We start from the raw sequence: 136,250 nt of genomic DNA on the forward strand, positions 1-136,250 counted from the left end.
GTGGAGTGCAGAGGGCACGTCGGAGTACAAAAGAAGACCTGGCCATCCACCGCAGCCAAAGAAATTGCCAGCAGTAACGAGTTATCGTGCCACTGGACTCCGACTTCTGCGGCCGAGAGGGTGAGGTTGCTCCAGCGCAACAGCTTCTTCACCATAATCTCATTCACGCACAGATTTTTCTTGTGTAATGCTCTTCACTCAAATCCTTATTTCCTCTTTCTTTCTACTCTGCGCATCTTCAAAGTCCAACGGCGATGGGAGAGGGACGAAGCGACAGGTAGAGGTTACTACTGGCAGTCGTAGTACCAAACCTACACGGAGGCGGTATGTGGACAAGCGGTCGTTTTTCTTTGAACCAGGAGAGCAAAGAAGTCCGGCAGCATCCCAGATGACTGAGCAGCCCTGTTTAGGTCAGCAGTGCTCACCGTAGTAAGGAAAGGGACTAGAAAAGGTGTCCTGAGAATTGCCTCCTTTGAATTAATTGGCCGGCTAGCCGCAGTTGGCAGTTAACCCTTAATGTGAACGAACGCTTGATGCAACTCCGCTACCCCATCTCTACGTCACGGTACATCACCAGCATCAGTTCATATGCCCCCACGTTGACCAGCAGCGAAGAAGAATCGAAGGCCTTCTACTAAAGTATTGATGCCATCGTAAAATCTACCCCAGCTTGCGACAAACTCGTCGTACTTGGCAATTTTAGCGCCCGAGTGGGCCACGACTACGAAAGCTGGAATGGAGTATTTGGGTAGCATGGAATAGGAAAAATGAACACGAATGGACTGCTTATATTGTCGATGTGTGCAGAGAATAATCTGACTATCTCGAACACAGTCTTCCGTCAGAAGAGTAAGCATAAAGCGACTTGGATGCATCCCAGATCCAAACAATGACATTTGATCGACTATATCATCGTCCTCCTCCGTAACAGAGATGTCCAAGATGTATGGATAACAAGAGCCTTGAGGGGAGCCGAGTGCTGGACGGACCACCGATTGGTCAGGGCTATCCTTGATCTCAACATTGTCCCGCCACAGCGCAAAAAGACGAAGCTTACCCGAATCAAGTTCAACAGGGCAACTTGAGCCCTTCCACACGAGAGCCTTGCGCTGGATTATGGGCGTCATAATGCAAGACAGAGTGAAGAACATAGAAATGTTGGATAGAGCAGGCTTAACCAGTATCGAAGCGATGGTCATGAGATCCCAACTCTGGTTAATTGGTCATGTCATCCGTATAGAGGAGACTCGAATGCCTCGTCAGATTTTGAAAGGAAGCTCTGTCTAGTGAACACAGACAAATTGGTCGCCCGAAGAAAAGATTCAAAGACTCCATCAACGACAGCCTGAGGTGCTGTTCGATATCTATGATAAACATCGAGTTATGCACCAAGGATAGACCTGGCTGGTGTGCAGCTGTTAGTAATGGGCGAAAAACCTTCAAGGATGCCCGCAGTCGCCGACCCCAGGGAACGCAGGAAGGCCTGAATGTCAAGAACCGACCTATGCCTCCAGTGTATACACTGCTCCAGGAAACGCACATCTGGTATAGGACTCATCAGCCACATGAGGACTCATCAGCGAAGAGCAGCGCAGGATTGTATGTATGTATGTATGTATGTATGTATGAGTGTATGTATGTATGTATGTATGTATGTATGTATGTATGTGTGCGCGCGGGTGCATGTATGTATGTGTGTGTATGTATGTATGTGTGCGCCCGCTTGCATGGATGTATGTATGTATGATGTCTGTCTGTGTCTGTCTGTCTGTATGTATGCATGCATGCATGCATGTATGTATGTATGTATGTATGTATGTATGTATGTATATATATATGTATGTATGTATGTAAGACAACTTCTCTTACTCTTGGGTTGTTTATCTTATAATAATCGAACATATTTATTTTTTTGATCCATCACAAGATTGAAATTCCCCCCTCTCCCAATTAAAACAAAATCAGATTAAAATGAAACGCATTTTTCTTGTTATTTCAAGGTAAAAATCTGGATTATTTCTGTTTGGCCCACAAACATTACTACATGTACATCGGTAGTTTCCAATGTTTATGACAAGCTTATTTCCCATGTTTTCGGCCTTTACTCCATGGAAAGTGAACTGGCAGTTATTATTCAATAAGAAACCTCTTGAATTAGTAAAATCTGAACAAAAATGTTTCATGTATCTCCAGGAAACACGTATGGAATTTTCCCATTTTTACTCAAGTAATATTCTTGAAGAAAGTATATTGTATACATTTTTATTCCTAATAAGTTCAATCCATCTCTTTTCTTCTTGAGATCCCCAACCCCCGGTAATTCAATGTAGCAATATTCATAGACTCAGACATAAAGAAAGTGTATAATACTTGTATTATATGTGTATAAAGAGACCATAATAAACTTGAATGTGGCTGGATTTGCAGATAAATCGGGCACACTGATGACATTTAACAATAATGTTGTAGATTGTACAATATCAAGAACTGTTAAAAAGGTTGACGGTTATATGGTATGGCAACCAAGATCGAGGTGTATCATTCCAGAGTAAGATCCAAGACAGATAAAGAAAAGTAAACTGGCATGACGTTTGCAGAAATAAGTGTAACAGAAAGCAGATAGAAAGTATGAATATAAGAGAAACAAGAAAATACGATATATGAAAAAGATAATTACAAACAAAATGTACAAAATAACCAGTTATGACATAAAGAAACTGAAGATATGGCAAAAACTATAAACGAAACAACAAAAAGATATATGGATAAAATTTTTTTTTATTAAATTTAAAAAGGAGAGAACATTAAGAGATTAGGCAGAAGAACGAGTGAGAAAAATTTAAGAGGGAGAGAAGGTAATCGAATACTAAATTACCCTAGAACGCAAGATCTACATTAGTCAGCGATGCCTGAACGTGTCCTAAATAATAGAAAAGAGAAACCCTAGACGAAAAGTTATACTTTACTATATTAATTAAATGCGAAATCTGAACATGTTGATCTTGAGATGACATTTTTTAATTCTGATATTCCAAAAATTAGATAATATTCAGAAGAATTCAGAATAACGCAGGAGACGGAGCCTAATGAGAAAAAAAGCCACTCTCTGACGTATTAAAATTGCAAGTATGCGTACAGCTAAGATTCACCACCTTCGTCAGCAATTCTATACAGTGAATGTTTACTGTCATGTCTGCAGGGACAACATAAATAAGTCGGCAGACACTAAATACAGATGAAAGAGCATGTATGTGTGTGTGTGTGTGTGTGTGTGTGTGTGTGTGTGTGTGATTTGGATTTTTAACGTAGCTTTAACAATTTTCTAGTCTGAATGTGCGATGTTTAGTACTGAGGGCATCATGCCGCAGACATGTAGCATGACGTCCCACCCAGCCACATTATCCTGACACTAGGCCGACCAGTCCTAACACTAACCTCTTAATGCTGAGCGCCAAGCGAGGGAGCTGTTAGTACCATTTTTGTAAGTCTTTGGTATGACTCGGCCGGGGATCGAACCCACGACCTCTCGCATCCGAGGCGGACGCTCTAACCACCAGACCAACGGAGCGGTGAAAGAGCATATAACAGAGTCAAAATTAAATCTAACCCAGTAATTCAAGTAACTGAAGCAGAAGATAAACTAAAAACACACTTCATTAATAAATAACCCTAGCTCTTGCACTATCCATGTGACAATTTATCAAAAGAGAGAGAGAGAGAGAGAGATGGAGATGCATTCGGTGGTCAAATATATAATGCGAGAAAATATAACGGCTTAGGTATCTTTTCATACAATATCTTCAATGCTTAAAATTTTCGGCGTCAATTTGAAAATCACAATTTGTAAATTCGAAAAAGTTAATAAAGCGAAACATAATATGTGGTGCAGTTTTATAAGAGGTATACATGACATTGTATTTTGTCATTGAATCATCGGTTTAGAAACAAAATTATATTTTAGCTAAATTATTAAGAACTTATTTGCACTAGTAAGAAAATTTCGTGAAAATACATGCACATATAAAATATCCCTCAAAATTAATTTCCAATTATCACCATCACAATTAATAAAAAAAAACAACCATCACTGCATCCAAAACGTATCCACAGATTCGAGAGCTGCAGCTGCCTGTATGTGCCTGTTCAGTCGTTTCTTGTCGTGGCATTGTTCTGCCTTTCTGTTCAATAACTGAGTCGGTTCTTGTCGTGACATTATTCTGCCTTTCTGTTCAATAACTGAGTCGTTTCTTGTCGTGACATTATTCTGCCTTTCTGTTCAATAACTGAGTCGTTTCTTGTCGTGACATTATTCTGCCTTTCTGTTCAATAATTGAGTCGTTTCTTGTCGTGACATTATTCTGCCTTTCTGTTCAATAATTGAGTCGTTTCTTGTCGTGACATTATTCTGCCTTTCTGTTCAATAATTGAGTCGTTTCTTGTCGTGACATTATTCTGCCTTTCTGTTCAATAACTGAGTCGTTTCTTGTCGTGACATTATTCTGCCTTTCTGTTCAATAACTGAGTCGTTTCTTGTCGTGACATTATTCTGCCTTTCTGTTCAATAAGTGAGTCGTTTCTTGTCGTGACATTATTCTGCCTTTCTGTTCAACAACTGAGTCGTTTCTTGTCGTGACATTATTCTGCCTTTCTGTTCAATAATTGAGTCGTTTCTTGTCATGACATTATTCTGCCTTTCTGTTCAATAACTGAGTCGTTTCTTGTCGTGACATTATTCTGCCTTTCTGTTCAATAATTGAGTCGTTTCTTGTCGTGACATTATTCTGCCTTTCTGTTCAATAACTGAGTCGTTTCTTGTCGTGACATTATTCTGCCTTTCTGTTCAATAACTGAGTCGTTTCTTGTCGTGACATTATTCTGCCTTTCTGTTCAATAATTGAGTCGTTTCTTGTCGTGACATTATTCTGCCTTTCTGTTCAACAACTGAGTCGTTTCTTGTCGTGACATTATTCTGCCTTTCTGTTCAACAACTGAGTCGTTTCTTGTCGTGACATTATTCTGCCTTTCTGTTCAACAACTGAGTCGTTTCTTGTCGTGACATTATTCTGCCTTTCTGTTCAATAACTGAGTCGTTTCTTGTCATGACATTATTCTGCCTTTCTGTTCAATAATTGAGTCGTTTCTTGTCATGACATTATTCTGCCTTTCTGTTCAATAATTGAGTCGTTTCTTGTCATGACATTTTTCTGCCTTTCTGTTCAATAATTGAGTCGTTTCTTGTCATGACATTATTCTGCCTTTCTGTTCAACAACTGAGTAGGTACTTATAGCCAACATGTCTAATAAAAACAGTCTAAATTTCCTGGCGAAACCAAAATTCGAGTTACAAAATATACTTGATATGGTTACGTCTTCACGAGAAGTGCAGTGATAATGTGAGAGACTAACAAAGTATGAGAAGCCTGTAACATCAGCAGCCCACGTGTCCTGTCGAAAAATCAGCTGACGCGTGGATCGCATTGAAACAATGGTTGACATAAGCAAAGTGATACAGACGGAGTTTTAACATCATCATCATCATTATCCGATTTAACCCCACGAGTAGCCTGTTACAGTAAATCGACAATTAGCTCTTCATGCAGCACATTACATAGTCACGTGACATGCCATTTTTGTCATTACCTGGAAAACAGAATAAGAGACCTATTGTTAAAAAGCGAGGCTTTTTTTTTTTGCTTATTTCTATCGAACCCAACTGAGAGTGCCAAATAATGCTCGAATTTTCTAATCTGACATAATGTAAAACTATGAAATTATTCGAAACTCATAGCCTGTTTCGATTCGTTTTGATTTATGCACCAGTGACATCATTCTGCACCAGCATCGAAAACATGACATTATTCTGTGCAACTCTCAAGCCATTTTAAAATTTCACTTGCATTGAAGACCGGTACCCCTGATTTGTCAATACAGTAATACAAAGTATTTCTGAGTTTCCATACGTTTTGGCAAATTCGCCTATTTCATTGGATTACAAAGGTAAACTGTTATAGACACTTATTTACAACCCATTAATGAAAGCGACATACCGAAACATAAGGTGATTCAGATGATTGATATACAAATAAATAAATAAATAAATATATATATATATATATATATATATATATATATATATATATATATATATATATATGAACGGCGGTTTGGGGGTGGCAAGTGGGGCGACCGCTCTAGGCCCCGCTCTTGAGGAGGCCCCGCGCTTTAGGCCTAAGGTCGTTCTTATGAGTTTGTCAAGCTATATTCTCAGGTAAATTGGAAACGCTGATACAGGCCGCACGTAATGCACGCAAAGTTGCGAAGTCAACTTAGTCAACTTCGTAACGCAATTAACAGTTGATCTTGTCTAGACTTAATCAGTGTTTGCAGTAGCATACCTATCGAGATACCGATACTCTGGCCCCGCGTGGTCCTGGTCGGCCCTAGGCCTCGCGTACTCATAAGGCCGCCTCTCTCTCTCTCTCCCTCTCTCTCTATATATATATATATTGGGCCATGGAAACAAATTACGTTTCGAACATTATGTGAACGTGTGTCTGTTACTAGAACTTTTATCACGCTTTTAAATCGTATATATAGAGCATCAAAACGACATGTACATCTGGGGGGGGGGGTCTCTTTAGTATCTGTTAACTTTGTTAGGGTAAAAAGTTCGATTAAATTGTTTTTTGGTGGATGTTGCATGCCTTGTCTCTCTATATATTGTACAGATAATAAACATTAGTAAATGTTGTTGCAAGCCCCTGCTAGAAAGAAAATAAGTCGCACACATTTGATCGATGAAAGCAAGGGACAAATCATCAGTCTCTACAGAGAGAATGGATCGAGCAGTGTTTGCCTTCTTTATTATGCGATCGCAAGCAGCCGCGCTGTGAGATCAATTTATATGGCTAAATGGCATGACAATCTGAGGTCAGAAACGTTTGCATTACCTATGCCACATATATAGGCCTAATATGAGGCGCCGTAGCGGACAAAATCTGGTCTAATGAGAAAGTCGCAGTTGAAATTTCCATGTCGTATGTAGAGAAATCCAATATCACGTGTTGGATCAGATTGCATGTCCTTAAAGTACCATTTTCTAGATCGAGATTTTAGATTTTATATGTTGAATTATACAGTGGTGGTTTAAAGTTCTATTTCCTATGTCGACGTTTTACAGTGTATATTTTGAATTACACAGCGGTGGTTGAAATTTCAATATCATATGTCGAGAATCAAAATTCACACGTTGTATGTAACTATTTGTGAAGTTCCATTTCATATGACGAGTATTTAGATTTCATCTGTTGAATTTCACATCAACGAGAAACAGTCTACTTCTTAAAAAAAAAAAAAGGCGATCAATTCATGAGAGCGACCTCTAGCGAAGAAATTCATAGTAATTCTTGACCTGTGAATGTTAACTTTCAAACTGTAAATGCGTGAAATGTAATGGCGCGTCATAATTGAATACACGATAGATGTATCTTAATACTCAATATTATTTTGAATTGTTAAAGTGGACATCATATCACCATATAAAAATAAAAAAATTCTGACAAGCACAATAAAATGTCCAAACACCTATGACATTGAAATTTCAACCACCGCCGTGTAATTCAAACGACACAATCTAAAACCTCGACATAGAAAATATAACTATCAACCACTGCTGTTTAATTCAACAGATATGATCAAAATCTCGACCTAAAAAATGGAACTTTAAGGAAAAGCATTTTTGATACAACACGTGAAATTGGAATTCTGAACATACGACATTCAAATTTCAACGGCAACGTTCTGATTGGACATGATTTTGTCCGCTACGTCGCCTCATACATCTACGTTTTTTTCAGTCATTATTCAGGCACACGCCTGTCGATTAAATCGCAAAATAAAATTTTACATTCGCTTTAGACAGGGCATATCAGAGTCGATGACAGGATGCTTGTATGAATTTCAACAAGGTTTAGTCTCAGAAGAAAAACTCCGTCCATTCCTTCGTCTTACTACTTAGATATATAATAAATCAAAATTAGTCGCTGCACATTAAAATGGCATGCATTACTTTTTGTTGTGTAAAAAGAACCAAATAATCAACTAGCAAATGTTTGCATTGTTAAAAGTCTACGCCCGGAACTAAAATAAAATAAACTTCTGAAGAATGCTCTCCCAAGCTGATGTTTTTTTTTGTTGTTTTTTTTTTTAAAGTTTCTTTTTTTGTTCATTACATCTATAGTCGACCTGTTTATAATACCCAGAACTGATCAAGCAAGAAAACCAAATTAGACAAATAGCTATTTGGTGCCCTTAGCACGATACGTCGTTTTCACGAAACGCTGCAACGTTAGAGATTAAAGCTCGGTCGGAATACGAATTTGCCATTTCCGTTGGACTCTAAAATAACCTTGGACAGTGTCCGTCTGACATATTCAGAACTATTTTTTTTATGAAAGATAACTCCATTTTACCCGCTCCTATGGTAAAACTCGTTTTACTGTAGGTACTTTTCCTTCGGCAAATATTTTAAATCGGTTTGATTCAGAAAGCACTTACTCTTTTGGGGGTTTACGGAAATGGGCTAGCGATGACACAATTGGTACAAAAACAAACAAACATCTTCCATAGAATATGTTATTCAAGTTATCCGAGTCTGAACCAAAGTGAGTACTTTTGGTCTTTGTTTTACTATAAGAAATATTTCACAAACACGATGTAGTGCACGAATGACAGCGAAGAAGAAATTATATACTTCGGCTAGTTTTCTGACTTCTAAGACAATTTGAACCAACTGTTGCGCTTTTCTGTCATATAAAGTTTCCAGAAAAATGTCCGATGTACTCCGCATTCTTGTAAAATAGAACGTGAAAAGATTAATATCGATCTCTGTTTTATGAGAAGTTTTAATAAGATATTATGAATGAGTTACTAATTTAAAGGCAATATCTCATATATGTGGCACAAAGTACTATTATGTATAAAGTATAATGCCATTGTAGTAAACGTGTGGCCCTTTAAATCGACCAGCCTAAGGTACCTACTCACACGGTCGACTGCTACACAGATAGATTTCCCGACGGGTCAGATCTTGTTCCGCACACTAGTTCATCGTGATCTCATTACAGCAATTCTTCCACTTTTGGATATTAGCGTAAAGTGTGTGTGTGAGAGAGAGAGAGAGAGAGACAGAGACAGAGACAGAGACACAGAGAGAGACAGTGATAGACAGACAGACAGAGACAGATATAGACAGAGAAACAGAGTGTCTTAATATTATTGCAGCCCATTATCTCAGAAATGTGAACATTTAAATCGATTTCTCTGGCACAAACTCATGGTATCACTTCCTCAAACTGTAGTAATGTCAAAGTGAAAACGGAGTCTTAAAAAATAAATTAATATTACATGTAGGCAACAACTCTGAGTGAGGTAAGTGGAGACATTTTCGCGTACTGCTCAAGCACTCTTTCATGTACAGTGAAACCGGCAAAACAACACAACAATTCTGAGTTAGGCAGGTGGGGTAACTTTCATGTATAGTGCAACCATTCGTTTATATGCAGTGCAACCAGAAAAAGACACAGCTGCCTTGAATGAGGCAAGTGGGAGGGGCAACTTTCACGTACAATTCAAGGTAAAACTCCTTCCTGTGGAATGACCATACGATGCGTGTAGAGGCATCAGCATAGTTAATATAGTCAAGGATTACACTCAAAATGAAATAAACATTATATTCTGTGGCGTCTGTTTGATAACTGCAATTGAAAGAATTCATATTTTCCCCACATTATGATTTCAAATATTCGATAACAGAACAGAAACACACTTGTAGATGTCGAAACGCTGCTGAAATAAGAGTTACTTCATGTAGAATTGGCACAGATAAATCCACTCCATAATCACAAAATTTCATAGAATCGACAAAAATACAAAACTCTATTCATTCCAGATGAAATGTAAAAGTTGTTGCAATGAGCATTCATTCACAATATGACTCCACATTTCAGTTGTAAGTAGAGCAAAACGCCATGTTCTTTCGAAAGTTATGTCTAGCGCGCGACTAAGTTCAGATTAATCTGGGCAGAGCTATGTTTGCATTAATAATGTTGCTGTTGTGTAATGATGAATCGGCGCTTGTGTATTTAGTTTGGAATACGGCATACATTCAATTACTTTGTTTATTGTAGTGTATTTTTGTTTGTATAATTAACTCTTATGTAGAATAAGAAAATGAGCAAATAATAACAAGGTTACTCCATTTGTATGGGAAAATATGAACTCGTGGTGTCGGATGGATATACCGTACTCCCAATGTCATGTAGTATTTCCATCCGAAAATCTCGTTCATTATTTCTCATACAAATGCAGTAACCTATAATTCCTTCCTCTGGAATTTTACTAATATGCATATAAAGGCGTCTGAACAGTTGTTATAGTCAAAGACTAACACCAAGGTACTATTGATCTAGACATACTTCATGCAGATAAAAAAAGAAAAATGGATGCTCTAACACTTAGTCTAACCAAATGAACCAACAAATAAATTTCTATTACCTGATATCAGTATATATAATGGCATGTAATGGCACTGACATAGTCTTAAATATATATCATCGTTAATTGATACGTTTAGTCCTCTGGATCATACCCCATTGTTTCCTTGATATTATCGCCAATATTTCGGCTCATTGAAACTGTTCAGCAGCACACACAGGTATTTGAATTATGATATTAAAGCACGGTATATATGTGGCCGGCACCATCCATGGTGTTAATCTGGCACTTAGTGCCAAAAAGAAAAACACTGTTACAGTAATACATACCATCATATACTCTTGTGAAAAATTCAGTAAACAAGCTCATTTATGTACAATCCTGTACATTGATTCTCATCCTGCTTCCAACCGTTTCATATGAAAGTCGATAATTTTTTGTGCAAAAGAATTCCGGTGCAGAGAAATTACAGGTGACCTATAATAAGATTGTCTTATGCAGAATATAAACCCAACGTAGGAATCATTGTCTTAACAATATTACCTCCCCCTTCCTCCTCCCTACCTCATTTAGCAAATCTTTCTCGACAACATTATTTGAACTCACCTTTGTAAACCAAACTTCAACATGGGACGTGCGCTTAACTCCTCTGAATCCATCAGCCTAGAAATCACGTGCTATGCATATCCATTTATAATTTGTGCTCTCAGCTTTTGGAGATAACATCTGTCTTCTGCTAGGTTTGTCTTTTTTAGACCACAGCCGTATTATTCCATGGCGATCTCTTAAATTATCTGACCTTCACGACTATTTATTTTTAGGCTACGCTGCGTTATTTTCTTTCCAAACATGCCTTCTATCAATGAAATCATCCTTTGTCCGATAATGTATGCCATCCTGGAGAAGCAGTCATATGAGTTCTATAGCTCAGTTACAGCAATAAATGATTCTTTTTACGACAACAGGCTTAGATCCATTTATAGAAAATCAATACGGGCAGCAACCTACCATTCCAACACAGCGCCATGTCTAGTCCGCACTGGAAAGAATCTTTAAGTATTTTACTTTTAGAAAACTGATGCTGGGAGTAGTAATGTGGGAGGGTCTAGGGACAATGGGACTTTAATGTTAAAACAGGGTATATCCACTCTGGGGACAATGGAATTTTAACATGGTAGGCTTGATGGGACTTTAACGTTAGAAAAAGGGTATATCAATTCTGGAACAATGGGACTTGACCATGGCGGGCTTGTCTAGGGACAATGGGACTTGAACATAGGGAATTTAACATGGATGGGTCTGTATAGGGACAATGGGAAAAATAACATTACAGTAGAGACAACACAGACAATAGACAAACACTGATACAACACATTAAAAAATGGGAAAGCAAGAAAAGTCAATGATTCTCGAGGCCTATGAATAACCCTTACATTCACTTCACCTATGATCTACTATCCACACACGCTAGAAACAAAACAAACTCTTACTTTACTATCCACAAACCCCATGATATACACACCTGAATGAGCCCAAACTAACCACAATCTACTATCCACACGCGCGAAAAGTCAAATCTAACCCCAAACTCTACTATCCACAGACGCTGACAAGCCAAATCAAACCCAGAATCTACCAAGAGAGATAAAAAAAGAAAGAATGGTAAAGAAAAAACAAACGTAGGACACCATTTTTTGGTTCCGTTATTCTTGCGGTATTATAGGATAAATAATTATTAAGACAACTGTACATTCTATATGAAACATGTTCCTCGTTTTCATTCATTCATCAATTTCATAAAAAAATGTGATATTTATTGTCGACTGACTGCTTAACATTTGCTTATCATATCTCAGATTTAAAAGATGTCCTATGTTTCGCAGTACACGCTACCAACACTGTTACAAAGTTTTCACAAATCTAAGGGGGGGGGGGGAGAAAAAGAAAAAAACAAACCATAACGCTCCTTATTCTATCCACAGTCTAAACTGAGAGAAAATAGGTCTAATATTGTTACATATTTTTCTGAACCTGTGTTTTGGTTGTAAAATTCCATGTTAACCATAGGCAGGGTTATACAGTGCAATGCCACTGGCGTCATTCTTGAACATTGTTACAATTCTTTTCCGAACATGTGTTTGGTTTTAGATTTCAGAGTTAACCATAGGTAGGGTTATACAGTGCAATGTCACTCGCGTCATTCTTGAAAAAGCCTTCTGTTTGTTTCCTTTCTTGAAAAACGGTAGATCTAATGTTAGAATTTTTTCAGTGACACATTGCAGTACCAAAATAAAGAGAATTCTACGATACCTGAATTGTACAAGCTGGTCCACTCAAGATTTTATTTATCCACCGATTTACTGATTTAAAATTTGCAAGGATGAAAGTGTTTCAAAAAAAAAAAAGATGACATGACATGACAAACGGAACAGTTCACAAAAATAGGGTGACTACTGATCACAATTTTGGAGAGGTATCTTCACACGGGAATTGATACCCTTAAGATTTCAATCAATACTACTATGACGGAGAGAGAGAGAGTTATTCCTACTGTAGAACATATCAAGACACGTTTGTTTTTACAGTATATTTTCCTGAAGAAAGATTCAAAGAAACACTTATTCCACTCAGATAATCACAGCCATAGAAAAATTTCACCATTATTAAATATCATCAGAGTGAACTGCAAATTTAGGCAACTAAAATTCCCTCCTTTTTTGATAACGTGGATGTAAAGTTCTCACAGAATAGTTCATCCAAAATATGCTGTGATGTATTTGACTATAAAACTGATACAATTTCTGTGAGATCGCCCAGGGTACGATTGTTCTTGTGTTAGTTTTACTTTTTTAAAATTATGTTATAAATCGCCTAGCAGTGAGACACGACTTATCTCGACACTGTGTGAAGAGCTACTGAAGTCAATTCGTAGTGAACACGGTCAGAAAATAAGTCTATCCAATAAAATCGTTTATGATGAGTGATGCATTGTTTTGTTCGAAGTTAGTGAGGCAAAACAATGCCTACGCTCTTGCATTGTTACCGTTGCAGTGCAGACAGACTGAATATGAACTTGAATCGCTCTGTTGTGTATTGTACCATTTCTTCTAACCGTATCAACTACTGAAAGGTCACATTACTGGTTCACGTTCTGAAACTGTCAATTTCTTTTTACCTCACTTAAACATTTTGACATACAGACTCACATAGGTAGTGTCAAAAGTGTTACAGTACTGAGTGGCATGGTTTTTTGTTTGTTTGTTTTTTTTTTTTGTTTTTTAAATTGTGGCTCTGGGGTTTTTATGAAGTAAATAAACTAAAGTACAGTGAACCTCAAGGATGATGACCCAAGCTGTCTGTCTATTGATGCGTGTATTTACTTAAGAAGAAATAGGACCTCTAAAACACAAAGATATACGGCAAGCCTGATTAGAATGAACACATCGGCAGCGAACTGTAGGAACAAAGGGGGTGTTTTCCTTCACGTCCGTGTAACTTCGAGTTTTAATCCTCTTTCAAGACAAACTTGTATCCTTTTGTAGGGCTTGAAATAAAACACTGAACAAACGTAAGCACTTTGCTCTAGATATTTCCTTTTACAGCAACAGACTATACAGTTACAACAATAGAAAGCCTTAAATCTTCTAGCAAAAAAGTAATCTCCACTTTCACACATTGGCAAATTGAATACTGTTTCTTTTCTAGAGTTTTGGTTAGCCCATATGTTCTTATTCTACAACCAAGATACACTTACGTTTTATGCCAGGTCTATTCTGATCCAATGAGAGTGAAATGAATAGTGGAAGGCAAGACACACACACACACACACACACACACACTTTATATAGACGATGGTCTGTCATGGATATAAAGTAGCCCATGGTGTTTAAACTTTAGTCATTTGACCTTTTGCTATCAAGATGAAACGATCGAATCATTTCGAGAAGAAAGAAGAAGAAAGTAAGAGGCAGAAACGTGATCTATCGCCTCATACTATCGCTTAAGTCTTGGCACAACTTCATGCCAGTGATTTTGAAGATGACATGACTGAACCAGAATCCCGCCCAAAGAGTCTGCACCTAACCAAAGTTCACCAGTTAACCCTGAAAAGTACTATCACATTCGAGAGACGGAAAAGAGACCCTCTAGAAAATTTAGAACCACGGCTTACAAATACACGGTGAAGTTTAAAGATTTCAAGTCCGACGTACCTTTGGAGCAAGCAGAAGAGTTTATCACCGAGGTGTGGGATTCTTTGTTAACCACACTCAAGCGACAATGTGAGGCCAAAGAAGACGATTTCTTGACACTATCTATAGATCACGACAGCCTGAAATCCCCTGTTTGGATCGAGTTCAGCAGGTCCGCAGAACTAACCCCTTCCAAAGTCATGGACAAGATTCAACACGTACAACAATCTAATGATCAGTTTGACATCACCGATGGTAAAGCCACACTGTCCATGGCCCACGTCTCTCCTCCTCAAGGGACTGGCCGCAAAAAGGTCTTATTGGTGGACGACCTTCGCAGCACCAAAACAAGCCTCGTCCGAATTCACAACCCTCAAGACCAGATGTGTTTAGCCCGAGCCATCGTGGTGGGACGAAAGTATGCCAACAAGAACGACACGGCAGAATGGAGAAGGGTCTGGGAGAACATTCGAAAATGAAGCAGAATTCCTGTTACAACAAGCCGGCCTGTCCAAAGACACACCTTGCGGCATTCCTGAAATGCAAAAGTTTGCAAGATGTCCTAGCTCCACGCAACACCTTGAAAGTGCACCCTCAAGAAGTGCGCGGGTCTCTGTTGTTTCGAGGCCAAGATTTTAAAGATGGAAAATACATTCACCTCTATCATCACGATGAACATTTCGATGCCATTACCACCACCACTAGATTCTTGGGATACAAATATTATTGTGAGAAATGTGACTATGGCTACAACAATCGAGAACAACACAAATATTGTGGTTCGAAATGTTCAGGATGTTTGGCCTCTCAACCCTGTCTGGACAAAGGACAAGAACGAGTGCATTGCCCAGCTTGTCTGCGCACGTTTGTCAGCCCTGCCTGTTACCAACAACATCTAACAACGCAAGGTTCACAGAAGAAATGTGCTTGTCAACTGCTGAGATTGTGTCCTACGTGTGGACAAGACAAACGTACCAATAATGCCAAGGCACACGTATGTTCAGGAAAGAAAAAATGTCAGATTTGTCACCAAATCGTGGACTTGGAACACCAATGTTACATGCAAAAATACCAACCCCAACAAGAGGAAGATGACCACAGGAGGAAAGGGAATTTCATCTTTTTCGATTTCGAATGCACGCAAGAGACTGGCATTCACATTCCTAATTTCTGTGTGGCTCATCGAGCGTGCGAAAAGTGCATTCAAGAACCTATCTTGAGTTATTGCCCTCACTGCAGTAAGATTCCTGGAGGACGTGAAAAAATCTTTCAAGGACCCAACATGTTAGCTGAATTTGCCCGATGGGCCTTAGACCCCATCGACGAAACGTGGAGCCAAGAGGACATCGAACGTTACGGGGATTGTCATCGCCATGCCACAGTGATGGCCCACAATTTCTCCGGATACGATGGACAGTTTCTTTTGAGATACTATACAGAACATGGCACCGAGCGTCCTAAAGTGAATTTGAACGGAGCCAAAATCATTTCCATGCAAGTGGGACAAGTACAGTTTAAAGATTCCATGAATTACTTGGCCATGCCTTTGAGTTGAATGCCTCAAACGTTTGGAATGACAGAAATGGCCAAAGGCTTCTTTCCACACCTTTTTAATACGGAAGCCAATCAACATGCCGTTCTACCCCATTTGCCTGAGGCTCACTATTACGACCCCGACAACATGCGTACCGAACAACGAGAAGCTTTCTACGCTTGGTACCAGAAATTATGCCTCAGACCCTTTCGACTTTCAGGAAGAAATGTTAAAGTATTGTCGTTCCGACGTGGACATTTTACGGCGATGCTGTGGAAAATTTCGAGAACTGTTCATGGAACACGGAGGGGTCGATCCTTTGAAAGAAGCTTGCACCATTGCCAAAGCGTGTTCCTTAGTGTACAGACAACAATTCATGCCTGAAAACACACTGGCTGTCATCAGTCCTCAAACGACCAACTATGTCAAACGTCAATATTCTGTCAAAGCCTTACGCTGGTTACATTACTTGTGCGATAAAGAAGACAAATGGATTCGACATGCCCACAACGGAGGGGGTGAAAAGACCATCGGAGCGCATTCGGTAGATGGCTGAGACTTAGAAAACCACAAGATCGTGTACGAGTTTAAAGGTTGCTTATTTCACGGATGTCCCGTCTGTTACCCTGTTTGTGGCACTAAAAATCAGCTTTTACAACGGACCATGGAAGACTTGTACCAGGTCACTTGTCAGCGACGTCTGAAGTTAGAACAGCAAGGATACCAAGTGGTGGAAATCTAGGAACACGAATACGATCACCGTTTGAAAACCGATCCCGAGTTTAAAAGCACCGTGGAAAGTTACAAGCTGATGGAGCCCCTGAACCCGAGGGATAGTTTGTACGAAGGGAGGACTAATGCCACCTGTTTGCAGTACCAAGCCAACGAAGAGAAAGGAGAAGAAATCAAACACTTGGACGTGTGTTCGCTGTATCCCTACGTGTGCAGATATTGTCGCTTTCCTGCGGGGTACCCGCAATTGTTGACGGAACACATCGACCTGACCAACATTCGACAATACGACGGTTTGATCAAGTGCAAAGTTTTGCCTCCCACCGACTTGCACCAACCCGTCTTACCTCACCATTGCCAAGGCAAACTGATGTTTCCCTTGTGCCGAACATGTGCCGAAACGTGCAACCAAGATCAACCTTGTCAGCACACCCAGGAAGAACGCGCCTTGAAGGGAACGTGCGTCAGCGTAGAATTGTTTAAAGCTCTGGACATGGGATACCAACTGTTAGAAGTGTACGAAATTTACCACTTTCCCAAGACAGAACAATACCACAAGGGTGACCCCACTCAGAAAGGCATTTTCGCAGACTACGTAGATGCCTTTTGAAACTGAAACAAGAAGCCAGCGGCTATCCTTCCTGGTGTCGCACTCCCGAAGACCAAAAGACATTCAAAAAGAAATACTGGGAACAAGAAGGTCGTCCACCAATAAGACCTTTTCGCGGCCAGTCCCTTGAGGAGGAGAGACGTGGGCCATGGACAGTGTGGCTTTACCATCGGTGATGTCAAACTGATCATTAGATTGTTGTACGTGTTGAATCTTGTCCATGACTTTGGAAGGGGTTAGTTCTGCGGACCTGCTAAACTCGATCCAAACAGGGGATTTCAGGCTGTCGTGATCTATAGATAGTGTCAAGAAATCGTCTTCTTTGGCCTCACATTGTCGCTTGAGTGTGGTTAACAAAGAATCCCACACCTCGGTGATAAACTCTTCTGCTTGCTCCAAAGGTACGTCGGACTTGAAATCTTTAAACTTCACCGTGTATTTGTAAGCCGTGGTTCTAAATTTCACTTTAGACCACATCGAGAAAAACGAAGGGAGGCGATCGTTTGCCAAAGTGATGTTAAATTGTTTGTGGAGCAAAATGGCACAACGACCGTGTTTACCCAAGACGGAATATTTGACAGAACCTTCCCGCTACTTCCAGATGATTTACGACAAAACCAAATTCATGAAACACGTGGACGTCGTTCGTAAGGATTTGATCTTAGTCAATTACGAAGAACATCTGGACTTCGTACAAGCTGATGAATTTGGAAATGTCATCATTGCGGCTTACGTGACAGCTCATGCTCGCTTAAAATTGTACGAAGTTTTAGAACTGTTAGGCGATCGCGTCCTGTACCTTGACACGGACAGTTGCATCTACATCGATCGACCGGGTCAGCAACACCCTAACATCGAAGGAGACCGTTTAGGAGCCTGGACAGACGAACATCCTGACAACAAGATTCTAAGTTTCGCTAGTGGCGGTCCTAAAAATTATGGCTACGAATACCGAGACCCACAAGGAGAAGTGCACACGGAGTGTAAAGTGAAAGGACTGACTCTGAATTATCGTACCAGTCGAGTGGTGAACTTTGGGGTATTGAAAGAAGCCTTGCAGTCTGGAGAAGATTGAAACTTTAAAGTGACCACTCACCAACCGAACAAGATTGTACGTTTACCCACTCACCACATTGTTAGTCGACCCTTGGAAAAGCTGTATCAAATCGTGTACCAGAAGCGAGTGCGACTTCCCAACCACTTTACTTTGCCTTATGGTCACATTGATATTGGTCAGTATATAAAAAGGGACCATATGCAAGACCGATACTGTATTGGGACTACCAAGACCAAGCGAACAAGATGAATACTTTCAGAGAAACACAAAACAAGTTCAGACAGGTACAATTCAAGTTAGGGGATTCTCAAGTGGAGTGCGATGCTGAGCCTTGCGATGTGAGCGATGCTGTACGTTGTGACACCAGTGATGCAGTAAAGCATCATGGGAACTTTAGTATCACTACCCCTATCATGGAAAGTGATGCTGTGCATGTCAAACCTGATGGATGCGAAAGCGATGCCACTCGTTATCGTGGATACTTTACTGGATTTCCTTGTCAATGTGGATATCAACCTTCACGTCTACCACCCTACGGATGTCATCCAGCCGTGAGCAAACTCCTGTCCATGACACTCTATCCTCATCGAGATCCTGTGAAAGACGAATATTCGTTCCCTGTGCGTTTGCCTAAATACTGTAACTTTGAAAATCGTCTTCAATCGTTCAAAGGAAAATGGCCTAAGTATCTGGGAGGACCGACCCCCGAAGAATTAGCCAGAGCCGGATTTTTCTACTTGGGCGAAGGGGATAAAGTCAAGTGCTTCAGTTGCGGTGTATCACTTCACCACTGGGAACCACAAGATTCGGCAACCCTGGAACATGCTCGATGATCTCCCAATTGTCACTATTTACCTTTAGTGGGACGATATCAGTAATCCCTGAATGGATACTTTACAAGAGAACATTCGTGGTTTGCCTGTGGATCCAACAGTTCAACGTCCAAGGAAAAAAGTCACTTTTCAACCTGTGTTAGTGACAGTGCCAGAAGAACCCGTCACCGAGAACATGACTGTCGTGGACATTCCTGAAAGGCCCTTTCGGGAGGATACTTGTGTGACATTAACCCCTGTAAAACTTGTCAGAACTTTACCCAAAACATGTTGTACAGAAACTTGTTTCTATTCCACGTTTATCGTTTTCATGTGTCTTTTATTGTTGTACATAACTACTTGGTTTTGATGCATTTTTGTCTTTCGTGTTCACTTTTCAAACCTCAATAAACGTGTCCTGAAAAAGTATATAAATTCTTGTCTTGTCTGTTTTCGTGTCACAAGTGACATTCCTGACACTATGGCTACCTTTGCTGTCTCTGCTCCCTCTTCCTGCACTTTCAAAGTCATTGACGAACACTTAGATCGTGCCAGTTGGGAGGCTTTGTATCTTCGCCATCCCTTTAACATGCTCATTGCTGGACCTAGCGGTTCAGGCAAAACCGAATTCGTCACCCGTTTGGTCGAACATAAACATCATTTGATCGATCGACCACCTCAGCGGATCGTGTTACAAAGAGTGGCAATCGGCGTACAGCCTCTTGCGAGAAAGTCAAGGCGATTTCATCATGTTTGTGGAAGGCATTCCTAAAGAAGACGACGGAATCGTGTCTGACCCTCGTCAAACCCATTTGGTCATTTTCGACGACATGTTAGGAGAAGACGAAGAAGAAATTAATCTGTGGTTTACGCGCAAAGGGCATCATCGTAATGCCAGTGTCGTTTACTTCACTCAAAATTTGTTTCAACAAAGTAAAGCCCATCGCACCATCAGTCTCAATGCGAATTACGTGGTCTTGTTTAAAAGCCCTCGAGATAAATCGCAAGTGCAAGTCTTAGCCAAACAGTTAGGAACGGCTTGGCTCACTCAGGCGTACGACGATGCCACTCAAACTCCACATGCCTATTGACTCGTCGATTTGAAACCCACTACCCCCGATGATTTGCGCTTTCGTACCCATTTGTTTCACCACTGGTTTCAAGACGGAGGGCATGTTCTCTACACGTCGACTTAACCCAAAAAAAATCTATAAAATCCTCGGACACTTTTTGCCAGTCTCACACAGCATCAACATGACGTCCCTTTAGTCTCATCTTCCCGTCAAATTGATTCGTGCCTAGTATGGCATCAGTCGCGAGAAAAATCCACAAATACGTGCTCGTGTCTTAGAAGCCAGTCTCAAAGAAGTCCTACGATGGTTCACGGTGACAGCACGTCAATTACTACAAGGCATCATTCAGATTCCTCATTAAACCAAACGCTTTTTTGATAGAAACAAAGTCGCTTTGACCCAACTGGCCGATCCCCGCATCGACACTCAAACCAAAAAGCAAATCATTTTGAAACCTGGAGGGAGCGGTACTCTAGGAGGGGTCATCATTCGATCCCTCTTAAAATGGGATCCTAATGCTCCCAAAATTCTCCCCAAGAAAAAAGCCAAACGAAGCCCCAAGAAGAAAAAGAGCAACGGTGTCAAGACCAGGTCACTACCCCAGAAAAGAAAAGCCCACAGAAAACACGCAAGAGAGGCACTTCAGCTAGGACGCAACCATACATTCGCAAACCACGACCTGCAAGGACGGTGACCGCGTCTCCGGTAGCATCAGGTTCATCCCCTTCTCCGTTGATGACACCACGGAAGCCCGTGTCTCCAAGAACTTCTCCTCCAGGGGTGACACCCTCCTCCTCTTCCTTAGTGCCAGTGGCCGCTGCTCACAAAGTACCTGCTCCCAAAATCAAAGTCCAAGAGAGATCGGGCATGTTACAGAGTTTGCTGGATTTGTCCAAGCCAGAACTGACTCGATTTAGTCCGTTGCGAACCCCTCCATGACGTGTGATGCCTGTCCTCAAGTTGATATGAAGTAAAGACAATCAGTGGCGACGCGTTCCAGTATAAAAATGACCTGAGAAAAAGCCTGGTTATCAGTGTTTTTGTGCTCCTGAACTCCAAAAAGATGTCACTTCAAAGAAGTGCACACGGTCACCATCGTCATTCTCCTGTCCAAAAAAGAAAGAGACAAAGACAGTCTCCTCGTCCGACAAGAAAAGACACCGTACTCCAAAGAAAAAGAGGAGTCATCAAAGGGGAGGATTCTTTGGCAATTTTGGAAAACACATTGTCACTTTTTTGACGAAGCGATAGTCCAAAAAAAAGATAAAAGGGCGTGTGCTTAGTCATCGACGTCAGTGTATTTTTGGCGTGTGTTCCGGAACCCACAAGCAAAGATGTCACCCTCCAGAAAACATCCTTCTTCTAAACTCCAAGGAAAGAAAAGGAAAGGACTGCCTCCTCGTTTATTCAAACATGGGGACATGTTATCTGTCCTGTCCAAAGCTTCTCCACCTCTACGAAAAAAACTCATTCAAACAGCCTCCAAAGATGTCATCGATACCGTGTGCGAATGTTGCTTGGACGTTTTGAAAGGCACGATCCCTTTGTCCAAGCACCATAAACAATGCTTAGGCAAACATCGTCACCTACTTCGTCAAATGGTTCAAAAGAAAATCCCCATTCGTCAAAAGAAGAAGATGTTGGTCCAACGTGAAGGAATTTTACCCCTCTTGTTAGGCCCATTGCTGAAAGGAGTCTTGGGAACCATGTTGGGAGGACTGGTGGGAGCAAGATAAAATGACCCTCTGGAGTCACAAGATCTCAGAATTGATCCTTGACATCGAATGGAAGAACGAAAACTAGCTTTAGTGCCTTACAAACGATGGATGGAATACCATCGTTGGCAAGAACAACTGACCCCGCATTTGCCTCCCAATTCCAATTTGAGCGATATGTCCCAGTTACAGCACGAATTGCAGTTCTTGATGGATCGCCACGATTTGTCCGAAACAGAAAAATCGCAAAAAAGTACGGGCAACTGTTGCAACGAATGCAACTCTTTCACCAGAAAGCTTTAGACGAAACAGCTCTTCCCACTCTGAAAGATTTTAAGACCTTGATGAAAAGTCCATCCCCCACGCCACTACCCCCAGTACCACCAACATCCCCAGGGATCGTGAGAGACGCTACCCCACGAAAGCCTGAGGAAGAAGAGATACGAGAAGTTTTTCAAACACCGTCAGCAGCTCCCATTTCTAGCAAGATTGCAGCGTCTTGTTGACTCCTTCTCCCACACCCCAACGAGAAGAAATGAAAGCCTGGGTAAAAAGGATGATGTCCACTCATCCTTCGACAGAAGTGAAAAAGAAAGAAAGGAAACCAGAAGTAAAAAAAGAAAAGAAGGCCAAAGCCATTCCATTACCACCTCCACCACTACCTTCGACTTCTACTCCCGTAGCCCATCGGACACGTAAATCCGTTTCCAAACCGCCCTTTCGTCCCGTCCAAAGTAGCATCACCGAAGAGTGGGTGACTTATTAACACACAAACAAAAATATGGAAAAAGCGTTAGCCAGCATTTACTACGACCCATCCCATCCTGCAGGTTATGGAGGAGTTCAAAAATTGTATCGTGCTGCCAAAACGCGACTGAAAAGTCTCCGTTTACCTCAAGTGCAACGATGGTTACAAGAACAAGCTACCTACACTTTACACAAACCCATTCGACGCAAGTATTCCAGAAGTCGCACCCAAGTGGAAGGCATCGATCATCAATGGCAAGCCGATTTAGCCGATGTCTCTCATTTGGCCACCTACAATCGTGGCTACAAATATTTGTTTTGTGTCATCGACGTCTTTTCCAAATTTGCCTGGGTCGTGTCATTGACTTCCAAATCGAGCAGCGAGTTAGTGCGAGCCCTGCAACAGGTGTTGAAAGAAAGTGGTCGTCACCCTCTTCGATGGCAAACGGACAAAGGCACCGAATTTCTGAACCAAGCTTTCCAAAAAGAATTAAAGAAACGTGACATTCATTTTTTTACCACCGAGAATCCCGAAACCAAAGCCAGCATCGTGGAACGTTTTCAACGCACTTTGAAAGAACGCATGTGGAAATATTTTACGCATCACCACACTCTGAAGTACGTCGACATCTTACCGCACCTGGTGCAAGCGTACAACCAATCTTACCATCGAAGCATTGGACGTGCCCCACAAGAGGTGACTCCCGAGAACGAAGTGCTGGTGTCTGTTCGCCTGTTTGGTACGTCCCCGACGAGGACTGTCCCCAAGAAAAGTGGAGTGTTGACGTTAGGAGATTGGGTGCGCATTGGCAAAATCAAACGCACTTTCGACAAAGGTTACTTACCTAACTGGACTACTGAATTGTTTCGTGTCAATGGACGAGTGCATGGCCGTCATCCTGCCGTCTATAAATTGGAAGACATGAACGGAGAAGTGCTCAAAGGAAACTTTTTCTTGCCTGCGTTACAACGTGTCACCAAAAAAGAAGACGACGTGTACGACATCGAACGCATTCTCGAACGCAGAACCCGTAAAGTGGGCCAACGATGTGTCAAAGAAGACAAATTACGTTGGAAAGGATATCCACTCAGTTTTGATTCTTGGATCGACGCTTCGCAAGTCATCGACTATAAAAAGAAGTGACCATCATGCCCTTTCACACAGACTCAGCTACTGCGATGAGTCCTTCACCCAGTTCTTCTCTGTCAGATTTACAAAAGCAACCCTTGTGGGTGTGGTGTGGAGAACGTGTGCCTAAAATGCAAATCGTCTTTTGCTGCCAAATCTTTGTAGAGTATTGTGTCAGCAGTGCAACCATTGCCAATTTGAGTTTGCAACAAGGAGACAAACAATTGTGGACCATTTTATTGAGCAGTTGCATCGGTTACCTGCTGACCAATCCCTCCTGAAATTCACCTCGAACGGCAACAACGGGAATCTTGTGTCCAGTTCCAGTGCCAGTCATCACTCCAACAACAATAACAATCCCATTTTGGGCGGAGACACGCCTCTGACTTCCAGTAACCCCTCGGACAGCCACAGAACTCTGGAATTATGAACAATAACAACCAATTTTACTTAACCTTACCCAGTGACAGTTCCATGGAGGTGTTTCCCAATAACACTTTGTGCTGTTACACGGCCAAATTACCTCAGGCCATTCAGTTAGATCACGAAGCCCGTTGGGAAGTGGCTTTGGTAGAAATCATTCACCCGACCCAAGTCCTAAATATCCTTCCCAATCAAAATTATTTTACGGTCGAAGTTCATGACCAGCAAATGCAAAAGTACTTGAATACTTTAAAATATGACAATAAAACCTATCATGAACAAACTCAAAAGTGGACCTACCACATGTTTATTCCCCCAGGCTATTATTTTAGTTGTCAACATTTGGTCAGCACCATGGCATCCAGATTTAATGTCGTGTTTCTTAAAGCTTTGGAGAGTGTCAGAAAAAGTGTCACCCTGGAATACCACAAAGTAGCTCGTCGCTTCCTGGTGAAATTTGAGGGAGGTAAAACGATGTCTTTTATTTTGTCCTGAATTGTTTTGCATGTTGGGCGGGGACATGGAGATGAGAAAGAAAGTTGAGCAAACAGGTGAATTAGCAGTCATTTTCGACAACGATTCTTTTAGCAATTTATTTCGTTCCCCGGTAGAAATGAACAAAGGTTTGAATTTGATCTTTGTGTACTCCGATGTGGCGGAGTACAATGTGGTGGGACACACCTCCGTACTGTTACTGCGTGTCATTCCTTTCAAAGTGGATTCTGCCACGAACGCTGACGAGGAAAGTGGAAACACCTATCACGTTCACCGCGAATTTGTACTTCCTCATTATTTGCCGGTCAGTAAGTCGTATTTGGACACTGTCAACATTGGTATAAAAGGAAATCAGGGACAAAATATCCTATTCACCAAAAGAAAAGTCACAGTGAAACTTCATTTTCGAAAACGGTTCTCTAACGAGTTGTAAGTCATGTATCCAGTGTATCGAGGGGTTGCTCGACAACGAGGACACGGTTTAGGAGATATGTTAAAATCAGCCTTTCGTTCGGTGGCTCCCGTCTTGAAACCGATGGTGACACGAAGATTGCACGCTTTGAAAGATGCCGCACTAACGCAAGGCAAAGAATTTCTCCAAAATGTCATCATCGACAAACAAAACCCAAAAGAAGCATTCGTGAGGGCTGGCAAAAATGTCTTGCTGCAAACGGGCAAAGACATTTTGGGTCGACGAGAAACACCTATAAATGCCCTGAACGCTACCGAGTCAGGCATTCCCGCTTCCCTGACTCCACAGCAAGGACACGGCAGAAAAAGGCAACGAAGAAAACACCCCTTCACCAGTTTTTACACTCCTAAAGCTAGAAAGGCAAAGAAAAGAAGAACTGTTCGAGACTTAGACATTTTTGATTATTAAATTATTGAGAAACAGAAAAATGATGCACCGAGAGTCTTGTGCCTGTTCCAAGTCGGAACTAGATCTGTTTGCCATGCCACCCACCATGATGACGATGCAAGAATCCCAGTGGGTCGAATTTCATCCCGTCTCCTCTTTGTCGGAATCAGCTCCCATCGAGTTTGATTTCAAAGGTCAGCCCGAAGATTACATCGATCTGAATAGCAGTTACCTAAACTTGAAAGTCAAAGTGATCAAAACGGACAACACCAATCCAGGAGCCGATGCAAGAGTAGTTCCTGTCAACAATTTCATGCATTCCTTGTTCAGCGAAGTGGACTTGTACTTGAATAACAAACTGGTCAGCAGCAGCATGGATACTTACCCTTGTCCAGCCTACATGGAAAATCTCTTGACGTACGGAAAAGAAGTCAAGAATACTCATCTGGATGCTTGTGTGGTATGGAAACCTGACACAGCGGGTAAGAACACGTTTAACGACACAGTCCTGACAGCAGATGACGATCCTCACAATGTGGGGTTTAATGACCGCCGTAAGAAAATTCTGCAAGGTCGTAGTTTAGAACTGTCGGATCGTTTGCATTTGGACATGTGGTTACAAGAAAAGCATCTGCTGAACGCCGTGGATGTCCGCCTGAGACTGAATCGTAGCAGTACCTCTTTCCATTTCATGGCTCACGCCAACGAATACAAAACTATCATCCAAGAAGCCAGGCTGTACGTGCGTCGTGTGGAAGTGATACCTAAAGTGGGAAACGACATCAGTCACACTTTGAGCAGAACCACCGCCAAGTATCCAATACGAAGAGTAGAAGTGAAAAAGTTCACTATTCCTACTGGACAACGATCCATGATCGAAGATCATCTCTTCCAAGGACAGTTACCCAAGCGTTTAGTCGTTGGTATCGTAAGCAATGCAGCCTTCAACGGAGCCTACAACGAAAATCCTTTCCAGTTTCAACATTACAACGTAGCCAAAATCGAAGTCAGTCGCGATGGCAGGACCCTGTGTACCAGACCCTACGAACCTAAGTTTGGTGACAGAAATTATTTGAGATCGTACTTGTCCCTGTACGAAGCCACCGGACAGTTAGGGACCAACACCAGTCACTGTATTTCGTACGATGATTATGCAGGAAGCTATGCTTTGTGGGCTTTTGAATTTAGTCCTGACCAAGGCAGCGACGAGGGACATTTTCACCCTATAAAATCCGGCCAGATTCGAGTGGAACTTCAGTTTGCTAATCCTCTACCTGCGACAGTGAACGTCATCCTGTATGCAGAATTCTATAATACCCTAGAAATCAACAGTTTGAGAGAAGTCATTCTAGACTATTAGAAGCCATGGAAGACTGTTCTCCCTCTTTAACTAGTGGAGAAACTTTGGAGATGGAATGTGAGGAGACCATAAAAGAAGAATCCCAAGACAAAGACGAAAAGGACATCGTGTTCAAGTCGAGATGGCCAGAACAAGAATAGCAATTGGTCTCCTACTGTGCTACATACCTGGCAGACACAATTACGGTATGGATGAAGCATGATTACTATGGATGTCAAAACATCAGTCAAGAAGAAAAATTCAACGAATATCTAGACGAAGCTTGGAGTTTGTTTGAAAAAGACGTGTGACTTATTTTGATCGTCATTCTTCTGGAAACGATGACAAAGTAGATTGATGGTTTTGTGACCATTATACTTATCTTTTGTATTTTAGCTAGGAAACGTGGTGTCCATTCATGACTAAATGACTTGCAACAGTGGAAATCTCAATTTCATTCACCATGTTATTAACCTTGTCTAAAGAAGAGTGTGAGTTGAAAAAATGTTTGTTATTGAATTGAATTTTTATGGTTGAAAAATTTGTGAATTGTTAGCGTTAAATGATTTTGAATAAAAATGTTGTGTTTTGAAGAAAAAAATGCCTTCGTCGTTTGTTTTGTTATGGGTATCATGATTCATGCTCTTTGACTTCTCTCTATCCCTCCCATGTCACTAATTTAGCGTTCCGACTCGATCTGTTGTTGCAAAAGGAAATATCTAGAGCAAAGTGCTTACGTTTGTTCAGTTTTTTATTTCAAGCCCTACAAAAGGATACAGGTTTGTCTTGACAGAATATTAAAACTCGAAGTTACACGGACGTGAAGGAAAACACTCCCTTTGTTCCTACAGTTAGCTGCCGATGTGTTCATTCTAATCAGGCTTGCCGTATATCTTTGTGTTTTAAAGGTCCTATTTCTTCTTAAGTAAATACACGCATCAATAGACAGACAGCTTGGGTCATCATCCTTGTTGTTGTTGTTGTTGTTGTTATAGGGTTTAACGCCATTTTTCAGCACAAGATAGGCTATACATGGCGGTCAGTATTAATGGTGGAGGAAGAACCTGGGAAAACCCCGGAAAGAACCACCGACCCACGGTCATCATCCTTGAGGTTCACTGTACTTTAGTTTATTTATTTCATAAAAACCCCAGAGCCACAATTGAAAAAAAAACAACAAAAAACAAACAAACAAAAAACCATGCCACTCAGTACTGTAACACTTTTGACTCTACCTATGTGAGTCTGTATGTCAAAATGTTTTAGTGAGGTAAAAAGAAATTGACAGTTTCAGAACGTGAACCAGTACTGTGACCTTTCAGTAGCTGATACGGTTAGAAGAAATGGTACAATACACAACAGAGCGATTCAAGTTCATATTCAGTCTGTCTGCACTGCAACGGTAACAATGCAAGAGCGTAGGCATTGTTTTGCCTCACTAACTTCGAACAAAACAATGCATCACTCATCATAAACGATTTCATTGGATAAACTTATTTTCTGACCGCGTTCACTACGAATTATGGGGCCCCGAGTGGCCGAGTGGTCTAAAGCGTTCGCCGTTACGGATCACTGCCATCTCACCTCTGTCTGCGCCGGTTCGAGTCTCAGATTCAGCCAATGTAGATATGTGAGAAAGCATGCCAGTAGCTTCTCGTGGGTCGGTGGTTCTTTCCGGGGTTTTCCCGGGTTCTTCCTCCACCATTAATACTGGCCGCCATATATGGCCTATCGTGTGCTGAAAAAATGGCGTTAAACCCCACAACAACAACAACAATCACTACGAATTGACTTCAGTAGCTCTTCACACAGTGTCGAGATAAGTCGTGTCTCACTGCTAGGCGATTTATAACATAATTTTAAAAAAGTAAAACTAACACAAGAACAATCGTACCCTGGGCGATCTCACAATAACTGTATCAGTTTTATAGTCAAATACATCACAGCATATTTTGGATGAACTATTCTGTGAGAACTTTACATCCACGTTATCACAAAAGGAGGGAATTTTAGTTGCCTAAATTTGCAGTTCACTCTGGTGATATTTAATAATGGTGAAATTTTTCTATGGCTGTGATTATCTGAGTGGAATAAGTGTTCCTTTGAATCTTTCTTCAGGAAAATATACTGTAAAAACAAACGTAATTGTCTTGATATGTTCTACCGTAGGAATAACTCTCTCTCTCTCTCTCCGTCATAGTAGTGTTGATTGAAATCTTAAGGGTATTTGTTCCCGTGTGAAGATACCTCTCCAAAATTGTGATCAGTAGTCACCCTATTTCTGTGAACTGTTCCGTTTGTCATGTCATGTCATGTCCTTTTTTTTTTTGAAACACTTACGTCCTTGCAAATTTTAAATCAGTAAATCGCTGGATGAAATAAAATCTTGAGTGGACCAGCTTGTACAATTCAGGTATCGTAGCATTCTCTTTATTTTGGCACTGCAATGTGTCAGTGAAAAAATTCTAACATTAGATCTACCGTTTTTCAAGAAAGGAAACAAACAGAAGGCTTTTTCAAGAATGACGCGAGTGACATTGCACTGTATAACCCTACCTATGGTTGACTCTGAAATCTAAAACCAAACACATGTTCGGAAAAAATTGTAACAATGTTCAAGAATGACGCGAGTGGCATTGCACTGTATAACCCTGCCCATGGTTAACTCTGAATTTTACAACCAAAACACAGGTTCAGAAAAATATGTAACAATATTAGACCTATTTTCTCTCAGTTTAGACCAGGGGTCTCAAACACGCGGCCCGTGGGCCGCATGCGGCCTGCATGCGGCCCGCAAGGGCATTTTGTGCGGCCCGCGACGCATTTTGGGATTTAAAAAAAATTGACTATTCATTTATTTCTTTTTCTCTCGACGCCTTTTGAACTTTAACGTTAGCGCCATTTTAACCATAAGAAACTCTGACTTACTTATTTATTCGTAGTCTTTCTATTAATTGTCGTCCTTAATGCGGACTTCCGGTTCCGGTTTTTTAGCAAAGTGATCGAGTTTAGGTTGAATTATAAAGTTGATTTTGCTGCATTTTTATAAACATAAAAGCCCGTATAAATGTCTTCTGTTTCGAAAAAAAGAAAACTCGCGGACGAAAAGAGAGTTTTTCAAGTCAAATGGGAGGATTTATATTTTGTCACTGAGGTCAGCGATAAAATTCAATGTCTCGTTTGACAACAAACGATAGCTGTTCCGAAGGAGTATAACGTGCGTCGGCACTACGAAACAATGCACCGTGAGAAATATGACGCTTACGCGGGCAAAATTAGAGAGGATAAAGTTATGCAACTTAAATCAGCATTATGCAAACAAAGAAGTTTCTTTACCAATGTTAGTCATTGCAACGTAGATTCAGTAAGAGCAAGTTTCGCTATAAGACTGTATAGTAGGGATCTCAAACACGCGGCCCGCCAAGCCGTATCCTGTGGCCCGCAAAACGATTGGCGTCACAAGGTGTCATGAGAGATAACAAAGGTGCTGCGGCCCTTGGGCCATTGAAAATCCCCTCATGCGGCCCTCAGGGTGGTTTGAGTTTGAGACCCCTGATATAGAATGTACAGTTGTCTCAATAATTATTTGTCCTATAATACCGCAAGAATAACGGAACCAAAAACGGTGTCCTACATTTGTTTTTTCTTTACCATTCTTTCTTTCTTTCTCTCTCTTGGTAGATTCTGGGTTTGATTTGGCTTCTCAGAGTCTGTGGATAGTAGAGTTTGGGGTTAGATTTGACTTTTCGCGCGTGTGGATAGTAGATTGTGGTTAGTTTGGGCTCATTCAGGTGTGTGGATAGTATATCATGGGGTTTGTGGATAGTAAAGTAAGAGTTTGTTTTGTTTCTAGCGTGTGTGGATAGTAGATCATAGGTGAAGTGAATGTAAGGGTTATTCATAGGCCTCGAGAATCATTGACTTTTCTTGCTTTTCATTTTTTAATGTGTTGTATCAGTGTTTGTCTATTGTTTGTGTTGTCTCTACTGAAATGTATTTTTCCCATTGTCCCTATACAGACCCATCCATGTTAAATTCCCTATGTTCAAGTCCCATTGTCCCTAGACAAGCCCGCCATGTTCAAGTCTCATTGTCCCAGAACTGATATACCCTTTTTCTAACGTTAAAGTCCCATCAAGTCTACCATGTTAAAATCCCATTGTCCCCAGAGTGGATATACCATGTTTTAACATTAAAGTCCCATTGTCCCTAGACCCTCCCACATTACTACTGCTGGGTATCACTGATTTGTTTTATTTGGCCTTGGACAGAAACAATGCACATCGGCGCTGGTTATGTTTTACTAGTGTAGCCAACCAAAGCAACAACAACGAGATTTTTCCGGGATCTGTCCACGTGGGGGACGATTTCTTAAATAAACAAAAAGCATGTAAGGCAAAATATCGTATAGCGGGTTGTGCCCAAGCAAACCAGATATTGGTTATGTGTTGAAAACCACACACACACACACACCAATATATAAAGCAAGAAGCGAACTGGAGATCTCAGAAATGATAGGCGATGCTTTATCATTTAATGGTTTAATTGATTTAGTTGAGAGAAATATTTCTAACTTTTATTTGGACATACAAAAACTAACGATAGGTTATTGATGGCGCCGACAGTCAGATCCGATATGTTGTAAAGAAATTTGTCTGGATTTATTATTTTACAGTCTCTTCAATTCTTGGAAAATTCAGAAGTCTGTACACATATTTTGTGATTTAAAATTAAACTGTGCATTGGAGACTAAAAATTTAAATTGCGGGTGGGGCAGGCATAGTGTATTTATGGGGAAAAAAGATGCGTGGTCCACAAATAGCTTGAAATAAATACCCTTTATATGAATTCTTTGAAAAAAAAAAATTTTCTCCAAGACATAACTTAAAAAATATAAAGATTCTTATATAAGTGAAAGAAAGAAAAACCTCTCCGATGGGAAGATCCCAGATTCCTCGCCCCAAAACTCAGAAAGTTAAATGATCAGTCCCTTAAATGGAAATCAGAGTTTGCAATATATTGTAATGTAGTATGGTGTTTTTATTGATTGCCGCACTGCTTCAGATGAATAACAATGTCAGTAATATATATATATATATATATATATATATATATATATATATATATATATATATATATATATATATATATATATATATATACAAAAAGACAAAATTACTCTGACAAATTGTAATTATCATTCGCTTACACATAATACTTGCTGTGCCGGCTATGCGAGAACATTTGTTGGATTCTTGTTGTGTTTGCGTTTAACACCATTTTTCAGCACAAGATAGGCTATACATGGCGGCCTGTATGAATGGTGGAGGAAAAACCCGGAAAACCCCAGGAAAGAACCACTGACTTATGCGAAGCTACCTGCAAGCTTTCTCGCGTACCCACATTGGGTGAGCCCGAGACTCGAACCCACACAGAGGTGAGCTGGCAGTGATCCGTAACAATGAACGCTTTAGACCACTCGGCACTCGGGACCCCTGCGAGACTACAAATTCATATCTGTCTAAATTTAATGAACAACTCGAATATCTCAAACTTTAGCAAATCAATCTACAAAGATTCATCAAAGATAAAAAAAATATATGGGCAAACCATTTCGCTTTAAATGCAGTAAATATTAACTTAGTATACGAAGTTGCAATTTTGTTTTATGAATCAGATAAACAGCAATTTTTTACATAAATCTAGATTCATCCATACCTTTAAAATTGATGAATAAATATAGCAGGCGACTTTTCCTGGGTTTGATTTACTTTCCTATTTAAATATATGGTTTAGGTGGTGGTTCTGTTAATCATATTGATAAGTTTTATTTTAAAGGCTTCTATTTTTAAGCCTGCAATTAGAGCACTTTTTATATCCCATAAAAATTCTTTGTTCTTCTTGGGTGAGTAACATTCAGTCTATTTGTTCTAGAACTGCAGGTAAATTTCGCAAACAATTAATTTGTATAGCTTTATAGTTATCTTATTTCATTTCTATGCATGGGATCTGAACGAACAAAACCTAGCAGACCTGTTTTTTCGTGTACTTTTGCTCAACAATAAGTTTTAACGAACATTCTCTTTCAGAGGGGCTACGCAGTTTAGATCGAGTTGTGTCGGGCTCTTAACGTGTGCTTTTCACATTTTTCTCAGACTGGTGCTGTGACGTTCCTTCTATGTTTCTAAGACTTTTAATTTTTCCTGAAATTACTAGATCGCTGTAGAAATGGCTCTAAATGGGTTTTCGTTTTGCTAAATCCTTAGCTTTTAATTCCTTTGCAAACAAGGTCCTTCAAGATTTCTTACTCCTCGCATATTTTATTGCAATGTTCCAAGCGAAATTTATAACCAGATTTCACGAATAGTTATTCCAATATGATTTAATTTTGTGTTATATATTTTTGGCTAGTATAGACAATTACCATATTTGCTCTTCGTAACCACTAACAAAATGTGCTTTATCATCAACGTGTTTTTGGATATTACATCTACCATATCATCATTTTGATTTTCAAATCCTTACATTTCATTATCTCAACTACCTAGATCCATTTATTCGTTGTTTAAATAGTGATGAAATGGATAAGTCACAGCTGAGTAAAGCGTGCAAACACGTGCAGAGTGCAGATCAAGGTACATCTAAGGAAAGAATTGGGATTTGTAGAAACATTTGCAGTATTTGCATTTGAAGTGAATTCAAGAGTACAAACATGAATTGAGAAAACTATTGAAAATGTAGTATTCAAACACATATATGGTAAAATATTATGACTGAAAGAATTGGTAAATATGGACGACAAACAATGCGCATGGAATCTGTACATGCTAGAGCTGCTAAATTTTAATCATAGTCGGATGTTGTGATGCATGTTGTGAAATCTTTCATTACCTTCAGATCAACAACTTTAACTGCTTACAAAATGAACTGAAAGATGACGTTATAAAATACTTATTTCACTGGATGTTTGACATGCAGGCTATACTTATTTTTATCTGCATAGAGCATAGTTTGATAACTTTTAAACATACATATTTTCAAAGACAGCAGAAAGCAACGACGAAGTAAGAAATATTGAAAAATTACTTCATAAGTAAGCGTTTACCAGTTGCTTTGTTGCATGTTTGTTTTTAACAACACTTGTTACGATAGTTGTCATTACATGAATAGTTGCGACACAATGCAAGCAGTTGCACAGGGAAAATAGATTTCACCATACTGATTAACTCAATGATAATGTTAGCCTTCTCGAATATGTACAATTTTTATCGTGATCTATTTCTTTCCAGAATTATTTCTGTCATCTGTTTTTACTGATAATCATTTATTTAGTATTTTTACACCCAAACGTTTTATTTATCCTTCTGGGTCGGATAGATCAAAATAGTCCAGTGGTATTACGTGATTTTATGTTAGGCCATCTTGAATCACGCCTTCTGGCTTTGTTTGAGACACATCATTGATAAAGTCAATCAACTGTGCATGTAGTAACTTTGTATCATATTTCATGATTTTCCCAATTGCATTAAAAGTCTACATTTTACTATACTAATTCTCATTAAAGATTAATCATATGGCTTTGCCTCACGTAAGTTTTCATTGATCTCCTCCACATATAGGGCAACCTGTTTATTTACTACTTTTTTACCATTATATTTGAAACTAGTCTTCGTTATTCATAGTTATTTTTTAAGTTGCTTTGCAACTAACCTCTAAGGTATTAACGTCGTGTTTAGTGAACTTCTACAATTTTCTTGCCAAATAAATGAAAGGTGAATAAAACAAACGCAAAATGTCAACAAGGTTATCAAAGAACCAGATAACGTAACTTCTTAATGGTCAAAGATCCAGGTACAGCTGAACTTTAGATGACCACTTGTGAAACGTTCAAAGGAATTTGAAAATAGGTCAAACCTGAAAGTGTAATAAAAAGCATTAGAGTCTGCAATATATCTATATCATACAACTTTAAATCACACTGCATGACGGAAATAAAACAAGGTCAAACAGAGCAGTCTGTTATTTGATTGGGGGTTGGTATTGCCGTTTTCTGAATATAGTTAATTTGGTCAAAAATGTAAATTTGTTTCTGCACATATTCTTCACCACCCTGCATTAGGTACATGTGGAGAGGGTGAGAGGATACAGAGGAGAATGATCGTTTCATCTTGCACGATTCAGTGGAAAAGTCATTATGAAACATTTATGAACAACAAAGCCTTACAACACGACAAAAGACAACAATCAGCAATTGCTAAGTTAACAATATCCATGGCATAATAAGCTAAGTTGACAGTATCATTGACATGATAAGTTAAGTTGACTGTATCCATGACATGTTAAGATAAGTTGACAGTATCCATGACATGTTAAGTTAATTTGACAGTATATATGACATGATAAGCAAAGTTGACTTCATTCACGACATGATAAGCTAAGTTTACAGTATCCATGACATGATAAGCAAAGTTGATAGTATATACGATATGATAAACTACATTAAATGTATCCATGACGTGATAAGCTACGTTGACATTATCCATGACATGATAAGCTAAGTTGACAGTATCCATGACATGATAAACTAAGTTGACAGTATCCATGACATAGTAAGCTAAGTTAACAGTAACTATAACATGATGAGCAAAGCAACCATTGAAGAGGAAATTATTTTATCGTCACTGAGTGCAACAAATACAAAAGAGATAAACAGAGCAATCAGGACAAATCAACAATAAACAAAATACATGTAGAAATGGAAGAGACTGAACTTAAAAAGAAAGCAAAGTGAAAAGAAAACCTTACAATATATGATGTATTAGTTCTGAGTTTGCTAATGTTTCGTATACAAATGTTTTGCATTAGCGGACCTAAACAGAGTGTCCATTTCTTTAGGACAACCATTTTCGCCGGATAATTGGACGGCACATACTTTGCTAAGCAAGAGAGATACATTATAATTGGCTAACTCACTGAAACGAACTATATTGTACCAAACTAATTAAAAGAAGCAATAACAGACCATCCATTTCATTGCAAATACTAAATTTTCTTCTTCGGTATTACATTGTTTCCGATGAACTGAAAAGCAATAGCATTTACTATACCAATGACAAGGATTAAAGAAGGACCGTTATAATTTATGATGGTTACCACAACCTCAAAATGTAAATAAACAAAATGCAAGAGAGAAAAATTGCACTAAGTAATATCGAAGAAGTCCTGCACGTTTGAAACACAATTCAAAAGTTAACTCAACTCCATTTAAAAATTTCACAGTATACATAACCAACTATGATGATAAATTATCTTTCAACCATTTTAATAATTTGTATATTCTAGAATTCAGTCATTCTAATCGTATATTTATTCATAAAGTACCAAGGTTGAGTTGCACTATTGTTCAAGTAAACAACACATGATGTGATAGGCGATCATGTTTCTTTAAAGGATAGATTGACCTACTTCCTGATTAGCTATTGTTACTCATATGACCTTGATTACCAGTTCAAATCATTCTGGAATGAATGTCTTTTTCAATTGTAGTACGACTTAGTTACCAGTATAAGAGAAATATTACGTGCATCTGGCATTCTTAGTTGTTCCACTTGTCTTGGAAGTTATTCAGTTATATTGAGAAGATTGATTCATTTAATTGTTTTAATCATTCGTTGGAATTAGACCGCTCAAAATATTCAGATTAATTGTAATGATATCTGTACGGAATTACATTAATTCATTTAAAGACTATTTGGAATAGTAGCTGTCACGGGATTACTATGAATTCATTTAAGTACATTTTGAGATTATGTCAGTGATTCGTCTGTACTGTTGCTACATAAGGACATTTTGACCATCATTAGGAATACCAATGGAACTAATTTGGAGTACTCGATACTTTTGGACTTGATAGAACTATTTAGGAGTTTAGGATTTCATTCACCATACTGTAAGTTATTTTTGCTTTTTCACTTGTAATTTAAGGACATAAATTATATTTTCAATTATACATATTTTGTTGGTTTTCGCTCTTTTTGTAAGATCATAGAGTCGTAACATCATCTATAGAGTACGTCGTCCATTTTTTCAAACGAATACATTCATTTTATAAGCAGTACGTTGACTGGTTACAATCCAATGTAAAATTCTATATATGATTGATGACTTGTATCATTTTCAAGATACAAGTTTGCGAAAATGCTGTATAGGTTTACTTTTTATATGAATGGCATATTGTTGTAATACGTATATCCTTATATTCAGCAAAACGTGATGGAATTTAACTAAATCAATAGTTGTTAACCAATGTTTATAGTGCAATTTTAGCCTTGAAAAGATCTAATTTACCTTCTATATCTTCATTAACAACTGCGCCTCTCCGTTGGCCTAAATGTTTTGAGTATCCGCCTCGGATGCGGGTGATGGCGGATATGAACCCCGGCCGAGTCATACCAAGGACTTGTAACAATGGTACTAGCAACTGCCTTGCTTGGCGCTCAGCATTAAGAGGCTAGTGTTTGGACTGGTCGGCATGGTGTTAGGATAATGTGACTGGGTGGGACATGATGCTCCAGTGCTAAACGTCACTATAAACTGAAACACTGCAGACATCGTAGCAATATGACTAGAACATTTTTAACGTTACGTTAAAAAACCAAATCACACACACACGCACACACAAACAGGTAATGTATTACTTTAAATGGTTATATTTCCCCTTTTGATGTGCAATTAGTATGATACGACTGGATACTCCTGAATCGGTACGATGAGAAAATTCTTAAAGTAATATGCATTCAGTCGTTAGTTTACTTCCATCGTTTCATTTTGTTATACAATGCACTTTTCCTAATACCCATTTCCGTCGTTATTTCGATTCTACCTGTCAATGATGCCACTTAATGCAAGTATCAGTTTCGAATTTTTATGTCTGTTGTTACCATTTTTCTAAGAATTTAAATAATTTTCTTATTCGTTGGATCTATTTAGTTCATAGCACCCTGTAACACGCCAATAATATTGACCAATTCACGATCAATTCAATCATTTGTTTTTGCTTTAGATAGTTCAAGCTCTGGTGTAGCTGTTGCTAAATTCGGTATAAGAAACTTATTTTATTCTTTTGATTCTATCGCTCAAGTATTCATTTTATATCTTAAGTTTTACATATAGTTCTTATAATTAAATATTTAAGATTTAGTTTTTCTTTGAACATCATCCTTTGCTTTGTTTAACTCTGTTTAATCATTCATTTCTTTATCTCTGCAATTTATTAGTTTTAGTTTTTATGTTATTGGTAATGACAGTAAATTTCGTGTCACAATTACTCATTATTTCCTAAATTCTTGATCGTTCTTTTGTATGTCACTATCTTGACCTCTCTGTTCCAACTGCGTGCTTAAGGTGTGATCATATTCCACAGATTTTTATTAAAATTCTCTTTGTTACTCCCCAATTTTTCTTTTTCACTATTTATCATCTGCTTCATAGGTTAAAATATTGTTGAATGTTAAGCATTGCATTTGATCTTTCCCTTCCGATTGCGAAGGCTTGTATATCATTAAATAAGGCCATGAATATTTGTCTGAAACAGATTAGAACTTCTAAATTGATTTTCCCCTGTCGTCAGCAATCGGGTTTTTTAGTTCTGCAATTGTTAGTACTATCATTGCCACTGTTAATTAACTGACGGCTTATTGTCAACGTCTTCCATGTACGATTTGATATATTTAACTTCTAAAGTTTTTGTATTATCTCGTGAACTCGCTTTTGTACAAGATATTTTATTAGCTACATTACATGCCTCATACCAGATCTGGTAGATTCATTCCTCGGTTATTGTTGACGTTTCAATTACTGTAAATTGTTTGACCTTGTTCAGTATTGTTTCATCTGCTTGTGTCTCAATGTTTAGAGGAAAGAAGAAACTGATATCTAAAAGATACTTTTCAAATTAGTATATATGGAATCTATTTAGTTTACATGGAAAACATACAATAAAGGCATGATGTGAAAATCTGGTATTCTTGTATCTCCATCTTTGATGCTGAAACTAAGTCTATTGATTGTATCCTTTTCGTAATTGCTGGCGATTTCCGTTAGCATAATCAGCATGTAACTGGCAAAGTCTCAAACAAACACGAGCAATAGCCTTTGAAGTAAAATGTATTGTTATAGATATAATCGAGGAAAGTGTATACATTGTGGGGTTTCTTAAACTCGCAAACTGTATCGGATTGTAAAGAAGCTTGCATAGTTAGCTGGCTAATGAATCACAATCAGCACAAACTCATTCACTTAGAAAACCAGTATTAAATATATTATCAAGTAAATAACTATTACATTAGTGATAAAACACATAATATAGATATACATAACAGTGTAAAAGAAATTTTAGCAAAATAAAAATGTGTAACTCTTAAACAGGATGACTATAACAGCAGTTATAGCTGGAGGAAAAATAGCACATGGTATATGTGATAAAGATAAAACCTATGAAGACAGAATTATATAAAATATGCATTGAAAAGTACCAGGAAAAAAAACAAGTGGAATTTAGTGGGACAGATCTAAGACACTTTTTACAAGAATTAAAGATTATGAGAACAATGTTTGCAGACTCAGTACTTTTAAACCTGGACATTCCTTTTCTCTTTTCTGCTCATAAAGATAATGACAACCAGCATAGCTTATAAACTACCATATAAGTAAAGTATACCTAGAAAAATCAAGGCAACAAAACCTGAATGATTTCTACCAGTACTCTTATGATTAATTAAAGTACTATATTCACTGCACTTATAGTGGGAGGTAAACTTTATGTTGTTTACAGGTTTTTGTATATACAAAAGAAGGATTGTATTCAAGGTTGCCTTTGTATCAAACAATTAATAAAGATGGTTTGAAAATCGGTGTTACCTTGTCGAAGGCACATACTGTTATTATTTTTCGCCCAATAAATAATTAATAGTCGACGTACTGAAAATATATATACATATAGCATTCACTTCGGGAGGTTTAATTTTTGTAGTGGTTATTTCATAATATTGAATTCGGTTTACCCATTGCTACAGGCGTGAAGTGCTTATAGGAGAAACCTAATTATTACACCTTCGCGGATCAATAAGATATATTATTGCTTTATCCCAGTGACATCTATTGGAGTTCATGAATTGCCTCCTTCAGTATACAATGTCAACTAACCCATAGCGAGTAACAGCGATGCATTGTACATCGGCCGAAAATAATTCATACTTTGTAAGATTAACACAGAAAGTGTGACATTGTACCAAAGAGAAGACATTACAGATGTATTTGTACAGACACGGACCGGCATTGCAAAATTGTTTATTTATGAGTTAATTTCAGTATTGTGCTCGCTTGTCTCAATCATGTAGGAACAGTGTTCAAATTTGAACAACTTGGTTTTGATTGGATGCGGTGGCTTGCCGCAGCATTAAATGAAATCACAGACCCGAACCACAAAAATATTTGATCGATCCGCCAAGGTGTAGACAAGATAAATATATCCGAACCTTGACAAGCGAAGATGGTGCGAAGGTTGTTTTTATAATTATAATCACGTACAGTAGTGATCATGAAATGATTTAAGGCCTGACAAAGCCAATTCAGGTGCTAGTATGCGCAGCATACATCAATGCATTCGTACTTATAAGTGTTTCATGTACTACACAGCTGAGTCGTTGTTTTTAGCTGTTTTTGTGAAAGTGAGTCGAAATACTCGCTGTGGTTCTGTTGAACCCGCTCGCTGCTGTCGATGGTGACATTGTCTAGGAGGACGGTTTTGATTTACTCGCAGCGAAGGACCAGTGAAAATAAATTATTTACTTTGATCATATTTGTTTAGAAATTGATCACCGTTGGTGATAAGACATACATTATTCATATTTTTTAAATAATATAACTATTGGTTATTCGTATTTGTATATATATTCTATACATGTATCATCCATGGTGAAAAATGCATACATCAATTTTTTTTATAATTTCCAACACGATTTATTCTTGTTTTATTGCTCGTTGAAGTGTCATATTCGTTTTCGAGTTCATTTGTTCTTCTGTAAATTGTGTCTATTCCTTCAGCCACCACACACATGAATGCCTGCCATGATTGATCATCCATAGAATCAAAGATATCCACTCTCTTCCCCAAAAGGACATGAAGTAACGAGTCAATGTCCTGACATAAAAACCAGTGTGTGAGTCTAGTATGTCTATTGCATCTATTATTTTTTTCAAACATAGAATTACGTTCATCGTTTAGGGCTTGGCAGTATAGTAACATATGCTTGGCTCTGTCTGGAGTTGGTCTTTTGCAGAGTTTACAATTATATTCAATGCATAGTCATGAAGGTTGCAAAGTAAAACACACATACCATAAATTGATGAAGATAGCAAGGTCGTGTCACCCACAAGTAAAACACAAGGGATACTTAAAGTACGAAATTGTATTCCAGATTTTGTTGACTCCATTAAGGATATTAGGTCATTTATCATGACTAAGAATAGCCATGCTGAAAGCATTCTTCCTTGTCCTACCCCTTGATTGACGGAGTATTGTTTTGAATGATGGCCGTTGAGCAGAACAAGGGCCCTAACTTCTCGAAAAGAATTTCTAATCAATCTCCACAGTTTTCCTTTAACTCTGAGATAAAATAGCTTATAAAAGAGGACATCATGCCATACCGTATTAAAGGCCTTTGTATTGTCCAGGAATGCAGCAACATTTTTGAGTTATCTTCTAAATAATGGGCTATTCCCTCTTTTATAAAAGAGGTTGCAGTGATGCCACTGCATTTGCTTCGAAACCTCTGTCGTAATTGGTGAGGGAAATTTATCCTTTCACTAAAAAGAGTTAGCCTCTTCAACAATATTTTTTCAAATACTTTTATAAAAAATGGGAGCAATTAAGACATTATTATAGCTAATCATATCTAGTCTTTTTTCCACCTTTGAATATAGATATAACATTTACAGGTTTGAATTAGTCAGGATACGTTTCCAAGGAGGTGATGCGATTGTACACTTTGCACAAAATGAAACTAATCGATTGACAGGCAAGAATTAAATGCTCTGCAGAAAGTGCTTATAGGAAAAACCTAATTACCTTGCGTTCTCTGCCTATTTATTTTTACCACAAATTCTGGTCCATATTCCGAGTAAATTCTCATTCTTTTATTGTAATATGAGGTTAATTTTTATTTACTAGGGCAGTCTAAAGATGCAGAGTTATGTGAAATGGTATTATTCTCCTATACTTTTGATACAATTATTTTGTAGATTTAATGCTTGTGCACTGAATGTTAAGTTTAAAGAGAGTCGGATGTACTTCATATACAGCCATGCTATCAGACTGACACTAATCTGTTTGAAGTTAGCCATTTTTATAACTGTGGAGACAGACTGAATATAATAACATATTACATGCATTGAATGATGAATAATGTTCGAACCCAAATGATCCCGATTATTCTTGTTGGACACAGGATTCATATACGAAGACATCTTCGCTAGACAAGTCCAGATACGTTAAAGCTATCTACACCATGGCGGATCAATAACATATATTAATGCTTTATCCCAGTGACATCAAATGGAATGCATGTTTTGCCTCCTTTAGCATGTAATGCTAACTAACTCATAACAGGTAATGGGTGCACTGTAGATCAGCCGAAAATGGTGGAGCTAATTGATACTTTGTAAGATTAACATAGAAAGTGTGACAATGTACCAGAGAAGGCATTACAGATGTATGTGTACATACATGGACCGGCATTACAAAATTGTTTATTTATGAGTTAATTTCAGTTTCATGCTAGCCTTGTCTCAATCACGTAGGTACAGTGTTCAAATTAGAATAACTTTGATTGGATGCGGTGGCTTGCCGCTGCATCCAATAAAATTCACAGACCCAAAGCACTAAAATATCTGACTGATCCGCCAAGGTGTAGATAAGGTAAACATTTTTTAACCTTGGCAAGGAAAGATGGTAAGAAGGTTGCTTTTATAATTATAATCACGCACAGTAGTGATAATGAAATGATTTAATGCCTGACAAAGCCAATTCAAGTGCACATATTCGCAGCATACATCAATGCATTCGTACTTATAAGTGTTTCATGTACTACACAGCTCAGTTGTTATGTTTTTAGCTGTTTTTGTGACAGTGAGTTGAAGAACTCGCTGTGGTTCTGACAAAGACAACACAATATCTTAACACATGAGGGAGAGAACTCATTGTGAACAAAATATATAACAGATTCAGAGAGGGAAAAAAAAATTCAAATTATTTACATTCAACTAGAACGATCTAAATGGATTATCACATTGGCTCTCATTTGGAACACTTGCGAATTTACATGATACAAATGAAATGGGTCTAATTCCCTAATATAATGAAAATCATAATATCAGATATCGTTTTCGAGTTCATTTGTTCTTCTGTAAATTGTGTCTATTCCTTCAGCCACCACACATATGAATGCCTGCAATGACTGATCATCCAAAGAATCAAAGATGTCCACTCTCTTGTCCAAAAGGATATAAAGTAATGAGTCATTGTCCTGACATAAAAGCCAGTGTGAGTCTAGAATGTCTATTGCATCTATTATTTTTTCAAACAAAGTATTACATTCATCGTTTAGGGCCTGGCAGTATAGTAACATATGCTAGGCTCTGTCTGCAGTCAATCTTTTGCAGAGGATACAGTTATAATCATTTTCTGTTGAAACTGAACATTGTTAAATAGGGAATGTTAGCGAAAATCCAAGTTTTATTAGGAAAACATTTACCAAGCTTCCAGACAGCAAGTGGTTGAAGATTAGTATAGACACCTGAATAATGTAAAAGTTCAGGTCTATGAAGCACAGAATTTACAAAAGATGAGGAATTATGACAAAGATAACAGCATTTTTCTTTTTGTTGTTTTATTGGTTACAATGTTTTATTTGATTGCAATTTGTTTTGAATAAGTTACGGTGTTGAGGGAGGACATTATGAGATTGATGAATACATGTTAAACCTTTCACAATCACAACACCTAAACAAAACAATACCTAAACAAAATGAAATTTGTTTCTGTAATAGAAAATATTTAGTGGAGTGAGTGGAGAGTAATAAATAAATAAATGTTCATTAGAATTTTCTAATTAAAAATAGTCAAAAAATACATAAAAAGTGGAAATACTTATGAAAAGAGAATCTGTAAGAATATCTGATTATAAGGCTAATTATTAACATTCTCACTAGTAGCCTTAAAAACCTGAAACATATTTATTAAATTGTTCCACTGACCCAACCTTTCACTTTTGAATTTTAAGCCATCAACTTGAAAACATATTAGAAAGATGATTGATATTTTAAATACCAATCAACATCCTCCTTAACAATGAGTTCATTCTTTCCTGAACAAAGTTGCTTGTTTTTCCCTACTTAGTCTGGACATATGGTTATGGTCTAGACCTAATGAATAAACAATTCACAATATAAGGACTCAGTGGAACACCCTGTCTCACACACCATGATATAACCTCCCTGAAAAATTTAACAAAAATCTTAATAAGACTGTTTCTGCCACCATCACCACCACCATCAGAAACATTATACTGATGTCTTATCTGAGAACTAATAATGACTCTTATATGGATTCCTATCTACTATACTTTTCCATTAATTAATCCAGATGACAAATGTAAAGTGCTAAATGCAGGCTACACAAGTCTTAATAATTAGAAATGAGCTGCAAATATTAAATCTAAGTCATGTCTCAAGTTCACTGAAAATTTCCTCCTATTTTCACATGACTAAAGTGTTTATTCATTTAGCTTTGTTAATTTTTGTTTTTCCAGTTTGTAGGAAACAGAGAGATGAAAGCAGTTTTAGCTCTCTTTAGGACAAGTATATATATTAAACTTTCTCCAAACAATTAAGGAAACATTTTACAATGACCAACAAACCTGTGCTCCATATAGAACAAAGAATGCATTTACTTCCAATAATGAATAAATTTAATTTTATCAAGGAATCTTGTGAGAATGTAAATTTTATAGTAAATTATGTTTCTCCAAAAACACTTACCCAATCATATTAGGAAGTACTTATGCTACCTCCAGAATCCAGCCCTTCCACTGACTTTAAAAGTTTATATATATATTTTGTATCGACAAAAGGAAGCAGCTTACCAATTACCTCCCACTAGATGGTACAACATGTACCATATATCATCACTTTTGACTTGAGCACTGTCTGAAACAAAATGTTTGAATTGTGGAGAGGGATGGGATGGATTTAGAGTAATATGATTGCATAAGTATTTTTGGAGAAATATAATTGACTATAAAATTTCCTTTCTCCATCAAATACATTACCCAATCACATTCAATCTCTATCTGAAAGCACTGTGTATGTTCAAAAGAACTCTCTACTTTTAAGTGTAAATAACTCCTAACAATTGCTAGCACAACCAAATACAAGTGAGCAAAGGACAACCAAGTGGATTCCCACACTTGATTTATAATTACAAAGACAAGGTTTTCCTTGGGTGGATCCAGCACTAACTGACAGGTCCAACCTGAGGATCAGTTGTTTCAGGAGGTCTGGTGACTGTCTGGGCAGCAACCATGGGACCACAAAATTCAACTCCATATTGTACAAGGCCATATCACGCAAATAGAGAGGAAGAAGTGGACTGGGCAAGCCAAATGACTTATTCCATTATATCTTTTAATTGAGACAATGCACTGAAAGGAAAGGCTCGTAGAATAGCTCATATTTCATGAGAGCCAAATATTTCATCAGACATACCTTTTCCTGTGAGAGATCCGAGTACGATGACTGTATGACTCCATAATACTTGTGGGGTTATGACCTGTTTCCCTGGATTTAGTGGGAACAAGCCTTCCTCTGGTGTCCAGATTGGATGGACTTCATGAACTTCAGATAAATATGAACAACATATAATGGGTTCTGTAACCCTGCTTTTCTTTAAGGATAGATGAATAAGATGGGCCAAAAATTATTTTCTAGCTGCCAGTAGACAGAGATGAAACACTGTTGTCTCATGAAAACGACAGAACTATCTGAATGATACTGTAGGAATTCTGGATCCATGGACAGTTTAAGGAGCTCACTCTCTATGCCAATCAAAAGCAACCAGGAAGCATATCTTGAATGTTAGTTGCTTCAGTCGGACAGTGGACAAAGATTTAAACTGAGCCGATTTTTACTTCTGGTTGCAGGGCTTCCAACAGAATTCCTGACACTCTCCATTTTCTGTTCTGTAGATCATTATCTACTTTTCTAGTGGACAGAAAACTGAATAAATCTGAGACTCTCAGCATAATAATAAAAAACTGTCCCATATGCCCAACTTTGTTGCCCATATTAAGTCTGGGTGAGGAGCTGGCCCTGTACCTATTGGATTGCCTAGATTTGTATGATGAAACTTTATTGTATTTGCTCATTGACAGTCTTGTTGACAACGATTTATGAATCATATTTATCACCCTCCATCTAGAGCTCTGTTGGCATTCATCTGCAATATGTCCTGCACATAATGCAATTTATCAGGTGGAGGGGGAGGCATTCCTGCATCCTCAGCTACACTAAATAATGAGTCAGAGGGAGTGTATCAACCTAAAATATCTTGATTGCTAGATCTGAACTGAGTCCTTCATTCCTTGCCCTTCAACTATTTTTGAAGAGCATCTGTCCAAAAAGATCATACCTTACAGGTTTGGACAATGAACATTTAGCACAAGCAATGCTGGATTTGTGATTGTCTCCTGCCATATTAAATGCCTGCATTTTTAACATTAATAGCCATGTTATCGCAGACTATCTGAAAATATTAAGAAAACATAAAGTATAAATAGAATGGGAGATTATGGTTACTGAATTTCAAAATATGAATGTACATTTCCATTGATGTCCTCAATCAACAACATTCTGCATTAAGATAAAGAAAACAGCTACCGAATGAATTTAGTAAGGATAGAAAATATTGATAATTAAATAAATACTGATAATATTACAAAGATATCAGAATAAGAGATAATATGTACAAATAGGCAAAGCTGTGAACAAGAACAGTTGTATTGTAGTACTAGTTAGCTCTAAAATGCCATTACCATTGTAAACATGTCATATAAAGTGGTAAAAACTTTGCACAAAATATCTGAAATTTCAGCAAAGTACATAAAAATATAGTAGTATGATCAACTTAATGTACCACGACAAAATGCTGATTGATGACTAACAGAAAATAAAAAAAAACAGAAAACCACGGATGCTCTGATGCCTGTTGACAGGAAAAGTTAAAATTGATGATATCTGGCACATGGAGTGCCACCTAGTAAGAATTGATAATATCTGGCACATGGAGTGCCACCTAGTAAGAATTGATAATATCTGGTACATGGAGTGCCACCTAGTAAGAATTGATGATATCTGGTACATTGAGTGCCACCTAGTAAGAATTGATGATATCTGGTACATGGAGTGCCACCAAGTAAGAACTGATGATATCTGGTAAATGGAGTGCCACCTAGTAAGAATTACCTCTCTTTGAATAAAATATATATAGACTTTTTAAGCTTGGGAGGGCTGGTTGCTTTAGGTAGAAGTTATTCCATGCCATTGTTGTGACTGAGTAATGTATTTGATGGAGAACATTATTTCTGCTTGGTGAACATTCTATGACAAGTGTGTTATACATTTGCTTCCACATATGAATGCACATGAAACTCTGGGATAGTAGTACTACATGAACTACAGCAGTATTTGCAAACACATGAACTTTCACTGAACTTGTGTGGAGAGAGAACAGCAGCTTGGTCTGTGGAACACTAACATCTACAGATTCATTTGCAGAGTGTTTGGTATTGTGAATCAGATGGAAGAAAAGATCATTTTTCGGTTATTTATCTAGAAGACCAGCCTCTCTACATTTAGTTTGTACAAATCTTTCAATAGTGTTTGCACATCTGTAATAATCAGTTTCAGGCTTGTTGTAAGCTCTGCAGTTCGTGATTATCCTATTCATATCTGCAATGAACAGTCTCTTGTGAACATAATATCTGTTCTTCAGCCTTTCTGTCATTGTCTTCAGATCTGCAACAAAAGTAACAAATATGTTTGTGCATAAGTCAAAGAAACAGGATTTATGATTACTGTGTCATTATTCAAGCCCATGTCAAAAGCATGCATCTATTACAATAATTATCTATCCATCAGAATGACTTCAACGCATTTTATACATTGAGTCTTCCTCAGCTCTGACAAGGGAGTTAACCAAGTTTTTGACAAGAGAGTTAACTTTTTGTTAACTACTTCATAGTTGCACTAAAAGCTCAATTTTCCAGCTGTTTACTTCGTATCTGCAACAAGATCACCTTATTTTTGACAAAATTGAAGAGGAGGTAGAGAACCAATTATGATTCACTTAATAGTTTAAATAATTACTTGTATGAATGTTGTAATAAAATACTGCCAAAACACTCCTCTATATGAAAACAGTAAATTTATTACTCTTATTATAACCCATGGCAAGCTATACCAACTGAACAAGTGACACCCAGAATACCCCTCAATAGTACTCAAATTACCCTTATTATAACCCATGGCAAATGATATCAACTATACAAGTGACACCCAGAATACTCCTCAATAGTACTCAAATTACTCTTATTATAACCCATGGCTAACGATACCAACTGAACAAGTGACACCCAGAATACACCTCAACAGTACTCAAATTACTCTTATTATAACCCATGGCAAACTATACCAACTGAACAAGTGACACCCAGAATACTCCTCAATAGTACTCAAATTACTCTTATTATAACCCATGGCAAATGATATCAACTATACAAGTGACACCCAGAATACTCCTCAAAAGTACTCAAATTACTCTTACTATAACCCAAGGCAAACGATACCAACTGAACAAGTGACACCCAGAATACACCTCAACCTTACTCAAATTACTCTTATTATAACCCATGGCAAACTATACCAACTGAACAAGTGACACCCAGAATACTCCTCAATAGTACTCAAATTACTCTTATTATAACCCATGGCAAATGATATCAACTATACAAGTGACACCCAGAATACTCCTCAATAGTACTCAAATTACTCTTATTATAACCCATGGCAAACGATACCAACTATACAAGTGACACCAAGAATACTCCTCAACAGTACTCAAATTACTCTTATTATAACCCATGGCAAACTATACCAACTATACAAGTAACACCCAGAATATTCTTCAACAGTACTCAAATTACTCTTATTACAGCCCAAGGCAAACTATACCAACTGTACAAGTGACACCCAGAATACTCTTCAACAGTACTCAAATTACTCTTATTATAACCCAAGGCAAACTATACCAACTGTACAAGTGACACCCAGAATATTCCTCAACAGTACTTAAATTACTCTTATTATAACCCAAGGCAAACTATACCAACTGTACAAGTGACACCCAGAATACTCCTCAACAGTCTCAAATTACTCTTATTATAACCCATGCAATAGATACCAACAATACAAGTGACACTCAGAATACTCCTCAACAGTACTCAAATTACTCTTATTACAACCCATGGCAAACTATACCAACTATACAAGTGACACCCAGAATACTCCTCAATGTGAGAACTGTACACATATTGCTCAGATTACAGCTCACTGCTAAATATACCAACCATACAGGTGGCATACTTAGGTAAATGGTTAGAGAAGCTTAATCTCTGGCAAGAAATGTTGATGTTCCCTAAAAACGAGATTATGATACACCCATAAACAACCTTCTTGTACATACACCTTATTTATGAACAACACCAATAAGCCTTTCACTGTTATTTCAAGGGTCTGTTTATAAGGATGTGGAGGTGATGTTCACAACACAAGGGAACTGTACATGATGATCCAAACAGATGAATGGTGTAAGATACTATATACAAATATCCACAATCAATTCATAATACAGTTCTAACAAAGTAACGAGTCTTGTGAGTGAGACCACTATATCATGAGGAATAGCAAGCCAGAGAACTGAAGGTATTCAATAGAGTCAAATCACATTAGAAATGGTTCTTATCTACCAAGAACTAAAATCAAGTGAAATAAACAAGAAAGCAATAACATAGATAAAATTTTGTTACACCGAGGTACACAGTGGGAGGTATTATAGTGAGGGAAGCATAAAAGTGAGAGGGAGTATGGTATGGGATGACTTAAAAGTATTATGGTTTTATGAACAAATGCAGCAATAAGTTCAATTCAAGAATTTATCAAAGTCAATAAATCCTGAGATAAAAATTATTATACTTACAGGCAAATTTTTAGGGTTGAATGATTGTGAATACACTTAACCTTGCTACTGAATTCTACAGCATTTCAAATTAAGCTGAATGAATGTTCATTTGGATACACACTGCTGGCTATTGAATTCTACATTATTTAAAATTGGACTAAATGAATGTTCATTTGGATACACATAGCTGGCTATTGAATTCTACATTATTTTAAATTGGGCTGAATGAATTTGAATTTTTCTACATAAAGCTGGCTATTGAATTCTACATTATTCAAAATTGGGCTGAATGAATGTTCATTTGGATACACATTGCTGGCTATTGAATTCTACATTATTTAAAATGAATGAACGTGAATTTGGATACAAGTACTTTGCTACTGAATTCAACTTTGTTTCAAATTGGGGTGTGGGTAAATTATATTTTGTACAACACAAGAAAATGAAGGGAAATAAAGCTTTTTTGATGGAGAAGACACCTTTTTAGTAACATTAACTGCTTACCCATTGGAAACCGAATATGGTCATAATAATCAGGTGCTTCGGACTTATCCACAGGCTTTAGAAATGGCCAGGCACTTGAATGGGTCTGAAAGAATCATACATTTTTAATATTTTCTAAAACATCAGACTATGACTTAATAATAATGAATTAGAAAAAGAACAATGGGTAAGGATTGTCTATATGATATCAGAAATAATTTCAAGATACAGGTTAATTGATATTAGAACTGGTCATCAGAAGAATTTGATTTCATAAATACAGTATTTTACCACTTATGGAAGTTACATCATACACATTAATAAGATATGCACTGCAACTCCATTAAGGTACAACTGGAATATCCTTGACATCAAGTGATATGACTCTGACTCTCTTAAATAGATGTAGTTGTATCAATAGTGAGATACAACTGTAACATCCTTGGTTCAAGTGATATGACTCTGGCTCTTTTAAATAGACAGACATGGTTGTATCAACAGTGATACTTCAAAAACTGCTACATGTTTAGAGGATGACAATCCAGCCTAATAAACAATGAATGGATTCTCTTTAATTGAAATAGGTCCTGAATATAATACTTGATATTTTAACTATGATATACAGGCTCTTTTTTATTTTTAGTGTTATTCTTGGGACTTTTTATGGAAAAGATTGAAAAATAAAAATCACTTGTTTCAACAGCTTCCAGATGTTGCATTAGTGATGACATGCTGAGCTGTTGTGACATCAATCAAGTTTTTATGATGTAGAATAAAATAAAATCTGGGCTACAGGGTAGTTTTAAATGGCTACTATTTACATACAAAGTTTTTAAAGCATGTGAAAAGGCATAGGACATTCTGACTGCCATACAGTATTCTCAATATTGCTCTAGAACATAGATTACAGCAAAAAGAGGAAATTCACATTAATAATACAAATTGAGTGCTGTGTATGTCATTCTATTATATGAATTAATTTTATAAATTTCAGGTGTTTAGCATAAACCAAAACTTCTTCATGAAACATGACCATGAATTAAACCGAAGTAAATACATTGCAAACAACTTTTTACTTTTACATAATATGCAACAAATAAAAATATCAATGTCAACTAGACAATGTAAACATAATTTTTATGGTGCCATTCCTCTGTACATGGATCCAGATTAATGAAAAGGAAATATGTGAATTATTTCTCTGTCAACAATTAAAACTTGTGTAAATTCCCACATTAAGTGACCTTACAAACATTTCCACTTTACCTTGACTTGGTTAAGTATAACTTTGAGGGTGTTGTATAGCTGATCTGGGTCAATCACTGTCTCTTTCCTGATAAAATACAGAATTAGAACACATGTATACATCTAAAAAAAATTGACATGACACTATGTTTTGGCTACAGCAGACTTTACTCAAAACTGTACATGTCTGTAATATTATGTCATAATATCTTTCATGGAGGCAGAACAACAAAGAAGGGTTGTTTACTTACAAAAGGCTGTACTCCTTTATACACAAGAAATGTGTTCACGGAGTATGGGTGATTGAAACACAAAATTCAGGTAGGAGAATGTTCCATAATACAACCTTCCCCAAAACTGTATTCAGTCAGTGTACTTAAAGACAAAGAAGACCAAAACTTGGTCTGCATCTTACATTACATCAGTTGAAAACAGAAATGGCTCTTTAGAGGCTTTCATCTGGTTACTTAAATGTACAAAACAGACCCATGTTTTCAGCATCCATTCCTGTAAATTAACCAAGGTGTGATGGATGGAAAGAAAAAAACAGAGACATGAGTAACACTATGGTACGATCATCATGGATTACTGAAAATCTACATTCCCATGGTGGAAATTAATCCATCCATACTGTTGCTTATCACGGGCTGTTTTTTTTTGGTCATTGTAGACGTCCACGTTATGGCTCATAGTGAACAGGTTAAGTTTCATAGCCCATCATTAGAGAGTTGCAGTCGTGTAATAGTGGCCATCCACTACATCATGTGGAACTTAGTTGTCATCAGAGCTACAGCATAAAGCTCGTCTTAAGTGCTACATAATATTGTTTAGTGTTCAAAAAGTTGTTCACATACATGTATTGTATATGAGGAAAGATACAGTTCCAAGCAAAGAATCCTGTGAGAATATTTAGGTACTTCACTGAATATAACAAGTTTAGCAATACGGTGATTTTAATGAGGTAGAGCTTTTACTAAACAAAAAAAAGAAATCACATGTAAGTATTAGCATGAAAACACTGAAGTAATATGTAACATGCACTATTTTATTCAGCCACTTTCCAGCATATGATAGTCTATATATGTCCGCCAGTTTACCCAGAGGAGGAAGAACCAAGAAAAACCCTGGGAAAATCTGACCCATGGGGAAGCTTATGGTAAGCTTTTTCATATACCCACACTGACCGAGCCTCAGACTTGAACTTGTTGGACTGATGTGAGATGCCAGTCATCTGTAAAGGCAAGCGCCACTTGGCCACCTGAGGCCCACTGTGTGGTACCAAAAATACATATTAACTGAACACATGTTATCAAGAACAGATATGTGTCCACCTTTACTATAGCATTATTGTTTTTACTCTTGACTCTACTAAGCATAAACTATCCTGCACAGCCAACAGCTCAAACAAAGTTATAACTGCAGGTTTGGGTTATAGGTGACAGGATGAAAAAGCATAATCACTTCAATATTTTATTACTGGGTATTATTTTTAGTTGATTCCAATACAATTTCATTTGGTACAGTATATTCTCTTAGTAGAGTACATTTTCTCCATCGTAACAGTACATTCTCTTAGTCCACATAACAAATCCTGAAAAACTGTTCTGGAATGACAAGAGTATATTGTTTTAATACTGCTTGAGTTACTAACTTATTACATTTGGACCTGACTATCCTTTTTAAGAAGTGTGTAAATACCAGTAAAAAAATTTGTAACCAAAGAACATGTAAAAAAAAGCCACAAAAATGTCATTACTGTATTGTTTGTGCAGGTAAAGGTATGAAATTGAGACCGATGTGTGTGTGATTTAGATTTTTAACGTAGCTTTAACAATTTTTCAGTCATATCGCTATAGTTTATAGTGATGTCTAGCACTGGGGCATCATTCCGCAGACATTTAGCATGATATCCCACCCAGTCACATTATCCTGACACCAGGCCGACAAGTCCTAACACTAACCTCTTAATGCTGAGCGTCAAGCGAGTCATCTATTAGTACCATTTTTGTAAGTCTTTGGTATGACCCAGCTGGGGATCAAACCCATGACCTCCCACATCCGAGGCAGATGCTCTAACCACTAGGCCACCGGAGCAGTTGAAATTGAGACGTGCCATGGTTGGGATTACAAAGCAGTGGTTTCTCCCCTCTGTGTGTGAGTGTGTGTATCTGTGTGCCTGTATGCATCATATCATTATGATGTCTGCTGTGTGGCAGTTTATATAGTGATGTCTAGCACTGGGGCATCATGCTGCAGACATGTAACATCATGTCCCACCCAGTTGTATTATCCTGACACCAAACAGACCAGTCCTTACACTAATCTCTTAATGCTGAGCTCTAAGTGAGGCAGCTGCTAATACCATTTTCATAAGTCTTTGGTATGACTTGGCTGGGGTTTGAACCTACAACTTCCTGCATCCAAGGCAGAACACACTAACCACTTAGGCCGCCAGAGCAGTAGGTCAGCTCATGGAGCAAATGCAATAAATTCAGTGAGGAATGCCATAAAACCCATTACGTAATAAAATCAGACAGATCCACTAGATTGAGTGGATGTCCACTAGACTTGTGGGAAATCCACCAAAGGTACTGGACAATCACTATTCATAGTAGACACTTAATTGCTTGTCCATGTCCAATTAATGAAGTGGACAATCCATTATGCATGGTGTGCGTACTGTATATGCCACTACCAATATTTTGCTTTAATATAAAAACACAAAATACAATAGTAAATATTCTGTCAACAGGTCCGGATTAAAACTGGTCATTAAAAGTATAAACTGCAAGTTCAGTATTTTTATCTAACCAAATCTTCATTAAAACAAAGTATGGCTAGGATATCTTTTTTAATGTACCAAAATTCTGGTGTGTGTGTGTGTGTGTTAGTAGTAGTCGTAATTTATTACAGCACCACAGTAAAACTGTGGCTATATGGTGGCAACTAAAGGTAAAATTTAGAAAATGTATCAATGAAAAATGACAAGATAATATATCAACTGTAAAGATGTTAAATGCATGGTGTCTGCACCATCATGAATTAGGGAATCCAGGTACATGTGGCTTTAACCTTTAGATCTGTATCACTATGATGACAACAAAAATATATAAACACACACATACACTGAAATTCAGATGGCTCTTGTTTGACATTTTTTCCCAGTAAAATTAACATGGTAGCTAAATACTTTCCAAAATGATTGTAAAAACATTCAGAGGAATAAAAAGTTGTAACAAAAAATAAACTGATGTAAAATTTTAGGAAATGAATATCTGGTTCTCATTTGGCATGTGCTTCAGTTTAAGTATCACCCCTCCATAATACACCATTTCATAACACACCCCTCCATAATACACTAATTCCATATGAAACTTTAATTTTTGTAATGATTTTTTTCCCATTAAGAAAAACTTTACTATAGAATTTCACCCAACAATAGTATTTTAGGCCACTCTTCAGTTTTAAAATTTATTTCCTTTTGTAAAACAAGCAGACTTAATACACTGAAATAAGTAACAACTGATGGTCATTTTCTGGTCAAGTCCAATGATAATGTTTTATTGCTCAGATTATTAAATGTGTTGTATGATGATAATAATAAAGGTTAGTAGTTGTTCTTATTTTCTTCTTTTCTCTTTAATTAGACCAAGATTTCACATACAGTATATACTCATTCATGAGTCCAAACTGCCATCACCTCATGCACCATCACATCTGGGTCTGTGCATTTTGTTTGGAGTAATCACCAAAATAAACAATATAGACCAAAACCTGCAAGTGCATTATGTGATGGCAGCTCAGGATCTTTGTTGTTTGCAGTTTGACTCAGCTTATAAGCGAGTACATATGGTATTTTCTTTTGAATGCCTCATCTGTTCTAACATTGTTAAAAGCACTTGGTATAGGGGACTTGTACTGATTATTGTAACATCTATAATTGAGATCCTGAGGCAATTGTTCAATTATAGCTTTTGTTGCATTTTTTTTCCATTGAAATGATTGATGATGATTAGCAAACAAATGTATATTTCTTTCTTTATTTTATTAAACTACAATTTAATAGTTGATTTAAATAAGCAAACCCAAGATTGCATGAACATTGCTGAACTTGGTTTGTAAAATGTGTACTCTTATGTATGTTCTTTTCTCTTAATACTCACACTGCATCAACTGGGGGTTTCCAGCCAGCCTCCTGTAGACCTGGGATACTCTCGATGGGAATCTGGCGAACTCCGTCCTTAAAACAACTCAGACCAGGGTAAACCTTTTGATACTTCTCCTGCTTCCTCTCTATTATCTTCTTCACAATCTGACAGCAGAATTGCAGGATTTAAGCATAATTACTTTACAGACTGGAAATTTGTTTAGTCCAAAGACTGGACTGCTTTTTAAAATTATGTTTAGTGCAATCTTGTACCTTATGTATATGCAAAGGGTGACTATTCCCTATTAAACCCAACTAACCTAGACTACTAAACAAGAGACCCTCATAGAGACTAATGCCCCAACAGGGCAACCAAAAATTTCCAGTAATTAAACAACAGAACATTTACTAAGTCCATATATATATATATATATATATATATATATGGACTTGGTAAACAAATAATTAATTCCTGTTTTTAGAACAGTCTGTTGGATTCCTTTACAGTTGTGTTGTGATCCAAGAAGAATTATTTCTATTATTCAATGGAATTACTAAATACTCATTGACTTTTGATGAAAACATAACTTTGGAATTATCGTGAACTCATAGACATTCAGGATTGCATCACTGTGGTACATCAGGACATACAAGACTACTGGAATTCATGTTGAAAATTCTACACTTTTGGACTTCTGATAAGACATTGATGATCATTTGGGATTTAATTAATAATGCGGAGTTTCTTGAATGTTTCACTTTGCATTGAAGAGAAAGAAATTGCTTATGGATTTTACTTAAATTGTTGGTTTCACATCTTTCTATTACATATATTAAGACAATCATAGCTGTGTTGAATTCATCTGTGATATTCTTCAGTGATAACAAGATGTTCAAATTAGCTGCCATGGTAGAAATACTTATGTCAGATTGGTACCATTTTCATTTAGGACATATCAGATATTAGAAGATATTTGGTGAAAACCCATGCCATAATCATCATCCTATCAAGGGGAGTAATCACAAGATTTTCAAGAGAGTTGTTGTGACAGCCATATTGGATGTGTGACTAGCACCATTTTCATTTAGGTCCATCAGGCATCATATGAAGTCTTTTAATGAGCCATATATTTGTAAAGAGAAGAGATAAAAAAATTTCAAGATAGCCACCACAGTGGTTATATTATGAGTTAGTCATTCTCATTCAGGAGCAACTAGGCACCATAGGAACGGTTCTGATGAAACAAATGTCAAAAGTACTTTTACAAGGAGTAACTAAAACAAAATTTTCTAGCTGGCCACACACTGGACATTAGATCAGCTCCATTTTAATTAAGGATCAACAAAACATTATATTTAGTCTTTTAGTGAAAACCCCATGATGAAATGCGATTCAATCAGGACAAGTGATGAGATTTTCAAGCTGCCCACTGTGGCAGCTATATTAGACATGAGTTCAGAACCATTTTCATTTAGGACAAACTAAACATAATAATAAGTCATCTGGTGATAACTTCATGTTGATGCAACTATCCATTTAAGAGGAGTAACAGTAGGATTTTCAAGATGGCAATTGTGTGGACAACATCATGGATGTCAGATCAAAAAGTCCAACTGGATATACGAAGTCTTGGTGAAAACCCCGTATTAATATGACTTTCTGTTCAGAAGGAGTTGCGATAAGATTCTCAAGATGACTGCCATGATGGCCATATTGGATGTCAGATTGCCACCATGTTTATTTATTTATGAGAAATAGCAATAACAACATTTCAGGATGGCCAGTGTGGTTGCCATACTGGATGTCTGATTTGCAGACTATTTGTATTCAGGACCAAATGGACCAATGGATGAATGTGTGTGCATTGACCAATGGATGAATATATGTGTATGGACCAATGGATGAATGTGCGTGTATAGTTTCATGGCAATCTCCAGACCAAATGGACCAATGGATGAATGTTTGTGTATAGTTTCATGGCAATCCCCGGACCAAATAGATCAATGGATGAATGCATGTGTATAGTTTCATGGCAATCCCTTACTCAGTTTAGAAGAAGTAGTGATAGCAAGCTTGTGCTAAGGACTGACAGACAATGGATGATGGACAGATGATATATCAAAGACAAACTTTCAAGTCTATTATAGTAAAGCTAATAATCATTGTTGCACAAGTTAAATATCACATAACAGAACTAATTTTTAGATGGGGAACATAAAAATTTGAATTTCAGGAATATTCCCCACGCATCAGCTCTACTGGGCTAGATGGTCAAAACTGGAATTGTTGCCTCCCCTGTTATGTATTAAAATATTAAACTGCTGTAAAGTAATCTTTAGTATGTATAATTGTGTAACTTGTGTGCTTATACCAGATGACTCCCCAACACACCCACCTATTCCAAATTCAATTTAAATTTTGATAAAAGTGTTTTGATCTCTATCTGGAGTGATATCACACACCTCAGTTATTGTAAATCATATAAAACACTGAAGTGACAACATACTAGAATCCTGACTGAGGTATAAAAAACATCTCCGATTTTCCCTTAGTTTATATGACATGATTCAATGACAACAGTGTAGATTCCATTCATGAATTGCTATTGTAATAGTGCATTAAAGTATACAATAGGTGAAACCAAATACTGACTTCTTTTTGCCTCCTGATGATCTGGGAGAATTTGGTGTAGCAAATCTTGGGGTTGAGTTCACATCCCATTAATGTTGCCCCTTCATAGTCTTTGATGTAACCCAGGTAAGCTGACTTTGGCATCTTGATCTCTTTGGAGAAGCCCTTGTTTCCAAAAATGATAATATATGAAAAATGTGCATCTCAGTAGAAAGTGTGTGACAACCTAGATAGTGATAGATTATGAACACAAGAGTAATATGAATGGTACTTACAAATTACACCAACCCTGTGTTTAATAGTCCTCTATGTTAACATTAGTTGGGCATGGTTAATTCAGGATATTATGGACTAATGGGTCTCAGTGACCTTAATCTTTGGTCAAAAGCACACACTAGAATCCTGATGATCATGTGCATTTTCTAATTATACTTATCATGACCTTGATCTTTAGACTCCAAAGTCAATAGTTTTCTTTCTTACCCTAAGTGCCATTCACAAAGTTTGGACAAGAAACCAACTCTAGAACAAAATTACTGTACAAAACTGATTTTTCTTTGACCCACAGTGACCATAACTTTTGACATTTGACTCCAAAAATCAAAGGCTTTCTTTCTTATCTAATGTGTAAGCCATCCAAAAACTTTAGTGAATGTACATGAAAAACTGAAATATTCGTGCTGAAACCATTTTCAACTGTGTTTCAGAATAAACTGTTTTAATTTCATAATGATTCACATATATTAAGATGAAAAACTACCAAAGGGTTTAGAAACTATAAGCAAATGAAAAACTTTAATGAAAATTTTAATAAACTGTTGACAATGCTGCCACAGCTGAGTGCTGAAATGACTACTACTTGTCAATTAGTATAAATAATAATTTTACAAATGGACATTTAATTATCTCTGTATTCTTCTACAATCATCTTGTATTTAGCCTGTGACTGTGTCTACCTGTTTCTTAAAGTATCCAATGGCATATTCATCTGCAAATGTGAGGAAGTGCAGGATGCTGTGCCTGATGTGGTAGTCCTTCAGGTGATTCATCATGTGGGTCCCATAACCCTACAGGCAAACAAATAATATCATTATACAAAATAGTCACATGACCATGTGTGTATATCACATCACTGGATAGGTAGCTAAAGGTCATATCCAGCTCAATTTGTTACATGTGGCCCATTTACATTTGCCGACAGTGACTCCCATATGACATTTTTCTTTCCAAGTTTGCATTTATTATGGTCCTTGAATTCAGATCAGAATCTTGCATTATTCTAAATGCTTTGTATCTAGTGAACAAGTATGAAGGTATAATAATAATAGGAAAAATGCTGCAGGTGCTCTAAACAAAGATATGGGTCATCAAAATTATCATATGGAGTAAATATAGATTTCACCAGAAGTGCTCACAGAACATAAATTACACATGCAGTATCTCTAACTTGAAAGACAGCATATTTTTTAAAAAAATAACTGTTTTCATGGTATACAGTGTAACCTCCCTTAAGCAAATTTTTTTTGTCTAGCCAAACCAACATTTTCTTCTCTTCATTGTATCTATATATTAAAACTTCAACAGTCATCTCCTTTAACCAGTCCAAATTTTTTCCATCATTTCATCTACAAATTTCAACTCTCAACAGCCACCCCATTGACCAGTCCAAATTTTTCAATCCCTTTGATGGATATGTTAGAGAGGTTACTTTGCAATGGGACCTACCTTGACTTGTTCATTTGAGGTAACAGCACAAAACACTATTTCTGTAAATCCTTGAGTGGGGAACATTCTAAAGCAGATACCACCTATCACCCTGTTCTCCTTTATTAGAGCTAGACATTTGTGCTTCCTGAGGGAAAAAGAAAATGATAACATAAAGACTTATAACATAAAATGCTCTGAAAGAATATGCACTGTCCGAGTCCCAATACAAGTCAGCCATCTAACAACCAGAATAAAAAATTCTTGAGAAATCCTGTGAATAAATCAACTGTTACTTTATTGTTTATGATCAATGAAATCTTTGCTTATTTCAAAAAGTGCATACAGAAAATACAAGTGCTTAAACTTTAATTCAAAGTTTCTGAAATCTACGAAATAAAAATTTGCATTAACTGAATAAAAAGAAAAGTTAGTAATTCAAAATTTGTGCAGGTAAAAACTTTTATTCCTGATGTACCTTGCATGCCTAGATGATCTTGTTTCAATCACTTCTTATAGAAGAATTGATCATAAACCATACATTCCTAAATAGGGATTCAGTACAAAATCTTTCATATCAATGTATAAAACCCTAGTTGTGTATTAGTCAGACTGGTTGTGGAACTATTTTTATTAATCAAAATATTACCTGATATAATTAAGGAAATCCATAACCAGTCAAACCTGTAGTTAAGTAATGGATGACAGTCACTCAATGCTAAAGTCTGAACCATCTCTTTTAATAAGCAGGCAAATAAGGACTGTTTGGATCTACTTTTTAAATTATTAGCACCACTTGCTTTGATAGCACAAGATAATCTGGAGGGACTAATAACAGTCTCACCATGTACATGTGTCAACATCATCCATCTGTGAAAGCAGGAGGTTTACTTATTTTTAAGCTGTAAATTCTTGTCTCTTACCAGGCATAAATCCTAAATTTTTCCCAAAACAAGAAGAAACACTGCTGGTAGTGTTAAAGACTCGCACTGCAATGAAAGTGTCATTGCATGCATTTTCAAAATGGTCATCTCAATAGCTTGGTACATATAGAAATATACTGGAATTAAACCATAAACATCACAATATATCATTATGATCTCAGCTGACAATGCTCATTCCCTAACAGTGAGAATATGAATAATAAAAAAACAAAAAATATGGTATATCTGCACTGCTATTGTTAATCAAATAGCTCTTAATTCAGTTTCAACCCAATGATTTCTTTTTCTGAAGATTAAAGTCATCCAACTGTCAAGTATTGGATATACTCGCTTGTAAGTCAAAATGCAAACAATAAAGATCCAGATCTGCCATAGCATATGCGCTTGCAGATCAGGGTCATTGTTGTTTGTTGTACTCATTACTCCTGACAAACTGCACAGAACTGCAGTTAATTTTTTAAAATATTTTGCTTTATAGTTGATATATTGTTTCAGTGTGATGTCTTGATAAATCATTTAAGTCGATGCTGCAGATCTGAAAATTCCGTTGGGAGTACAAACAGGACAAAAACCATACAAAAGTGAAATTTTTATAGTGTAAATCAGAGTGTAAATCTGAGTGAATTGCCACCATATGGACAATATAGTGTATATCGGAGTGAATTGCCACCAATTGGACAATATAGTGTAAATCAGAGCGAACTGCCACCAATTGGACAATATAGTGTAAATCAGAGTGAATTGCCACCAATTGGACAATATAGTGTAAATCTGAGTGAACTACCACCAATTGAACAATATAGTGTAAATCAGAGTGAATTGCCACCAATGGGACAATATAGTGTAAATCAGAGTGAATTGTCACCAACTGGATAATATAGTGTAAATTGGAGTGAATTGCCACCAATGGACAATATAGTGTAAATCAGAGTGAATTGCCACCAATTGGACAATATAGTGTAAATCGGAGTGAACTGCCACCAATTGGACAATATAGTGTAAATCGGAGTGAATTGCCACCAATGGACAATATAGTGTAAATCAGAGTGAATTGCCACCAATTGGACAATATAGTGTAAATCGGAGTGAACTGCCACCAATTGGACAATATAGTGTAAACTGGAGTGAAAACTGTCACTAATTGGACAATATAGTGTAAATCAGAGTGAATTGCTAAAAAACATGAATTATCTATTGAGTGATATGAAAATCCTCTCAGAAGGACATTACCATAATTGTGTAAAATTTAATATCCCAGTCTGCTAGAAGAAAGAATAAAACTGCTATGGAGACATACTACTTAGCTAATGCGGATACAGTGTTGATGAGTGGTTTCCCTACATTATGATGGCAAAGGGATGGATTTAGAGGTGGATAATAGAGTGACTAAATTCAAATGTAAACATTCTGAGTTGGGTAATAGTGTGACTAAATTATAAGACTAGATTTGGAGTTGGGCAATAGTGTAACTAAATTATAAGACTAGATTTTGAGTTGGGCAATAGTGTGACTACATTATAAGAATAGATTTAGAGTTGGGCAATAGTGTGACTAAATTATAAGAATAGATTTTGAGTCAGGCAATAGTGTGACTAAATCATAAGAATAGATTTGGAGTTGGGCAATAGTGACTAAATAAAAGGGATGGTTTTAGAGTTAAACAATAACATGACTAAATCAAAAGTTGTTAAAAGGTATGAAAGGTATGCAGAGTTTCTAGAAACAAATTGTCATGTGAGGCTGTTTTAGTGCTGATGATGCATGGGCAATATCATTCACATGCATTCTGCTATGCATCGCAACATACAATTGCCATGGACTTCAAACAGATGTCAATTTGATACATGATGTTCTTGAGGAGTATGATATTTGCTTTTTGCAGGAAAGTTTGGCTGTCTAAAGTTATCCTGCTTGCATAAGATTTGTATGACAGGAGAACAGCTGCTTTTGTTTCTAGGAATTGTCCTTTAATAGGAAGACTGTATGGAGGTGTTGCAGTGGTATGGTCAATAACACTTAAGGAAGGCCATCTATTAATTTTTTCATGCTTGTCAAAAATCCATATAATCCTGAAACATTTGTAAATTACCTTCATCAAGATTTGTGCTAAACTGATGACAGAGAACGTATGAATACTAATATTTTGAGTGACTGAAATGCTGATTTTGAAGTTAAATCTGTTTTTGGCAAGGAGTTAGTTAATCACTGTCACTATTTTAATGGTGTTCTATCTAATAAGGTTTTATTCTGATGCCGACTCAGATGTTTAAACATTTAATAGAGTTGTACATCATGCTGTATCTGGGCTAGATCACTTTATGTCCTTGATTTCAGGGCACAGGGCTACCTCACTATGAGTGTTCTGGCTAGATCACTTTATGTCCTTGATTTCAGGGCACAGGACTACCTCATTATGAGTGTTCTGGCTAGATAAATATATGTCCTTGATTTCAGGGCACAGGGCTATCTCATTATGAGTGTTCTGGCTAGATTAATATATGTCCTTGATTTCAGGGCACAGGGCTATCTCATTATAACTATTCTGGACAGATCACTACATCCTTCATTGCAAGTCACATCTGATCACAGACCTATTTTGTTACAAACAAATGTTGAAAATCTGCAGTGTATGGAACATACCTCTACTAAGGGAGTGGATCATAAATTTATTTGACTGTCATCTCCTTGAGGTTGAGAAACATCTACACTTTGACACTACTGCTTTAAATTTGGAATCATTGCATCTACCAACAGAAGCACTACTTTGTAAAAATAAAGCAATAAAAACATTTAAGGCACATTCTGGAAACTAATCATTTATATGCCTCAAAGAAAATGAGTTTGTGACTGAGCTAAATTAAAAAGCACAGCTCATATTTTTCTGGAGTGAATGTTTGAAACTTGACTTGGTGAGTTCACTAAACTTATGTGTACAATATGGACACGCTTCAAATATGCTCTTTGCATCTGCAAATGGCCTGAAAAGTCAGTTTATGATGCTGTGCTTGTCTCTGGCTTATTAGATCTCCATTATTAACTTATTTTGAGAAACACTTCGCAATGCTGAAAATATGATGTATGTATGATCCTACTGTAGGAGCCTTGTAGAAATTGCTAACCATCTGTGGTGACTAGGCTACTGAAAATGATATATTGTATAATACTATAAAATGATATATTGTATAATACTATAAAATGATATATTGTATAATACTATAAAATGATATATTGTATAATACTATAAAATCATTCTGTACACTATTTAAACCTAGAGTTGTTAACTTACCTGTAAGACCCAGTCGTATATTGAATAGTGAAATTTTACACTTTGTTATGACCTTCACATATCCTGGCCATGTAAAGTTTTATAAAACTTTTCTGAAGAAGAGAGTATTTTGGATCAAAGCAGAGCTCAGTGTAAATATTAATAATATAATACAGAAATTTAGCACCTGTAGCTAATAATTTAATACCGAAATTTAGCACCTGTAGCTAATAATTTAATACCGAAATTTAGCACCTGTAGCTAATAATACAGAAATTTAGCACCTGTAGCTAATAATTTAATACCGAAATTTAGCACCTGTAGCTAATAATTTAATACAGAAATTTAGCACCTGTAGCTACTCTATCAAGCTTTTATTATTTAAAACTTGCTATATGCTTTGGTGTAACTTCTGGAGCAGTGCATACATAACATAGTATGTTTTGTAATAATTTTTATAGATGGCTATTTAATTATCCAATCAGAGACCTTTTATAAAAGATCATTTATCCACATGTTCTTAAAATTATGCATGAACAGATTCACTGCTTGATAGCTCCACTAATGTCTTCTTGTAGCTGTCTAATTTTGCAGTTTGGTGTGTTAGGGTAATACCAGGAGTCACAATTGATTTTGTATTGGAAAAAACCACCTGTTCTTTTTTAGACAATGATATTGATTCGATCGAGACTTTTTTGTCTAACATCTTGTCTAAGCTTAGGTAGTTCTGCTTGTTGTCTCTGCATCTTGTATATATTGTTATATGGACCTTTTGTTCTTGATTAAAGAACTGAATTCATTCACTGTGTTTAACTTCATCTTATTGTAAGCTGTATATGCCTTACAAAATAGCAATGAACTTAACTAGTCTACAACAAGGAATTTCATAAATATTACCAACCATTAAGCAGAAAGTATCTTCTTGCACCTAACACAACATATATAAATCTTGCATACCTAAAAGACGCAAAGTTTTATTCATTTCAGTTTCTCATTATTGACATCTGCTTTTGTAAAATCAGCAATTACTGTACAGCTCCAAAATATACCATTACATTATGACATTCTTAAATACTTTGAACTTTGGTAGAGACTGATTATAAACTGATGTGGTTTCAAATTCTGTCTCTTTTTTAAATAGCAAAAAGACAATGCTTATACAGTTTTATTAAATGCAATACCAGTTCAGTGAAAAACAAAATGATAAACTCAAAGAGACATTTAGGAGATCCTGGGAAATCTTGAATGATTTTTGACTTGCCATATATTATATGTGCAGGCTATCCGTTGAGATTATATGAATTATTTGAAAACTCATTCAGCTTATGTTTTATGAAAAATAGTGATAGGGTACTTTATTCAATAGGTTTTTTATGTGGTCACCCCTACCATAGAATAGATATGTGCCTACCATGGAATAGAGAGGCCACACTGCTCTTTGTAGAATCTATTCATGGTAGGGGTAACACTACTATTTGTCAAGGGGGCCCCCGAGTGGCTGAGTGGTCTAAAGCGCTCACTGTTACAGATCACTGTTATCTTACCTCTGTCTGCATGTATTTGAGTCTCAGGCTCAGAAATGTGGGTATGTGAGAAAGCTTGGTAGTAACTTCTTGTGGGTCAGTGATTCTTTCCGGGTTTTCCTGGGTTCTTCCTCCACCGCTTATACTGGCTGTCATGTATAGCATATTTTGTGCTGAAAAATGGCATTAAACCCTACAACAACAACAACCAAGGAACATATACACTCCTACCATGGAACAGATAATCCACAAAGAGTTGTTGTTGTAGGGTTTAATGCCCTTTAATCAACACAAGATAGGCCATACATGGTGGCCAGTAACAATGGTGCAGTAAGAACCCAGAAAAAACCCAGAAAGAACCACCGACCAACTAGAAGCTACTAAGCTTTCTCACATACATACAATGGCCAAACCCAAGACTTGAATCCACACAGACAAAGGTGAGATGGCAGTGATCTGTAACAGTGAGTGCTTTAGGCCACTCAGCCACTCAGGGCCCCCTTGACAAAGAGTAGTGTCACCCCTACCATTGAATAGATGTCCACAAAGAGTAGTGTCACCCCTACCATGGAACAGATGTCCACAAAGAGTAGTGTCACTCCTACCATGGAATAGATGTCCACAAAGAGTAGTGTCACCCCTACCATGGAATAGATGTCCACAAAGAGTAGTGTCACCCCTACCATGGAACAGATGTCCACAAAGAGTAGTGTCACCCCTACCATGGAATAGATGTCCACAAAGAGTAGTGTCACCCCTACCATGGAACAGATGTCCACAAAGAGTAGTGCAAGAAAATGCACATCAACTTGTTCATTTCTGAGTGATTCTGGATCACTTCAACCATATGCTATGTAGAAAATAACAAGTTTTCAAAAGTTTAATGCTCCAACATTTCACAGGTGATCATCCTTGAAATCTGATTAATGTTTCTAGCAGTACAAGCATATCCATCTACACAGACTATATAAGCATACTGTTCCAGTTAACAATAAACATCTTGTTGCCAAGACAGTAAAGTTTCATATTGCCCATTTACTTTCTGTCATGAGGCATTAATTTTTACTTACATTTCAATATATCACTATGATCTCAGGTGATTTAATTGAAAGACAACAATAACATTTTTCTCAAGCATCACAAAAATTGGTACCATTGAAAACAAATGAATTTAAAGCATTTATTTGTTTACTATATTAGCAAAGAGAGTGCCTCACTTACGGATCAAACACCAGCCTTGTGATGTATTCTTTTGGCATTCTGGGTAGCTGGTGGGAGAACACATTCTGCATGCCAATTAACCAGATGAGGGTTTGTCGAGAGGGTTTCTGACTGAGGGAGTTGCCAATAACATGGAATTCTATAACTCCTTTCAACTCCTCCTTTCTTGCTCCTTCATCTCGAGCTGCATGAGAGGGAAACAGTGAAGTCTGCAAAGAAATGAAAATATATTTTGAGCTGCATGAGAGGGAAACAGTGAAGTCTGCAAAGAAATGAAAATATATTTTTTGAAAAAGCCATGCTCAGTTAGCATGCTTTATCTGGACAATACAATCTGAAATTATCTTAATTCATGAATCATCTCATGAGAAAAAGTAATTACTGACTTTGAAAAGAAATCACTATCACACAGACTCCGAGTCATGATATGATGAAATGTAATGCAGTCATGACATAATCTTAATCATGATATGAGGTGGGCTGGGGAGGGGGGGGGGTAAACTAATTTTAATGATGTAATACTTACCTGTTGCTATTGCAGAGTTTACTCTTTCCCATAAAGAAAATACCCACAACCATAGGATGAGAATTCATCCTCCCACACGGTGGATTCTGAAACAATCGAGTAGCTAACCCATGTCTCATCTGTGACTTTGATCCATGTTTACTTGCCCTCATTCTTCTTCAGGCTGTAGCCTTAAAACTAGTAGGACATCAGTGTGGGGCAGGAGGAGGTATTCTGGCAATAGCAACTGATAAGTGTGTGTGTGTGATTAAGATTTTTAACGTAGCTTTAATAATTTTTCAGTCATATTGCTACAATGTCTGCAGTGTGGCAGTTTATAGTGATGTCTAGCACTGGGGCATTATGCCGCAGACATGTAGCATGATGTCCCACCCAGTCACATTATCCTGACACCAGGCTGACCAGTCCTAACACTAACCTCTTAATGCTGGCAACTGCTAAGTATTACATCATTAAAATTAGTTCCCTCCCAACTACAATTTAATTTCAGTAACATATACCCTCTTGCCAGTTCAGTGGGAGGCTGTTGATCCTATAAAAAGGTGAAAGAAATAGGAAGGATTACTCACTCTTACTTTAGAAGTGTAGGCTACTGGAGATGGTATCTGCATTGGTCACTTTTAAGGCTGCTACTAATTTCTAGGCTGTTACTATTGGTCCTAAGGAAAATATGTATGCACCCTGGTGAGGCGATGAGTGAGGGTAAAAGGAGAAGGTCATAAGATATTGCCAAAATATAGCTTTCATCACATCCTCCATAGTTAGAAGGGATCATGCAGTAGCAATGGCTTGAACCTTGTGAGCTTAAATCTCCAAGAATGAAAAGTCCCCCTTGTTAAGGGACCGATAGGCTCTCTTTTTAGTGATAGTAATCCAAATCGAAATTGTGAAACTCAAAATATCAGCAGTGCTTAAGATGGCAGAAAAGATGCTTCCTATCCAATTTTCTCCCTTTAGAAGCTGTCAAATAAAAATGTAAAGCCCTAACTGGGCATAAAAGTCTGCCCATATTATTGAAAGTCTGCCCATATCATTAAAAGTCTGCCCTTATCATTGAAAGTCTGCCATGATCATTGAAAGTCTGCCCTGATCATTGAACGTCTGCCCTTATTTTAAAAATGTGAGTGTTGCATTGGGCTATTGTCCTAAATAGCAGAAACTGAGCATGATCTCTCTTCAAAAAGGTAAAGAAGAAATTAAGTAACTGCATTCAGAGAGGGTCAGCTAGGATTAACACATTTTCTGCTGCATGAAGCACAAAAGATTCTCCCCATGGCATCATAGACCTTGGGTTGAATGATGTACCTGACAATTTTTCTTGAAAATCTGCCCTGGCTGAGAGATCATTCGAGAGAAATTCAGCATAAAGATAGAGAATTTGCAGATTCTTGAGTAGGAGAAAGTCCCAATGCTGCCAGAAAATGTTCCTTCTCAGGAGTTATGTCATGAGCTGGTCTACCCGCGGGTTGAGAAGAACACTGAATCATGATCATTAAGACCACAGAGCGGCTATCAAAATGAGCTGAGCAGCAGATGTCCTTAGTTTTTGAAGCACTTGCGTAAGAGTATGAGGACAGATGATCATGCATCAGATTGAAAACATTCACTACCCAGGTTCTTTGGTCTGGAGCTAGGGAAACATAAAAAGAAGCTGGTTGTTTAACCTAATCCAACAAGGGCTTCCTCTAAATTTTGATCAGGGAATGTTCTTTACCCTGGTGCAGAGACCATTTGCCCCTTCTAGACAAACTATCTGCTAAAATAATCCCTTCAGAGGTTACCTAGCAAATTATGTTCCAAAACTGGGGGCACGTGTGCCTCCTTGTCACTTGAGGTATGCTATCATTGATGTGCTGTAGGAGGTCACCATCAAGCAGTGACTTTCTATTTTATTGATGCACTCCTGAAGGACTAAGAACACTGGCCTCATTTCTAAACTGTTGATGTGATTGATGAATTCTTCCCAAGACCAGAAACCGTGAAGAATTAGGCCTTCCGGCTCCAAATGGTTAACCCGTCTGGTGTGTGTGTGTGATTTGGATTTTTAACGTAGCTTAACAATATTTCAGTCATATCACTACGATGTCTGTAGTGTGACAGTTTATAGTGATGTCTAGCACTTGGGCATCATGCCGCAGACATGTAGCATGATGTTCCACCCAGTCACATTATCCTGACACCAGGCCAACCAGCCCTAACACTAACCTCTTAATGCTGAGTGCCAAGCGAGGAAGCTGTTAGTACCATTTTTGTAAGTCTTTGGTATGACTTGGCCGGGGACCAAACCCACGACCTCCTGCATCTGAGGCAGATGCTCTGACCACTAGGCCACTGGAGCAGTAACCCGTCTGGAATCAGATGCATCTGTACATCTGCAAACAGGTGGAAGTGGGGTTCAGGGGTGTGCCTGGAGACTCCAGCCTGAAAATGGTCAACATATAACCACCAGATCAGACAATGGTGGAAATCTAGACCTAGTGAAATCTCACTTTCTGCCTGCTTATTTACTCCATTGGGTGGGCCTCATGAGCCTTATGCATCTCTCATATTTACTCCATTGGGTGGACCTCATGAGCCTTATGCATCTCTCATATTTACTCCATTGGGTGGACCTCATGAGCCTTATGCATCTCTCATTTACTCCACTGGGTGGGCCTCACTAGCCTTATGCATCTCATATTCACTACATTGGGTGGGCCTCATGAGCCTTATGTATCTCTTATATTTACTCCATTGGGTGGACCTCATGAGCCTTATGCATCTCTCATATTTACTCCATTGGGTGGACCTCATGAGCCTTATGCATCTCTCATATTTACTCCACTGGGTGGGCCTCAATAGCCTTATGCATCTCATATTCACTACATTGGGTGGACCTCATGAGCCTTATGTATCTCTCATATTTACTCCATTGGGTGGGCCTCATGCATCTCTCATCAGACATTTCCAATCTTATGTTGAGACCCTAGGGACTCAGCAATGGAAAAACTAGAAAATTCCCAAGAAGAGAAAGACCCTCTCCTTCTTTGTATGTCCTTCTGTATTCAGCAAAGTCTCGGACTTCATCTGAAAAGAGGCAATGAAAAAACTGCTATCTGTCCTTTTATAACTTGAACAACCTAGGCAGGTGGAGTGTGTCTCAGGAGGCTTTCTTGTGCTCACACCTCCACAGACTCTGCTTAGGCATTTCTGGAAGTTAAAAACTGAAAACAATAAAGTCAGCAATGCTTATGCCGAATATTGGACTAAACGGATTAAAACAACCACAATATTGATGTTGTAATGATAATGATATCATCAATGATTTTAATTTGAGTTCTGGAGACAAAAATTAGCAAATAACCCACTTAGTAGAAAAAACAAGTAAACAGAATACTATCCTATACTGAATTTTACGAGTGAAAGGTGTTCTTACACAAAAGATATAACTGAAAGTAAGGACTGGTGTACAACATTCTAAAGAAAAAAATTAGTAATGTTGTATCATTCAACAAACCAGAATCATGATGAGGTTGCACATCGATTCAGCATAGACAACTAAATACCACTCCATGCTAGAAAAAATAATAAAATAATTGTCAATCACAATAAATGCTACCCTGACAGCTGTTACTTAAGGTTGGGGTGGGGTGGGGGTCTAATTTCAAACAGGAATAATGCCTGAGCTGGGGTAATTTCACAATAAAAAAAACAATGTGCATAATGAAAATGTTCAATTCATGGCACATAATTTACAGTGAAGGCAAGTTTCTTCAAACAGTAATTAAAACTGCTGTAATGATGGCAACCACTAAACAAGAAAGAGCAAGTGCACATGGGTCAGAATCACTGATTAAACAGGAAACCTTTCCAGAGTCACCCTGTTGGAAGGATGAATTTCCATTGTACAGGTGAGAGTATTTCCCATCTGGAAAAGAGTAAGCTAAGCAAGAGCGACAGGTTATATATTACTGATATTAAAATAAATAGTCGCCTACACCAGTGATATCATCGTGAAACACGTCAAGGGGACAGGTCAGCTTGCAATGTTCAAGCCATGGCCATGGACAGGTAAAGGTAAGTGAAGGTTTATTGAAAATTAGAACACTACTGTGACTTATGATGCTGTACTTCTGATGTGACTTGTTTTTGGGTTTGGTTTTTTTTGCTGTTGTAAATCTAACAAGCCTTTAATTTTCTGTAATTCCCATTCTCACAGGTATACATTTGTCTCCATGTTAATTAGGATACAAGTCTCTGGTGCTATCATATTTGAGGAAATGTAATTTCAGTTGAAGATGGCAGACCCCAAAAAGTGGTAACCCTAGGAAAATTATATTGTCCCCATAAATTAAAAAACCCCTCATACAATTGAGTCTATAGTGCTTTTGGCATTCTGAACCCAACAATCTATACTTACATCAGGTCCCAACATTTCTGAGGGATCACTAATGGAAGCAATAATGTCACTGACCACCTCTGGGGCCACATCTCCCTCTATCCTCAGTTTCTTAGCTACCTCCAAGTCCAGCCCTGTATCATCTGTCTTCCTCTTCTCACCTGGGTTTAAAAACAAAGACTATTGACCATCTGAACCATAATAACAAATGGGTTTAAAAACACAGACTATTGACCATCTGAACCATAATAACAAATGGGTTCAAAAGCACAGAATATTGGCTATTTGAACCACAATAACAAATGGGTTTAAAAACATAGACTATTGGCTATTTGAACCATAATAACAAATGGGTTTAAAAACATAGACTATTGGCTATTTGAACCATAATAACAAATGGGTTTAAAAACACAGACTATTGGCTATTTGAACCATAATAACAAATGGGTTTAAAAACACAGACTATTGGCAATCTGAACCATAATAACAATTGGGTTTAAAAACACAGACTATTGGCAATCTGAACCATAATAATAAATGGGTTTAAAAACACAGACTATTGGCAATCTGATTCATAAATAACCGCTTCTACAAAAATTATATTTTCCAAGCCAACTTTTTGTCAAAGGGTGCAGTCTGATTCATTCCCACTTCTGAGCTGGCTTTTACAGATCAGAAAAACAAACAAAGGTAAACTCCTATTCTTTTAAAATAAAAACAATGCAGCAGATGGAGAAGTATATTTGTACTGAATGTCCAGCACTCTTGGTGTTTTTACTTTTTTCAAAAATTCCTAATAACATTCAAGAGACACAATGTCAGACTGTAATCAATCTGTATCACATAACATGAGCAATTTTGAGCCAGTCTGAAAACAAACTTAGCCATATTTATTTAAACAGTGCTTATTTGCAGAAGTCATCATGGAAATTACAAAATCAAATGAGATATAGAGGAATGAGCAACAAGTGAAAACTTTTTTTGAGCTCTCCCCTCATTAATAATTTTACTTTTTAAATGTGGCTGATGCAACTAATGAAGGCATTGCAAATAATGAAACATGCTAATGAGATAGTAAAGAAAAGTGTACATACAGTATTGTAATAATGTCAGACAGTAACTTATAAGCCATTACAGAACATGTAACTACAACCTTGCAAATAAAAAATGAAAAAGAAAAGAGAGCAAAAATATGAAGATACTTGCACTGATAAAGTTGGAAATAGATAAAGGACTTTTAACTTCACCTCAGGTGATATATATTTATTACAACAAAATACATACTGATATAACTATGAGTGTAGACATAATTAGTGATCAAGCAAGTCTCTTAGTTTTAATTATATATACTTATGGACTGCCTTGAAATTCTCACCAACTGTAAGGGATTATCCATTAATCATGAAGCCATATCTATAATATGGGGATAATTCTTTTTGTTCAGTTTAAGGTTAACATATTTTATACAGCCTAAGAGAAAATGCTCTGTGGTTTCTGGTTCACCACATGAACATCTACTGCCAAGGTGATGAATAGTTTGTTTATTTGTTTACATTTTTGTTAAAAATAGTACAACCAAGTCAAATCTGTGTGTATATTAATACAAGTTTTTCTCCTTAACAGGTTGGTCTTATTGAAGATTGATGGTGTGATATAATGGTTGTCACAGGGTTGTTCATTTTGTGTGAAATGTATAAACAGAGTTCAATTTGAAATGGCACTGCAGTAGTTCCATTTTTTATGAGATCATCTTTTGAAGACGAACTTGTGCCAATGGACAAAGGGTTGTCTCAAATTTCCAAATAAATATTCCATTTTGCAACAGACTTTAGTAAAAATGAGAACTGATATAGATTTGCTCTAGTTAAGGGTTTCTGGAGGTTTACTCCATCACAATGATGTCTATTACTTATCAGCTGGACACTAGCTGGAACCAAAAACCCCATGTCTTCTCCAACAATGTCTTGATTCCTTTAAAAAAAGTGTTATCATTGTGTTTTTAGCACCTTGTTGAACATCTGTCCCATTACGTCTCCTCAAACATTTTAGGATATGATGCAGATTTTGTTGCTCCACAAACAATTCTACTGGCTTCAGCTTGTAATTTTTCAATTTCATCTTTCTCATGCTGGGTAGCTATCCTAGATAACATCACCATACTCCAAAAGAGGTCTTATACAGGTCAACGAAATTCTAATGATTTTATTAAAAACAAAGTTTAGTGATATTCCTAATAACCATGTCATTTGTTAAAAGTTGCTGGTCTTGTTCCGAGACTTTATGGACGTGGTCATAATTCTGATTTGTTGGGCTTAAAGTCAACTAATCATTAATTAGATAACAAATTAATTTTAAGTAAGTCTTAGTTCAAAATGCCAGCAGTCAGGGTTAGGTCCTCAACAATAACTGTCAAAGTGTATCATCACGAAAAAATCTAAAACTGGACTGAACATCAGTGACAATCATTTTCATAAATTAAAGATAACAGTGATGCAAGTAAGATTCCTGAGACACACAAACAATCATTTTCATAAATTAAAGATAACAGTGATGCAAGTAAGATTCCTGAGACACACCAGCAATCATTTTCATAAATTAAAGATAACAGTGATGCAAGTACGATTCCTGAGACACACCAGCAATCATTTTCATAAATTAAAGATAACAGTGATGCAAGTACGATTCCTGAGACACACCAGCAATCATTTTCATAAATTAAAGATAACAGTGATGCAAGTACGATTCCTGAGACACACCAGATCTGACATGTTGTGGGTCTGAAGCACAACTTCTATAACAACTTTCGGAGTCCTGTTAGAGATAGGATTTTTAAACCATTCCAACTGTCCATGATCAATTCCATTTTTCCTTAGCTTATGCTGTACTTTGTCAAAGACTTTATTAATATTTAAAGGTTAATGCATTTCACCAGCAGAAATAAGACTTCTTTGTCATATTAGCTTGTTGACCCTGAGGTTCTTGTTTTTCTACCAAAACCTGCCTTCAGTTGCATTTTTTAAAATTCAGTCTTTGAACTAACTTGTAAAATGGGACAATCCTGAGGAAGATGGGATAGCCCTTGGCCTTAATATGCTCATCTATGCCATTTTAAAGACTCTTGAGAGTATGGCTCATAGTCTGAACCATTTGATTTGCAAATATTAATAAGCTTTTCTCCTAAATTACTTTTTAAATAATTAGAATAGTATTTTCAATATTGTGTGTCTCATGTTTCTTGTGGACATAAGGAACACCACAAAGTCTTTTGCTTGGCTGAAAGTTTCTTTTATGGCTTCATGAATTCATCCATATGGTCAACTTTATCATCTCTACTTTCAAGTGGACGAAAGTTTTCTTTTTAGTTTATCAACTGACAAATCTAATACATTAAAAGTTCCGGCATCTACTACATAAGTGTATATCGTCTGCTAACAATCAAAAGTAGTTCCTAACACACATTACCATTTTCAGACATGCGTCCTGCAGTATGAAGCAGTGAAGCAAAGAATTCTGTCAATGTTAAGTTAATGGAGAAGAAAAAAAGCATATAAAATACTACTCTATTCTTTGCTTTCATCAACTGCTTTGCAAAAATATTATAGATATCACAAAGCTGAAAGGAGATAAATCTTTTGGGGTAAAATCTGATTTAAAATAACTAAGTATGTTGTTTGATGTAAGATAACTGTAAAACTGCTTAAAGACACATTTTTCAAATGTTCTATTTCTCCAAGAAGCTTAACAATGGAATAGGTCTGTAATTTTTTACAACAATTTTGTCAAACTGAAGTAACATTTGCCTCTTTCCACATTTTTGGAAAATATGACGATTGGGGCAAATTACTGTAGATTTCTGATAAATGTCATGACAATATGCAAAGGCCTTCTTTAAGTAACCCGTGGAAGATCTTACCAGGACCCCATGCCTAACAAATTCTAAACAGTATCATCTGTGTCATTTATAAGAAAATGAATATTATTCAAGTCAATGTCAGGAAGAGTTATAGAAGGCAAGGGAATGGTACAGAAGACAAAGTAGTGGTATAGAAGGCAGGGTAGTGGTATAAAAAGTATGGTAGTAGTATAGAAGGCAAGGTAGTGGTATAAAAGACAGGGTAGTGGTATAAAAAGTATGGTAGTAGTATAGAAGGCAAGGTAGTGGTATAGAAGGCAGGGTAGTGGTATAAAAAGTATGGTAGTAGTATAGAAGGCAAGGTAGTGGTATAGAAGGCAGGGTAGTGGTATAAAAAGTATGGTAGTGGTACAGAAGGCAAGGTGGTGGTATAGAAGGCACGGTAGTGGTATAGGAGGCAAGGTAGTGGCACAGAAGGTAAGGCAGTAGTATAGAAGGCACTGTATTGGAATAAAAGGCAAGGGAGTGGTATAGAAGGTATGGCAGTTATATATAAGGAATGTAGTGATATAGAAGGTATGGTATGGTATAGAAGACTAAGTAGTGATACAGAAGGCAGGGTAGTGGTATAGAACGCAAGGTAGTGATATAGAAGGCAGAGTAGTGGATAGGATGTAAGGTTGTGGTATTGAAGGTAGGGTACTGGAAGTATCACCTACCTTGGATTATTAAGAAAAATATTTATTAAAAACTTTGCTTTATTAATACCACAGTGATAATATTGGTCAATATGTACCAGAAATGGATACTGTGATTTTCTATTTTGCTTCAGAAATATGCTGTACATATTCCACTTTTGGACCATTAATGATATCTTGAAACTAATTATCTAATTTGTTAAAATACTCAAGGTTGTTAAATTTTTATGGTGCTTACAACTCCATTTATAACATCTCTGAATTTGGCATCTGAAATTTACATACATGTGAACAAAACATTTCTTTAAAACTGTAATCCTTACCAATGGATTCCTGAGACTTAGACGGGTGTCGTGTTGGAATAAGGCCAGGGCTGACGTTGATGGATGTAAAATCTTCGATCTGCCCAGTTCCTGCTGGAATGCATCCAGTAGAAGTGAACCTATTCATACCACTTACTCCTGTTCCTGTAGGTGGGGAACCTATTGCAATGGAACATCAGGGAAAATATATAACAATGCATATTAAAGCTACATTTCTTTAGGAAACCTGCTCTGGAATAACGGAAATGTTTCACATAGTTCCAACTTATTATTCATAGCAATATAGCCCAACAAATCCATCAAGATTGTCTTTTTCATTTTGTGTGATATTTATGAACAGATTTCAAACAGAAATAGCACTGTATCGGTTCCATTCTTTAGGAGGTCATCTCTTTTCCACATCATTAAAGGATGGTCTCTTTTGAAAGGGGGACATCATTAACAAAATGTACAACTGCGGTGTATGGTATAGTTGCTCTTATTAGGGGTGGGGTGGGGTGACCCCTCCTGAGGGCCTTTCAAGATGCAGACTAATGCACTATGAAGGGCTTCAAAGTACTTACAGAATCCTTCATATACACTAGCCCTAGCACACTTGAAATATAACTGCCTATATGGCATGATTATATATACCTGTGATAGAAACCTTCATGAAGAGTGGGCTAGAATGTCATTATGTCTGATGGGGTTGCACATCTTAAATAACTTGCCATGTGATCTGCTCAATCAGTCATTATACATATATTTATTACATACCCATTTAATTTCCCAACCAGTCATTATACATATATTTATTACATACCCATTTAATTTCCCAACCAGTCATTATACATATATTTATTACATACCCATTTAATTTCCCAACCAGTCATTATACATATATTTATTACATACCCATTTTATTTCCCAACCAGTCATTATACATATATTTATTACATACCCATTTAATTTCCCAACCAGTCATTATACATATATTTATTACATACCCATTTAATTTCCCAACCAGTCATTATACATATATTTATTACATACCCATTTATACATATATTTATTACATACCCATTTAATCTCCCAACCAGTCATTATATACCCATTTAATCTCCCAACCAGTCATTATACATATATTTATTGCATACCCATTTAATCTCCCAACCAGTCATTGTACATACATTTATTGCATACCCATTTAATCTCCCAACCAGTCATTGTACATACATTTATTGCATACCCATTTAATCTCCCAACCAGTCATTGTACATACATTTATTGCATACCCACTTAATCTCCCAACCAGTCATTGTACATACATTTATTGCATACCCATTTAATCTCCCAACCAGTCATTGTACATACATTTATTGCATACCCATTTAATCTCCCAACCAGTCATTGTACATACATTAATTGCATACCCATTTAATCTCCCAACCAGTCATTGTACATACATTTATTGCATACCCATTTAATCTCCCAACCAGTCATTGTACATACATTTATTGCATACCCATTTAATCTCCCAACCAGTCATTGTACATACATTTATTGCATACCCATTTAATCTCCCAACCAGTCATTGTACATAGATTTATTGCATACCCATTTAATCTCCCAACCAGTCATTGTACATAGATTTATTGCATACCCATTTAATCTCCCAACCAGTCATTGTACATACATTAATTGCATACCCATTTAATCTCCCAACCAGTCATTGTACATACATTTATTGCATACCCATTTAATCTCCCAACCAGTCATTGTACATACATTTATTGCATACCCATTTAATCTCCCAACCAGTCATTGTACATACATTTATTGCATACCCATTTAATCTCCCAACCAGTCATTGTACATACATTTATTGCATACCCATTTAATCTCCCAACCAGTCGTTATACATACATTTATTGCATACCCATTTAATCTCCCAACCAGTCGTTATACATACATTTATTGCATACCCATTTAATCTCCCAACCAGTCGTTATACATACATTTATTGCATACCCATTTAATCTCCCAACCAGTCGTTATACATACATTTATTGCATACCCATTTAATCTCCCAACCAGTCGTTATACATACATTTATTGCATACCCATTTAATCTCCCAACCAGTCGTTATACATACATTTATTGCATACCCATTTAATCTCCCAACCAGTCGTTATACATACATTTATTGCATACCCATTTAATCTCCCAACCAGTCGTTATACATACATTTATTGCATACCCATTTAATCTCCCAACCAGTCGTTATACATACATTTATTGCATACCCATTTAATCTCCCAACCAGTCGTTATACATACATTTATTGCATACCCATTTAATCTCCCAACCAGTCGTTATACATACATTTATTGCATACCCATTTAATCTCCCAACCAGTCGTTATACATACATTTATTGCATACCCATTTAATCTCCCAACCAGTCGTTATACATACATTTATTGCATACCCATTTAATCTCCCAACCAGTCGTTATACATACATTTATTGCATACCCATTTAATCTCCCAACCAGTCGTTATACATACATTTATTGCATACCCATTTAATCTCCCAACCAGTCGTTATACATACATTTATTGCATACCCATTTAATCTCCCAACCAGTCGTTATACATACATTTATTGCATACCCATTTAATCTCCCAACCAGTCGTTATACATACATTTATTGCATACCCATTTAATCTCCCAACCAGTCGTTATACATACATTTATTGCATACCCATTTAATCTCCCAACCAGTCGTTATACATACATTTATTGCATACCCATTTAATCTCCCAACCAGTCGTTATACATACATTTATTGCATACCCATTTAATCTCCCAACCAGTCGTTATACATACATTTATTGCATACCCATTTAATTTCCCAACCAGTCATTATACATACATTTATTGCATACCCATTTTAATTTCCCAACCAGTCATTATATATATATTTATTGCATACCCATTTAATTTCCCAACCAGTCATTATACATATATTTATTGCATACCCATTTAATTTCCCAACCAGTCATTATACATATATTTATTGCATACCCATTTAATCTCCCAACCAGTCATTATATATTTATTGCATACCCATTTAATTTCCCAACCAGTCATTATACATATATTTATTGCATACCCATTTAATTTCCCAACCAGTCATTATATATTTATTGCATACCCATTTAATTTCCCAACCAGTCATTATACATATATTTATTGCATACCCATTTAATCTCCCAACCAGTCATTATACATATATTTATTGCATATCCATTTAATCTCCCAACCAGTCATTATACACATATTTATTGAATACCCATTTAATCTCCCAACCAGTCAATATACATACATTTATTGCATACCCATTTAATCTCCCAACCAGTCATTATACAGATATTTATTGCATACCCATTTAATTTCCCAACCAGTCATTATACATATATTTATTGCATACCCATTTAATCTCCCAACCAGTCATTATTACATACCCATTTAATCTCCCAACCAGTCATTATACATATATTTATTAGACAGCCATTTAATCTCCCAACTAGTCATTACTACATACCCATTTAATCTCCCAACCAGTCTTTATACATATATTTATTACATACCCATTTAATCTCCCAACCAGTCATTATACATATATTTATTACATACCCATTTAATCTCCCAACCAGTCATTATTACATACCCATTTAATCTCCCAACCAGTCATTATACATATATTTATTACATACCCATTTAATCTTATGATCTGGCATTTGATACAGATGTTCAATCTGTAATTCTTTACAGCACATTCTGAATTGCACACCTAAAATTTCCATATTGCACACCCAGCTTGAAACTATTTATACAAGTTCAAATATCAAATAATAGTCCATTTTAAAATATCTGGAATGATTTATTACTACATATTTAAAATTATTCCACGTTTGGACAAAGCTTTATCCCATGCTTAATTCTCAAGATCATTCCACTATGTAAATTATCTAAAATACCAAACAGAACTCAAATCCATTTCAGCTTCAGAGTTTCTGAAATATCAATACTTTTACAACCGTTATATACAGTGTTAGCAAGATTGCAGTGGAACAATGTTTACATTTTAAATTCTTGCAAATGTTGAATTAGATAATAAAGAGATGAAAAGAAATCAATACTGCAATATTATTACAAATTTTCTTGTTAAAATATATCCAAATGAACATTAAAATCTAGTCCACATGTTTGAAAAAAAAACTGAATCCTTTTCTTAATTTTGTGCTTACATTATCAATGCATCAATAATTAACTGAAAATATAAAGTAGATAGTTTGAATGTACTATGAATGAATGAGCTTTCTGTTTAAAACTGAATGTATATTTAATCACTGTAGTTTGTAAAATATGCCCTGAAAGTTGCTTGAAAGTAGAGTGTCTCTTCAGTAAGTAGAGTGTAAGAAAAGGTGCTATTTTCTGGTCCAAAAACCTATGTTCCATTTAAGAAGTGAGGAAAAATATTAACTTTCATGTGACTGCAGATTAAATCTATGTCCCATACAACACTTTTAAAAATTCAAAGCTAAATAGTAAATACATATATGTAATACAGACAGACTGATGATGCAGCTACCGCAGTACATACATGGGCTTAGCCATGGCTACATATTAAATGCCAGCTGTCTAGTTTATCATTTTTTTTAAAGTATACATTAAAATATTGTTTAAAAGAATGTGAATAAAGAGATCTGTAATAAATACAAAATCACACAAGTCTTCCAAGTCAAGGGGAAAGAACTAATTTGACATGGTGTAAAGACAAAGTCTTGGTCTGATTGACTAAACTACGTTATAGTAAACTCATTTTTTCTGCCTCCTTAAAACAAAACACATGTAGTTTTGTCTATATAGAGCACTGTGCACTGTAGCCTGCTGGGTTGTATTTTGAGCAATTTATGCTGAGACTTTGTGACATTTGTTCATCAAATCTGACATTTCCTAAAGACGTTTTGTAAACAAATTATTACTATTGCTATGTATATTTAATTTGTAATGTTTATTAGTTACTTTTTTATTATTTTTATTTCATTATAATCAATGGATACTTGCATTTTGAATATGACTTCCAAAATCAAATACGTTTTCTACCTGACCTGAATCATTTTTTATAATTCTGTAAACAACTAATACATACCTACAATTTTTTTTATTAGTATTGGCTTAATATTAGGATGATTATTAACAGAAGTAAATATATTTATCTAGATCTGAGACAAGGACATTATATTTTCCATGTTCTTTATTATAACTTTAGTAACAGACCTTCAAATTGTAACTAATTTCCAGAAGGAAATTTTACATTAGATAATAAGTTTTTATTAGAAAATGTTAATTCTGACCTGTGGTCAAGCAGATAACTATATGATCATTGCTTCTTTTAGAAATTATTTACTCATGTTATAAGAGCTGAGAAGAATCGGTTGCATTATTGTTGTGCCCAGTATTTCATTTGGGCTGGAATTTATTTATTCAAATTATTTATTCACTGAAAATACATAGTTCTCATCATTCTAAAAGTTGCTGTTGTTGTGGGGTTTAATGCCATTTTTCAGCACACGATAGGTTATGCATGGCAGCCAGTATTAATGGTGGAGGAAGGACCCAGGAAAACCCCAGGAAGAATCACCGGCCCACGAGAAGCTACTGGCAAGCTTTCTCACATACCAACATTGGCCAAATCCTAGACTTGAACCCACGCAGACAGAGGTGAGATGGCAGTGATCCATAACGGAGAGCACTCGAGGCCCCCCATTCTAAAAGCATATTCTTGGAAAGAAACATTAACTGGAAGTTAATTAGAGTGAAATTCAAAAAAGGATATATTCTTGGATTGTATATTTGTAATTCAACAATAGACTGTTGGCATATCACCATGACTACCCAGGAAAAAAATAATGTTATAGTAGAAAGTAGAGATGTGTCTGTAGCCTTTGTTTATATCATGGTCATCGTAAACAAGCTACTTTTCATGGTTATCTGGTTCTTTCCAAGGTTGATCCAAACTTCTACTTCTAATAAAAATTATACACAAGTTCAAATGAACATTATCAAAAGTCAGTGAGAAAGGAGAAAAAAAAAAAATTCCCTCCATGTGTGATGGTTATCATTGAAAATTCCAAAAATAATGAACATACTTGAAACATTTGCTACATGCGCTGCTTGACGCATTATCAGAATTAATGTTGTCCTTCATCACTCAAATATGTAGGAAGTAAGAAGGAAATTGATATTTTCCATGACCTAATAGCTAATTATTTATTCAGGTTGATTTGTTTCTATAATCAAAGTGCAATATATGTGATATTTGAACTTAAACCAAATGTTTCACTTACCATCAACTGGTTTCAGCAGGGTGTGTGTCGCAGCTTGGGACTGGGTGGGAGAAGTAGGAATATTGGTCTGTGAAAACTCTGGGTCCCATATAGGGGAGTTGTTGCTATATACCTCCTCTTCAAGCATGGATAGAAACCTGGACAGAGTTCAATAACAATTATTATAAGTGATACTAACATTTTAGTTTAATTTTAATCATGTTATTCATACTAAGAAACCATAAATTACTTTGAAGTCGATCATGGTATGGGAAATCTCAAAATATGCCCTCTGTTACACAATGACTTTATAAACATCTTTAACTTTATCCTACCAGGTATACATAGTGATCCAGGTTCAAGATTTCATTCTTCAAGAAGAATCTATACATATTTCTTGAATAGAGCATATGTACAAGTAACTGCTATTTTAAAGAAAACAAATTGCCAATTTAAAGTATGGCTTCTTCCATGTACATGCAATGATCTACACTTTTTATAATAATTTATGAAAATGTATAGAATAAGCGACATGGCACAGTTCTCCATCATTATAATATGGCAGTCATTGTGCATGATTACTCATTGTGTCATGTAAATGAGAATTGCCATATGTATGGAAAAGCTATATATATTGAGAATAGCATAATATACCTAACCATGGTATAGTGGGTACAATCAAGACTTTTTCAAATAATGGTGTTCTGAAATGGAAATGAAGCCATTAGACTAGGTGTCATCTTGTTTTCTCATAACACATTGTTGTGCATTGGTATGATGTTGATCATGGCTCCATAGCAAACAGTGCAATATCCACAACTGAGTTATAACAAGGCACCTTATAACAGGTGAGGTGTAACGTGGACATCTCCAAGCTATGGACATTGTGTAAGAAACTTGGTTTGGTTTATTTGTTTTGTGGGGTTTAAAGCCATTTTTTATGATAGGCTATACATGGGCAACCAGTATATCTGCTGGGGATGATCCAGTTAAGAACCACCAACCCAAAAGATTTTTTTTTAAACGTAGCTTTAACAATTTTTCAGTCATATCGCTATGATGTCTGCAATGTGGCAGTTTATAGTGATGTGTAGCACTGGGGCATCATGCTGCAGACATGTAGCATGATGTCCCACCCAGTCACATTATCCTGACACCAGGCCGACCAGTCCTAACACTTACCTCTTAATGCTGAGCGCCAAGCAAGGCAGCTGTTAGTACCATTTTTATAAGTCTTTGGCATGACTCAGCTGGGGATCGACAACACGACCTCCCGCATCTGAGGCTGACGCTCTAACCACTAGGCCACCGGAGCGGTCCCAACCCAAAGGAAGGTTCTGGCAAGCTTTCTCACATATCCAACAATACTTGATCAGGGCTCAAAATTAGTGGTAGTCCACTAGCTCAAAGCCAGTAGATTTCCTGTCGGACTAGTAACTTTCATAATATTAATAGTCCAATGAGCTAGTAAGTTTCAGTTATCAATAGTCAGTGTTTGTTTATGCCATTCCCTAATAAAGACTTGACTTCAGCAGATGTTTTGTAGAATCAAAGCAGTGGCCATTGTAAACCCAGTCATAAAATATTAGCATGAGAAGATGAAGTCTATTTCTGCCTTGGGAAGGTGTGTTTCTATAACAAGAAACCATCCAATTTTGTGCATTTTGCTTAACAGCACAAATTATGGTCGTCATTAGCAACAGAAGTTTGGTAACTGATCCTAATTAATCTGATAATGAATTAAATGAAAAAAATGACATGGTATCACACTTTATTCACTCGACCACAGTAACAAACAAAGCAGTATACCACACAAAAGAACATGGCAAAAACTATTTCAAAGAAATTAGTCCGCACGGTTTTTTGTTTACAGTTCTTTTTTTTTCTCGCTAGCCAAACACTCCAAAAGTCACAAACAGGAAACTGCCTATTTTACATTTGCATCAAAATAATTATAAGAATTAGATAAGTTTATTATGATAACATTATTGATACATCCTTTCCATACAACTACTTTTTCTATGATAAGAACAGTTTTTATGTTTTTTCCCTTACAAGACCAACAAATAATTGAATACACGTGGAGATATCCAAGCTGAATGCCGTACATTTGTTGGGAATTAAGATCTCTGAGCATGGGCATCTAAGATTTGAAAATTTTCCGCCTTATTTCAACAATACATTATGGTCCAATTAATTAGGAACAATTACCAAACTTATGACTGATGAGACTGTAACTGAAGCTGTTAAATACCACACACATATCAGTCAGATAGCTTCATTTGATGGGAACACATCTTTTCCAATCTGAAACTAACACTTATCTTCTGATGCTAATATTTTATAACAGTGTTTTACAATAGCCACTGCTTTGATCATTCAGAACATCCGCCGAAGTCAAGTCTTTTATAGTTCTTTAGTTTTTTAGTTCTAGCCATTTAATTTCTTGCTCTTACTTTCTTATATAAAGGACACTGTGCCATTTCTTTTCTTACTTTTGATAATCTGCATCAGCCATACTGTAACATCTCGTATTTCAAAATGAGGCACAATTCCCTCCTTATAAGACAATCAAAATGTGGCCACCAGAAAAAAAGCAAACGTTGAATGAAAATGACATAAAAGAGTGGAATATTTCTTATGATAGGGAAAAGCGTAATTTAATGTTCCAGAAGACATAAACAAAAGACAGGGAATGGCTGAATTATGATAAGGAAAAGAACATTATGCAGTGTAACTGGTGTACGCCATTCCCAAAAACAAACTCAAAGAAAATACCCAGTTTTGTTGCGGATTTAAAATTGAATCGGTAAACGTACATGAAAGCTGTGTGACATTGTTTTGTGGACAGGACTAGATAAATTTCTCAGTATACTTGTCCTTCTGGCTACAAAAAAATTTGTGTTAAATTCAAGTCCTGTTGATATACCCAGTTATACAGGTACCAAAGGCAGTTTCTGTATGCCAGGTATATCTTTCATTCAATGAACACTCAACATACGAGTTTAAGTACTAAATATTGTATTTATCAAATTCTATGACAGGTAGAAGTGTCATCAAAAAGAAACTAAATGCAACAGTTTTATACTGATACCTTGTCAATACTAACCATAGCAAAAACACCTACACCAGAAAAGTAATACCAGTGCCTGCAGGTAAGACAAAATATGTAGATAGTGTATTATGATCTACATGGATCTAATAAATTATAAATTAAAAATAGGGGCCCCTGAGTGGCCTAAAGCGCTCTCCGTTATGGATCACTGCCATCTCACCTCTGTCTGCATGTGTTCGAGTCTCGGATTCAGTTAATGTGGGCATGTGAGAAAGCTTGCCAGTAGCTTCTCGTGGGTTGGTGGTTCTTCCTCCACCATTAATACTGGCTGCCATATATAGCCTATTGTGTGCTGAAAAATGGCGTTAAGCCATACAACAACAACAAAATAAATTAAAAATACATTCTCAAGTTACCTTGGAAAATGTGTCAAGACAAGGGTCTTTTTCTCTGATGGCATCTTATCTTTCTCAGCTCGGAATTTGTCAAGGAGCTGTCTCCTCATTGTCTGGAAGACAGACCGTAGCAGAGTTCTTCCAAATATCAATGTTGTCTCATATCTTGGCAGACTATCACAGAATGCTGGAACATGGCAGTAGCACATCCACCTAAAGACAAAATTTAAAAAAAAGTACATCTCACAACCACAGTGATATCAACTTGCCTCTGTATAGCTTTACTAGTCTCCAGTAGCAATTATGAACATATTTATACAGAAAATAAATTCAGACTGAAGTGATCTTCACAATAAAATGTTGGTCCCTTTCTAACTTGAGTTTTTATTGTCTTTACAACTTAGCTTTTAGCCTGTTCTGAGTTCAAAATTTAAATGTTCATGTGTTACTATAAAGCGAGTATTGTCCTCACATATTGTCATACCACCTACCTAGCCATTCACCTACCCACCTACCTTCCAACTAACTGGATATATTTGACATGAAACATGTATACAATACTAAATGAGAGGTACTATAATGAATTTATTTAAAAAATCTGTTTAATACTGGGTTTTTTAATTATATTTTTTTAATAAATATTCATCTAAGATTCTGCTTGAGAAGTTATTACCACTGTCCACCCCTAGATGGAAAAAATTTCTCAGTGAAAAAGCAACCTTGGAGTGTCTGTCAGCAGTACAAACATAGTTCATGTGTGAACAATTAACCTGATCTCACAGGAAAAGCATGCATCATGTAGTCAACTCATCTAATTCCTATACTCACTGACCTGCACAATGCACAGTTTTACCTGCTGAGGGTAACTATCACAAAGTAGATCCATTAAAATTGAAACTACCAGAGAATGAACATATTTATTCCTACTCCCAACTGTATGGGTCATAAAGGTCTTCTGAGTAAGCTAGGATGTGTATAGGTTTAATATGGATGAATCTCTGTGATAAAAAACACAAATAATTAACCCATGTTAGTAAAGCATAAAATGCAAGTCACAGTGACCTTTGGTTGTAAGGTGTAGGTCTAAAATAGATCCAGTTATCCAATTTCATGATTGGAACATAAACAGCTCCCAAATAATGAACATTTTAATAAACTTTTTTAACAAAGTCACTAAAGCAAAAGCCAATAAATTTTGAAATCTACATCAGTTATCTTTATTGGTATTGGTGCATTACTAAGAGATGTGTATGCAACCATACAGCTGAATGATTCAAGCATGAGCAGTTAAAAAATCAAAACTGAATCAAAGTCGCTGCAATGTGAAATATGGGTCACAGTAATCTACTGTTAGCATGTACTCATCAAAATGCATACTGTCACCAAGTTAGCATGATAGTGTACTCATCAAAATGCATACTGTCACAAAGTTAGCATGATATTGTACTCATGAAAATGCATCCTGTCACCAAGTTAGCATGATATTGTACTCCTTAAAATGCATACCATCACCAAGTTAGCATGATATTGTACTCCTTAAAATGCATACCGTCACCAAGTTAGCACGATATTAGCATGATACTGTACTCCTCAAAATGTATACCGTCATCAAGTTTGCATGATATTAGCATGATATTGTACTCCTCAAAATGCATACTGTCACCAAGTTAGCATGATATGTACTAATCAAAATGCATTCTGTCACAAAGTTAGCATGGTATTAGCATGATATTGTACTCATCAAAATGCACACTGTCACCAAGTTAGCATGATACTGTACTCCTCAAAATGCATACTGTCTCCAAGTTAGCATAATATTAGCATGATATTGTACTCCTCAAAATGTATACTGTCACCAAGTTAGCACGATATTAGCATATTGTACTCCTCAAAATGCATACTGTCACAAAGTTAGCATGGTATTAGCATGATACTGTACTCATCAAAATGCATCCTGTCACCAAGTTAGCATGATACTGTACTCATCAAAATGAATACTGTCACAAAATTAGCATGGCATTAGCATGATACTGTACTCCTCAAAATGCATACCGTCACCAAGTTAGCACAATATTAGCATGATACTGTACTCCTCAAAATGCATACTGTCACCAAGTTAGCATGATATTAGCATGATATTGTATTCATCAAAATGCATACTGTCACAAAGTTAGCATGGTATTAGCATGATATTGTATTCATCAAAATGCATACTGTCACAAAGTTAGCATGATATTGTACACATCAAAATGCATACTGTTTCCAAGTTAGCATAACATTAGCATGATACTGTACTCATCAAAATGCATCCTGTCACCAAGTTAGCATATTGTACTCCTCAAAATGCATACTGTCACAAAGTTAGCATGGCATTAGCATGATACTGTACTCATCAAAATGCATACTGTCACCAAGTTAGCATGATATTGTACTCATCAAAATGCATAGTCACCAAGTTAGCACGATATTAGCATGAATATTGTACTCCTCAAAATGTATACCGTCACCAAGTTAGCATGATATTAGCATATTGTACTCCTCAAAATGCATACTGTCACCAAGTTAGCATGGTATTAGCATGATACTGTGCTCATCAAAATGTATACTGTCACCAAGTTAGCATGATATTGTACTCATCAAAATGCATACTGTCACCACGTTTAACTATTATATACGAGGTAAAAAAATAATAATGTGGCCATGAGTTAAACAAAAACTTAACCTCTGCAAGTACTATGCAAAATGTTGGTCACAATGAACTTCATTCATTGCAAGGGCATGGCAAGGATGCATACAATCATCAAGGGTTTCATGATTCTAACAATAACAGTGCTTATGATTCAACCCAAGTTAGTGAAGGACGATAAATGGGTAGAGATTGTTTTTCAACTTTCCATTTTAAACATTCTTCATTAACACAGATGCCCCTTGTATACTGCCTTCTTGTTTTAGCTTACATGTATTTTTTATGTACATGAAAGACTTCTTATTACATGAAAGACATCTTATCATTGGACATTATAACAATTTCTATTCCATTTTCTTGAGGATATGACTATTTGATAATAATGATAATGATGATTTACAGTAACATTTCTTAATTTTTTTTATTTTGATTTATGGAAGACAGTTTTCATTACCACAAGGAGTTGAAATGATGACAGCATCAAATGTAAACATGCAGACAGCATCAAACGTAAACATATACAAACGGTCATTTTTTTGCTGTGATTTCAGATTGAATTCCAGTAAAAGTGGTGATTTAATACCTCATTTTTATTTACTACTTCTGACAATTATCAACAAAGTAAAATGTATCATTACACGTATGAATGTTTACATGTTATTCTTTTATGAGGAATGTGTAAAACTATATTTAAAAACAGCTTTATTAGCAAAAGACCCACTATATGGTATTCTAATGTCAAGAAGCATGTCAAAATACCTTGCTGTTTCTTGCTCTCCACAAACATATTTAAGAGTGTGTGTGACTTGGATTTTTAACGTAGCTTTAAAAAAATTCAGTCATATTGCTACGATGTCTGCCATGTGGCAGTTTATAGTGATGCCTAGCACTGGGCATCATGTCGCAGGCATGTAGCATTATGTCACACCCAGTCACATTATCCCGACACCAGACCAACCAGTCCTAACCTAACCTCTTAATGCTGAGTGCCAAGCGAGGCAGCTGTTAGTACCATTTTTTAAAGTCTTTGGTATGACTCGGCCGGGGATCAAACCCACGACCTCCTGCATCCAAGGCAGATGCTCTAACCACTATGCCCTAGAAGTGGTAACATACTTAGAAAAACTCTGCACTGGGTGTTGCCTAATAGTTACATATAAATTTAAGAGAAATGTATGCAATTCTTGCGAGTGAAACACCTGTCACCATGTATGAATATCAATATACATACTTGAGAAAATCTTGGGAGTATGCTGTTTTGCAAAATGGTGCCTGAGCTACACACAAAAACTTAACAAAGAAGGTACAACTAATATACAAATATGTACAAAGTTTGCCACCTAAGGCTATTTCCCAGGGGGTAGGTACTATTGTGTGTGTGTGCTTTACAGTGTGCAGACATTAGGAGTAATACATTAGCTCTTTTTATAAATGAAAGTTAAGAACCATGTCACGACATAGTGGTAAAAGTTACTGTTAAAAGAAGACTGACAAACTTCATGCTTACATTACTTATGTCAAACAAGTTTTCAACAGCATAACCCCTGATCCCATGGCATTACCCAGTGGCAGTGATGGTCAAAGAAGAAAGGTAAGTCGGTGCTCATCCTATTTCAATATGAAGTGAATCATGAAAGAGGTTCTTGAAATTTAAGTGCCAAAATGTAAATAAGTGCTTCACTTCCCAAATTTTACAATTCCAATCATGGGTATATCTAGGGACAAGCCTGATGCACTGATAAACAAAACCGCTTCAGCCATAGACATGACCAGGGGGCAACAGTGATGCACAGGTACATTAATATATGTGGGTGCTAAAAAAAAAACATATCCTGATGCCTAAGGCTCCTCTAATTTCAGATGAGGTCCATCCTGTATTCTAAATGAACAGCCCATCAAGCTTATAGAAAAACAATCTAATCTGCCTGAGAAAAGTATGATAGTGCTGAATGCTGAATTTCTTTTCAAGTTTTGGAAGACTAGTAAAGTTTTTAATATATATTCCCCATGCATTTGTGAAGATCATCTACCTACCTTAATTATATATAAAAAAATCTGTAAATAATGTGTACAAAGCAAAGAATGTGACCTATAGATGGGGAACAGACTGCCTAGATTATTTATAATTACTGCTCACCTGGCATTAACATAAATGTTATTCAATTGGCAGTATGACAAAACTATCGTTTTGAAGGATCTACCACAAATACCAGTTTATGGTTGAAATCTCATGCTTTTGAATATAACAGATACAATTTTCAAAACTGAAGAAAAGAAAAAGAAATAAAACAATGGTATTTTGACTCATTCTATCCATGCATTACAGAAACCAACAATAACTAGTCTACCAGGAATAAAAACTGTTACTGTCACAGCAGTTGTTGTGACCAGTGCAATGACGCCTGTCTGAGTAACTGGATTAAGGCTAACAAGTGTACACAACAAGCTGTTAATTCATTACCTTATTGTTGTAATTTGGAGGGTTTTATAGCTGAAATTTACTGCTTTTGAACATTAACAGATATCTGTGATGAGTCTTTGATTAAAAACTGACAGTCCTTTGGTGGCGGTGAGATGAAAAGTAAAGAACGAAGAAACTATGATTTGGCAGAAACACTTGAGTTAGTATTTTGACACTGATTAAACATATTAAGTGGCACCTATGAACCAAATCAAATGTGTAAAGAGAAGCTGTATAAAGCAAGACACACTTCAGATGATTATGAACTTGAATACTGCTGATCCATTGAGTATGGAGGACCTTTATAAAGCTATTGGATGATGGTTCACATCAGGACTTGGAGGAAAATATTTCTTTACATGAGTTATTTTGAGATCTGAATAAACACACAAGTAAATTTACTATGATTCTGTTCATTCCTTTTCACATTGAAGGTGCAACTTAACGTTGTGGGATAAATAACAGTAAAACAATTAGGGCCCTTTTGAGCACATGGAATTTTAGTCTGAGCCTGTGATTTTATGTCATTGGCCCTGGGCCTGGGCCTTAAAGAAAACTGCTTTGAGCACTGCATGTTATCTTCATAAACAATAAAATTTATTTTGAAAACACTTCCACAATCCGCTATCCTGGATCATGGGAAGTTAACATATTGTACATGATACTTCACTGTCAACTGCTATGCATGCCTAAAAACATACACAGGATTCACACAGCCCAAAGACACCATTTCCAAGGACTACATAAAATGCCAATGTTAGTTTTTGAAAGTAACACACACTATTTATATAATAACAATTAAAGAAACCCAAATTCAAACAATGGATCTTACTTTGCAAACTATTATGATCTGCAGTAATCTAACTTAACAAGAAACAGATTAAAAGAAACTAGTCTCTACTTTGTGAATAGCCTTTCTTCAGAATCTGACATGTATATAATAATAATAATAATAATAATAATAATAATAATAATAATAATAATAATAATTAGGACTTTGTATAACATCTAATCTTTAGAAGCTCTTAAGCTTTTACAACATCGGACAACACATAATGATATTACAAAAAACAAACACTTTGAAATTAGAAAACTGAAAATATGCAGAAAATATTTAAGGTAAGGAAACATTATTAGGTCTTTAAGTCTGTTCTTGCAGTTGATATGGGTGAGTTTTAAGAGCACTCTTGAATGAGATCACTGTGTCATTGTGTCTAAGTTCCATGGGTAATTCGTTCCACATAGCTGGGCTCTGACATGCAAAAGAATGTTGTCCATATGACTTCATTTTCATAGTGGGAATAATGAGAATATGAGTGTCAGAAAAGGAGTGTAAGCATCTTGCTGGAGTGTACACATGGGTGAGGTGGGATAGGTATGTTGGACTGGAGCCCATCAGTGAAACATAGCACAGAGAACAGAGCAGGGGGAGGTGTGCTCTGATCATGGTACTCCAAAGATGATCCAAGCAGCTGTGTTTTGAACTTTTTGAAGTTTCTGGAGTAGATATTGAAATGAACCAGATAGAATTGAGTTACATTAGTCTAGTCTTGAAAATCCTAAGGATCACACAAAAGTCAAGTATTTTAGTGGCATCAACAGAAAGATAATTGTGAATTGAGCTGATGCGTCTCAGCTCAAGATATGCAGCCTTGTTATCTGTTATCTTGATACATTTTGTTCACATTTTTATCAAACATAACCACAGATGTTCCCTTAATACATTTTTTTTAGCAAAGGTTGGCAAGATCAAACATGCACATGTAAGCAACATTTTTCTCCTGAAGATAATGTTTGAGCAAAGTCTTTATCCAGAAACACTGCTTGGAACAGCTTGTATGTTTTTCCAATGATTAACTGAATGATGCTCAGTCATGGTTTTCAAAGTCCATAATATTAATACTTTTAAAATTGTTCAGTGGAAAACTAATCTTAATATTTTTTCCTGTTGATTATTGTGTAGCTTACTCATCAGAATGGTTGTTGTTGTTGTAGGGTTTAATGCCATTTTTCAGCACACGATAGGCTATACATGGCGGCCAGTATTAATAGTGGAGGAAGAACCAGGGGAAACCCCTGGAAAGAACCACCAACCCACGATAAGCTACTGGCAAGCTTTCTCAAATACCCACATTGGCTGAATCTGAGACTCGAACTGGCGCAGACAGAGGTGAGTTGGCAGTGATCTGTAACGGAGAGCACTTCAGACCACTCGGCCACTCAACAGAATGGAAATTATCCATATAAGGAGAATTTGTCCTCCAAAGGAATGCCTTTTATGAAGGTTTTTGAAGTTAACATGCCCAGCAGTCCTCACCCTATTTCAAGGACAGACCACTAATGGGACATCAGTACAGAGTGGAAGGAGAAAATCCGACAATAGCAACAGGTATGTATTAACTTGGCATAAAAATTGACCCTGATCATCCTCAACACAGACAGAACTGAGAATAGGGATCTGTAAAGGGAGGTAAGTTGCTGATGGAAAAACCTGGTTGGTAATGGAAAGAAACCATCTCATGATTGCCACTCAACCGCAGACAGCCATGGCATGAAGCTCATTCTGTCATCTTGTGGATGCAAAGGACAGCAAGAAAAGGGTAACGTTCTCCAAAGGTTCAAAAGGGGGTTTAGTTAAATACAAAATGAAAGATTCCATCATGGCCTTAGAAAGCAAGACAGTGGTCTCCGCAGTTCAAAATACCTGATTAAACAGCAACTAAGAATCTGAACTGATGACTTGGTGTTTTTGAAAATCTGTGTTGGAAAGACAAATAAAACCATGCATTGTCTCTCTTCAAAAAGGAAGAGAAGAAAATCAGCCACTGCATTCACAGAGAAACAGCTAGGATTAATATATTTCCTACTGCACCAATTGTAATAGATTCCCACTTGGCATCATTGCTCAAAATCCTGTGTGTGCTGGTGGATAGGTCATTTTGAGACAAGACAAGCGTGAAGGTAGAGAAGCTGTTAGCTGTCATATAGGAGAGGTCCCTTGTACTGTGAGAGATGGTTCCTCCTCTGGAACAATGTACTGGGATGATCTACCATCAGGTTGAGAAGATCGCTGAACCATGATCATTGGGGACATAGGAGCTCTCAAAATGAACTTAACAGTGAAGGCTTTTACTTTCTGAAGTACTTGAGGGATGATCCTGAGGAGTGGGAAGGCATAAATGAAAAGCCGATTCCACTTCAGGGTCAAAGCTTCACTCCCCTGGCTCTGTGGTCTGGGATTGGGGAAACAAAAAAGAACTGGTTGCTGTTAAGCTTTGTCACAAAAATGTCCGTCATGGGTCTGCCACAAAGTCTAAACAGGGAATGTGCTATAGACTGATTCACAGACTATTTATTGAGGACTATTTTGCCCTTCTGGACAGTCTGTCCACCAAAAAATTCTTTTTTTGAAGACTTGTGAACTAAAAGAGTAACAGCCTCCTAGGTTACCCAGCAAAGTAAGTTCCAAACCCCTCACATAGAGAAGGGCAGGTGTGCCACCTTGTTGCCCCAGGTACACTACCACTGATATGTTGTCGAAGGAGACCATCTCACTCACTCATTCTTTGATTCCTCACACAGAATATTAAGCAGATTGTCCCTGGTGGCTCATTCAGAAGGAAAGTAACAGCAACTCTGGACTTTCATGGGACATTTGGGAGAAAAGGGCATGTCCCCTCCTTCCTTTTAGTTTCCAATGTCTGAGTGGGTGACATTTGCACCTGACCTCAACATAAACCTCTGTAGTATGGGGTCAAGGTCTAATAGTCCATGGCTGCACAAAAATTTAAGGACCAAGCACTTCCCAGCAAAGGATGACCCAATGTAGGACTGAGCTGAATAACAGGAAAAGGGATGGACATGAATCCAATCCCTTATCTAGACTGGTGTCCCTCTGTTGATTTCTAGTCCCTAGATGGATTCAATGGTAACCTGGGGGGGGTGTGGGGGTGTTTTGACCCAATCCCTAACCCCATACTGAGAGGCTCGTAAAAACAGGTTAATGGTACTCCTATACCAGTGGCTGATCATTCTCCATCACTGACCAGTCACCAGTCAATGACTGCCCTGTTGACTTTGATCTGCAGGTAAGAACCTTCCTCAGATCTTATGGACTTTGATCGTATCTCTCCCCAATTGAATACTGGCTCAGTCTTATCACTACTAATGGGCTTCAGGATCTGAGAGAGTGCTGTTCATCCCTTATGTGAGGGATGCAAGGGGCATGACTCACTCTAACCAGAAGGTACTTTCTTGTGCCAACATTTCCCCATACATTGTTTTTTCGACATTACTGTAAAAGAAAATAACAGGAACAATAACCTAGTATATATAATATATTGAATGAGAAATTGGATGGAACGAGACTGAATGTAAATTAAAACAGTAATACTTTATCTGTCCAGTGTCCCATTTAATATGAATTAAAACAATACTTAAAAAACTGACATTTCAATCAAAAAGTCAGAATGCTTAATCCTGACTACCTGAAATGATGAAAAGCAAAATGCCAGCATGGCAATAAGACAAAATAAAAAAGGGAATCCTGTCTTTTAAAGACTACATAGAAAATAGAGGTCACTGTACAAATGTGCACACAAATTAATATGAATGTGTTTGTGAGACCCCTTCTGTTTACTAAACTCTATAAATGATATCAAACAGAATATCAGTTTCCTATCTCAACAAAATTAAGGCAAAGGAGACCACTTAAAATCTGGCAAGGGTAGAGAAATTAAATACCTACCTTAAATCAGAAAATGAACTAAATTAAGCTGCAACAAATATGTTACTCTAACACTCATGGGGGTGGGGGTGTACCCTAAAAGGCAGTTATGACACTCACACTTCCACAAGTCATCCTACATATGGGAGACATAGGGTGGAGGTAACACATCACAGGGAAGAAGCCTTCCAAGTTAAGTCAATGGCCAGGGTGGAAGGGTTCCCAGATGAACTCAACCGTCACATGTTTGAGACCAGGGCAAGCCATACGGTAACATGGATATTAACTATGTTCTACAGCCTGGAGAGGTTTGAGCTCCAACAGGATACAACTGCCCTTAATACGCTAGAGATGATGAAATGATAACTCTGCAGTAATAACCACTGCCCAAGATTCTTGGCAAGCACAGAGGATGAAGAATCACTGGGTCACAGCCGACATCCTTGAACTGTGTGTGATGTGAAGAGAAAATTCAGTATGAAGTGAGGAAAGCTTGAAGAGCAGAAAAATACAGTGAGAGTAATAGAGGATTAAGAAGAGCTTAAAGACAGCAAAGGACAGAAAGTTGAAAAATGCCTGAACCAGAACCAAAAAAAAAAAACAGGTAAAAAGGAATACTAGTTGATGAAAGACCTGGCGAAAGAGAAACAGGTGAGATCTACCAAAAATCCAAGACAAGGCTGATAGGAGTCTCACTGAAAAGCAAGAGATTCTTAAGAGATGGACAGAATACTGTTCAGAGCTTTACAACCAGGAGACCTCTGAAGATGAATATGTACCAAACTTCCCACTGACCACTCAATCCTCAGGGAATGAAAAAGATGCTACAGTTCAGGCACTACAGAAAGGTATGTCAGTTGGAATAGACAATGAACAAGTGGAACATGTTCAAGCAGGAAGAACCTCCATGATAGATGTCCTCACAACAATCTGCAACAAAATCTAACCAACAGGAGAATGGCCATGCCCATGGGCACAGTCTCTGATCACTCTCTCTAAGAAAGGGAATCTGCAGCAGTACCAAAACTACTAAACAATCAATCTCATCAGTCACCCAGCATGGTTATGATTAATATCATCCTCAACAGACTGAAACCCCAGGCAGAGTGCATCATTGCTGAAGAACAGGCAGGTTTAAGAGCAGGATGTAGCACTACATTAACAGATGGATACAGATATACAACATAAACACAAAACTAGAAAGTCTGCATGACAAGACAACTAGCAAAGTACTCATCAATGGCAACACTTGGAATCAGACAAGGATGCCTTCTCTCACCCACTCTCTTCAACTTATACCTGGAAAGGATTATGTTTAATGCCTTGGAAGACCATAAGGGCAGTGACAGTGCTGGAGGCAGAAGAATCACTTGTGTTTTTTCACCACAGACCCATAAAATGAATGCAATGTGCATATTTTCTTGTTTCTCACTTTTCGCCATAAACCCATAAAATGAAAGCAATGTGCATTTTTTCTTGTTTTTTCACCACAGACCCATAAAATGAATGCAACATGCATTTTTTTTTGTGTTTCTCACTTTTCACCATAGACCCATAAAATTAATGCAAATGCATGTGCTTCTCATGTTTCTCACTTTTCACCACAGACCCATAAAACAAAAGCAATGTGCATTTGTTTCTCATGTTTCTCAATTTTCACCACAGACCCATAAAACAAAAGCAATGTGCATCTGTTTCTTGTGTTTCTCACTTTTCACCACAGACCCATAACATGAATGCAGCATGCATTTTTTCTTGTGTTTCTCACTTTTCATATGAGACTTGAGAGTCTTTACTCCCATGCTGTAAATATCCAATGTCTGGACACAAACTTTATAAATCACCTTGCTTTTGTCTCCCTTCAATTACATCAGGGGCCCCGAGTGGCCGAGTGGTCTTAAGCACTCACCATTCCGGATCACTGCCATCTCACCTGTCTGCGTGGGTTCGAGTCCAAGGCTCGGCTAGCGTGGGTACGTGGGAAAGCCTGCCAGGAGCTTCTCGTGGGTCCGTGGTTCTTCCCTGGGTTTTCCAGGGTTCTTCCTCCACCAGTTATACTGGCCACCATGTATAGCCTATCTTGTGCTGAAAAATGGCGTTAAACCCTACAACAACAACAACACAAAATTACAGCAAACTGTTATTAAGGTGATCACATTCTCAATTGCTACTGCATACACAGTTCATGGCAGGTCTAATGTGAGCTAGGTCAGCCATTTGCAATGTTAGTCGTACTATAATTGATCAATGCAAAGGGACTCAACTTCTAATATTTATCAATGTTATGTAATAATTCTCCAAACTATTGTAATATGCTCTTTTAAAAACAAAGTTTGAACCTTCTTTTTTTATTAAATTACATTTTAGCAATATGGTTTGCACTGTACTGATAAAATTCAATGTGGTTTTCAAGAACGTCAAGTATTATTTTCTCATAAATTCAAGCACATTCCAAAAACTAAATTAACTTTTTTCAATTTAGAATTTTTTTAAAGTTAACCCTCTGAATTGAAGGATTTTAAAAGGCTGTGCAAAGCTTGAAACAGTATCCTTCTTTACATAAAAAAATAGACTCTGGTTCATTTATAATTTTCTGTTATAATAATCTGCTCAGTATAACTTTCAGAAAAGATAACACAATGGAAAATTTCATATGTGTCGAGGCTGCCACCAAGATTGCTGATAGAAATGTGTGTGATACTTACTATGTACAGGTATAGGAGAATAGAATTTACAATGAATACTCAGGGACAGTTGAGTTTATGATGAATACTTAGGATAACCCAAAGAACAATTCTGGTTGTTGTTGTTGTTCTAGGGTTTAACGCCATTTTTCAGCACAAGATAGGCTATACATGGCAGCCAGTATAACTGGTGGAGGAAGAACCCTGGAAAATCCACCGATCCACGAGATGCTACTTGCAGGCTTTCCCATGTACCCACGCTAGACGAGCCTTGGTTGTCGAATCCACACAGACAAAGGTGAGATAGCAGTGATCTGGAACAGCGAGCGCTTTAGACCACTCAGGGCCCCAACAATTCTGGTACACACAGTTTAATACTACTGCCATCTCCACTACTTCTAATCTCTTTGAATAACTAACAATATAATTACTGCTACAGCTCTAATTCATGGGGACAACAATACCTATGCCTGATTAGCCTGGGCAAGTAAGAGTCATTGTCCAGCTACTCAGATTTCAGTTAACAAGCCAAATTTGTGTACAAGAAAAGAACAAAAATTCTAATTTTGAAACAGCTTTCCAGCTGGGAAAGTAGGCCAATATTGGAATCGTTTCCCACTGTAACCTTACAACTGTAGGTACTTTAGAACCTAAACAAGCAGTAAGCAATAAGGGTACATTTACCATTCATATCTGATTTTATAATGCCAGTTTTTGAGCAAGGAGAATAAGTATCCCACCTGGTGTAGTTGACCTTGTATGCTGACATGTCTTCCATACCAGAATGCTGCATGCGGCTTGTTGGTGTCTCCAGCTTCCAGTGATTCAGGCAGTGCAGGAACATCTTAGCCAGGTCATACATAGTCTGCCACTCCTTCTGTGGCAGGTGACCAAACTTGTAAAGCACAAAGTTTGTCACACCCTGAAAGACAACATGGTGAAAATTCAATTACTCTAGATGTCAAAGAATGATATCCCAAATAACACAAAGGTAAGGGAAACTGATGCGTAGACACATTGAAAACTTCTATTTTAATACAACTATGGCAAAAGATACAGTAGTTTCATCCATACGAACTACACAAAAGGTTTCCATATTAGAACCATTCTATGATAAGAATTGGCATTTTGATACAGTTTGTGGTTTTGTACTTTCTGTATGTAGCATCAAATTGCCATCCATATATGAAACCCAATTTTAATTACAAGAGCCCCTCGAAAGGGATGATGCTCTACTATATCAAATTTTTACCAGAAATTCAAGGTAAGGTCATTAAGATTTTCAAATAAACCACTGTGGCAGCCATATTGGATGTAAGATCAGCACCATGTTAGGATAAATGGTACATGAGAATTAGTGACAAAATTTTCATTAATATTCATTTTGGCAGCCATATTGGATATCTGCAAGGCACCAAGTTTGTTTAAGAGTCTTTTCATGAAAACCTTACATTAATCTGATCATAAACAGTTCTAGAGTAGCAAAGACAATATTATTAAGATGGCCACCGCAGTTGCCATATTTGATGCCAGATCAGTATAATTTTCACTTCAGGAAGAAACCAGATACCGTAAGAAGTTGTCTGGTGAAAACCCAATGTTAATATGATTTTCTATTAATAAGGAGAAGCTACAAGCAGATTTTCAAGAAGGCTGCCAGAGTGGCCATATTTGAGGTCAGATCAGCATCATTATCAAGCAGGAACAAGTAGATATCATATCGTGGAAACTTCATGTTGATCTGAAGTTCCATTTTGGAGGAGTAGCAGTAAGATTTTCAAGATGATCACTGTGGAGGCCATAATGGGTATCAGATGACCACTGTGGAGGCCATAATGGGTATCAGATGACCATTGTAGAAGCCATAATGGGTATCAGACTGGCACAATTTCAAGATGACCCCTGTGGAGGCTATAGTGGGTATCAGACTGGCACAAAACCATCTGACATCGTAAGAAGTCTTCCAGTGAAAATGCCATGCTGATTGTAAGAAGTCTTCCAGTGAAAATGCCATGCTGATATGACGACTTTCTGTTCCTCAAGAGTAGCAAAAATAGATTTTTATCATGGTTGTTGTGGAGGGTGTCAGAATGGGATCATTTGTATTTTGTACCAACTAGGTAACTATCATAATCAGTCTTTAAGTGAAAACCCTGTGCATTTTGTACCAACTAGGTATCATAATAAGTCTTTAAGTTGTACCAACTAGGTATCATAATAAGGCTTTAAGTGAAAACCCTGTGCATTTCCATGAAAAAATGATTTAATTTAGAACACAGCAAACATAAAAACGTTTCTAATGAAATCCTTTGTCAATATGACTTTCTATTCAGAAGCAATAACAAGATTTTCAAAATGGCTGCCATGGTGGACATAATGGACATCTATTCAGCATAATTTTCATTTAGGACCAACTAGGCATGATGAAATGTCTTTAAGTGAAAATCCCATGTTGATATGACCATGTATTTAAAAGGAGGAATGATAACAATATTTTGAACATGGACATTGTGGCAGCCATATTGGATGCCCAAGTTCATCATATTCACAATGAACCAAGTGGACATCACATGTATTTTCATGAAAACCCCATGTCAAAATGATTTTCCCTTAATACACAGTAGTAATAACAATATTTTCAAGATTTCTGCCATGGCAGCCATGTTGAACATCAGATTGGCACCATTTTTGTTTACCATCACCTAGATATGATAAAAAGTCTTTTAGTGAAAACCCCATACTTTTATGACCATCCATTTGGGAGGAATAGAAATAAAAAAATTCAAAATGGCCACTGTGGTGGACATATTGAAGGTTTTGATGGAATCCTTCCGTGACAATATGAATTTCTAATCAGGAGGTGTACTGATAACAAGATGGCTGCCACAGCAGCCATACCGACTGTCAGATTGACACCATTTTCATTTGGAACCAATCTGACATAAGAAGTTCTTTAGAAAAAAAACATACTGATATAGTCATCCAATCCGGAGGACTAGTAATGACAAGTCTTGCAAGATGGCTGTTTTGGCTGTCATATTATATGTCTGTGCAGTATCAATTTCATTGAGGACCAACTAGATCCTGTGATGAATCTGTATGGAACGTTTCTTAGCAATCTTCAAAGTAGTTAAGGCATTTTAGTGATAAAAAAAAATGCACTAACAGACAGATGGATGTCAGATAATGAGCAACAAGCCATCACATAAGCTCCTTAGGTCAATGACCTGTAGAGCTAACAATAACCAATAAACTTGTTATCAGATTATGGATAATTGAAGCAATCTACTACAAACAGAATATATGGATTGATATGAAAAAAATATCTATAAACACTGATTTGCATTTTTAAAAAAGATACCTTTGCAATACTTGGTTTTTCAAAAGGAGGGTTTCCAAGGGGACCTTCAATGGTTGGGTTATTCATGTTCAGGATGCATTTCCTCAGAAGCTGAAAAATAAAACAGATTAATAATAATAATAATAATAAAACAGATTAATAATAATAATAATAATACAGATTAATAATAACAATAATAATAATAATAATAAAACAGATTAATAATAATAATAATAATAATAATAATACAGATAATAATAATAATAATAATTACCATCATCATCATAGTAAAGACAGCATTCTACTTTTAAGATGGAGGCCCCGAGTGGCAGGAGTGGTCTAAAGTGCTCTCCGTTATGAGTTACTGCCATCTTACCTCTGTCTGCATGGGTTTTAGTCTAGGATTTGGCCAATGTGGGTATGGGAGAAAACTTGCCAGTAGTTTCTCGTGGGTCGGTGGTTCTCCCTGGGTTCTTCCTCCACCATTAATGCTGGTCGCCTTGCATAGCATATCGTGTGCTAAAAATGGTGTTAAACCTCACAACAACAACAACTTTTGAGATGAAAGAAAAATAATTTTTGACAGTGAATGTAAACAAAACAAGGATTCATCAAATGGACTGGCTCTACTGTCAAATAAAATAAAAAATTCTTTTTAATTGCAGAGTGCTGTCACCATCTCTAAGATCTATGTGTGACAAGATTTTCAAATTACCCCTGTAGCTGCCATATTGGATGTAAGATCAGCACCCTGTTTATTGCACACAAAAAACTTTATACAATGACTTTGGATGAAAACCCATGTTGATATGTTCATCAATTCTGGAGCATTTGTGACAAGACTTTTAATATGTTTATTGTGACAGAACTATTTGAGATCAGATTTGTGCTATTTCAATTCAGGACTAAATAGATATCTTCATAAGTCTTCTCATGAAAACCCCATGTCAATTTGACTTCCCATTTAGGCACAGATTTTCAAGATGGCTGTAATGGTGGCCATGCTGGCTGTCAGATCAGCACCATTTTATTTATCAGCACCAGTTTATTTATTACCAAGCAGAAATCTTAAACAGTCTTCTGGTGAAAAACCAATGTTGCTATAACTTTCCATCAATGGGGAGTTGCAATAATATTTTCAAGATTGATACAGGGATGGCCATACTGGATACCAGATCTGCACAATTTTTACACAAGACCAAATAGACACTATAAGAAATCTTCTGGTGAAAATGTGATGCCGATAAGACTTTCTGTTCAGGAGGAGTAGCAATAACAAGATTTTCAAGATCTCTGCTGTGTTGACCATACTGGATGTCATATGTACACCATTTTCATTTAGACATCTGGAACATGCACCTGCAATCAACAGGTACAGTACAAGGAAGTACCAGATCACTCTGACCCCAAAGTGTTCTGCACTCAAACAGTGAGATAAGTGATTATTTAATTTACATTTTTTAAATTCAAGATAGCTGATAGGTTTTATAATTTTTTCTTTTCATATTTGATATCATATCAACACCAATTTCATTCAGAAAGAAGGTGAAATCATAACAGGCCTTTCAGTGAAAACTCAATGCTGATATGACTTTTCATTCGGGAGGAGTTGCGATAACAAGAATTTCAAGCTGGCCTCTGTGGCAAGAATAGTTGATGTCAGATCAACACCACTGTCATTTAGGACCAATCACACATCATAAAAAAATCACGTCTTTAAAACCCCATGTTGATATGCAGTAGCTATGCTGGATGTCCAAGTGGAACCATTTTCATTTAGTTTCAACTTAAAATCAGAAGAAGTCTTTAGGTGAAAAACCCAAGTAGATCCAACTTTCAATGTTGGCGAAGTAAAAACGATAAAAAGATGGTTGCTGTGGTGGCTATATTGATTGTCTCAGCACCATTTTACTTTGAGATGAACTAGACCTTGGGATGAATGTGCATGTTTAAGTATCATAGCTATCCTCCATGTTGTTTCAGAAGTAGCAACAACAATCTTGTGGTAACAGATGGACAGACAACAGACATATAACAGATTGACAGACAACAGGCATATAACAGGCAACAGATGGACAGACAACAGACATATAACAGATGGACAGACAACAGACATATAACAGATGGACAGACAACAGACACATAACAGGCAACAGACAGATGGACAGACAACAGGCAACCCCATAAGCTCTTCTGGTTGTTGTTGTTGTGGGTTTAACGCCATTTTTCAGCACATGATAGGCTATACATGGCCAGTATTAACGAACCACTGACCCTCGAGAAGTTACTGGCAAGCTTTCTCACATATCCACATTGGCTGAATCTGAGACTCGAACCTATACAGACAGAAGAGCTCTTCAAGTCTCTGACCAGTAAAGATGTCAAGATTTTAGGAAAATTCAACTGGGTACCCATTGATCCTAATGATCAGTTACCTCGGCACCCAATCAAAGGGAAATTACATTAAATGTGAACCTGAACTGCTTTGTTGCAAGTTCATGCATGCCAAACCCCACCCTCTGAGAGGTACAAGCGTAATTATTACTAATGGCGAAGCAGTGCAACTTAGCATAAAAGGAGCAATTACATGCCATAATTACAGAAAACAATTAGAAAAAGGTATATTTATTTTTGGTACTTACCTGGATCTGCAGTTAGTTAAAATATTTGTCATAAATCAGCTAAATCCATGTGGATTAGTACAAGAATACAGACACAAAAATAAATGATAAATTATTTATACACAACATTCACTTTAACTAGTCTACATCACAAGTTTAGCTTTTGCTGAAAGGTCATAAAGTCAAGTCCACAAATTATGAATGCTGTAATACATCGCTGTTGAATTCCTCTTTCAAAACTTGTAAAGTGCTATTGATTTGTCCTTTTCTGATACAACAGGTTCTTCAGTTTAACAAAGTCCCTCCCCTCTAGGATTGTTTAGTCATGTGACATCCACGAGTCACATTGATAAAGCCTGTTTCACTTAACATTTGGTGCCTTGTTTTTTTTCATAATAGACATAGCCAAATGGCTGCACACGTCAAAAATATAAGATCAGCAGACAGAGGCATATGATGGATAAATGCATAACAGCCAATCATCACATGAAACGAGCCCGTGTCTTGCTCACTTCTGATATCACCAGATAAATTCTATGACCTAAACTTGTAAACTTGTTGTCTTTTGGTGTGTTTTTAAAAGAAATGAACTAAACAGGTACCATAACTAATTTTATTACCCAGGTAATTTTGAACAAGCAGATATCCAAGTACCCGGGTACCCACTGACCAGTTAAACTAAAATCGAAAAATGTAATATCTACTAAACTTATCTCCCTTGATAACTTGTGCATAAAGGGACCACAGCTAAAGCAAGGGAGTGAGTTACTGTGGGAAATCTGAAAAATTAATTAAGGGATGCATGTTGAGCAAACCTCTGGGCAACAACTGCAAACTTTGAAACTCACTTCTATATAATTAACCATTGCTGTGATAGTAGCTTATTCATGCAATGCAGGGACATAAGTTTTGAAAACCATCTTAATTTTCTTTACAAAATGAAAACCTGGTAGAATTTTTTTTAAATACATTGCTTTGTAATACTCTCTGTATTATTCTGAAAATTAAAAATCTGACCAATTGTCTTTAATATAAAAATGATGTCAGCAAAATATTTGGATGTCTAATAGAAACTAATCTAATGCCTTGAGTTGGTAAGTCTGTGATGAAAGCTCACCTTGAACAAGTAGAAATACACTTGTTTTGTTTCAGCATCTTCCTCTTTATGTACACACAGAAACAGGTTTTCAACATCCACCACAATCCTGAGTAATCGGTTCAATTCTTCTTCTGCTGCCTCCTCCAGGTGAGTCACATGGGCACCTGCACATATATAATGTGGTGCTTAGAATCAGTGTTCAGTAATTGGATGCTGGGATTTAATAATAATAATAATAATACTATAAATAACAATAATAACAATAAAAAGCTGTTAAAATTATGCCTGGAGTATGACAAACCATTTATAAATGTTTAAGAGTTATTATTCTTTTTGACTTTAGAATTTACTGGATATTTTTCAAGTTCTGTCATATTGATAATTTGAGTCAAAATATCACGCTGAGTGTCATCTGATGATTAGCACAATGATATCACGCTGAGTGTCATGCTAAGATTATCACATGGATATCACAGTGAGTGTTGTGCTAATATTATCATACTGACATCACACTGAGTGTCACGCTAAGATTATCACATGGATATCATGCTAAGGTTATCACATTGATATCACACTGAGTATCATGCTAAGACTGTCCCACTGATATCATACAATGTAGTCCTAAGATTATCACATTAATATCAAGTCAGCTGTCAAGGTATGGAAGATGATGTGGAGGCATACCCTCCCATCTGCTGGGGTAGTCTAGTCACCCTGGTCCCTGACCAGTTTATTTACTACTGTAATACATCAGAGGGTCTGGAATTGATGTGGTTGATTTACTTGTTAAGTAATCACTTTATCTTGTAATTGGAAGGTTTATATACTCATTTGTCACTGGTGTCATTCTTGCAGCCGGTATTGCTATATGTTAGGTCATGTGATAATTGTATTGAAAAGACATATTATTGCAGCATCCAGGTTTCAAATGATGCCACTGTCCAGCATCTGGACATCTGCTAAAATGGTGGATAAAACATAAAGAAAACTGTTTTAAATAGGGGTATAAACAAAAATATGACCAGAAAACTTTTTTGAATCTTTATTTTGATTACAAACATTTAGTTTTCTATATTGTAGGTTTTGTAATGCTAAGCATTAAACTACCATACTATTATACAATGCATATAATTGTGTTGGGTCACACCGATGACTGGTGATATTTAAATGATGATGCATAAAAACACATCCATTTTTATGCGTAGTTGTCACTTTTAGCAGTGGTTGCATCACAGCTCATAATGTAATCTAATGAAAAGCAAGGACAGCAAACAGAGAAAGTGTTTCCTCAAAGAGTTTTCATTACAGAAAATATAATAAATTAAGTTAAAAATGCCTAGACTCCTCCTATTTAAACAGATATTTCTTTACTTGTGGACTGTATAATGGTTTCAAAAGAATTACAGTGCTTACATGCTAAGTAGACCCACCCACCAACAATGCATAAATCCTGCCTGCACTCAATATCTTGAACCAAATGGAAAACAGGAGGATCAAGTGGGCCCGAGATTGCTTAAGTGTTTGATATCTGCCTAACAGCTAAATGGAAGAACAGTTGGCTTTCTCTAGTTTTTTTACATCTTCATCCATCTTTGTTGGGATATCAGCATTATGTGTCCAATATTGAAAAGCCTCTATTGTCAGGACACTTTTTATCAAAGTTGGACAAGTTTGATTACTAGAAAGTGATACTTTGGAGATAAAGTTAGTACAAATGTTCCTGTTTTTAAAACAGTAGCTATATTTAAAAGTAAACTGGTACAATAATTTCTATAAATATGAAAGGCCCTCAATCTAGGATGCCTTCTATCATATTTGATAAAATTATGTTCAACAGTTTTTTAGATGCTGTAATTACAAGCTTTAAATTTTTAGTAGCTACAGCATTATCTACCATTTTTATAAAATTTGAAGCCTTTAATACAAGAATGTTTTCTGTCCAAATTAGTACAATTCTGAAGAGTAGCTTATGAAAAGATGTTCAAAGATTTGCATAGGTGTCAACTTGTATGGTTTACCTGTAATTTGTACCTTTGTTTCCTTTTCCGTCAGCATATGGATGTACAACCATTTTGTATGGTTTTTCATACAAAATTGTTAATTTTTATTCTAATTGTTTTCTCGTTTTGTGTGCATCTGAGACTCTGGGCAAATTTTTTTTTTTAGAATGAGAATTCAGTGAGACTAGGCTGGTCCAAAACAAACAAATCATTTAAAAACCGTTCTTTTCCTTTGATAATGAAACAAGTTTATGTCATTTATCGCTCTGAAACCTGACGCTCACTCAGATTTTTAATATTCACTAACTTTTTTTTGTTGTTGTTGTGGGGTTTAACGCCATTTTTCAGCACACGATAGGCTATACATGGCGGCCAGTATTAATGGTGGAGGAAGAACCCGGAAAACCTCGGAAAGAACCACCGACCCACGAGAAGCTACTGGCAAGCTTTCTCACATGCCCACATTGGCTGAATCTTAGACTCGAACCGCTGCAGACAGAGGTGAGATGGCAGTGATCCGTAACGAAGAGCGCTTTAGACCACTCGGCCACTCGGGGCCCCTTATTCACTAACTACCTGTGTAATAAGTATGCTTTATTTTATACATTATTATTTATTATTTATATTTATTACTATCAAATGCATAAAGTTTGCATCAATTAAAATACTTTACATAGTGTGGCAGTCATGTTGGTGTAACCATAATTCGTTTGACATTTATGCGTGGAGATAAAGTCGATTTATTAAAACGTTTAACATTATACTAATTAAAAATAAATACTCTTCTGATTTTTACACTGCCATTTTATCGTGCTGTTATAGTTTTAAGCTATGTTTGTCAGATATGTAATGCAAACAGAAAGATGCATTATCATAATGACGGATGTTGTACAGATACTGAGTGATGTTGTTCTTGTGGCTCGAAAATATGTAACACTGCCAATTTATATCAAGTTTGTGACCAAAATCAGCATACCATATAGCAAATTCATAATTTTTCAAACACAAGAAATGCAATTTTAATAGAAATGATCAACAGCTTACGAGGTATAAAAGTAAAGTCTGGACTGCTACTTGGTCATTTTTTTAAAGTTCTGGATTTCAATAATTGGAGAGCTCCTGGCGTAATATTTTAGGGATTATGGGGAAAAATACAAATTTGTAACATATTTGTAATCAGGAGATCTTATATCACAGTAAAATCTAAATTTTTTATTTATTTTTTATTTATTTCTCTCATCTAGTTGAAATACTCCATCCATCAAATGGTTGAGCCTAACTCAAAGAAACGTAAGCTTAAAGACACTGACCGAAGTTGTGGCAAGTTTCAGGCTGATTGAATTAAAGTCTTCCCTGGCATTGTAGATGTATCAAAATTAAGATCTTTGCATGCTTTTTGTCAAATATGCGGTAAAGACATTAAAGTGGCGGTGTCGAGCATATATGATCTGGAGGAACAACACTTCTGGACAAAACTGCACGAAAGAAATTTTGAAATGAAGAAGGGAGCAGCCATCAAAAGCTTCTAGGCTTAGCCAATGCAGGAAGATGATAGTGTTATAAATAAAAAGAATGAAATAGAGTTTCAAAAATGTAAATAATTATGTAAATATGTGTAAAAATACTTTGTGTATAGCATTTGTTGTTTTAAAACTTGATCTTGTATAATGTATGAATACATTTTTTCATGTCAGGTTTGTTTTGGTCTTTGTAAGGTTTATATTGGTCTGGTGTACAGGTTTTTATTGGTCTGGCATACAGGTTTTCATCTCAAGGGGTTGACACCTATGAGCTTGAATCATGAGAACCATACCATAAGGCCAAGTGAGCTAAAAATAGGTTACATACCAAGTGCATGCCCACAACTTCTGCAGGGGTCTGTTAGATTGGCCAGTGGTTGAGACACATCCACACGAGGTGGGGTTGGTGGAGGATTGGGATTCTTCCATCCGTTGCACTTACAAGCATCCGACTGGATAAAAAACAAAAATTCCATAATTTTAGTAAATAACTCTGCCTGCAAGCTAAGTTATCCCTATATTTACTTGCAATCCAACCATCAACAAATGGAAAACGACCTTCGCTTGATGCATCCCCATCATTTAAATTTTTAAGTGTATAAGACTACATTAGATTTGGCTACAAATGAAGTACATATATTTGGACAGAGGGTAAAAGTTCTTATTTAGAGAACACCCTGAATTTAAAAATGTTTAAAGATTGAAAAATACAGTGAGACCTATGTATGAAGGCAATAATAGGACCACAAAATGTTGTTTATAGACAGTAAACATAAGGAGTCGAACCACCTCCTTATTTGTAGGCATCCTTTATATAGTAATATTGCTATGGTCTTTCTTTATTTGGAGGCTATTTTGGCATTCCCTGAAGTTAACAATTTGTTTCAGGGGTGGAGAAAAAGAGTCATTTCCAATATTGTAAAAATGTGTCACTCACAGACCTTACTTATCAAGTTCTTCACTACCTGACCTAGCTGTAGTAAATATATTATAGCAAATTTCCCCTGCATCTTAAGTCAGCCATTTTTTATTATTATCCCTATCCTGAGAATGGGATGGTCCAGCTAGGAATAGGCTTGTCTGGGTAAGATGATGGGTCACATGGTAGCAATGCATACTAAGGCTGAATGCAAGCTGATTAGTCAATGCTGATACATATCCTCAGAGAAAAAAGGCAAGAGAAGCGGTAAATCAAGAAGATAATTGCAAGGTTAATTATTGTAAGAAATAGGTTAGAAGTGAAGTGCCTGAAGAAGGCTTTCCATTACTCTAGCAATATTTAAGACAATATGGGGAATCATTGTTCTTACCATCTTTGATCAGACAAGAACCTGGGCTTGACAAGAGTTATCAGGTGCCAATACCAATTTCTGATTAAAAACAGAGTACAAAAAAACAAGGAGGAAAGGGCCACTATCAAAGTTGTAAATATTCATTTACACATGCCTACTTACATGTCACATGGAAGTGAAACTCATTTGGAGGCTTATCAATGCAAAGTCCATTATGAAATCTAGTTGAAACCAACCAAACCTTGGTAAAGTGATGCTCAAGGAAGTCAAAGCCAGAAGGAAACATTGATGCAAGTTTAACTCCAAAAATAAGATTTTTTTTTAAAGATCTCGTTAATATCAGGCTCCATACCAAAATTCATTCAAGGTTTCATTAACCAAACTCGTGTGAGATTTCTTCCAACATTCCTTTGAAATGTTATGCTACAAAATGAAAGTGGTACAGGGGAGAGATGTGTGCTAATAACACTTCTAAGTGTTAACACATACATGTTCTGAGCTTGTCAGTGGACAACTGCATTCCAAATGTTGCTAAAATTCAGCAATTTCCAATAAAATTATCTTGCAGAAACCAAATTGTTTCTCAACACCTTCCAATCCCTGAAATATGTGCGCACACTTATACCTGTATAAATCTTGGTGATTACTACCAAAAAGGGACATGGCCCATAATGCATCTTGGTTTCAAGCTGCAGCCAAACCCAACAAACTATTCCTTTTTCATCTGTATTTAGCAGGCATACTGTAATTGGTCATGTCCATCCAAGTTTATCTTGTTGTCTTAACTTCTACTTAGGGAGTTTGATCATAGCATAATGTTTTACAAGTACTTACCAGGGAGTTTGATCAAAGCATGATGTTTTACATTACAAGTACTTACCAGGGAGTTTGATCATATCATGATGTTTTACAAGTACTTAGGGAGTTTGATCATAGCATAATGTTTTACAAGTACTTACCAGGGAGTTTGATCAAAGCATGTTGTTTTACATTACAAGTACTTACCAGGGAGTTTGATCATATCATGATGTTTTACAAGTACTTAGGGAGTTTGATCATAGCATAATGTTATACAAGTGCTTACCAGGGAGTCTGATCACAGCATGATGTTTTACAAGTACTTAATAGGGAGTTTGATCATAGCATGATGTTTTACAAGTACTTACTAGGGAGTCTGATCACAGCATGATGTTTTACAAGTACTTACTAGGGAGTTTGATCATAGCATAATGTTATACAAGTGCTTACCAGGGAGTCTGATCACAGCATGATGTTTTACAAGTACTTAATAGGGAGTCTGATCACAGCATGATGTTTTACAAATAATTACTAGGGAGTTTGATCATAGCATAATGTTATACAAGTATTTACCAGGAAGTTTGATCATAGCATGATATTTAACAAGTATGAGCAGATGATGAATGTTTGTATCCTGGATAAAAGTCATTCCAAATTCCACATATTCAAGTTACCACAGACTACAGCTCATTTGCAAAAGGTAAAACACTTGTCTTGATCCTTATAACACTACCAACTTAAAGACCCTAATGGCACAATAGATTCATTTATATTATAAATTAGTCTCATAAAAGTGCACCCATAATCTATATTTCAAAGATCTACAAGTAAAATAAATTTCTACACAAGAAAAGATTAACTGTCGTTGTTGTGGGTTTAAGGCCATTTTGCAGCCACACATAGTGGAGGAACTAAATGGGTAAACCCTGAGAACCACCAACTGAAGGGAAGCCACAAACAAGATTTATTACATGCCCATGGTGGCTGAGCCTGAGACTAGAACCCACATGAACAAAAATGAGTTGTAAGAGATTTGTAAAAGGTAGTGTCTCAGAGCACTCTGTAACCTGGAGCCCCATAAAGATATAGCAATAAATTGCTATATCTAAATACTTTACCTGGAATTAATAGATACTGAAGAATACTCTACCATAACAACAGTAATATGCACAGCACATTATGTTATGACACTATGCAGACCTGCCAACCCCAATGAGTCCTTGAGGGAGATTTTTTTAAAAATTCAGGGAGATTTCAATTATTGCAGGGAGGATTTCATAAAGGGAGAAACATGTTGAACACATTTACACAAAGTAAACGGTTTTCAAATAAACATATACTAATTCAATTCTAAAATGGTTTACTTTTAGATAATAAATAACAGTATATAAATAACAGACTGAACAAAACTTAACAGTCAAGAACATCAATTATCACTACTCCTGGAGAGACGTGGTCATTGCTCCTTTGCATCTTTTAAGCATAACGTCAAACTGTCTCTCTAAGCAAACAATACCGTCAATACCAACAAGACTTTCTAGTATCTGTTTTCATACTGCTCCTGAAGTCAGTCCTATTCTTCTTCAAAAAACTAAATATTCTTTCACAGGATGTATTGCTGTGAGGGATGGCGAGGATATGACTCATCACTTTGGCAAGAAGTCCAAATTTGCTTGACCCATGCTATCTCTGATCTCACCAATCTTCATCTAAGCTTGGTCCATGACAGCTGCTAAATTAGGCTCCAGCATTCCAGGTAGGTAGTTCTTCAATTTGGTATAGAGAAAACTGCATCTGCACTTAATCCAGTGAAGTTCCTGTAGGCATGATTGCTGGAAACCGCTTCACAAAGAAATCCAGCATTGCGAAAATGATGAAGGGTCTCTTTGTCACATCTGCTATGTCAACCGCATTTTTAAGATGAGGATCTGAAATATTTCCATGCTTAATTAGATAGTTACATGCTGTTGTAAAGAAGGCTGATATAGAGGTAAAGAATGAGTCAGCCTTTTCTTTTGGAAGTTTTCATTCCTGCATGAAGCTTCGAGCTGCTTGACCAATCATTATTTCTTCATCATTCCTGATGTTGTATCCAATCTGGAAGTCAACAGACTCTGTATCCTTGTAGATCATGGCAGAAGGTTTCACAAACATGGCCATAATCTGCTTGATAAGCTCTTTTATCTGAACAGCCTGTTTGTGGATCAATGGTTCTTATGACTGCAGCTCAAGATTCACACTGTCAAAAAATGGAATGATGAGGTCCAACTTAAAATTTTCCAGAACTCTCTGCTTCCTAGAGTGGCTGGTTTCCACTTTGTCTTGATTTGACTTCTTTACTGACAGACGTGTCCTCTTCACATTCTGCCTTAAAGAAGGTTGTAAGTGGATCCCACTGCTTGAGTACCCATTTTGTCGTTTTTACAAGAGACACACACCTAGTACTGTCATGCTTGCACACCTTAGTGATATCAACACCTGCTTCTTCTTGGCAATGTATGAATGCATGCATCCTATTTGTGCTATTTTCCAGGTAGTAATAAATGTCATGACAGAATGATTATATATTAACAGTAAGCTCCTTGCAAGTCCATTCACAAGCCAAGTGGAGTCGATGACAATGCAACCAGTTGCATATAACTCTGGCTGCTATTGCAGCTAAAATCGATAGGCACCACTCTTCATTCCTATCATAACATTGGCATTGTCTGTGGTGAATGCAATGCAATTCCTCCAAGGGATGCCTTTTTCCTCAAATTTGTTGTCAACCATTTTTGTGATGTTTTCCCCTGTTCCCTTTTCTGTGCACTCCAATAATTTTAGAAGTTTTGTTCTTGTATTTCCATATAGTGAACAACATATGGGTATAACTTGACTCCCCTGTCACTGCTACCATCTGTAGCAATGCTATGTGATCCACTTTTCATTGCCTGAACTAAAGTTTCTGTAGAAGCTGTTGCCATTTCCTTAACAATACATGTTGTCTTTGTTCATCCACATTGACATTTTTTAATGATGTCATATGCTGAATGGGATGGATGCAGGAACATAGCCTTGAAAAGAACACCTGCATGGTCAGCTGCAGACAGAGGGATATTACGTTCAATGAGAACCTCAGTAAAAAGTGCTTCAGCTTTGGCCACAGGGATGAATCCACAAGTTTGAAAAAAATTTGACACATCCTGGGTGTTTTGCTTAGTCTGTGCAGATGCTAAGTGCCTGTGAAATAATGTACATGAAATTTAAAATACTGACTCAGAAAGAAAAGATAATAAAATATAAATTGCATTCATTCATAAAAATGATGTGCATTTAATGTTTCTTAATGTTTGTTAAAACTTCAGGCACAATTAAGTATTTGTTTCTCTTCCTGACTTTACTATATATCTTAGGCAAGTAGATGTAGTTCTTAGGAAAGAGTTGATAAATCAAAATTGTTAAAGTATATTTCTGGGTTTATGGCTAAATAATAATAATAATAATAATAATAATCATAATAATGAAGCCTTAGTATTTTTATTATCTGCAGATGTATCAATTCAATTGTCGTTTATTCATCTGTACCTGATTTAACCGATATATCAGTGTATCCTAATTTCACTAAAGATATTCATAATGTTAATGCTGGCACTCAAATTACAATTTGCATCATACAATTAAGGCCATAAAATAAACAGTAAGATTAAAATCTTACTTTTGTGACTGTAGATGTCGACGACAATCATTGTGCATGCCACTGGCAACAATGAAACATGAATTGCATGTGTTGCAAAACGCTGTATGTTTATCACTTCCACAAGTAAGGCATGGAAATTCCAAGCTATAAGAAGCTTGGAAAGAAAATTTTTATATTTTTCTGACTTTTCAACTTCATCTGAATCTCCCTTTCTTTTAGACACTGTAGATGAAATCACCAAACATATGGATTCAAGTTTGCTCGCTTTCCAAAGAACTTGTGCGCACTTCCAGTCTTACATGCTGCAGAATTTCCAAAACATTTTTCATTAAACAAAACAAATTTTTCCCAATTCTTTCTGATGAAACGAATTTCTTCCGTGACAAAAAGTAATAATGTGGGAGTGCAGGAGGTGCAGTTGAATTCATGGAGTTTCCCTGCAAAAAAACAGGAGGGTTGGCATGTCTGTCTATGGTCTTAAACTTAGAAACAGAAAAGAACAAAGACCAACAAGTTTAATAAAATTCAATAAATAATTTATTACCCCAGAATACAAAGTTAAAACTTAAATAGAACAAACAGTTTTGTGAATTAAATCCCAAATAGTCATAAAAGTTATATCACAAGTTGAAAAATAGAGAGTATTCTGAATGGATTTTATTTATTAAGATTGTAATAGGCTTTCTCTGATGAAGGGTGCATGGGTTTTTTAAGTTACCACTAATGGACAGCTTTGGAAGACCAAACAAATGTATGTTTTTTTTACTGTGGCAGCAACAACAAATAATTGTAGAACATTGATTGAGACAGAATTTATTTTCCATGTGCTTAGTATTTATACACAATGATCGGTGCTTCAAAGGTGATCAGTTTCCTTTGAAGTTTCATCAAAACTAAAAAAAAATCTGGGTACATTTTAAAAACAAATGGTGTTTTTATGAATTAGATTTTTAAAATAGCTTTTAACCATTTTTCAGTCATACTGCTACAATATCTGCAGTGTGGCACAAAAGGTATTAGCTGTTGTTTGGTTGATTGTAGCAGTTACTTTTCCTGCCTCCAAATGTTGGTTGATTGCAGCTAGTCCTGGTAGCATAAGTAGACCAACAAGCAGATCTGTTTTCGTTTTTTGTTATATTTCTGGTGGTGGAGTGATGGTCCCTACCCGCATGTGTCAGAATTTTTGTAAAAATAAGGCCAACAGACAATGAATATGCAGGTTTCTGTTCTGACAAGGATTTCTACTACAGAAAATATGAGTGTTCTGAAGGATTTAATTCTGTGGGTGAAAAGAAGAGGAATTTTACTTACCAATCAGTCAAAATACCATTCATTAATCTGGGATAAGAAAAGTAAGGATGAGGACCTGAGTATTAAAAGACTGGGAGATAATGGTACAGCTAAAAGTAACAGAAATAGGAAACATAAGGAAAGGAGGATGCCAACACAAAGCCAACCACTCTATTATACCATCTGTAACTGTTAGCAGAATACCAAGATTCACAGCTGAATAAAACCTTCATTGCAACCCAGAGCAATATTCTGCAGGAAACTACAAAGGATGTGGAGGCAGATGGAAATAAGCCTACTCAGCATCAAATGAGCTAGAGAGCATGCCCTAACTGAAGCCAAAGCTCATGCTAAGGCAGAAGCTTAAGCACAATCCCAGGCTCAGCAAGACGGATAAAGAAGATGGAAAGGGTACTACAAGTGAGGAAACCACTAATACAGATGAGATTATGCAGCGATATACCAAGCTTGGAGGAGAAGAAACATTACTCAGCTCCAAGAAAGCCAAACACATTGTCAGTACTGTGAAGTACATGACATGGAGACTCCTGAAAACTAGGAAATCCTAGACCACAGCATTGGCAATCTGGGGTGTGCATTCCCTAGTGATACTATAAGGCATACTAGCAGTGTCCCCTGAATACCCTCATCAAAACCGCCATAGTGCTTACCCAACTCTAAGGATTTTAGGCATTCCCAGAGCAAAAACATAAGGAACCATGAACAGCAGTGGAGATTAAAGAGGAAGAAGACCACCACCAAACATTCCAGCTGCTGACCTAAAAGCCCTTTTTAGGACTACTTATCAAATTGTCTCTATATTTAGTGGTTCTAATTTGGCTTGGAACCCTGTTTTGATAAAACCATAAAGTAATATGATCTTTTGGCCACCATTCTAAATTTGCTATAATTAATTCAAATATTGATGAAACATTTTACATTCACTAAGACTTGTTTGGCTAATAATAATAATTAAAGTATGTTTAGTATAAGAAATTATAAATTTATACTATAGTTAAAATTTAACCATAATTATGAGTGACTCTAATTAAGATTGTGACTAACACAGAATTGGCAATAAGGAATACCAATTAGTATAACGTTCCAAGGTAATACCTGTCCATCATTAAGTCTGTCTTTTGTCTAATCTTTTGTCCTGTGGCACATATTTTTGATTACCTGAATGAAATCAATATTTACCACCAAAAAAAGTTAGTTCATTTGATGAAACTGTACCATCTTCATTATATTTTCGATACATATAACAATAGATACAATTCCCGTCGATTGGGAAACTTCACCCATCCACATTTACTTAATTGGCTGATCAGGAAGGATGTTATAATAATATTTTTAATGTTACCTAATAATCTATTAATCAACCAGTCTTTTGTCTCTTGGCCGTCACTGTCCTTTCTCCTGGCCGGGGGGCCCCGAGTGGCCAAGTGGTCTAAAGCGCTCTCTGTTATGGATCACTGCCATCTCACCCCTGTCTGCATGGGTTCGATTATCTAGGATTCGGCTAATGTGGGTATGTGAGAAAGCTTGCCAGTAGCTTCTCGTGGGTCGGTGGTTCTTTCTGGGGTTTTCCCGGGTTTTTCCTCCACCATTAATACTGGCCGCCATGTATAGCCTTTCATGTGCTGAAAAATGGCATTAAACCCTACAACAACAACAACAATCTCCTGGCCGGGCTCCTTTCCATGGGCTTTTGGAGCTACAATCACAGAATATCCATCAGTGGATGTCATTGTGCAATCTTTCTGTATTTTTGAATTTCAATATCGTAAGTAATGCTTTCATCTTCACTCATCCGTCATTCTGATCCAGTCTATTTTTAACAGTTTAAACTTCAAATGACTGTCACTCAGTCTATGTAAATCAAAGTTAAAAACAATTGAAAGTCCTAGAAGCAAGAAATATTTACAAAATATACATAAAATCAGGTCATAAAATAACTATTTTTATAGTATTTTCCCCTTAGTTCTGCACTTTTGGGGCATTTTCCAGCAATTTTTAGCGTTTTCCGGTCTTTCTATGGACTGGTAGAAACCTGACTGAATGGGCGCATGCTGTGGTATTCATGAAAGATATGCATGTTGAAAGTTAATTTCATACTACCCTCAACTGCTTAGACCCAACATTTTCTTTTCTTCACTGAGTATGGTACCGGGCCACCATTATAAAATCCATAGTAATCAGTAATTTTTGTCTGAAGTTTCTTGGAAGCAGTTAAGGTGCATTACATTCAATAATTAGGATTAAATAAATTTTGGTTAAATGATATTAGCATTAAGAACAACAATTCATATTTAGTTTAAGATGAGTAAATGCGCCTACATGACCACATCAACTAATACTATAATAAAGCACTATGTTCAAAGAATGGTCAAGGGAACAACCGCAATCTAAACTGTCCACTACCCTTATAGTCCTACAATGTAAGACACATCACCCAATATTTTTGTTCTGAGGGGTCTTACTGCCTAAATAATGGCGCTGTGTAGCGTGTTTTGATGTTGACTAACAGAATAAACGAAAGTCAAATATTCAGAAATATCACACAGAACTGGCAACCAATAATGATGCTTTCCTACAGTTATAATGTTTTTATCAGACTTTACTTACCCTGATGTCTTTTCTCTAACAAATTCAAATTCTCACAAAAGAAATGGACCTGTTTTCGAGTTTTGTTTTGGCCTACATTTCAGTTGGCTGGAAAGCGATGAAAGCTGGGAATGCCAAAATTGGGTTAAGTTGAAATATTATTCTTTAATGAAACAAATAAAAATATATTATGCCTACTGGAACTGTAAGCAACGTTTTGTTTCATTCAAGAAACATATCCCCCACATGAATCTACTTAAACATACTTCGGCATACCTCTACTACCGTCACATTATAACAAATTCAAATGTATGTCAATGGAACATGAAAATTTGTACATTTGCTAGTGTCGTATTTTCATTCCACCAGGATAAGGCCAGCACAGTAAGTATATTAATTGCACATAAATTAGAAGAAGAGTGTCAATATATGTTACCAATTGTATGAGATATTCCTGAAACTTTGACTGCTCGTTCCGATGTCAACGACATCGGAATACGCTATAAAAGGCCGTTTTTTGGATAGTAAGACATAGCATTAAAACAAAACCATGTGCTAACGTTATTTCTTACACTGTATGACTACTACCCTTAGTGCCTGCGGCATTACACACATGCACATGAATGAAGGTATCCTCGCTTGCAGAAGCCTACTTCATCTTATAATTCACGTTTAACTAACTTTTTCTCCGGAAAGATGTTTAACGATTTGATAATGTATCAAATGGGTTATCATAAACATGAACCTTGCAGGAGGAATATACTGCGAGTTTCTCCAGCTTCTTTGTTCTGGAATAGTTTTTAACGAGAGCCTTTTTCTGTGCAATTCGTTGTAAATTGTTTGGCCTACTCATTTCCCCCGTTGTCCCCTGGGTTAGGGGCTGGCGTGATGAAAGTGCATTCCCATTTTGCAAAACATTTTCCCCATCTGTTATATCCATATTCCTATGTTGTCGCTTGTACCATTCACAACTGCCCCTTATAAACACAAAACTTGACTGGTTTTTGATTATCACTTATAACCATAAATTAGTAATTACACAATTAATCGAAGACTAGTCTAGGAAGAGTAGTAAGACTAAAATTACTCAATGGAAAAATGGAACGGTAGCAGGCTAGGAACGCAACAGAAATAAAATACGCAAATGAGAAATAGAACGGGATGGAATAAAATGAAACCGCACAAAAATATATTAAAACTATACTTCTTAACTTAAATAATATTTTTCAATATACTTGCGCATCAGACCGGTTACTGTTATATGAAACATAATGCACTAAAATCATTTCGTTATTTAAAGCGAGTTGGGAAGTCGAAGTATATAAAACTAAGAAAATATCCAGAAATGATAATAATATATTAAAATAAAGTTAATAGATTTATTTTTTCCTAAGTTTGAAATTAGAATAGCGCATGCGGAAATCTGTTGTGTGGCATACGAATTGGATAACATTATTTTTACTGTTAATTTGTACGTTTTCAGTTAAGTTAATAACAAAAATGACTAATAAAATATTTATCCGTATTTCGCGATTAAGACCACAATGAAAATCAAATAACTTCTGAAATCTCTATTGCGTATAATGATTTACATTACGCAGCAGGTCGTTCACATTTAATTGAAAATTTCTTGGATACATTTGCACTATTATTTAAAGTAAGTATTCATTGTTTATGTTTGATGTCAATTTATCACCAGAAATCATATTTAGTTCACACAGTGACGACAAGGTGTTATTAGTAGTGTCATTCTGCAGCATTTTGGATTGTTATTACTTTTCTGGGTCAGAGATTCTATCGCGAAGATCTTTTACGTATTAGCAGGCAAGCCACATACCATGTGCAACCCGTGGATTTTCAGCATTAATAAACCGCTGGTCAAGTGGCCCAAACAAGCAGCTAGAATCATAAAGTGACGCAGAGCAGTAACTAGCAACACTGCAAATAGATGTCTCCCGATAAGCTCACTAGCAGACGATATTCTGCTATTTTACCTGAACGATGTGCAGCCTGGCAATTTTTCCTGCACGCGATCACCAAAATTTACCATATTTAGCAAGGCACACTGAAGCAAAATCAACTTATAAATCACAAATATGGATACTAACAGAAAGCTTGAGTTACGTTCTGTTTATATATGTAAATTTTGTGAAAGCATCTTGAGATCAAATGAATTTATTTCAACTTGCAAACATCATATAAAGTCTACGGTTAATCTGCCAGCTGACCACAAATATCGCGGCTGATGACGTCAATCGGGAACTATCTATAACACTCACGTCCTAAACCGTAATTCCCTTTCCACTGCTACATCTGTAGTCATTGAATATGACAGTCGTTCTTGAGCGGCTTCATTAATAATGTTACCAACCGCAGCCGGCATGGTTACTGTTGATGATAGCGTAACCGCTTTTTTGTGGTGCTTGAGTCACTAATCACCGTATTCGATCTCGAAGCGATTGAATCGCTTGTAATCCCAGACTTTTCATCCGATCCTCAGCAACGTCTTTGGTACTTTTACAAGCCACGGGTATTTGCTTTACCGAGCGGTGTCAAACCCTGCCGCAATTCCGGAAGAAGTAGCAGCAGAGGGGGTTAACAGAGTTTTTGCTGGAGCGTCATTTTTGGAAAATTAAAGTCTCATACGAAAACGGGAAAAAGGGTCAACAACGTGAAACCAAAGCCTCTAACCAACCGAGAGTTTCTCTAATTAGGTTAATTATATTTTATTATTTTTTTGTCGTTAGTGTTTTTTAAAAAGTATGCGCTTCCGTTTACCCACCGTGATAATTTATTGTACTCGCACAACCTCTGCTGCTCTAATTACATCATTGCTTTATCAATAATGGCACTAGCTATGGAGTCTCATACATCTAGATTAGCTATGGAGAGATTAGAAGCAATTTTTTTTAAAAAAATATTTCCTGTTCGTGATTCTGTTAGACAAAAATACAAGAACGTCAAGAATCTCAAGCTGAATTTGCAGAGGGCACATAACAATTGTTTAAACCTGTTACAAAGGCTACCAAAGATCTTCTCCCCACATTGGAGCAAACCACAAGAGCAACTGGAAAAATAGCAGAAATAACTAAGAAAACATAAAAGATTCTAAAAGACCTTTCAGCTGAAATAGCTGCAGCTCAACCACAATTACAAAAGGAAATACATAAAGTACTTGATGGTGTTGACTAAGCCCACGAGGAGGTCGGCGATGTATGGGATCTTGTTACACCAAAACCAAAGCCAAAACCACCAGCCCGAATTACCGAAGAAGGTCGTAAACTACTTCGAGAGAAAACTGTAGCGGTTGCCGCAACATGATATTAACATCGTGATAAATTATTAGATCCAAACACCGCCACTGTTTCAGAAGGAAATTGGGTTCCTTTTGTATTTCGAAAGTCCCGTGGCATATCTAAAATCATTGGTGAATTTAAGGATAAATGTGCAGATTTTTAAGAGAGAAGTCGAAGAAGCTAAAAGAGCGCCATTACTGGGAGATATATTATCGGCAGGAAAATTACCATTCAGCCCACATCGTATTGAGGAAGAAGAAGCAATTGGAAGTGGTATTGGTTCAGGCACCTGGGGGTGTGGGTGGCCTTGTTACTCCATGTCCTAGCAACATTCTTTCTGACGTAGAACGACTAGAAATTCTGATTGGAGGGAAACGTGCTGGAAATAATTCTCCAGAAATTATTAATAAGGCAGCTGATATTTGTCGAAGATTATTTACCGGCGGTATCATGGACATCGATGTTTATCGGTCTCTTATCGATGAAATCGTTGATGATTATCACAGTGATTAGATAAATAAATAATAAATAAAATGATCGTACATAATGCTCAACATGGACCTGTAATGGCCAGGGTGATAAATTCGCGTTTACTTCTTTATAAAGCGATTTACGGTGATAGGCTCGGCGATGTTGTTTGAGGTTTATTCAGAAGGATAGCCCCAAAAGCAATATCGATTGTAAATCAACTAGGAATTAAATCTATTGATGTTATTCGTGAGAGAAACAAATTCCTAGCGCGAATGGTGATGTTGCCGGTAAAGCGTTCTCGGCAGTCGAGGATAGACTAGCACGATTAATACAACGAAAACCACAGCCACCAGTGAAACTGGCCAGCACTGAAGTTAATGCCTGCAAATGTCAGTAAAATAATAAATCAAGCCGCAAATCAAAAACTAGTAGAGATGACTGGTGAAGCAGGAATACCCACACCGAAGAAAGAGAAAAAATACAAGTTTTATTTCGGGAGGTCGTCTTCGTTTTAGACGATAATAAGTATAATAAAGATGTTTAAGCCTATATCCGATCCAGCGTTCGGTATGTACGCACCAGTCCTTAAAGAGGAATCCGTACGTGATTATCAGTTTTATTCTTACGATGCACGACAACCAAATCAGCGTGGAAAAATTGAATTAAAGTTCATGATACGAGTAGATACTTTCTACCCGCTGAGGCTTTTATTGAAGTAGAAGGGGAAATTAAAAAAAAACAGATGATACTGTATACGATGCTAACTGTAGCAGTGGTTTTGTCAATAATGGTATTAGGACACTGTTTGACAGTGCTGCGTATATGATTGATGGAAAAAAATATCGAAACGATTCAAAAAAACGTTGATGTTGCACCAACAATAATAGGTTTAGCAAGATACTCTGATGATTATACGAGATCAGCTGATCCGACAATGATGTTTGCCAAACATGATTCTGCGACCCCGTTTATAATCAATTTATAAAAAGACAAGCCAAAAACGCTGCTGGTAATTTAGATATTGATGTAGTTACGATGTCGTAGCCTCAACTTGATTTGTTGTGGTTGAGGCTAGGAACTGATCCCATATTATGTAATGGAGCAACAAAAAAAAAAATCATCACTAAAGTCAGAAAAACAAACAGTGTAGAAATCTACTACATATGTAAAAGCATGTTATGAAAGAAGTTTGGCTTATTTTGAATTTATTAAGCCCTTACACGATAAAATAAACTGGCATGGTTACACTAACCTCACCGTGTTCACCATGACAGATAACGCGATACTCTCGTCGTGACCACTATTCTACGTAAGGCTTGCCAGACCATGTTGGATATTCTACGCTATGTTATTATCAATCAAGTGGCGACTAATCGCTTCTTGGTGGAATTTCAAAGTTGTCGATAAACGTATTTACTTTTAATGCGCAGAATTTCTGACTCAAGCCGCGCAAAATTTTTACTACGATTTGTTTACGTTTCCAAACAAGGCCTCAATGTCCTTATATGGTACACAAACAAACAAGGTTGAGAACGGAAGTAATCATTATTTGAACTAATATGGCGGACGATTTGAACGAAAACATCGAGAAAAAAAGGTAAATAAGATTTTACAACTATTTCTACAATGATTTTCCATATTTCCGGTATTAAATAAGAGAACTACTCAATTTATTGTATTATATTCAATGAATATGTTTAAATTGTTATTATTGGGCTAAAAGAGCGCCGGGTGTAATTCACACCCGGCTTGCTCCATTGACATGTATATGCTCATGTTAGTACCTTGTCCACGAGGTATTAGACAGGGTACTAATATTATTACTAATATTGATGCAGAAACTATGATTACTTACCTAGTCAGAATTACAATGTATGATTTGCAAAACCTCGAATTGCACTGATGGGTAATCGTAGAAGATTTTCATACGCGGTTCCACTATCTCACATCTTTGGATTTTGCAGAAATGTTAGAAAAGTTATCTTCGGGGCTAAACACACTGTTGTGCTCCTTAGAAAAGGTGATGATAATGATGCTGGCGAGACGATATTGGATGAGTTGATGCTAGTAAAGTAATACTAACAAAAATTCCATTATGGATGCCGGTAATGAATCCATCGATTGCTGAAGAACAGCGATTGCTGTCTTTTATGGATTCAGGTGGTAAATCATTGTTGTCATGGTTAACAGTAACCACAGATAGTGTTCAGAGTAACAATAAAAATTTATTTACAAGGAATATAGTATCACAGCATGGTGTTTCTGCGCCAAGACATATAGTTATTGCTCTTCATAAGTCTGATCGATTACACTCACAGAATCATAGTCATATGATAATTGATGATCTTGGAGTTAGCGAGGTTTCATTAAGAATAAACGGACAACAAGAACCATCCGAAGATATATTATTGAATTTTCCAGATAATCATTTAGCACGTGGATATCATCGTTTGATGACATTTATGGGACGTGATCAAAATGTAGATACTGGTTTGCAAATATCACAATCAGATTTTGTAAATCGATATTCGATCTATTACTTCTCTCTGGAACATCTTGATTTAAGTAGACAGTCTGTTGTGGATATCTATTTTCGAGCTCGCGTAAATCCAAGTGGCGGTGCTAATTACAGAACAATCGCGGTTATACTCAGCGACAAATCAACGCTACTTGAAGGTGCTGGTGGAAGAATGCGAGTTGTTGACGCACCAGTGGAAAACACGTCACGTTTTCCAAATATGTAACATTGTTTTGGAAAGCATAATGTTTGGAACACATAGTGTTCTGAATATGTAATTGTAATTAGATCGCTGTTGATATTTATAATGTAATATCATTATGTTAGTGTCAGTCTGACTCATTGTCAGATTAAAAGACTTCAATCAGAATCAGCAGCGCGTACTGGAATAAGAATATCACTAAAGCAAGACCAGATCACAGGTGGTCAAAATACGTTATCGTTGACCTAACGTCAACTCAAGCATTTCAATGATGCCAAACAGGCCAAAACCGGTGTTAAACCCAATCTTTCTGCGGGTGCCATTAAAGACTTAATTTAAACCGGTGGCATATTTCCACATCTTGCGACGATAACGGTGTTGATAGACGCTAAAGCTCCATCCATTGAAAAAGCGGCCGCGTTAGGTGCTGTTGCAACCGCCGCTGAAATGGCATTACAAAAGGCAACTGGGTGATCCGTGAACGGATCGAGAATTAAAAAAAAGGGTACATCCAAAAAGATCCGCGGACTCTGATTACCAGGAACTCCTTATCGATACGGAAGCGGCCTAAGACTACCAGGGATATTTTAGCGGGACCTCTACCGGTGAAGCGTTTTGACGCTTTACCGATGTCAACCCTTGATTTACTTGATGTAGCCGCGCGATTAAATCTCAAGGGCTTCAGAGAAGTTTTTATGCGCGATCAGTTGCCTGCGTGACCAAATCCTATCGAGACAGGTATTATCATTCTTGATAATAGCACAGGAATTGGCACTCATTGGGTGGCATAAGCGGTAGATCCGCGTATAATTATTTATTTTGACTTGCACAGGTTGACACCACCGCCGAAATTTATGAAATATGCGAAATTGATAAAAATGTACAGATCTGATATTCAACATTACCAACACAAACACTGACAGATCCGCCAATATGCGGTCGTAAAGTAATTGCTGTACTCGATGCTGTATCAAAATCAACATTAACACCTCACAAAGTCGTGCACGATTATACAAGTAGGCGATATAAATAGATCTTAAAGTATAATGGTAAATATTTATGGAAGATTCTCGGTGCGCGCGCGTACAGACAAGACAATTTTTTGGCAACGTAGATTTGTTTAATTACGCGACTAAAGATGAACTCGCTGATATTATGAAACTTTCTGGAGTTGACCGGTATGCAGTTGTTGTTTTTCAAGATAAAAACGGTGTTTTAAAAACAAGTAATGTCAAATGGAATGATTTAGTTAGACGAGTTCTCGGTCCTACCACGGATAATATTCCTCTGTTTACTGACGGTGGTAGAATCAGAGACTCGAATATATCAATTGCAACTATTAGAAATGAAATTGCAAGAAGTGTCGCCGGATGTTTGCGGAACATCGGTGATACAATGACAGGTGAACTAAGCATGCATGGAAATAAAATAGTCGTTTTAAGAGACCCAACATCTGATAAAGATGCCACAAAAAAAAATAAGTATATGATAACTACCCTACCGTGGATGGTAAATTATCCCTTTAAGAGCCGAGTATGACGTTCACGTAGGCCCATTAAATAATACTCGTATAAATTTTAAAAACCTTAATGAAATCCCAGCTGATTTCTTTGTCACTCCGTTGACTGTTGACCTAAAACTCTCTGATATTAACACAAAACTCGGTGATATTAGACAGCTATATCAGATATTGAAACGATTAAAAAAAAACTAGAAGATATCATAGGTGGGATTCCTGATATCGTTGAAAAAAATTAATTTGAACAAAATTATCCGCAAACATGGTCGCAGCAAAATAACACTATCAAACATACCGCGGAAGTCACTGGTGTGTATAGACTGTCTGTATTCAGCGGTGCAAAATTTAGTATATATATATATATACTACGTATCACTGGCGTCATTCAACTGATAAGTATTCTGGAACCGTGTCTATTGTGTTAAATAGCGGAGACAAAGAAACATTTATACTGGAATCATCTGATAAAAATTAACTGCAGCGTATTACTGGTGGTGTCTGGAATCTGTCGATCAAACACATCAATTGATTACTAAATATAGTATATTAAGCACCTCAGTCGACGTACACAATATTAGGTATAATCAAGTGCGTGAATGGCAAACAGCGCTAAAAGATATTGTTGACGAGTATGCCGTAAAAGTTAAAAAATATCGTAGACTTGTATCGACGTTGTGGCGTATTCTGCGTCTGATGTTATTGCTGAAACCGGCGTAATTTTGTCGGCGTTAACACAACTTGCTAGAAGCTGTGACAATTTGTGTTTCAGCGTCAACAACGAATGCTGGTATTTGTAATATCATCGCGAAAAAAGTATCCACGTACACGAATACAAAACTGCGCAATTATGTCGTAAAATTACGCACGACAACACACGCGTATTCTAAATTATCCTCGCTAATATCATCAAGATTTAACGATTGTGCAATATCATATTCTGAATTTCACGTGATGAATAAAATCTACAACAAAGCAATTGATTTAGAAAATTACGATTTAAAAAATCGTAATTTCAATAATGCCAGAACTACTTCAGCAGATTGCCTTGGATAAAGCACCGTTGAGAACCACGTTGATATTAGTAAGCTCAACCAACCCTGAATTCGTTGTTTTTCTAACCGCAATTCCAGTAAAAGAAATAGTTCTTACACAATTGCGAGTATATTACAGCTGGCCCCATATCAGGTCAAAATCGTTTGGCGGGTTAGCTTCAAATAATTATCTGGTGTGCGCGAATATAAATAAGCCAGATGGAACCCCCGACTGGCAGGTTGTAAGTATTCCAACGGGCAATTATCAAATGTAACAGATCAATGACGAATTCCATCGTAGAATAAAATCTATAACAAATAAAGAATACAAAAGAGCTATAACAGTCCACGAACCGACGTTATCAGCCGCGATGAAAATAAATTCACCAGATTATGCCGTTGATATTTATTCTTCATCGATTAGATCCATGTTAGGCTGGCCTAAAATAGGCCCACCGTTGTCTGCACCAATACCTCGGCCAGCACGGTCTAGTCGGATAAACGATCGTACTGGGGAATTACTCCAAATTATAAAAACGACTGGATATTCAAAAACATAGCATCTAACCCGGACGGTGGAACATTATTTTATGAGCATAATAAAATACTGTGGGCGTATAGAAGAATAAACATCCTAGAAATAGGTACCGACGCTGCTGAGATCAGAAAGTTTTTGATCTTATTAATCCCGAACATGAACTGCATCGAGAAAAATTGCGCCACTTATTCACCGATTATCTTTTTGATTTTACGTATACAAAAGAAGAAATTATCAGGCGAGTAGAACTATTGAATCAGATTTATCTGATCTCGAATTTGTTTATCAGAGTATTATGCAAACTGTAATTAAGTCAGAATACACGGTTAAACAGTTATTTCTTGATAAATATTCAATAAAAGAAGCAGATCTAGCAACTTTTAATTTTCCTGGATATAACGCAGCTGGGTTAAAAATTCTGTCAATAATATCATCGATGAATATTTTCCTAAAAGAGTGGGAAAAATAAATCCACAGGCAAGTAGTCTCCGATATAACAATAATCAATACGGCGAAGGCCGTCATATTTCACCAGGAATTGTAATTATATTTTCAACGATCGCAGTTAATCGTGTGTGTGATGCAATCGATGGTAGTTATCAAACAGATCTTGAAAAATCAAATCAAGCTCAGCAAGGATATATTCTTTATACTTTTACAGCTCAAGTATCTCCCGAGTATTTGATTGTACAAGAGCCTCTAAATCCTGTCTATCTACGATGTCATAATCCGCTATTAGCAAGGATACATTTCAAACTAACTGACCAGACTAGCCACTTGCTTGATTTTAGAACTGAAATTTTGATTAAAATTTTTATGTGCGATCAGTATGATCGTGATCATAACTATTTCTAATCGTGTAGAGTGTTTTACAAATTAATTATTTAATCAAGAGGCATGTATAATGTAAATGTGTGAGAGTATTTATACACGACAAACACGTACTTGAAAATGCCATCAGAACAATGATGACACCGTCTCAAGTCAAGACTGTTAAAATAATTATTGATGAATACGGCAATGAAACATTTTTCTTGACGCAGGAACAATTAAACGTACTTCAGCAAGAGCATATTACTATCATTACGTGTAGCAGAGATTCTGAAGTATGCACATTCTTGTATCGAGTTAGATCGGCTTAAAAATATTACCTAACCGTTGAAAAAGTTGAACAGTATTTATTTTTTTAACTGATTTATCGTTAATTTGATATTTTCCACATTGACGTTAGATACTTCAGAAAGACTTATGACGATATTTCACCCGACAAAAAAAAAAAAAAATACTACACATGCACCATGACTGTGGAAACTTCCATAATCATATATTGTATTTATGGAAGTTTCCCCATCAATGATAGAGACCTCAGAATAACAAAATAACTATTGTATCATGACATCACGCATGGTCTTGTGACTGATACAAGTGGTAGTATCATATGAGATTTATATATTATATTGAATTTCCACTTGCGCCAACGACGGTAGAGGCTTCCGAATAGTAAAATAACTGTTGTATCATGACATTCCACAACCACCACCCCGTCAAAATACCATACACAAGCGCGTCTAAGGCCCCTAACTTTCATTTTCATTACTATAGGCACTGACAGCACCTTAGCTTTCTGACATAATCTTTCTTAATTGTGTTATACGAGTGTTGATAGTCTTTTTTGCTTCGTTTTACGAGCCAATTCTAATCTAATTTTCTGGATCGCATCTGAGAGGCGATTCGAATTTTTTCACTTCTGTTTCTTTGACTGCAGCCAACGATCGGAACATGTCCTGTTGAATCTGCTTTATGAATTTGTGTATTGATGGAAGTGTGTATCTGTCTTCGAATCTACGTTCTTGTAATGATTAGAATTAACTTTTAAATTGCAGAAATTATGTCACTGATATTTTCATAGTTAATTATAGAGTATATAGTATATACTGAATATACATTTAAATTATATTTCTCAACCACGATTATATTATACAAATGTGTAAAACGCAACCCCTAGATTACTAAATAAAATATGTCACTTACCTTGTCCACTTCAGAATACAAACTTCCAGACTGACTTAGTGGTTATGATTCTCCGTCTTTCGCCCGGAACAGAAAAAACATATACATTTTTGATTGTGAAAAGTTGCATAATCATATTTTGTTATCGATTTTGTGAGTTTCCTCACTGACACAAATATGATATGCTCACCAGCGATAGAGACCTCAGACCGATAAATAACGGTAAACAAACAATGATTATAACGACACACAAAAACTTTAAATAAATAGTTAGTAGTGTAATCGATATAACTCTTTACCGCGTTAATTATCCTTGACGGAGTTAACTACCACAATCGGGAGATACATTAAAACAATATTTTTGTTTATACCTGTTAGAATACGCCAATTTAGTAATATTATTTACCACTGATTGTACTGAAGGTATGCATATTAAAATGCTTGTCAGCTGCACACATTGATCGAAATATTATTTATTCACCAGTCTCTGTATTTACGGATATAACGACCATAGGAAAGTTTTTAAAAAATACTTTCCAGTACAACCAAATTTGTTATTGTCGCTCTGTGTGATAGCTCGCAAGTTATCCAAAGAGTTATCGAGCTTATTTACGTTTATATGATCGATCACAAGACCGTCCTCGAGTACCCTCCGAAAACACTCGTAAATAAAATTGTGACAGTGATAATGCTTCTTCCTCCCAGCGGTAAATCTAAAATAAACATTATTATCAACAGTATCCACTGTTATTTCTAGTCGACAGTGTGTGATTAAACCATCAAAAGATGCTTCATAATTATTGATGATAGGATGTCTCACAAATTATTTTTGCTCCATTATATCTAATATTATTTGTCTAAATAATAATTATCTAAGTTATTATTTTACCAATCTAGCTAAATAATCTTCAGCATTTCTTATCACTTTATCATTGTTGTCATTGCTACTTTGTACCTGTTAGAATACGCCAATTTAGTAATATTATTTACCACTGATTGTACTGAAGGTATGCATATTAAAATGCTTGTCAGCTGCACACATTGATCCAAATATTATTTATTCACCAGTCTCTGTATTTACGGATATAACGACCATAGGAAAGTTTTTAAAAAATACTTTCCAGTACAACCAAATTTGTTATTGTCGCTCTGTGTGATAGCTCGCAAGTTATCCAAAGAGTTATCGAGCTTATTTACGTTTATATGATCGATCACAAGACCGTCTTCGAGTACCCTCCGAAAACACTCGTAAATAAAATTGTGACAGTGATAATGCTTCTTCCTCCCAGCGGTAAATCTAAAATAAACACTATTATCAACAGTATCCACTGTTATTTCTAGTCGACAGTGTGTGATTAAACCATCAAAAGATGCTTCATAATTACTGATGATAGGATGTCTCACAAATTATTTTTGCTCCATTATATCTAATATTATTTGTCTAAATAATAATTATCTAAGTTATTATTTTACCAATCTAGCTAAATAATCTTCAACTTTTCTTATCACTTTATCATTGTTGTCATTGCTACTTTGTATCAAAATATCGCTTCAGCTCTCTGTATTATTTACCACACACAACTGCATTTTCCCTCTATCTTCAACATCACACTGTAGCACGGTTTTGGTCCTAAACTCACCCTCCGTACGCTTTGTGAATGATGTCCACAAAATTAAGTTACACAATCTCTGTTACAAGGAGTTGTAGGGCCTATCATTAACCACCAACACTTCGTCTTTGTTTGGATCATTGTATATATAATATTTTACTTTAAATATTTGTCATAGTTATAATATGGAGATATTATCGGCGATTAAGATTAAACCCGCTGAATACAGATTCGATATTGACAGAAGAACGCCTGACTTGCGGAGGCGAAATCTAGTTGATCCGACGAAAATTCTGATTAATAGTATTCGAAATGCTAAAAAAAGAATTTCGCAACGGTGGTGCATATCACTTATAGTCAACATTCAAAAGCATACGCGATGACTTTGTCATCGCCGATGATGTCACTGAACGATGATCGAGCGTAAAAGATTATTGATTATTTCGATGAGAAAAAAATATTTTTTTTTCAGAATAAAGTTTGTTGTGCTAGCAATAACAGACAATACTTGGATTATCCGCGACGAATATGACCCTGTCTTTCATAATGAAAAAATTGCCGTATTAAGTAAAAACTATAAGCCAGGAATGTTGACTGGTATTGACAACCCGTACTATGAACGAGCGTATTCTATGACCCCGGTTATTTATGGAACTTATTCGCTCAATGATAAACGCAGCGTCATTGATCTTGCGCCGATGAAACTGTCAACGCAAAATTCTGTAGCCGAACGAGTAATCGAACATTTAACAAACGCGATATGTGGAAATGGCTTAACGAATCAGCGACATCAAGAAATGAACAAATGGACTCAATCAGTCAAGGATACTGGAGCTACAGTAAATGATGTTGCTGAATTATGAATGAAATTAATATTCCCAATAATAGTAAAATCAATAACCTGAGAGATTTTGTATGATTAAAAGAATAAATCGATGTGGTTGGCTTCAAATGAAATTACTGATCATAATTCACATGCGTGGACTAGCGCAGTAACAATATTTCTACGAAATCGAACTATTAAATTTTACGAGGGAGATATGTTTGATTTTATTAACGAAATAAGTAAGAACCATCCTGTATCAGTACGGTTATTTCAGAGTTCTGAAAACGATCATGAATTGTTTAGACCAGATGGAAGTATCTGTATCGATGAAAAAAAGTAAGTTTGATCAGTTTGTAAGAACTAACGGCAAAATATATCGTAAAGAATCTCTCCGCGAAAAAATTAAAAATCTTGCGTGTCGATATTTATTGCGTAATACACATAACGTTGACGATGCTGAACGATTGCTGATTAATTTCTGTCAGTCGCAACTCATTTTGCTCAGAGGAAAAATTCGTGGAAACCAACCCCGCGCTGAATTTCTCGAAGATGTGCAGCTAGACTGCTGGGAATACGGACACGGTGAATTGTGGAATACTAAATACAAACACAGCGATGTTATCTCGGTTGATATGGTTGCATGCTATCCGGGAAGTTTTTTTTTTGGTATGGGAGAGTGTTCCGTGTATTTTAGGAGATTTAGACATTCCACACACGAGATGACCAGAGTCTCGATAAATGGACCATTACCCAATTTTGATTTGACTGGATTCGCCTGTATCGAGTCATTTGAGTTGCTAATGGTCTTCATCCGATCTGTTATGTTTGGTTTGGTAAACACTTTTCAGAAAAATGTTGGGCACCAATAGTGCTGTTACGATATATGCTCGATGCAAAAATACTGATATCGTTGATTGTAAGTGAAGCAATTATATCGTATAGGCCTTGATAATTTTTTTGGATGAGACTGAAGATTAGAGTAGCAGAGGGGGTGCGAGTACAATAAGGTATCATGGTGGGTAAACGCGCGCGCAAACTTTTTTAAAAACACTAACGACAACAAAAAAGTAACAAAAAAGCTAACCCGATGGAGAATGACTCTCGCTTAGTTAGAGGCTTTGGTTTCACGGTGTTGACCCTTTTTTCTTTTTCGTAGGAGGCTTTAGTTTTCCAAACATGACTTCCAGCAAACACTCTGTTCACCCCCTCTGCTGCTTAAGTCATAAGTTTACCATAAATTTGCAAAGAATACTATACAAATTCATTTGGAAACTAGAAAGCCCGACGTGTCCATTGTATACCTAATTTTATCTCGAATCAATGCAAGACCACAGATCTCACAACTTGCCAAATTTATATCAACCGCACATCTGGATTGTCTCTCTTCATCAGGTTTCCATACAGTCAGCAGCTCACGCCATAGAAACTATACAGCTATGCCCTAACACAGGGAACTATTTTAACTACGCCACCTTACGCCTGTCATTACATGGTTTCAAGGCACATTTCGCCAGTACAACTGCATCACATTTGCCATCAAGGCGGCGTAAACGCTATCTGTCCAGTCCCTTCTCGTTGAGTCCATTGTGTAATTTACCGGTTCCAATCGTAAATACTGCCAATGCAATCACTCCACAATGTACACCACTAGATTATAATAAAGACTGTGCTAAGACAGCGACACTCATGCGGTAACTACATGAATTCACTAAAAGTTAACCATGGCATCATGGAAACTCTTTAACACTTCACTCCGTGATGTTTGCTCCTAGTAATTGGCTAATTATTTCGGGCCAAGGAATATTTCCATTGCACTGAGTATCCAATAATCAAACAAGTAGTCGCAAAAAGTTAATAATTCCTTAACATAGGGCGCTATAACAAAATGCGCAGACTCCAAATGTATTACACTACAATCAACAATTAGAATTGCAGCTTATTTAGGGATTGGTGCAGCGCGTGATGGTAAGGCTGTGAGCATCTTTGGTACACCCGTAAACAATCCACGAACAACATCATCGAGGCCAGCTCCATAATATGTCGCGTAAACAGGTTCTATCGTGCCAACAACACGCACGGGTTTCACACGTCCACGTACATC

General features: G+C 36.8%; 1 protein-coding gene across 1 annotated transcript; it reads right to left on the reverse strand.

The window, feature by feature from the left end:
* Positions 1–39,506: 39,506 nt before the first annotated feature.
* On the reverse strand, positions 39,507–121,100 carry LOC149788601 (histone acetyltransferase KAT2A-like). Its single transcript, XM_089974659.1, has 17 exons — positions 120,874–121,100; positions 110,794–110,917; positions 106,964–107,109; positions 103,247–103,336; positions 100,626–100,807; positions 87,350–87,541; positions 83,900–84,036; positions 77,502–77,660; positions 72,649–72,788; positions 67,724–67,932; positions 60,792–60,918; positions 60,023–60,133; positions 59,088–59,231; positions 56,451–56,599; positions 52,309–52,375; positions 51,064–51,148; positions 39,507–48,338 (listed from the first exon to the last, which is right to left on the reverse strand). Exons 1-17 carry the CDS (start codon positions 121,066–121,068, stop codon positions 48,145–48,147), a joined length of 2,451 nt encoding a protein of 816 aa, XP_089830785.1. The 5' UTR covers positions 121,069–121,100; the 3' UTR covers positions 39,507–48,144.
* Between the last annotated feature and the right edge of the window lie 15,150 nt (positions 121,101–136,250).

This window comes from Sinohyriopsis cumingii, chromosome 11, assembly GCF_028554795.1.
Source record: "Sinohyriopsis cumingii isolate HCF-2022 chromosome 11, ASM2855479v2, whole genome shotgun sequence".
In the NCBI taxonomy this organism is placed as follows: Eukaryota; Metazoa; Mollusca; class Bivalvia; order Unionida; family Unionidae; genus Sinohyriopsis; species Sinohyriopsis cumingii.

Coding starts and splice junctions, on each gene's coding strand:
- LOC149788601 (XM_089974659.1), bottom strand. CDS start 121,068: ATGGATATAACAGATGGGGAAAATGTTTTGCAAAATGGGAATGCACTT. Junction 87,542..100,625: donor TACAAGGTCAACTACACCAG/GTGGGATACTTA, acceptor TTTTGTCTTTAG/GTGGATGTGCTACTGCCATG. Junction 59,232..60,022: donor TTGGATACTTTAAGAAACAG/GTAGACACAGTC, acceptor TTTGGAAACAAG/GGCTTCTCCAAAGAGATCAA.